The sequence below is a fragment of the Emys orbicularis genome, chromosome 5 (assembly GCF_028017835.1).
Source record: "Emys orbicularis isolate rEmyOrb1 chromosome 5, rEmyOrb1.hap1, whole genome shotgun sequence".
Classification (NCBI taxonomy): Eukaryota; Metazoa; Chordata; order Testudines; family Emydidae; genus Emys; species Emys orbicularis.
The window spans coordinates 94,899,403-95,004,477 of record NC_088687.1 but is presented as its reverse complement, the minus strand read 5'-3'; the positions used below and the strand labels follow the sequence as shown (position 1 = coordinate 95,004,477).

At 44.2% G+C, this 105,075-nt stretch overlaps 1 protein-coding gene across 1 annotated transcript; it reads left to right on the top strand.

Moving 5' to 3' along the window:
- The first annotated feature begins 29,206 nt into the window (after positions 1-29,206).
- Positions 29,207-86,362, top strand: CWH43 (cell wall biogenesis 43 C-terminal homolog). Its single transcript, XM_065405727.1, has 16 exons — positions 29,207-29,249; positions 31,527-31,718; positions 34,766-34,886; positions 35,049-35,203; positions 36,285-36,486; positions 37,569-37,657; positions 40,359-40,613; positions 44,948-45,073; positions 52,932-53,011; positions 56,323-56,428; positions 59,933-60,068; positions 61,898-62,047; positions 72,474-72,618; positions 73,270-73,331; positions 79,349-79,504; positions 86,266-86,362. The coding sequence occupies exons 1-16, from the start codon at positions 29,207-29,209 to the stop codon at positions 86,360-86,362; spliced, it is 2,115 nt and encodes a 704-aa protein (XP_065261799.1).
- Positions 86,363-105,075: the final 18,713 nt, after the last annotated feature.

Here is a 105,075-nt window from a genome sequence, read left to right as displayed (position 1 = left end):
TTCCCTGGGAAATATCCCACCCTCTGATTCCACCACAATTTAGTGTGTGTGTGTGTACGTATGTGTGTACACACACACATAAAATATATATATATATATATATATATATATATATATATATATATATATATATATATATATATATATATATATATATATATATATATATAATATAAAAAATTAAATCTTTTGTCTGGCCAAAAAAATTTCCCTGGAACCTAACCTCCCCCTAATTACATTAATTCTTATGGGGAAATGGGATTTACTTAACATTGTTTTGCTTAAAGTAGCATTTTTCAGGAACATAACTACAACATTAAGCAAGGAGTTACTGTATATATAGAAAATTGTGCAAGAACTTATGATTCTAAAACCAAATGTGCTCTATTTTTAATATTGTATGGGATACTATAAACTCTATTTAAATTACCTACAGTTATATAGCATCAATACATATTTTATTATCAACCTAGTTTTTTAGAAATTTCTAACTCGTGTAAAAATGTACTTTGGATTGAAATATGAAAAGTAAAATCTCAGCACAGCAGAAGGAGTAGAAGTCCTTAAACACACTTAATGACATGGACTAGATCTGTTATCAACATTAGGAGACATTTTAACAGAATGCAGGCTTTGTTTTTTCATATTTTATATATTTAATTCTGTAGAAAAATATCATAAAAATTAAGAGCTATTCAAGGAAGTACAAAGGTTAATTATAGCATCGCAGCTTTCACTATCTGTGGTCTACAGGATTGGACATTGTCATTTAATATTTTACACCATAAATGCTGTATATTCCAGGTATAGGAGGGAAGCATGGGCAGACCTGTAGCCATTTTAGGGTAGAGTTTAAGCCATAAGATTTTTTATTATTTTTGTCAGTTTGTATTAAACTAAACTTAAACGTAAGACTAAAGGCTGCCCTCAGTTACACCTATGCAACCCCACTGACTTTGTAAAATACTGTATTACTAGCTTCTGCATTTTCATTTGGTTGTGAATAAATGCCTCCCAGAATCTTGCTTGTATCACCAAGAAAATATCTCACAAAAAGGCCTTCTGAAATGAGGCCATCTTTCTTGGGGAAAATGTAAAAGCTTTATATATGACAAGTATCTCCTAAAGGGCTAAAACCTTGCCCTAAACAGCCAGATAAAGGGGAAGCAACTCCAATTTACCTGTTTGTTTTGTTGCTGTGAAGATGCCTGAACTTTACAATGGGCTGTTTCTGAAGACATGTCTGTCTGTCTTTCCCCCTCTCCTCCTAATAATCTTGGTAAGCAGCAAAGTCAGCAATGCTGTCTTTCACAGCTGGCTCCTCCTCTCACTGTTTGGTACAAAGGTAAAAAGAGTAAAAGTATTACATTGTTATAGGCAACTGTTTACCCAGAGAAAACACCCATTTTGAAAGAAGCATTGTTTTTATTGCAGATACTATTTGAATAACCTGATATTAAATGTAACTAAAAAAGATTCACTTAGAGTTCAGGTATTGTATTATATTAGGCCACACAATGCATTGTTCCCTTTCAGTTATCAGAAATATTGGGTTTGTACTGAGTCAAGCAGGCACATGTACAGGGAAGGATTACGTGCTGGGGCTTGTGGAGTGTAGCACAAAACTCTCAGTGTTGGAGAGGAGTGAGGACAAATGTGGCTTCAAGCCACCTTGCACCTTCCTGATTTCTGACCGCACTAGAAGCCAAAATGGCCCCTGGCCTGAATGAGGTGGCTCAGAGTGTTGGTCTAATTTACAGCAGCTTGTCCTGAGTGGTGGCCAGAATTCCCACAGTACAATGAGCTCCAGGGCTACCCCTTCCTAGCCATGCCCTGCCTTTAACCCCTGACACACTTCTTATTTTTCCACCACAGGACCTACCCATCAAGCCTAACATGAACTAAGTCTGTATTTCAGACCAAGATCCATCATAATCCCGGTTATTTTTCTGATTTTTTTTAATCCTATTTAAAGGTACCCACAAAGGGATTTAGTTACTTAAGCCCCAAATTTAGGTGCCACTGCAATCCACAAAACCCCCACTGCGCTGCTGCATAAACCTGTAGGCTTGTGAACTCTCTGCACCTAAATTTTTTTGTTGTAAAGTGTCAAAGTTTGTGCCTTTGGTCATGCACACAACACCTCACTCTAAGCCTCGGGATACATCTTTCATGCCTCAGTGGGATCTTAGATGTACCCCCACCCCTTTTGCCTGCAGGGCCTGGTTCAGTGTTGGGGTCCATTCAAAAGCGATGACAGGGTGGTGGTGCTTCCCTTATAACTTTCAGCCCATTAGTTAGAGCATCACCTGGGATATGGGAGACCCAGGTTCAATTTCCCCCCTGCCTGATGGGGACAGAGGATTTGAACAGGTGTTTCCCACCTCTCAGGAGACTGCCATACAAATGGGCTCTGGGATATTCCGGTGTGGGTGCCCTGCAGTCTTTCCTGTTGAAGCTGTTCTACTTTTTGGATAAATAATTAGTCGTTGGAGAAGGGGGACTGAACCTTGGGTCTCCCATCTCTCAGATTAGTGCTCTAACCCCCAGGCTCTAGAGCCATTCTCTCTCTCTTTTTCTCTAGCCCAATTTCTATTTATGTATTTATACAAAGCCGAACAGCTTCAAAAGTCTGTTCTCCTAAGTGGTTGCTGGTACTCAAAGTGTGAACTGTTCCAATTCTTCTCTGTACTTTGCTTTAGTTCTGAGACAGTTACAAAGTTATAACACTCATGAGAAGCTCTGTATTTTTATTTAGCATTGGGAATTCAGATAACCTTTTTTTGTTAGGTCAGTTCTTCAGCCCTGCCATTAAAAACCATTCTCCTTGCTAAAAAGACTCAGTTAAAGCATTGTGTTGATACAAATCTGTAGTAATGGTAATTCTTTTCCTATGCTCAGTTTTACCACATTCTACACCATTTTCAGAGCACTGTATATTGATACTGTTTCTCTGAAAAATGTACTTTTGAAGCTCTGTGGAAGGTGGGGAAAACTGTCAGCTCTTCACTGTTTGTCTCATTCTATCAGTCTCTTGTCACTTAGAAAAGATCAAGGGAAAGGGGAGGGAACTTTAGAAAAGTTTGTCAATCACAGGCACTAAATCTTGGAATTCATATTCTATTCAATAACCCTAGCTGTGTAGGAAGTTCTATTAAAAAAAAAAAATCATCTCAGGAGATTGCAGTAGAATCTGACCTGGATCCTTTACCACTGCAGCAGAATTTAAGCTCCGCATCACTTTTTCTACATTACTTTTCTGAATCTGGAAAACAAAGATGAGACAGGCTTTTTTAGGACTCTATAATGTGTTCTAGTAATTTGTAGCTTGTAATGCATCTTTTAATACACCCATAAAATCGTGGAAGTATTTCCTATGTTACTAAACTACACTTCAGTTTCAACATAATGAAGAATCCCAGAAATGGGTAGACTCTGAAGGAACTTCCTGGTACCCATCCCAGTAGAGATGGAGGTTGAGAGCCCTGCTGGAAAGAATGTCAAACAGAGTCTATGATGGTGAAATGTTAAAAATGGGATTAATGACACTTAGCACTTATATAGTGCCATCTGAGGAAGGCACTATATATAGGGTGCTTCATAATCATTGGATATTACTTTTGGGAAATTCAGGCACCCTCATTATCTCACACAAAACTATCCTTGCACTGATCTACTGGGAAAACATGATGTTTTCTCTTGCATATTTGCTGTGCTGCCTTGTTTTGAAGCTAAGTGGGTTTAAATGGATGGCATAAGCTATTTTTAGCTTGGGACAAATTCCCCTGTTTCCTTTATTCTTGTTATCTAACTAAAATGCTCACTCTGTACAGAACTTGTTAGATAAAAAAATCCATCTGGTCTGAAGGGAATCACCTGCTTGAGGCATTTTTATTTCTTTGGTTTTCCTTGCTTCATATTTCCAGTTCCTTTATTCAGGAATAGAAGAGGGTGGATGAAGGCTTCCTGCATAGAAAATATTTTGATGCTTCTAGCTGGGCAATGAAGGGGCAGCATATGAGGGAAATGGCTGGGGTTTCTTTTTGGGGAAGAGAGGGGGAAGTTTAATCTTTATGTAAGTATTTGTTTTTCTGTATTAAGAAGGCTCAGGGTGGATTAAAAATCAAAGGTTTTCCCCTCAAAAATCAGATTTAAATAAAAACAATCAGTTTAAAAAAAAATCAATCTAAAGATAGTTTTAATTAAGATACATTATAGCTCAAAGATATCTAATCTGGAATAGGGATTATAAATTCTAAATCTGTAGTATGAGACCATACATTCATGTAATGTTTAAGAAAAGTTTTGTAAATGAGTTCCAATAGTTCATGGATTAGGGACCCAATCTTATTGGGTTCCAGGGGCTTCTGTATAGATTATTTAGGTTAATCTTTCTATCTACCCAATGGGACTCAGTGCTCAGTCTAGAAGATACCATCAGAGATGCTTAGTTTTGCAGTTCTCAAACTGTGAATTTGTGTCTCCAGAGAGAACATGCTTGTTAACAGCAAAAATGTTTTTAAATAAATACATAAATAATATATAGAGGTGAGAAATAACAGACCTGAACCCTACTGTACCTCTGCAAATTTGTGTACACAGAGTCAATCCCTTACCTCTCTCTAAAAGTGCAAAGTTTCAAAAAGTTTAATGAATAGAAGATTGTTGGGGATGGAATAGATCTGGACAAGGAGAAGCCTGGAGATAAATGTGAGAAGGGAGGGACAGGCAGTAGAAACAAAAGTTAAACTGTCTGAGCAGCATATTCCAGAAGTCTTGAGGTGTTTCTGAGTGTAGCCTTCATTGACTGAACCATGTTAATGAAGTGTGGGTTCTCAGTCATATGGAAAGGAGAGTTAGTTGCATAAACAAAACAGCAATTTTTTCATCAATTACCTCTTTTTGTAATCTGCCGGTTCATATGACTTATCTATGGTTGTTTCTGGATGATGGAGATTTTTTTTTTCTTTTTGCTACAGGTGATATACTGTGGCTATGTGACTGAAACACTATTATGGGCAGTTAATTCTGAAACTACAGAAAATGATGGTGATCTTGAAGGTGGATAGTCTTCAGAATCCTATATGTTGAGGATGGATTCTCCTAAACAAAATAAGTCAATCCAGTTATTTAATTATTATTACCATACTGCTCATTTAGTATTACTCATTGCATTCACTGACAGTGCTAATTTAAAGGTGAAATTGTAAAAGGAAGATCTGCCGATTTCAGCTATTTATTTTTTATCACAACTGTATCTAAAATGATAGTACCATAGAGTAACAACTATGAAAGAAATTGAGCAGTGTGCAAAAGGTCTAGAGGGTAAAATTGTTAACCTGAGTCTGATGGGTGGAGCAATGTCCACAATGATCCTGTTGTATGTGCTTGTGTGACAACAGAAGAAGGGAATGTCTTCCTTACAGAAACAATTGATACATCAGGAAATGCACACACAGCAGAATACTTACAAGAAGTAGCAGTAAAAGCTATAACAAACTATGAAAAAAAAATTCAAATGTCTAGTACGCAGCTTGGTCACAGATAAGGGGGGACAGATAGCTCAGTGGTTTGAGCATTGGCCTGCTAAACCCAGGGTTGTGAGTTCAATCCTTAAGGGGGCCATTTAGGGATCTGGGGCAAAATCAATACTTGGTCCTGCTAGTGAAGGCAGGGGGCTGGACTCAATGACCTTTCAGGGTCCCTTCCAGTTCTAGGAGATAGGTATATCGCCATATATTTTTATCCAAGATGAGAAGAAATTATTTAGAAGAGAGTGAAGAGAGTCCCAAGTTAATAACATAAGGTTGCATTGCTCATTTGATGCACGTCCTAGCCAAATACTACAGTGTTCCGGAAATAAAGGCTAATGTTGTTGAAACTGCAAAATACTTCCGTAACAACCACTTTGCAGCAGCTGCTCTGAAAAAAGTGGGAGGAACCAAGGTAACTCTCCCAAAAGACATGCAATGGAACTCCGTAGTGGACTGTTTTGAGCACTATAGCAAGAACTGGCCTAATCTGATGACAGTTTGTGAACAAAATTGTGAAAAAATAGATGGTGCTGTCACAGCCAAAGTTCTCAACATTGAGCTTAAGAGAAATGTTGAACACATGCTGAGTACCCTGAATCCTATTTTTGTAGCCTTGAACAAAATGCAGGGAAATAGCTGTTTTATTGTTAACGCTGTTGAAATTTGGAAGGAACTGAGGAACTCAGTTTGGAAGGAAGGAACTCTTAAAAAGAGAAATATGCACTGACAGAGTTAAATTACAAGCATTAAAAAAAACAAATGGGACAAGCACTATCTCCAGCTCATTTTCTTGCAAATATTCTCAATACTCAGTACCAGGGTCAAACCTTAACTGCTGAAGAGGAGAAGTTGGCTATGACCTAGACATCCAGCAATCATCCCTCCATAATGCCAGCTATAATAAACTTCAGAGCTAAGGGTGAACCATTCAAGAAATATGTTTGCTGATGATGTTTCGAAGAAAGTCACACCAGTGAACTGGTGGAAGTTACTTAAGCACTTGGATTCAGAGACTGTTGAAGTGATAATCTCACTTTTAACAGAAGTAGCTTCTTCTGTCGGTGTAGAAAGAATATTTTCTTCCTTTGGACTAATTCATTCCAAATTGAGAAATCGTTTGGGACCTGAAAAAGCAGGAAAGCTTGTTTTTCTTTTCCAGATTATGAACAAACAGGAAAATAAAGGTGAAGACGACTGAGTTAGCTGCAGAAGCCAATATTTTCAGTTTCTCATGTTGACCTGGCTGACATAGTCGATTTAATTTTTGTGGTTTTTTTTTAAATATTTCATTTAACTATTTTAGTTAAAAACAATTTTAACAAAAACAAACCTGATTTTTAAGAACTTGAATGTTTAACTAAATTCAAAAATTCATATGCTTGTTTTGTTAAAATATTATGTTTGCTGTTGAAGAAAAAAATCCAGAATACATAACGTTGTTGTTTTAGTTAAATAAAACGATTTAAATGTCTGTCTGGTGATGTTCTCCTCCTAATACAGCATAGCAAAAAATCCTCCAAATATTAATGATTAACCTGTTGAATTGGAGATAGTTCACTTCCCAATGACTTCATAAATATCTGCTTCAAGTACCTTTTGGTAAATGAAATAACCAATCATTCATTTTCTAATATAGCTGTAAAACTGATCTGAAAAGTTTTCAAAATAAATCACTTAAAAAATGTATAGTGCGTACCTTCTAAAAATGAAACCAAACTGAGTTGTGAAGAATATGTATTAAGGCTATAACAACCAACAAGAATGCACTTTTATGTAGAAATCCATGATTAGTCAGGAAGACTCGATTTAGTGATTTAAATCAAATCCACCCTGAAAAGTTGTTGGTAGTGACCACACCACTCTGTGAGATTACTGGGAGAAATAGATGGGAAATTTTTTTCCCACTCTTTCAAAGATCTGTTTTAATTGTCAGAGACTTTGTCTTATTGTGTGGGTGCTTCTGGAATAAAGTACTAATTAATCATTGTGACATTTAGCCCAGCACTTATAGTAGCACTTCAGATGTTTGGCATCCAGTAGGGTGCAAGGGGAAATACTTGCCAGGAGATATAAGAGCCCTCTAAATTGGAACCTTTATTTTAATTATGGGACTCTTATTTTGGTATACGCTGACCAGATAGCAAGTGTCAACAATCGGGACAGAAAGTGGGGGGTAATAGGTGCCTATGTGAGAAAAAGACCCAAAAATCAGGACTGTCGCTATAAAATCAGGATATCTGGTCACCCTATTTTGGTGCAGGGTACATAGTTTAGTTTCAGGCAACGTTACTAGAAGCTTAGCAGGATTAAAATGAAGGAGTGACTGGACACTATTGTTAAAGGTATGCGCTCAGATGTTTGACATCCATTTCCAGTGTTTACAGAGGAATAATCTGGGAGGCACTATCACTTTTTCTTCATTGTTTTTGAAGGGATTATGAGTATATTTGGGGAAAAAAATTTGATCACTCTCTTTTTCTTAGGAAGGATGGCATGGGGTTTATAGGCACAGGCAATCTGGATTCTGTTCCTGGCCTTGCAGCAAACTTCCTGTATGATGTTGGGCGAGTCACTCAATCTTGTTAAATCTCAATTTCCTCCTAAGTAAAATATCCTCCTTGCAGCTGGGTTGTGAGGCTTAACTAATGCATGGGCAGTCACATGCTTTGAGATTGTTAGGTAGAAGAATCTATATAGAGCAAGATCTAAAACTTTATTACACCTCTACCCTGATATAACGCGACCCGATATAACACGAATTCAGATATAACGTGATAAAGCAGTGCTCCGGGAGAGCGAGGCTGCGCACTCCAGTGGATCAAAGCAAGTTCGATATAACGTGGTTTCACCGATAACACGGTAAGATTTTTTGGCTCCCGAGAACAGCGTTATATCGGGGTAGAGGTGTACTTGTTGTTGTTGTTTTCACTATACACTAGCATGACTGAGGGCAAAATTTGTCTCATTGGGGAAAATTTTTTTCTATTTTTCCCAACATGCCAAATTTTGCCCTCCATCTGAATAGCCCTAGCTCTTTTACTGGTCAGGTGGAAGATTTCTAACACCTCCCAGGAGCAGTGAAGGCGGGGGGAGGATGCCAGCCCATCAGCAGAGCAAAAATGATACCAACCCCATGAGCAATGCTCTGCCCCCTACAAGTTGGCACCCAGAGTGTCTGCCCTGATTGCATACCCCCAAAACTGACCCTACCCTCAGTTCTAGTGTAACCTCATTGAGACAGTGTATGTTTGATTGCAGAACTTGGCCCAGTGTCTTGTTACTTTCTGGTATGTAATTATCCCTCCATATTTAGTCCCATTTATTTTATGTGCATTTTATAGTATTTTTCTCAATATAAAATCTAGGTAGGGTTTTTAAACATGCTTTCCACAAAGAATATACAATCTCTCATTAAAATCAGCTGCTATAAAATCTGCACTTTGTGATATACGTGCAAGAACTTGGTCACTAGTAAACAGATCTAGGGGAAATGCTGTCCAAAATGTGGGCCTTACACGAGGTAGAACAAAAAATCCTTTTGTGTTGATGCATCGATGAGGAAATTCCCTCAGCACGGCGTGTACTCGCCGTTCTCTAATGTCCAAACCCACATCAGTGCAGAGGCCTCCTGGAGCATTCTTTGTGCAGTTCTTGTGTTTGAAAACCCAGGAGATGAGACTAAAGGAAATCAGCAGAGCGAAGAGCAATTTTGCAGAGACAAAGAGGAAAAAAACTTACGATCTTTCCGGACTCTAGTTTAGGGTTACCATATTTAACAAATAAAAAAAGAGGACCCTCCATGGGGCCCTGGCCCCGCCCATTTCCCACCCCCAGCCCCGCCCTAATTCCGCCCCCTCCTCCCTCCCACTCCCAGCCACGCGAAAAGGGCTGCCCGAGCACTACCGGCTTCACGGTTTGCCGGGCAGCCCCCAGACCCTGTGCCCCCGGCCGGCGCTTCCCCAGCGCATCTGGAGCCCGGGAGGGGAAGCGCCCAGCCGGGGGCGCAGGGTCTGGAGGCTGCCCAGCAAACCGTGAAGCCGGTAGCGCTCGGGCTTCGGGCAGCCCCCATGCCTCCGGACCCTGCGCCCCCGGCTGGGCACTTCCCCTCCCGGGCTCTGGCGGCGCAGGGTCCGGAGGCATGGGGGCTGCCCGAAGCCCGTAGCGCTCAGCTCTTAAACAGAGCCGAAGAGTCAGGGGAGGAGCAGAGCAGCCGCGGGAGGGGAAGTGCCCGGCCGGCATTTTCCCGGACATGTTCGGCTTTTTGGCAATTCCCCCCGGACGGGGGTTTGATTACCAAAAAGCCGGACATGTCCGGGAAAAACCGGACGTAGGGTAACCCTACTCTAGTTGGGAAGTTGCTGATTTTGTATTAGTTCTAAAACTGGGCCCAGTTCATACTTCCTACCGCGCAAACGCCTGGTGGCTGTACCTTGCTCTCCGGAGCAGAAATGCAGCACCAGCAGGCTGTATTCAATTCCTGTTTCGCTGACGGGGCCCGCCCGGCCAGGAAGAGGCAGGGATTAGCTGCAAGAAGCACCAATTCAGCTTCACTCCCGGAAGCTGCCTGTGTCTGTGGGACCCTTAGCGAGCTCCGGGCTGCCAGTGCCTTTTCCCCAATGTAATGTAACTCCCTGGAAAGGGCAAGGGGGCTGTACTGCTGCTGCCCTTTCCTGGGCTGAAACCTCTGAACACATCCCATACCAGAATTTAGTTTTTTGTCCCCTGGGGGATATTGTCTCTTCTCTCTGACAGTTTACACAGCTCTAATTTAGCTGAGTAACGCACACCGAGGCAGGTACTAAATACCCATCCCCATGTGCAAAGGAACGTGATTCTTTGGGGCTGTCGTGTACCAAAACGGTGTTTACCCTTTGTATTTGTTTTGTAATAAACCCCACCCTTTGCTGGAGCTGGGGGTGTGGCCGCAGCCCCTGGCTTGAAGTTGTTTCCATCATATACAGAGTTTACAGTTTGGTTCAGTAGCTCTCAGCACCCCTGCATACAAATTGTTCCACACCCCTTGCCACCCTTGTTTTAGGGTTGTCTGTTATAGGCTGCTAAAATCTACCTGTCTGCTATGGTAGATCTAGAGTTGGATTGCAATTTCCCCAAAGGTTGGGTTGGGAGAAGGATGAGGGGGTGTTTGGATTTTTATTTACACTAAAGCATTCCCCACTCAAAGCACCAGGGCACTGTATAATAATTTTCTAATAAATTATAGACAGTTAAAAAACCCACAGTGCCTTCTTAAAACTACAGGCAAACAAAAAGCAGACTCAGAGAGGACTGTGCACAGGAAAAAGGGAAGAGAAAAGGTTCTAAATATGGCAGTCAAATTAGTTATAATAAACAAATTTATGCCATTGACAGAGGATTTTAGCTACTTAAAAGTGGAGCTAGTGGTACTGAGATGGGTATCAAGGCAGAGAAGGAGAAAATGGGGTGAGATTATTGTAAGAATCCCCTCTAGCTTTCATAAAGTGAATTTATTTAAAGTTAGTTAAAACATTGCACCATGGCAATACAGCAAGAGCCGGATCCCTTGTCCACTGAACTCAATGCCAAAGCTCACATAGACTTCAGTGGTGCAAGATCAGGCCCCATGATAGGCAAATTCCAACCATTTCATTCAGAATCTACCTTGAACAGAAGCTAAATGTAGTGTCAAATAGCTCTTGCAATGTGTGCAATGACTAAGGAATGATTAACAGCTATGTCTGTGAGGCAATTAAACTGAACATCTGCCTTCTGTCAATATTGAGATGTAACGCTCACCTGTAACTTACATAAAATATATTCTTTACAAGTATAAGTTTGTAGACAGTATTGCAACTTTGGACAAAATTGATTGAGGTTTATTTTTCTTCTGAGAGAAGATTCAGGTCTGTCACTTCAGAAAAATGGGGGTGGGGGAGTGGGCAGGCAAAGTTGTCAGCATAAAGAACCTTGCATGTGATTATGATATCCTGCAAAGTCAGGGGGTGGGACAGAAAGTGGAAGACATAATGGAGCATATAGACCTATGAAAAGGGGGGCACAAACTAAGGTCAGGGCGGGGGGAATGTAACTGCCTCTCTTTCCCTATAGCAAATGATACCTCTGACAAGCTGTGGGTAGACTATCCAGGACCTGTATATTTTTGCTCCTTAAATGCACTAAGTCATGGCAACACTGTGACAGGCTCCTGTTTCAAAGGGGTCAGAGCCATAGTCAAGAACAGGTACAAGGGTTAAAGCCAGCCATAGAGTCAGGACCGGGCTGAGGGCCACATTGAAACCAAGGTAGGGGACCAGCCATGGATCAGAGCCAAGGTCAGAGTCAAGCCAAATCAGGATCCTAGTTGGAGTGGCTCAGTAACAGGGCTGGAGTATGGTCAGAGTAAGGCATGGGCAAGATTGAAGCTAGCTGCAACAAGGCTGGGGCAGGACCAGGAACTGGAACGAGGGCAGGCTGAAAGCCTAGGGAGTCTGTAACACTGTGAAGCAGCAGGAGGGTTCCTGGCCAAGTAGTGCTGTTGTACAGAGTAAGGACTTGTCTACACTTAAAATGCTGCAGTGAAGATGCTACCTGCACCAACGGGAGGGATTCTCCCGTCGACATGGGTATTTACCTCCCCAAGAGGTGGTAGAGAATTCTCCCATTGACCTAGCTGTGTCTACACCAGGGGTTAGGTCAGTTTAACAACATCACTGGGGTGTGTGGATTTTCCCCGTACCTGAGCAATATAGTTATAATAACGTAATTTCCTAGCATAGACCAGATCTAACTTACAGGTCTGGCAGACTCAGTAAAATACCTGTGCCTAGGGGTCATCTGACCCAGGTTCTGTCCAGGGATAAGCTGCTGCAGCATATCTGAGTGCTGAGTCACTGCAGGCTTTGCTTATGGGATGAATTGGTGCAGCATGCCTTAGTGATTAATAGGGATCCTGGAAATGTGTGTGTGTGTTTTAAATAGAGAATCTGGCAGGGCTTGGGTTCTGGGCTGTCACCCCTGGGTGGTGGGGCTCCAGGCTGTCAATTTCATTTTAATCACAGAAAAATGTGGATTTTTATGTTTGGGTTTTTTTTTTTTTAAATTGGGAAAACTTGTGTGGGGGGAGGCGGTTATCACAGAAAACTAGGATCCCTGGTGATAAGTCACTGCAGGCTCTGCTGAAGCGGTGAGTCATGGGAGCTGAACGGGCAGCCCTGGTCTGGCTTCAGGTTGTCTCACACACTGTGAAACTTCTGGCTGAAAAAGTAGGGTGGAGGGTGGAGGGAAACAGTTAGGGTGACCAGACAGCAAGTGTGAAAAATCGGGATGGGGGTGGGGGATAATAGGCTTCTATATAAGAAAAAGCCTCAAATATCGGGACTGTCCCTATAAAATCGGGACATCTGGTCACCCTAGAAACAGTTCCCTCCTACCTACTCTTTAATAAAAGGACAGACTCATTTATACTAGAGGTGGGTAGGTGAGCTTGAATTTACACTGTCCTCTGTTTTCTGGAGCATGTTGCTAAACTGAGCTAACTCCCAAACCCTTGAGGGCCCTAAGGCTGCTGTAGGAGAACAGCAAATAGCAAGCTTGCTAGTAAGACTCCTCCTCATAGGTTGCACTTTCTAAATAAAATTCAGAACATTTATTTTGATAATTACATTTGCCAGCAGGAAGTTAGTAATAACTTAGGGAAGGAATGTACAGTATGTTGGCTCTGGTATAGAGGATTAAAGGTGATTGCTTTAAAAAAACAAAGCAAACAAACTAGTCATAGAGTTTAAGGCCAGAAGGGAGCACCAGATCATCTAGTTCAGTGGTCCTCAAACTGTGTGGGGTGCCCGGTCCTAGGAGGCACGGAGGAATATTTAGGGGTGCATGCAGCAGGGGGTAGGGAAGGGAGCACCATGTTTCCAACCCAGCTCCGTCCCCAGTCTCAGCCCCCCCCTCAGCCCTGTTCAGCCCCCAGTCCTGCTCTGCCTCTAGATTCTTTTAACGGTGAAGGGGGGTGTGACTCAAAAAGTTTGCGCACCACTGATCTAGTCTGACCTGCTGTATATCACAGGCCATCAACACCATTCAGCACCTGCACACCAAACCAAACCCAGCAACCAAAATTAGACCAAAGTATTACAGCTTACCGTAGACTAAACTTTTATGTGCCATGGGCAGAGAATAGGAGGGACCAAGGTGTCCAACCCTGAGGGCCCTGCAAAGGCAGGGTAATAAGTGAGAGATACCCAGATGATCCATGCAAATGAACCGCACCCACCTGCTGCCGAGGAAGGCAAAAACCCCTCAAGGTCACTGCCAATTTGACCTGAGGGAAAATTCCTTCCCAACCCCACATGAGATGAACAGTTAGACCCTGAGGATGTGAGCAAGAACCAGCCAGCTAAGCATCTCAGAAAGAGAAAGCTGGGTGCCATCCCAGAGTATAAACCCTTCCTGTCCAAAGCCCATCTCCAGCTGTGGTCATATCTAATCCTTCAGAAGAAGGAGGAAAAAAAGAAACCCACTGTAACTCTGGCAGACCCAGTGCCAGCTCATGCCAAAGCCCTGGGCCTCACTGAACACTGACAGATGCATAGCTGGCAATCAGTCTGGCTTACCTGTGTGTTCATATCTATAGAGTTATAAGAATGTTTTTAGATTTTGTGGAATGCTTGTAGGATTCTGCATGTATTAATCCTACTTATAATATCTGTATCGCATGTTCTAAGGTAATGTTTGTTCTGTAAATATAAAAATGTCTTCTCAGGCCTTGTCTACATTATACAATTTTGTCAACGAAAGTCAGGCTTTGTTGACAAAACGGTGGAGGTGTATACACAACAATGCTCCTCCCACTGATTTAACTCTCCTGCTATGCCAGCATAATACAATCACCTCAATGAGCAGCATAGAGCTTTTTACAACAAAGTTTGAACAATGCAGTGTCAGTGTAGATGGTGTGCTTGCTTATGTCACCCCAAGTGGCCTTCAGGAGGTGTCCCACAATGCCCATCATGACCACTCTGGTAAGCAGTTTCTACTCCGCTGCCCTGCAGCCAGATACACGGGCATACGCCCCTCTTCCCCTTTAAAGCCCCAGGAATTTTTTTGAAATTGCACTTCCTGTTTGCTTGGCCTGGACAGCTCACATCACATCTTCCCAGCTGACCATGCTGTCTTTCCGCAGCAAACTCCCACCTGGAGTACACCGGAGTTGCTGGATCTTTTGGGTCTGTGGGGAGAGGCAGCTGTGCAGTTGCCATAGGAACTTCGACACCTACAAGCAGATTGCTTGTGGCATGGATGAGAAGGGGCACAAAAGGGACATGCAGCTGTGCCGTTCTAAGATCAAGGAGCTGAGGCAGGTGTACCAGAAGGCAAGCAAGGCTAACCATCACTCTGGTGTGGCACTGAAAATATGCTGCTTCTACAAGGAGCTCAACGCCAGTCTTTGCAGCAATCCCACCTCCACTGCTAAGAGCCCTGTGGATATTTGGGGGGGTATGAGGGTGGGACTGGAGGCAACGGCCAGCGGAGTCCACTCTGAGGACCAAGTGGTGGACGAGGAGATCAAGTTGGAGGAGGATGTGGGACAGGTGACAGGATTGTCTGGTTGCATGGCAAGCCAGGGACTCTTTTTTTGACTCCAGAGGGATCTAGCCAGTCCCAGCAGTCCAGCTCTGGTGAGGTAGAGGTGTCCTTTATTTTGTTGCATGGTGCACGTGGGAGAAGGAATCAAAATTAACAATACTAGGTACTGTTTGCATCTGCTTCTCATTCCTCTGTGTTGCTATGCAGTGGGGACCCTATGGAAAAGTCTGTTAATGAACACCGAAATCTCTTGGAAATCCTCCATAGAGATCTCTAGGAAACTTCCTGCAGATACTCTGCAATCCTCCACCAAAGGTTCCTGGTATTTATACCTCTTATGTATTTATAGAGAGCAATCATATCTCCCTTTATCTTTCATGTTGTTAGGATAAACAAGCCAAACTCCGAAAGTCTCTTCTTGTAAGGCAGGTTCTCCATTCCTCTGATCATCCTAGTAGCCCTTCTCTGCACCTGTTCCAGTTTGAATTCATCTTTCTTAAACATGGGAGACCAGAACTGCACACAGTATTCCAGATGAGGTCCCACTAGTTGCTTGTACAAAGGTAATAACACTTCCCTGTCTACTGGAAGTACCTCATCTAATGCATCCTAGGATTGCACTAGCCTTTTTCATGGCCATATAACATTGGTGGCTCATAGTCATCCTGTCGACTAATACGCCTGGGTCTTTCTACTCTTTTATCAGTTCTAGCTGGTAAATCCTCAAACTTATAACAAAATTTTTTGTTGTTAATCCCTAAGTGCATGACTTTGCACTATTAAATTTAATCCAATTTTTATTATGCCAGTTGTCAACATTGTCAAAATCTGCTTGTGTGATACTCTGGTCCTCCTCCATATTGGCAGTTCCTCCCAACTTTGTCTCATCTGCAAATTTTATTAGCGATTAGCGCACACCCGCTTTTTGTGCCTAGGTCATTAATGAAAATGTTTAATAAGATTGGTTCCAAGACTCGACTAGTAACCTCCCTTCAGCCTGACAGTTTACCCTTCAGAATGACCCCACTGTTATCTCCCCTTTAACCAGTTTCCTATCCACCTTTACATTCTTAATCCCCACCTTCTCCAATTTAACTAATTGCCCTTGTGGAACTGTATCAGAGGCTTCACTGAAATCTAGGTAGATAAGATCTACTGCATTTCCTTTGTCTAGAAAATTAGTTATCTTCTCAAAGAAAGAGATCAGTTTGGTCTGGCACAATCTATTGTTTTGTAAAACTGTTGTATTTTATCCCAATTTTCATACTTCTCTCTCTTTCAAAATTTGTTCTAAGATCTTGCATGCAATTGAGGTCAAACTAATGGACCTGTAGTTTCACAAATCACTTTTTTCCCTTTCTTAAATGTAGGTACTCCACACTTGCACTGTTATGCGGGAAGTTGGGAAATCACACCTATTCTAGACCAATTCTCCAATCAAGATAATTTTGAATTCTAATCCTTTCTTCCAAAGTACTTGCAACCCCACCCAGCTTGGTGTCATCTGCAGATGTTGTAAGTGTATGTGCTTGAAGCACTAAAATGAAATAACTAAAAACATGTGTGATTTTAAAAAGCAGGAAATTACACTTCAAACAGCAATTTGATCAACTTTTGCTGTTAATAGTACTGAGTTGCTTCTGCCATTGCCTGCAAGGGGTATCAAATGCCAGTTGCCTGATACTGCTAGTATTTCTGAGATCCCTCATCAACCACAAGATAAGTCTTTCTTTCTCTGTATGAACTTTGGAAAAGTTCTGCTCATCCTGGTTGGTGATTTTTTTTTCAATGGCTCCACTCTGAAGATAGTTAAAGCATACTTTGTTTCTACTGTTGTACAGTGTTATATGTGGGGTTAAATTGTAAAGCAAACAAAACTTGGTTAGCAACAGCTGGAGCTGGCTGCAGTAGCTTATGCACTTTAAACAGATTAGTATGTGAAGGGTCATTTAGTTCTATGGGGAAAAATAAGATCCCACTAGGACAACCAGGAAAATCTAAATCTGGCTGACTATTGTTATCCCTTTGGAGTTTCTCTGAAGACAAATATCAATGGAACTAAAAATGAATGAGGAAGTAATGCAAGCTAGAGTGGATTTTGACTTCATCAGCTGAAATGAATACGTTGTCTTACAGTTCTGTTTCTCTCTCTCTCTCCCCCTTTTGCTGTTTGCATGTCCTATATGGTGTTATGTACATCATAACTTGACTCTTCTAACTAGTTGAGGTAAAATAATCATTCGTAAAATAAACCAGCACCTGAATTGGCAAGCTTCCAGTCGGGGCTGGCTCTAGGCACCAGTGTCCCAGAAGTGGGGCAGCACTTCTCAAGGGGAAGCATTCCGGCCCTTTTTTTTTTTTTTTGGTTCAGTGGCAAAAAAACAAGAGTTGGCCCTGCTTCCGGTAAAGGTAGTGTTAATGTTGGAGTGGTTGTTAATTTAATTCTTATGCCTCCCTGTTTGGGAGGGCCTATTGAAAATCAACTTGGATTTCTTTTTTCTTTGAAGTTCCTTGGGAAAGTAGGTTACCAAACTTCACTTAATAGGCTCTTCAAAGACTGTTCTCAGTATTTACCTGAAAGTACTTCAGAGCCATGAAAATGGGCATATGCCAATGCACAGGAGCAAAATGCAGTGCTTCAAAATAATAAATCAAAGCCAGAATATAGAACACCCCTCACCCCGAAAAGGGAAAAAATCCAACCCCTTTCCCTCACACCCCACCAACGAGTAGGGCAGATTATTGAAAAGAAACTACCCCAAAGGAGGAGTTTACTACTGCCAGTGGGGGGAAGGAAGGATAAATTCTCTGGGACAGAAGATTTGAGCTGCTTATTTATTAATTAAAATTAAACTTTGTAAATATTTCACAATCGGAGAGTCTCTCAAACGCTCCCGGCAGCATTTTTTACATGGATGTGATAAAACTGCGCTTTGGGAAGTGGCGCGGGCCGAGGGATGTGCTGGCCGCCCTTCCTGCAGCCCCCATTGGCCTGGAGCGTCGAACCGCGGCCAGTGGGAGCCGCGATCGGCCGAACCTGCGGACGCGGCAGGTAAACAAACCAGCCCGGCCTGCCAGGGGCTTTCCCTGAACAAGCAGCGGACTGGCTTTGAGAACTACTGGTATACACAACACAGCACAGCATGATGATGTTACTTTCTTCAGTGAGTGAAAATGCTTGTTGTAGCATGTTATATGAAGTTGGTTCTACTGGTCAAACGTAGTAGGATGTCACTGTAGATGAAGTGTTTATTTCTTATTTTTAATCAGATAGAAGCAGTTGTTCTTAGGATAGAAAATCATAGTGAAAGACACACCCTGCATACGTACAAATAATCAAGCTGCTTGTCAGCTTTCTGTCAAATGTTTGATATTATTGTCTGTTTTGATTTGAAAAAGGATCCCAGCCAGAATTTTTTCTCCATGTGCTTGGATGCTTGTGTAGGTGAGTATGTAAACTCTACAGAAGGAATTAGAATTTAACATCATGAGTGTTCTGTTTGAAGTCATACTTAATAGTTAATAAGAATCCACAAGTGTAACTAGAATAGCATCAGTTGAGTTTATTCAGAATTAGATAATTTCCACTGAGTTTAGTTGAGACCGTACATGCATGCTGGAGAGAACTCATTCAGGTTCTGTCCAGTGTCATACAAACTCCAACCCAAACTATGAAGCAAGAGATTGTTACAAGCATTATCTAATCAGAACAAACTCTTATTGGCTGGTCATGTCCTGAGAGCATTTCACTGTTGCTTGTAGTCTATAGAAGTAGTCACTTTATAGAAATGGTGATGTGACACTGATTTACACCGGGTGAGGATTTGGCCCTATTTCTTTCATTTGTATCATGCCATAGGGTCATTGGTTTGAGATTATGCAAATGAAAACAGGGAACCTCAATTGGTTCTTCTGGGGTCTCTGCCCAAATCTAATCAGAATAATTTTCAGGATCAGGACAAAGAAAGTCTAGGGTCCCAGGAGATGATGGAGGTGGCAGCCATGATAGTGATGCTCACTCCTTCCCTTTCTTTCAGTCATCCAGCTCCATGCTTCCCTTTGCCTTCCCAAAGCTTCTTGGGCCTAATTTCTGACATGACAAGTTTAGTCCATCAACTTCTGGTTCCATTCTTTCCTTATTTACCAAGTATGATCTCAACACAGTCCTTGAGTTATATCAGTAAAGCCCCTTTGTTTAGACTCAGTCTTTGTCTCCTTTCTGCACATTTTCCCATCAATATTTATTATTAAAGTTTATTGTGACATTTTGTGAACTTTCACTAACTCTTCACAGTTGAACTCACAATTAGAGTAAATTTATAGGCCTAATCATTACAACAGTTTCTACCGGCAGCTTCATAAACCGTGCTCCCTCTCTCTGCCCCCGTCTCACATGTCCACTATGCAACTATTACCTATTCATGTCTTCCAGAACACAGAAGATGCTTGTCAGTGAAAAGTTATCATTTATCAACAGATACTGCAGAGTTTTTTCTGAGATACTGTGCTGTTTGCCTATAAAATAGAATAGAAAACAGTTGTAATATCTCAAATACCAGTAGTAACTGTCTGTAAATTTTAGACAGCAACCACTTTCTCTTTGTATAGAACCAGGTATTATAATTATAATATAATATAATATAATATCAAAATTTCCATTTTAAAATTTTAGGAATTTAAACTCTGTGATTCTCCCACTCAGAGATACGTCCTAACCCGCAGAGTTTGCAAAACACTGCTTTAAATAATTTGTTCTTTCCTTTTAACATTCTATTTCCATTATACCATGGACCAATTGATCTTGTCCACAAATTGATTATAGAATCATAGAACCATAGGGTTAGAAGGAACCACAAGGGTCATCTAGTATAACCCTGTGCCAAGATGCAGGATTTGTTGTGTCTAAACCATCCAAGACAGATGGCTATCCAGATGCCTTTTGAAAACCTCCAATGAAGGAGATTCCATTACTTCCCTAGGCAGTTTTATTCCATTGTCCTACTGTTCTTACAGTTAGGAGGTTTTTCCTGAGATTTAATCTAAATCTGCTATGCTGTTGTTTGAACCCATTACCTCTTGTCCTGCCCTCTGTGGCAAGAGAGAACAATTTTTCTCCATCTTTTTTTATGACAACCTTTCAAGTATTTGAAGACTGCTATCATGTCCCCCCCCATTAATCTCTTTTCCAACCAGTTCCTTCTGCCTTTGCTTAGATGGCTTGCATTCCATCCCTTTGATCATCCTTGTTGCTTGCCTCTGCATCCTTTTCAGTTTCTCTACATCCTTTCTATACAGCGGTAACCAAAATTGGACACAGTACTCCAGCTGAGACTGAGTAGAGTGGTACTATCACCTCCTGTGACTTGCATGCTATGCCTCTGTTAATGCAACCCAAAATTCCATTTGCTTTTTTTGCAACAGCATCACACTGTTGACTCACATTGCGATTGTGATCTACCACAATCCCCAGATTCTTCTCAGCAGTGCGGCTGCCAAGCCAGTTATTCCCCATTCTGTATTTGTGCATTTGTTTTTTCTTCCCTAAGTGTAGCACCTTACATTTGTCTTTGTTGAACTTCATTTTGTTGCCTAACCCAGTTCTCCAGTTTATCAAGATCCCTTTGAATTTTAGTTCTATTCTCCAAAGTGTTTGCAAACTCTTATCCCCCCAGCTTCGTGTCATCTGCAGATTTGATAAGTATGGTCTCTATTCCTACATCTAGGTCATTAAAAGATGTTAAATAACACTGGACCCAGAACAGATCCCTGTTATGGAGCACTTGATTGTGAGAGAGTATTTACCTGTATGGAACAAACTTGTCCATAGTATTGTGGCCACAAAACTGATTTAATATGCACTTACTGCTGATAATATCTCATTTTCAAGATGTTTCAGGTGTTTTTAATCTAGTTCTCTAAATATGAAGTTTTTAATCTAGTTCTCTAAATATGAAGCCTTAGAAATGTATATTGTAAAGCCAGTTAGAATGAGATTTTTTTACCCCAAATGAGAAGTTAAAAATGGCAGATTATATGGGGGATTATATAAAGATTAATACTACTTAAGTAAACTATATATTTCAATAGTAAAAAATTTTTTGGTGCAAATAGTTGCAACTCTTTTCTCTGTGCCATATTGTAATTAAAAACTCAGGGTTTTGAGTATAAATGCACACAAGGTTTTTCTTTTGTAACCTAGATTTTTTTCTATTACAACATAACTCAAAATTGGCTGGACCAGTTATTTTTAGCCTTCCCAAAATGCAAATTTGGAATGAATGTAAATATGAGAAATTTCAATCCACAAAGCAGGAGCAGGAAAGCAGAAGAGGATGGAAACAGGAACCGAGAAAGATTGCTCTCACATCCAAACTATGTTGCCATTACTGCATCTCCATAGTAGCAAAAATAGGAGAAAAGGTATTAGCAATAAGAATGTCAGAAAATTATAATAGTATTAGTGAAATATACCAGCCATACTTGCAACAATTATATGGCATGGATAATAATGAAAATTAATAACATATTAGGGCCTGATTTTCAGAAGTGTGGTGCACTCGCAACTCCTGTTGAAGTTAGTTGGAGCTTTGGGGGCTCAGTGCCTCTGACAGCCTATAAAGCTTCTTTATTGATTCCTCAGTCTTAAACCACAGGGATTAAAAATAATCTACCAGCACTCTTTGAATGTTAACTAATGTAAAAGATAAGGACAGAGGAAAAAAGGGAATAAGTCAAATAACATAGTAATAAAATAACTGAATATTTGAGTTGACGATATAGTCACAAAAGCCTTATCAAGATGAGATACCAGGTTTTTAAAATTATGAATCATCACAAAATAATAGTTTTACAACCAAGTGTTAATCATATCTCACTTCCTCCTCTGGGAAAGTGACCTTGTTGTTATAATGAAACTCTGAAACCTTTCATTTTGTGATTAATTAGTGCCCGTTACAACTGGTAATCTAGTTAAAGATTCACTCTGAAGTTAAACTCACTACCAACAGATCAAAATTCTGAGCCTGATCCTAAGAGATGCAACTCTTATTGACTTCAATGGTATTAGTGAGTGCTTGGAGCCTTTCAAGATCAGGCCCTATATTTCCAGGTTTTTGATTGCTGTTGACACCTTTCTGAATACATGTGCAGGATGATCTGTATATCTAGTTATACCAGGCTCTTCACTGTGCTATTTGAGTGCTGCTATGCCCAAGAGCTAGTAAGACCTCACACTTGGGAGAACTAGCAACTTTTCATACTTAGGCTATCTTGCAAGCCTATCCATATAATTTGACCTTCAAGCCCCTACCGATCAGCTTGAAGTCAACGTGACTCTATATGGGTACAGAAGCTCACAACCACAGAGATCATCTTGCAATATTGGGGCCTTTATGATTTAAAACTATTCTCCTGTGTTTTTAATGAAAGCTACTAATGTACAGTTGGCCTCACCACAGGTAACTTGTGAATAACCTTAATTTTCTAAGGTCTCCCCAGATCTCCCCCTTGCATAGAAAACAAGCTACAGGAGGTAGCTGAAGGGGGAGTAAAACTGCGAGTTGGGGGGAGTGTGTGAAGCCAAGTTACTAAAAATGGGTGAAATGTAGGTGTGACGGTTTCAGTCACCGAGAATCCCTTGGGACTGTCACCTGATGTGCTGAGATTACCTCTGGGCCCATTTTCCCTGCCAGCTTGGGACTTCCAGAACCCTGCCTTGTTGAGCCAGACATGCTAGTCTGCTGCAACACAGACCCAGGTCTGGTCCATGCCCCCAAAGCTGCAGACTTTAACCAAAAACTGCTGAGCATGTCACCTATCTCCAACACCCAGACACTCAGTTCCCAATGGGATCCAAACCCCAAATAAATCTGTTTTACTCTGTATAAAGCTTATACAGGGTAAACTCATAAATTGTCCGCCCTCTATAACACTGATAGAGAGATGTGCACAGCTGTTTGCTCCCTGAGGTATTAATCACTTACTCTGGGTTCATTAATAAACAAAAGTGATTTTATTAAGTATAAAAAGTATGATTTAAGTGGTTTCAAGTAAAAACAGACAGAACAAAATAAGTCACCAAGCAAAAACATGCAAGTCTAAGCCTAATACATTAAGAAACTGTTTACAGGTAAAATCTCACCTTCAGAGATGTTCCAATAAGCTTCTTTCACAGACTAGACTCCTTCCTAGTCTGGGCCCAATTCTTTCCCCTGGTACAGTCCTTCTTAGTTCCAGCAGACATCTTAGGTGGAAAGTAGGGGTATTCTCATAACTGGCAGCCACCGTTGTTCTGTTCCACCTGCTTTTATAGCTTTGGCACAAGGCGGGAATCTTTTGTCTCTCTGGGTCCCCACCCCTCCTTCTAAATGGAGAAGTACCAGATTTAAGATGGATTCCAGTATCAGGTGACATGATCAGATGTCCTGTGAGACCCCAGCCTCCATTCTTTCTGGGCTGCCCCACACGTACACAGGAAGGTTCGTAAGTAAACAGAGCAATTTACAATCAATTGTCCTAGTCAATGGGAGCCATCAAGATTCTAAACCACCATTAGTGGCCCACACTTTGCATAATTACAATAGGACCTCAGAGTTATACTTCATATTTCTAGCTTCAGATACAAGAATGATACATACATACAAATAGGAGGAATATATTCAGTAGGTTATAACCTTTGTTATGATACCTTACAAGAGACCTTTTGCATAAAGCATATTCCAGTTACATCATATTCACATTCATAAGCATATTTCCATAAAACATATGGAGTGCAAAATCACAGTAGGGACCCAGAGTGTAGAGACATACAAAAACAATAGGAGAAGGGGGTACCTCTGTTGTTGGGGTTCAAAAGATAAAGTGTTTTTTAAGAGATTAGAAATGTTCAGGGGAGCTAAATTGAGGAGCGAAAGGAGAAAATGAATGTGCAGAGAAGCCGGGGAAGGTGTTGGAGTGGAGAAAATATTGTTAAATATTAGTGTAATCCTAGGACCTGATCCTGAAAAGAGAATAGCATGGGCAAAGACTAGCACTTTCCCCGTTGATGTCAACTCAGGCCCCACCCACGTTGTTCTCTTGGTAGGAGCAAGCCTTTAAGTTAAAAGAAGGGAAGGGGCGGGGAGAGCACTGGAGTAGGGCTTGAGAAACCTGGGTTCTATTCATGGCTCTACCACTGGCTTATTGAGTGACTTTGGGCAAGTCACTTCACCTCTCTGTGCCCCAGTTTCCTCATCTATAAAATGGAGCTAATGATACTAGCCTCCTTTTCATTAGTAGATCTCCAAGAGCAATCTAGGAGCTAGATATTATTATTAATTCCTTACACAAGGTCGCAGCAGGTATAATAGGTGAGGGTGAACTGGATGAGCCCATAAGTAAATTAATGGTTTTGGCTGTGACTGTAACACCACCTCCTTGGCCCAAGTGATTGGACTTGTCAAACTGATTGTTGTAACAAATCTGTTGCCACCTATGATTTCATGGTTGTCACTTTGCTGCACACCATGACCAGTGAGAACTTTCCAGTGAAAGCAGAGATAGAACTCAGATCCTCCTGCTCCAAAAGCAGAGGTCCTGGCCAGTAGAGCTAAGGAAGAATCCCCATTTGCTTTTAGCACAGTATTGGACCTCTGACATACAGTAGTATGTGGGCAAAGGCACATACACACACTTCCCATGATATTGTAAAACAACCATAATTATTTCTCAATATTATATTGACGCTGTCAGTGATTTGAGTCTCAGGAGCTCACAAGCTGCCTCTCTATCATGCAGGAAGGAAAGACAGGAGAGGCCACTTGTAATCCATAATTCTTTTTCCTGACACCTTGGGGTCATCCCATAAATTGTAAAACAATTTCTGAAAACTCTTTAGGAATCTTGCATTCGTAACCTTTCTGCCAGGTGGAGTCGGCAGCAACCGGGACTGGGTTCAATATCTAGGGGTTCCTTTTCAACACCGAACTGGCTTGAGCTACTAACTTGGGAAAATTACACACCACCCCTTTGGCTCCTGTAAGAGGCAATACTTCCCCACTCGCAAGCACAGAGTCTGAGTGTAGAAAAGAAACCTTTAATGAAAGGAGGAAAGTCCCCTGGCATTAATTTGGGAAAACGCTGCAAACAGGATTCATAAACATAAAACACCCACCCTGTGTACGTTGGGCAATGTCTTTTGCCTCAGGTTCTTGTGTTCAACAACCTAAAATTCCTTTAATGGGTCCCTCTCCTTTCCCTCCACCACAGCCCTCTCTCAGGGGTTGGCCTTGTCAGTGAAGACCCAGAGGTCAGAGATGCATCTATCTGAGTTCACCACTCACCTGGGTGGTGGTGGTGGGGGGGAGGCACCTGGCTCACTCCACCATCTGAGTGCTTCTCTGGTGTTGCCACCCTACTGGCTGCTTGCCATTCTGCTCCATTAGCTGCCCTGCCAGCTGTCACCGATGCACACCATCACCTTCTGCTGCCATCTGCGTCTCTATTGTGACCTCTGTGGGTCAGTCTCTTGAGGTTCCATGCATAGGCACCAACTTCTGCTCGCGCTGGTGGGTGCTCAACCCCACTCTGCCCCCGGCCCTGCCCCGACTCCACCCCTGCCCCGCCCCCTTCTGCCTCTGCCCCATCCCCATTCCAACCCCTTCCCCAAACTCCCCACCCCAACTCCGCTGCCTCCCTGCCCCTATTCTGACTCCTTCCCCAAATCCCCGCCCTAGCCCCGCCTCCTCCCCATAGCATGCCATGTTCCCGCTCCTCCCACCTCCCTCTCTGAGCTTGCTACGCCGCCAAACAGCTGGGAGGTAGGCGGAGGAGCGGGGACGCGGTGCACTCAGGAGGAGGCGGAGCGAAGGTGAAGTGGGGCGGGGAGGGGAGCTTGGCTGCCAGTGGATGCAGAGCACCCACTAATTTTTCCCCTTTGGTGCTCCAGCCCCGGAGCACCCACGGAGTCGGCACCTATGGTTCCATGCAGCTCTCACTGATTTTCAGCAATTAGTGGGGGAACTTCATTGCTGAAGCAGGTTGTGCAGAAACACTGTCCCACAACAGGTGATTTCAACTGTAGTGATCACTTATAACAAAACAAAAGACTCCTAAGGAAGTCTTAATTAGTTCCATCTTGGAACAGTTGGGATGGGCAGGTTAAAACATCCCTAGGACTCTTGGGCAGAGCCTACACCTCTTGGCAGAGATTCCTGACCCCACCCCCTCTTTCTTTCACAGGAGTCTGGCATCCCTGCTTAGTGTGTTCAGTTCAATTGAGAATGAACCCCTCAATTAGGACAGGTTAAGTACAGTTCTGCTGCCCTTTACTCATACAATAAGGATAACATTTCATTACTCCTGCAGTCAAATTTAATTTTTTTGTATTAAACCAAATGTTAAAATGATCTAATACACAAGTTAAGGAAAGAGTGTCTATGCATCTAGGTATAATGCTTAAAATATCCCAAAGTACAAAGTTTGGTTTAAAAAGTCATAAAATACATATAGGACATAATCTGCAATATCCCAAATTAAAGTTAACAGATTCAACAATATAATTTAAATATTAGCATCAAAATATTCAGGTACATCACTCATAAAAAATTATACTAAAAGTATCAGAGGGGTAGCCATGTTAGTCTATATCCACAAAAACAATGAGGAGTCCGGTGGCACCTTAAAGACTAACAGATTTATTTGGGCATAAGCTTTTGTGGGTAAAAAACCCACTTCTTCAGATTCATGAAGAATATTCATGATATTCATGATATTTGCTCTAACAAATATCATGGAGGGAAAATTACAGAAACAGGCATAAATATATATTGGCACAAGAAGAGAAGGGAGTTACTTTACAAGTGGAGAACCAATGTTGAAGGCCAATTCAGTCAGGGTGGATGTGGTCCACTCCCAATAACTGATGAGGAGGTGTCAATACCAAGAGAAGGAAAATTGCTTTTGTAGTGAGCCAGGCACTCCCAGTCCCTATTAAAGCCCAAATTGATGGTGTTAAAATTATTTAGGAACAGTATCCCTGATGAGGCCAAGGCACACCTGGTGGCTGAGCTTTGTGACTTTGTCCTCACCCACAACCATTTCAGATTTGGGGACAATTTATACCTTCAAGTCAGCGGCACTGCTATGGGTACCTTCATGGCCCCACAGTATGCCAACATTTTTATGGCTGATTTAGAACAACGCTTTCTCGGCTCTCGTCCCCTAGCGCCCCTCCTCTACTTACACTACATTGATGACATCTTCATCATATGGACCCATGGGAAGGAGGCCACTGAAGAATTCCACCTGGATTTCAACAATTTCCACCCCACTATCAACCTCAGCCTGGACCAGTCCACACAAGAGATCCACTTACTGGACACTTCAGTGCAAATAAGTGATGGTCACATAAACACCACCCTATACTGGAAACCTACTGACTGCTAGACTTATCTACATGCCTCCAGCGTCCATCCAGGACACATCACACAATCCATTGTCTACAGCCAAGCACTAAAATACATCTGCATTTGCTCTAATCCATCAGACAGAGACAAACACCTACAAGATCTCTATCAAGCATTCTTAAAGCTACAATACCCACCTGAGGAAGTGAGGAAACAGATTGACAGAGCGAGACTGGTACCCAGAAATCACCTACTACGGGATAGGCCCAACAAGGAAAATAACAGAACACCAGTGGCCATCATGTACAGTCCCCAGCTAAAACCTCTCCAGTGCATCATCAAAGATCTACAACCTATCCTGGAAAATGATCCCCCACTTTCACAGGCCTTGGGAGGCAGGCCAATCCTCGCTTACAGACAGCCCCCCAACCTGAAGCAAATACTCACCAGCAACTACACACCATACCACAGAAACAGTAACCCAGGAACCAATCCCTGTAACAAACCCTGTTGCCTTCTCTGTCCCCATATCTACTCTAGCAGCACCATCATAGGACCCAGCCACATCATCAGGGGCTCATTCACCTGCACGGCTACTAATGTGATATATGCCATCATGTGCCAGCAATGCCTCTCAGCCATGTACATTGGCCATGCCGGACAGTTTCTACATAAAAGGATAAATGGACACAAATCAGACATCAGGAATGGTAACATACAAAATCCAGTAGGAGAACATTTCAATCTCCCTGGACATTCAATAACAGATTTAAAAGTAGACATTCTTCAACAAAAAAAACTTCAAAAACAGTCTTCAAAGAGAGCTACAATTCATTTGCAAAGTTAACACCATCAATTTGGGCTTGAATAGGGACTGGGAGTGGCTGGCTCACTACAAAAGCAATTTTCCCTCTCTTGGTATTGACACCTCCTCATCAGTTATTGGGAGTGGAGCACATCCACCCTTTGGCAACACAGTTGGCAACACAGTGGATCACTTTGGCAACACAGTTCTGTCTGTCGGATACCTAGGCAGAGTGAGTGTGTTCATGTAAATACAGTCTGGACATGAAGCCTTTTCGCCTCCCCAGCTAGCTGTCAGGGAAGAGCTCATTCAGACTTTGCTTACACATTAACTTTATTGCCTTCTGCTTAAAGATAAGAAGTTGCTGAGGGTGTGTGCTCTTTGTTTTACTTAACCCAAAGCAATAGTGACAGGAATGGAAAAACTCCACAACCTGCAAAACCAGCTGGAGAAAAAACATGGTGCAACAACTTGAAGGAGGTGGACAGGAGGAGGAGACTGCAAGAAGAATGAAAAATGGGTTGTCTCTGTATCAAATGAGCACTAGCAATAGTAGTTGTAGTAATGCAAGGGGGGCTGGTGTACCTTGGGGAAAGGCAGCAGGAAACATTGAATGATTTCTGCAGAATTCCAGGCTCCTACCTGTGGTCAATGTGACAACTTAATGGCTTGCACAAGCTGGGATGCTGCCACCGAAATAGCAGCAGTAGCGTTTATTCCCTATTACACCAGATGGTGCTGTTGCGCTCAGCCCTCCTCCTGTTGCCTCTCCCAGGGGAGCAGACTCGCAGCAGGTGGTACTGGCACTCACCGTGCAGCAGTCAGCTTGGAGGAGGATTAGCTGTTGAGCTGTCTTTTTTTCAGTCACTAGGGATATAACCTGTTTCCTAAAAGAAAGAAAAACATCTTTTTCTGGAGCGATGTTTCTCCTTTGGAAAGAAATTTTGATGGAAACCTTATTGGGTAGGTGTCTCTGACTCTGGGCAGGAGTTCAGATGTTTAATTCATTGCTAACAGTTTCTTATGCTCTTGTTTAATTCATTTTACTTTTGAAGCTTGTGATTAGCTCTCAGACATGGGTATCTTGTCAGAAGGACATTGCTGCAGCAAACTGCTCTGGAGATTGAGGGATTAATGCTTCCAGCTCACACCTGCCAGGTCTCACTCATTGAGGCTAGAGAGAGAGTTCCTCATTTTGAGACTAATGTTAAGGGCAGTGTTTAAAGTCTTTCCTCTTGAAAATGGAATAGTTTCTGTGGGTGTTTTGATAAGATATTTAAAATCATCTGCCTTATTCAAATTGTCCTGACTTCAGAGTGATTTCAGACAAAGAACTAGAAACAATACCCCCTACAATGAGGAAATAACTGGTGGCTTTTTAAATACTGCTCACGAAATATACTAGGAGAGGAAAAAAATCTTTTTACCGGATGGTGGTTTGAATGAGTTGCTTCTTCTGACGTTCCCTAATTTCATAGGGTCAGTACCAAGATGAATGTGAGTCACTTGACTAGGTTTCTTTATTGGCTGTCCTGGATTTTTTCTATTGTCTGAAAGCCAATTGAGGTTAAGTTTTATGTTTTGAAAAAACAACAACCCTATAGTGTACGGAATTAACAGAAATAAAATTGTGTAAGGCTTCTGATTGTGTCTCATGTTACTCTCTACTGTGGTGTTCACCTCAGAGGTGGCTATATTTCAGTGATCGTCTCTAAGGTTGACAGAGTACATTAACGGCTTTAGATGAAAGATACAATGCATCATTTGAAAGCTTTCAGAATAGGTCTAAGTAGGCCATCAGTCTATGACTATGTGTGCAGAATATTCATGGCAGCACTGTGTGGGGGAAAGTGCCCAAACTGGTGTGCAAATACGTGCCTTTCCTCTACCACCTCATCGCAGGGAGCAGCTAGTTTTCTGTTTTAGTAGTTAGCAACTTGCAGAGAACATATGAGAGAGAGCGTGCAAAAGAAAAATGTTGATCTAGTTGATGGGGGGAGAGGGAATATTGTGTTCCTGGTGTTATTATACAATGATTATGGTCTATTTCTTCCTTGGCTGCTCAAAAATAAAAATGGAATGAATGGGATTCTGTCAAGTTCAAATTTGGCTTCAAATTTAGAAAAAGCAAACAAAACCCTCAGCTTTTAAGAAACTTAAAATCCACAGATAATGTTTATTGAAGGTACTTTAAAATAAAATAATCCAATGGAAATAATAATAATAACAATAAAAAGACTCCTGCAGAGTTTGTGACCAGAATCATACTGGTGTGTGAGAACTTGGAAGTGACACTGACTATAAAAATAGTAAAACAAAGAACCTCCCCCTCAAAACAGCATTTCCAAAGTGTGAAAAATGTAAAAAGAAAACAGCATGCCTAAGGGAAAAGTAGATTTAATTTTAGTTTTAATGGGTAGGTAAACATGTTTTTACTAATAACTTTGGTTACGATATCGCTTTTTTAAAAAAGGGGTTATGCTGCTTCATCTTAAGCCTGGTGAAAATGAAGGGAATTGAACTTGCACCATAGAATAGAATTATTACACTGATAATTTTGGAATTTATACACCTAATATCATAATTCTTGGAAAATATTTTTAGATCATCCTATGGCGTTCGACTGTTTCCTATCAATCTGAATCTTTTTCATCTTTTAGGCACAGTCAGGGACTTTTCACATGCTTCCAGTAAAGGATGTGCATAAGTGTTTGTAAGACTGGGGCCTTACATTTTGTGGGCAGCTGCAATGTCAGTGCCACACTCTCACAGAATTTTTTTACCTGTTTAGTATGGTTGGGGTAAACCAAACCATTAGACTCATGCACTGGACCCTGATCCTGCTTTCTGATCTGCTGGTACAGATCCCTGCATCTGTGCAGAGCTTCTGAACAGATTCTGTTTGCAAGATCGAGGCCTCGGTCTATGGTATGATTCTTCTTCATCTGTCTGCATTGATTGTCTGGTAGAAAAATTGTCAGTTTGAAGGTAAAATAGGGTGGCCAACTGCCCATCAATGTGTCTTCTGATCTGATGAACTGTTAATTGTTTCTTCTCTAGCCTTCTAGCTTTTATGGCAAATATAGTTATTTAACATGAAATAAGAAAATATTTCTCTCCAGAAAAGCCCTTGTTATCTAGTTAAAGTTCAACTTTCTGAACTCTAAGCAGTACTTTTCAGGTAATCTCAAATTAACCATGATATGGGAAATATATAATGTAATTTTTTCTTTATTTTAGGCTACATTTCCTGGTCACTCTACCATGCTCTTCCACCCATGATATATTACTTTCCACTACAAATATTGGCACTTACTGGTTTGGAAGCTTTTGCTGTAGCTTTCTTTTCTCCAGTATTATTAATAATTAGTCCTTTATGGAAACTGGCGAACAACAAGTACATCCTAGCTCTGCTAAGGCTGACTATGGTTGGTAAGTATAATTTGTGGTTTGCTTAACCTTTCATCAATATAAAGTATTTCTAATACACCCATCACCATAGTATCTAGGTGCAAGATTAAACATTCCAAACTGTCTTAAATTTTAAGTGACCCTGAAAACACATTAACGTGGACCGTCCTCTCTGCCCACCCCCCTTCTTCTCTTAAGCTTTTCAGTAAAATATGAGAACTATCTCAGGCATTCATGGCATTGGTTTTTAGAACAGTACTGCATAGCTAAAGGCAAAGCCAATTATAATTGTTTGTAAATAGAGCCTCTTATTTTATCACAAACCCTACTTTGTAGGAAAAATGCTTTTTAAACTCTATTACAAAAAAGAATTGGCATGCCAGATGGGATCAGTGGTCTATCTACACCAGTACCATGTCTCTGACAGCAGACAGGGACCAGATGTTTTAAAGGAAGGTGAAAGAAATCCAATGACGGACAATTACGAAATAATCTGCTCAAGGGGAAAGCTTCTTCCTAACCATCAGTTAGCAGCTGCCTTATGCCCTGAAGCATGAGGGTTTATTTCCCCTCTTTATTATTATTATTTATTATTTTTATTTATTTAACTGTGGATGTTCTCATTCTTTATATAAATGTTTAATCCTTTTCTGACTGCTAAAGTCTTGGTTTCAGTGCTATTTTGTGGCAAACAATTTCTGCAGGTTTATTAGATAAAACTGGGTAAAAAGTATTTCACTGATCATTTTTAAATGTTGTTTTTCAGTGTAATTGATTGTCCCCTCCTTCTTGTTTTAGGAGAGAGGGTAAACAGGACATTGTGTTCACTTTCTCCATACCATTAATTGTTTTGCATATCTCCTCTGTGAAGGGGTATATAGACCCCACACTGATGAGGAAGGTGCCAGAGCAGCCCTGTGTGCGAGACTAGCCTTGCCCCAGTTGATCGTATATGGCAGATGTAGGGAAGAGGCTTTTAAAAAGGAAGAAACTGCAGTCAGCTGAGGGAAGAGATCACCCTGAGCAGGAAACTGCTGGAGCAACTCCTGAAGCCACAGGGGAAACTCACATCCAGGAGATCTCCACCCCAGCCCTATGGGGAGTGCAGTGAACTCCCAGGGTAAACCTGACAGAGTGCGCCCAATTCAGCAGCCTATCCAGAAGGACTGCTCAATGAACCATTGTGCGGACAGCCCCTGAAGTAAGACACTGTTGTCCTTGTTTTCCCCCTAGAGGAGCTCTGGGAAGAAGTTATTCTCGAGTGTGCCGGGACATTTAGTGTTCCTTTTGATCCCACACCAGAGAAGACTTAAGAAGGCCTGCAAAGGGCAGGGTCCCCTTTGCAAGAAGTAAGGAACTGGGGCCTGTGTATAAGCCTTAGGGTTGCCAGGCGTCCGGCTTTCGACCAGAACGCCCAGTTAAAAGGCCGGTCAGCGGTGCAGCGGGGCTAAGGCAGGCTCCCTGGCTCTGCACGGCTCCCAGAAGTGGCCAGCATGTCCCTGTGGCCCCTAGGCGTAGGGGCAGACAGGGAGGCTCTGTGCACTGCCCCCGCCCTGAGCACCGGTTTCGCCTCACTTCAGTCCCCAGCAAAATCATGGAGCAGGTCCTCAAGGAATCCATTTTGAAGCACTTGGAGGAGAGGAAGGTGATCAGGAACAGTCAACATGGATTCACCAAGGACAAGTCATGCCTGACCAACCTGATTGCCTTCTGTGATGAGATAACTGTCTCTGTGGATATGGGGAAAGCGGTGGATGTGATATATCTTGACTTTTGCAAAGCTTTTGATACGGTCTCCCACAGTATTCTTGCCAGCAAGTTAAAGAAGTATGGATTGGATGAATGGACTATATGGTGGATAGAAATCTGGGCTCAACGGGTATTGATCAACGGCTCAATGTCTAGTTGGCAGCCGGTATCAAGCGGAGTAACCCAGTGGTTGGTCCTGGGGCCGGTTTTGTTCAACATCTTTATTAATGATCTGGATGATGGGATGTATTGCACCCTCAGCAAGTTCGCAGATGACACTAAGATGTGGGGAGAGGTAGATATGCTGGAGGGTAGGGATAGGGTCCAGAGTGACCTAGACAAATTGGAGGATTGGGCCAAAAGAAATCTGATGAGGTTCAACAAGGACAAGTGCAGAGTCCTGCACTTAGGAAGGAAGAATCCCATGCACCGCTACAGGCTGGGGACCGACTGGCTAAGCAGCGGTTCTGCAGAAAAGGACCTGGGGATTACAGTGGACGAGAAGCTGTATATGAGTCAGCAGTGTGCCCTTGTTGCCAGGAAGGCCAACGGCATATTGGGCTGTATTAGTAGGAGCATTTCCAGCAGATCGAGGGAAGTGATTATTCCCCTCTATTTGGCACTGGTGAGGCCACACTTGGAGTATTGCGTCCAGTTTTGGTCCCCCCACTACAGAAGGAATGTGGACAAATTGGAGAGAGTCCAGTGGAGGGCAACGAAAATGATTAGGGGGCTGGGGCACATGACTTACGAGGAGAGGCTGAGGGAACTGGGGTTATTTAGTCCACAGAAGACAAGAGTGAGGGGGGATTTGATAGCAGCCTTCAACTACCTGAAGGGGGGTTCCAAAGAGGATGGAGCTAGGCTGTTCTCAGTGGTGGCAGATGACAGAATAAGAAGCAATGGTCTCAAGTTGCAGTGGGGGAGGTCTAGGTTAGATATTAGGAAAAACTTTTTCACTAGGAGGGTGGTGAAGCACTGGAATGAGTTACCTAGGGAAGTGGTGGAATCTCCATCCCTTAGAGGTTTTTAAGGCCCGGCTTGACAAAGCCCTGGCTGGGATGATTTAGTTGGTGTTGGTCCTGCGTTGAGCAGGGGATTAGACTAGATGACCTCCTGAGGTCTTTTCCAACCCTAATAGTCTATGATTCTATAAAACAAATATACCTATTTTCTATCAACGTGCATTTCTGCTGGTGATTTAAAAGTGTATTGTTCACATGTGTATGTGCAGTTGAATAAATGCATAGGAAATCATTATTATTTGATCTCTTTTGAAAATACAGCCCTTTAAAATCTGTGCGTGTGTTTGTTTGCAGGAAGTGTAGCTTCATACCAAGCTCCAAATGCTACGCTCCGAATACTGATCTTGGCTCCAGGTGTTTGTTCCTCTCTCGTGGTTCAAACAGTAACATGGTGGTCAGGAAACAGTTTACAAAGGTATTGTCCATATTTATAAAAATTACATGACTGTAAATGGCTTCTCTTTATTCACAAATTCATGAACTAAATATCAGTTGTGCAATAACTAAGGCCTGATAGTCACTATAACACTTGTTACAAAATGCACCAGGTACTCGAGAATGGATTCTGTATTTACAGGTACAACAGGATCTGGGGATTCATACTAGGGAAGATTCTTCTACTGGTGCTCCGAATCTGGTATACTTCACTAAACCCAATCTGGAGCTGTCAGACTGCCAACACCATCATACTGATGTTGGGTTTCATAGCAGCTGTTGAGCGAATTTATGCAGGTAAACCAAAAACCAAAAAAACTTCTGACAATATCCAAGGCTTAATGCCGCACATAGGCAAACATTAATGTCTTTTGTAAAATCAGCTACTGTGCCTTGATGCATCAATACATTTGTATACTTTATAGGGTTCTTTTACCTGTTTATCAGCTGGCAGAATTAATCCCTCAATAAAGAGCGTTGTTGTTTTTTTTCATTTAAATGGGCTGTAGTACATGGATGCTGCTAGCGATGCCCATTGCTAATATTAATAATGCAGCAATACACATATTGTGTGCCCCCTGAAGTGTGCCTGTTTGATTGGTTAGAGCTGTGCCTAAATGGAGCGGCAGTGGATTGTCTCAGACAGTGCTAAGCTTCAAACCAAAGATTGAACTACTGTTTGATAGGGTACTAGTCTGGGAGTGAGGAGACCTAGGTTCTCTTCCCAGCTTTACCATTGATTTGCTGTATGACTCAGGCATGTCACTTAGCTAGCCTCTGTTTTCCCATCTGTAAATTGGAGATAATGCTTATATTTGAAAGGTACTTTGATATCTGTGGAGGAAAAGTACTATATAAGCACTAAGTAGTATTGTACTCTATTAGATGTGGTCTTTCCAAATCAGTGCTGGGGCATGTTGGCAAGGCAGCGTGGGGAGGCTAGTGCTGTCACTGCTTATGCTGTGTCTGTTTAGTGGCTTATTCCCAGGGATGGCTGACAGCTATGGGAAGTGAGTCTGGCACGTTTCATAACAACTAAATCTACTTAAAAAAACTTTAAAAAGAAAAAAGTTGTTAATATGTGCCATGTTATCCACATAAACTACCTCCCTATAGTAGATAGCTTCACTTCCCAAAGCTTCCTATGCATGGCAGATTTGCCACACATTGTTGGCCTCTTCTCTGTGCTTCCTATTTGGTGTCCGGCCACTTGCCTTTTGACCAGCCACATATCATGTTGTGAACAGATTTTTGTGCCTAAGTTGGTAAACTTCCAGGACTGTTTTGTGATCCCAACTGTTTCTTCTTAATAAACCCTGCTAAAAAGATTTAACTTGTTTGCACACATGTAAAGTGTGTGTTCATGTCATTATTCTAGGCACAGATAGTGTGAAGCAAGAAGCAAACAAGACTGGTGATGCAGCAAAAGAAACCATTCCTAGATCGAACTGGCTTTTGTCAGGAGCGGCTTTTGGCAGTCTGATGTTCCTCACATTATGGATTTTTGGAGAGGTCTCACTCGTTTCTAGGTGGGCTGTGAGTGGACATCCACACCGTGGACCAGATCCTAATCCATATGGGTGAGAAGCGTTTGGTTTTTTTCATTCTTTGTAAAGTAGTAACTAAAGTGCCAATCCTGCAATGACATTCATGTGGGTGCAGGGTTATTCCCACACAGAGCTCATTTCAGGATTGCAGCCTATATGTATTAACTGGAGGCGGTAATCAGAGAAGGAACAAAGTCCTTCTTCATTATTCTTGTTCTCAGATATGAAGTGCTTAGATGTGACCCTTACTGGTCTGGTTTGAACCCCAAAGCATGTCACTAACACAATTAGGCTCTGATCCTTGACTGGGTCATCTGGGTTCTACTGAAATATAATTTGGGAGGAGATTTGGTATTTCAGCTATACATCTGATTTATGACACTAAAATATTTTAAAATTAAGATACATCATTCAATGACTTATTAATGCAAAAGATTTTGCTATAAGGTACAGTAAATTAACCCAGTTCTGCTCTTTTTGATTTAAATGGGAACAGGATCAGGCACAATATAAGTAAACTCAAGAAGCAAATTTATAAGCTAACATGAAATTGGATCACTTTAGAAATACAGATGCAATAAAGTTTGCTCATCAGAGTTCCAAAATCTAGAAGAAAACTGGATTAGTTATCTTGTTAGTTAATTAGTCAACTCAGTGTAGTAGTGGTTTTAGTGTCTCTGATAGTTTGTGGCTTAGTGTGCAAAAGGGCCACACTATATGGTCCATTTGTAGAAACTATGAAAATATTTCTGTTCAGCCTGGATTTCTCCCCTTCCCCCTCTCTTCTTTTCTTTTTTGTACCTGATCTTGCAGCGATGTGTTAATGATGCTGCTGAACCTCCTTCACATGTATTTCTGTGATTAAAAACCCCTGTGATACTCTAAACTGAACACGTTTGGTTTCACTGCAGGATGAAATGGAAAGCGAGCTGTGTACAGGTAAAGATATGTGTGCTCAAATAAAGGTTCTCTAATAGCAAAAGAGTCATAAAATATTATTGGTAACTTTTTTTTGCACAAATGTTGTCTGTTTAATCTGAAAGTCTCTCTTTCAGTGTCATGTATTACAAGATTATAGTGATGTGTACTTTTTTCTTTTTTTTTTTTTTTAACAGAGGTGCAGTTCTGTTGGGAATGGCCCATGGAGTGATGCTTTCCTTTTTGTCTTTGTCTTCATTCACCAGTTTTGGCTTGTGTCTTACAGGTATGAGCAAATCTGGTGTGGACATGCTGCATTACTTTATTTCCAATACTTCACCTAATCCCTCCCTTTTTGTTTGTGCCCTCATGCCTAAAAAAGCATTTTATTTTTCTTCATTTCATGAGTAGATGCTAAAGAAAATAGTTTTATTAACAAGTGGCATCGGTTATCTATGTGCTGCCTATCTGGTCCCGCCTTTCCTCTGTACCAAATGTATCACTTTTATTGTACCTGTACTTTGTAGGCCAGTGGATAAGAATCATGAGCCAGAGCTCCACCCTAGTGTAAATTACTCCTTCTGTAATTTACACCAGCTGGGGATCTGGACCCCTTGAGTGCAGTCTGTTTGTTCACCTTTCACAATATGTGTGCTCTATGGGGCTGAGCCAGCAAACACTTATACAGGGTGTAGTCTTACTGCAAAGTCAGTGGGGCTATAGCTGGGAGTGAATGTTGAAGGTGTCCCCTCACAGGTTACCAACCACTGGGCAGTACAGTAAATGCAAACACTTACTGTTTAATCAGAAATTCACTTTGGGGCAAATCCAGCTCCTGCCTCTGTGGCTGCAGAGATTGTGTCTCTGATTGTGCCAGCATACAATGAATCACTGGATGCTGGGAAGGCACCAATGGCAAATGGATGCTTGGGAGGGGCTGTTGGATCTAGACCAGGGGTGGGCAAACTATGGCCTGGGGACTGCATCCAGCCCTCCAGACATTTTAATCCGTCCCTTGAACTCCCGCCGGGGAGCGGGGTCCGGGGCTTGCCCCACTCCGGGCAGCTCCCGGAAGCAGCAGCGTGTCCCCCCTCTGGCTCCTATACGTAGGGGCAGCCAGGGGGCTCCGCACGCTTCCCCCGCCCCAAGCACTGCCCCCACAGCTCCCATTGGCTGGGAACCATGGCCAATGGGAACTGCAGGGGCGGCGTCTGTGGAGAGGGCAGCGTGCAGAGCCACTTGGCCGTGCAGGAGCTGGAGCGGGGACATGCTGCTGCTTCTGGGAGCTGCTTGAGGTAAGTGCCGCCTAGAGCCTGCACCCCTGACCCCCTCCTGTGCCCCAACCCCTTGCCCCAGCCCTGATCCCCCTCCCGCCCTCCGAACCCCTCGGTCCCAGCCCGGAGCACCCTCACGCACCCTGAACTCCTCATTTCTGGCCCCACCTCAGAGCCTGCACCCCAACCCCCAATTTCATGAGCATTCATGGCCCACCATACAATTTCCCCACCCAGATGTGGCCCTCGGGCCAAAAAGTTTGCCCATCCCTGATCTAGACTCATGCAATCCAGTGGCTAGCATCTCCTGCAGAGGGGCGACAAATGGCATTCCAGAACCTGTGGGAGACTCTGGAAAGGCTGCACTAGTCTTTGGCTGCCTGCTCACTCAGGACAGGCATATGAAGCCCATTCAGCCTTTCTGGAGGCCTTGAGAATTTCACCCATAATGAATGTAAAATGGTGTCGAAAAATGACCCCTACTTCACTGATCTCTGTATAACTCTCCCTAGATGTATTTGGAGAGAAGACAAGACCGTGTTGCCAACCCCGAATGTTCAAAACTAATGTCTCCCCCACCCTATAAGGAGATTTTAAGAAATAATAAAAAGAATCCAAGGTTTAATTTGCCTTCTGTTTTTTAAGCTGCATGGTGCTGTAGGATCACATTTTCAAGCTGTTTTGCACAAACACAGGGGCTAGAAACTTACTTTTATATTTAACGGAAACTGAGATTCTTCCTTAATCACTTATCTCCAGGAGCTGGGACTTTTAAGTAAAATACCAAATGTCATGAGTGTCACAATAAAATCTTGAGATGGCAATGCTGCAAACAGAAGTTGTCCTAATAAATTCTATTGTGTTGATGACATTGGTATGGTAAAACAAACGCATTCTGGCTCTATTGCTAATATCATTTTATTTGTGTTGTACCTCCATAACTTGTTCTAATCAAACATTGATTGGCTCTTGAATTATATCATGCATTTGCACTTCTAAAAATGTTAGTAATCCAGATTATCATAGAAAAAAGTTACAAACTTTTACTAATATTCATTATCACAAAACAATAGTTGTTTGGGTAGAAAAATATTCACCACCACAAAAATATTTTTAAAATGATATTTTACTTTTATAAACATATTCCATGTTATCAATTTTGTGTTTCAGGCCAAATCCCACTGCAATCAGTGGGAGTGTGGTAAGGTAAGTACACTGCAGTCTGTGAAAGGTAAACAGGTTCCTGGCTGTCGCATGGCAACTCAAGTGGTGTATAAAAGCAAGGGGAAGCCCAGTGGAGGGAGAGATAAGAGGAAGGGTGCATCCTCTCCCCACCTAATACATCCTGCACTGCCCTTATGTTATCACAAGGAGTTTTTCTGCAAGAGAAACTATATGGCTTTAGCTCTTGATATTTTCTAGATCCTCTTACCCAGCTAAGTGAACAGTCTTTAAGAAAATGAACTCAAGAGTGTCTTTCATTGACTGACTGTAAGGAAAAGCCATCCCTAATAATACTATATGGAGTGCCCATTCTCACTCCAACCACACTTATATTTTCCATTAAGTACTGTACAGTATATTTCTGGCTGCTACACATTTTTGTCTAAGCCTTTTAGAAAACTGAATTTTTCAAAGCAAGTGTGAACATGAGGAGGAAAATAAAGTGTAACTGATCATGACTCACTGACAGTCTTTTGTGTCCCTTCACAGGCATGGCATCTGCAGCTGGTCTCCTTTACTTAAAGACCTGGGGTGCAGCTATAGCAGGCAACATTCTTGCTGTCTTTACCATGTGTATGTGGCCTCGACTGACTGGACGTTTTGTTAGCTGTCTGCATCCTGGAAAAGCCATGAGTACAGCCATGTTTGTCTATGTCCTAGAGTTATTCTTCTGTGTGTGGTGCACAGCTTATAAATTTGTACCAGGAGGAATTTATGCTAGAGAGAGCTCCCACCTTCTTTTAGGTATGTCTGTGATCCTGAATTAAGACAACTAAGAAAATATACTTTTTTTTAGCCTCAAGCAGTCATTTAAAGCAATAAATGGTCCTCCTCCATGCACATCTCCCATTGACTTGAATGTGGTGGGAGTTATCCATGTGGGAAGACAGCCAGATAAGAAATATAATTAAAAATTACAAATCGACTAGCTTCTGTTTTGTTTAAAATTAGTTTAAAATATGGGCAGAAAATAAAATATTCAACTTGGGGAAAATGTAAAATGGAATAGAAATATTCATTGGGAAAGAGAGATCTAGAAATATTGTAAAAGAGACCTAGAGGTGATAGCTGCCAGTAAATATGACTTGAGTTTGCATGGCAGCAAAAAAGGCCAGTACAATGTAGGCCTGGGTTCATAGGAATGTGATCTCATAAAGCAGAGAGGTAAGTCTGTCTTAATGGCTCTTGTGAAGATTACGTCAGACCAACCTCATCTTTCCTGTAACTCCTCACCAACTCAGATCTCAGAGTAGCAGCCGTGTTAGTCTGTATCCGCAAAAAGAACAGGAGTACTTGTGGCACCTTAGAGACTAACACATTTATTTGAGCATAAGCTTTCGTGGGCTACAGCCCACTTCATCGGATGCATGTAGTGGAAAATACAGTAGGAAGATATATATATACGCAGAGAACATGAAACCATACACACTATAAGGAGAGTGATCAGTTAAGGTGAACTATTATCAGCAGGAGAGAAAAAGAGCTGTTTGTAGGGGTAATGAAAATGGCCCATTTCCAGCAATTGACAAGGAGATGTGAGGAACTGTGTGTGTGTGGGGGGGGAAATAAGCATGGGGAAATAGTTTTACTTTGCCATTTTCATTACCCCTACAAACAGTTCTTTTTCCCTCCTGCTGATAATAGCTCACCTTAACTGATCACTTTCCTTATAGTGTGTATGGTAACACCCATTGTTTCATGTTCTCTGTGTATATCTTCCTACTGTATTTTCCACTACATGCATCTGATGAAGTGGGCTGTAGCCCACGAAAGCTTATGCTCAAATAAATGTGTTAGTCTCTAAGGTGCCACAAGTACTCCTGTTCTTTCAACTCAGATCTGTGTCAGAAAGATACAGACCAATAGGCAATACATTGGAGAAGAAGAACAAATGGTATGAGCATATGGAGGGACTAGCTTAAGAGTGAAATTCTAAATGCTACATTTGTATCTCTTTACAAAGTGACTTATGTTAAGGTGAGGAGGGGGAAACAATCTGGTGAAGTGAATGGTATGAACGGGTAAAAATTTCTAAAGCATTATTTAGCACCTATGGTAGACAAACAAAGCCATGTTTAAAAATGATAGCTGGTTACCTACGGCTAACCATGCCCAGGTAAATGGTATTCAAATGTAATTGATTATATTATATTTTGAGTGGGGAATGTATTCTTTATATACTTTACTTGATTCATGATTGTCCAGACAGTTTTAGGATGCAGATATGCCTTTGCTATCACTCTCCATCTTTTTAAATTCTCAGGCTGAATGTATGCTGTTTCAAATACTATAGGAATAATTTTCAGCTTTTTATTTATATGGGTTTTTTTTTTAAACTTTCTTTGCTCTTGGAATATGCTGGAGATCAGGAGATCCAACCTTCACAATTCATTTAAACTTTATTTTAAAAAGGTGTGTGTGAAGAAAGTGCTTATCAGAGAAGTGTCAAATACTTTCAGAAATAATGCTTTTACAGAGCACAAATTGTTATATAATCAATCTCTATGACACTCCCTTGGAAATACACATTTGTGATTCAGAGGGCGTGGCCATTGGGTGATAATATAGAGGGGTCCCCAGTTTACAGTGCCTTCAGTTGGCAACATAAAAACTATGAGCTGGATCTGTGGCAATCAGTGGAGCTGACTACATCAATTTACATTAGCTGAGGATCTGGGGAAGTTATGGTTTCTGGGTATTTAGCACCACTCTGTTGCTTATAAAACTTTTTTCATCTTATATCAAGAGACTGTTTACTACTGTATTTCCTCCCTAACAGCATGGCTTTCGGCAAACATCTTGTTTCTTTTGGTTTCTTTCAGGTGTCAATACTATTTCCTGCTCTCTCTCCCTGTCCAATATCCTGCCTTTTTCTCACTGCAACTTGGGTAGGGAACTGCCATGTGGGAAATAATGAAAGTAAGATTATTATGTTCATTACTGTGGTTCTTCAAACTGATGAAACTGACCAAAGGCCCAATCCCAGGCCTACCAAAGTCACTCACTCTTTCCATTGACTTTAATGGACTTTGGATCAGTCCCCAATTGAGAGGGTGGTAGTGTGCCCTCTCATTCATTGAGCAGAGAACTAGCACTGTGGTTTGCAACATTTATAACATTAGTAATGTTCAAGAACAGCGAGGAAGTTGATGGACTGTTTTACTTAAATCAACAACTCTGCTATTTAACAGAAATGAAACGTCACTTCTTGAGCTAGTTAACTACAGCACAAACATCTGAAGGATGCATGTTCACTTTAGTGCACATTCTGGTATTCCAACAGAGCCCTATGCTGTATGCTTTATGCATCCAAATTTCCATTGCAGCCAGTGGGATTCTTTGATGTATAAGGAATGCAGGATAATGCCTATAATGTTAATCTAAATTACATATAGTGAGAAGAAAATATGCTCCTCAAATTGTATTGCAACGGTAAGCAGTTTGAAGCTTCATCCTGGCTTTTTAAATATGTCAATATGTAGTGGTCTGTTCTTAAAAAGAACAGCTCCCACTGTTGGCTGTCAAGAAGAACACAATACATTGTTTGCCACATTCAACTGACCTCTAAAGTTGGCTGTTACAGATCACTTACACAAGGTTAAGGACATAGCTGAAAAGCTGGCCCCTGTCAGTTCCTACATAAACAGTGTCTTGATGAGAGAGCAGTGGATTTGTAACTCGTTCTGGATTCTAAATATCCATTATTATTTTCCAGCAGGTTATTTTAAGGTACTGTAAATCAAATGTTAAGGTATAAGCTGTTGTCCAGATGAATTCTAGTAAATTTTAAAAGGATTGGTCTGATGTGGGGGTTGTATTGCTCAGCAGAACCATTCAGTGTCATTTATCAAGTGTGTATTAGAACATAAAATCTAAGGCCCTGATCTTGCATTTGGACATGGTACCCTGCAGTGCTCCATTGAAATGGTTGGGACTCTGCAGAAGGTGTTAGTGGAACTTGATGCAGACTCAGGGTGTAATTTTGTTTTATAAAAAAACTCCTTAAAAAGAGTATTGTGGTAATATTGCTGATCTCCCAATCAGCATATGTATGGAGTAAGATAAAATCAAACTTATACCAGTGTTTTGATAGCAAAATGAACCTGATAAAATGTTAAAGTGGGAACAAATAGCACCCAAGAAGGCTAAAGTTGTCTCAGCATTTCCATTTTAAATAATGAGCCAGATCCTCAGGACTGGTCTTTTAGCACCAGGATGCAGTTTAGACTTGGGGGCTGCAAAGCTAGCTGTAAATTAACTCCCTGGTCCCTGGGCTGCTGGGCACTTGTCTGGTCTTAAGGAACAAACTAGAGCTGCTCTCAGTTGTACAGGCTCCAACAGCTCCCAAGGGATGCAGAGGAACTGTCAGAACCCGAGGGATGTCTGCAGAGAGTAGTGTAGAGTTGTCTCTGGGATTTCTCTATGTAAAGCGATCTTTTGCGGGCTACTGCCAGAGCAGCACAAAGCAGGCTTAAAAGGGATGAGGCTCTGCCCCATTGTCTTTTCCCCAGGAGTTCTATAAATTGGTCTTTCCATTTGTTCTAGGCATGTTAAATCTTATCTTAACAGGAATGTATTAAAATTAAACTTAGAGAATATGATTCTGGCTCTCCATATTTTTTTGTTTAGAATAGGGTACAGTGAGGTTTTAAATAAGTTGTTGGGATACTCTTATTTTGAAATATTTACAATTTGTGGCAAATTTAATTTTGATAAGCAATGAAGGTGTATGCTCAGTCACTGATGGTTATTGTATACAATACGTGTCTACAAGTATTTAAATCAAATGCAAAATTATGACCAAAGTGTTACATACATCAGTGAGTATCATGACATTGATAAGCAGGGCCATCTCAGCCAATATAACTTGTGTGCATCTATTGTATTACTATAGTTTGCAAATATAGATAAATCTAATTCCATATGGGTAAGTTATTGTTGCAGTGGGAGCGAAAGCTTTGACTGTCCATAAACTTTGCATATGTAAATCCTCAGCTATAAGGTTGTATTATCACAGTCTCATTGCATTTAATAAGTAAAAGGTACATGAAAAACTAATAATGTTATGTTTGTTACAGGAGTTGTCATGTTGTTTGTTGGGTTAGATGAACTTATTGGCTCCAGGAAGAACCTTAATTGTATATTTCAAGTTAAAAGTAGTTATAAGCCACTATTCAAACAAAGTGAAAAATATATCAAACTATGTAAGTATAATTTTGCTTCCTTTCTTAAACTAAGTACCTCTAATTTAATCTTACTGTTGAATTGGGAATATGATTTCAGTAAGAGAAAAATAAAGCAGTGCAGGATTTTCCTCAGTCAGTTTTTAGAGATGTTTGTTCTGATACTTTAGATACAGGGCCAGATCTTCAACTGGTGTAGTTCCAGAGCAATGCTGATTCACATTAGCAGAGGATCTGGTCCACTATTTACAGTATTTTTCTTATCCATTTGCAGGAGACGTCACAGGTGCTGGAATTAGGGGTGTGTGTGTGTGTGTGCTGCTGCATCCCCTGGCTTGAAGTGGTTTCCATCTATAGGGTTTACAGTTTGGTTCAATGGCTCTCAGCACCCCCACTATACAAATTGTTCCAGCGCCCCTGGGAGAAGTAGTCTTAGCTCTCAGAGTGGTATCAACAAAGCATGTGTGTCCTTTTTCCCATGATAGTGACAGTTTTAAAACTGGTCTGAAAACTAAAACAAAATAAGAATGTAAAGCTGTTCCTGTTGATCTAACAATGTTTATTTTTTAATTAACTGAATATTGAAATCATAACTGCTGTTGGCACTTTAAATCTTGCTCAGGTTTCATGCAGCTATAAAATCTACTGTCTGAATTTAATACTGGTAAAAGGTGCTAATCTGATAGAATTTAAAAGCAAACAAAACAAAACAAAAAAACAGACCAACTCAAAGATGATCACCTCTACTGCCAGTGTATCTTTCGACTGAAGATTCCAAACTTGAAAAATGACCGACCAAAATAGCTTTTTTTGTATAAATAAAGTGAATTACTGGTTGGCACCTACATGTCCTAAGAGGCATAGAAAAACATGGAACACTACTATATTGCAAATAGCATTAATGACATACTATAAGGCTTTAACAATTTTATTAGTGAGTATGCTAATGAAAATGATGGAGTGTGATCTTCCACTGATACAGAGTGGAAGTTTTAGGCACAGAGCACAGATCAAGGAGAGAATATGGTCCTAAATTATTAAAGTTGCTTTCTTTGCTGCTTTTGTAAAGAAGCCAATAACTAAACATTTGATACCAAGTAGGAAAATATATAACTGCACAAGCCTAAAATGTATGGAAGACAAAAATAAAAATGCCAAGGACATTAACCCTGGGCCGGGAGAAACACTTTCAGAGTCACAGGGAATGTCTGTCAAGTTGCTTATGTCAGCTGCACCCCTCAGCCCCAGCACAAGGAGGAGAAGGGGGCATGTCAAGCTTGGGGGAAGAGGGGGGCAAGTGGTAGACCAGAGTTTCACTATGCCTGATTTGCTGGAGCTTACACAGTATTGCTAACCCCAAACGTTAAAAAAAAAAAAAAGTAAAGAGTCGGACCTCAGAAAAATAATCAACCTTTCATAAAAAAATAGTTGGATTGTTTTTATTTATTTTGGCCTTCTGGTTTCTAAACCTTTAGGATGCACTTGGGTCACATTTTGAAGCTTTTTTTCTGCAAGCATGAGAGATTAAAAACTTGCTTTCATATTTTTTTTAAATGAAGGCTGAGATTCTCACAAAATAACATGGTTCTATGAGCTGGGGTTTTAAGTAAAAATAATACCAAATATCATGAAACTTGGAATAAAATTGTGAGTTGACTGCCCTGTTCACCTCAGTGGCACAACTGGACGTAGGAGCCTCACTGCTGTCACTTCTGTTGGTTGAGAATCAATGAGCTGCAGCCAGGTCCCTGTGGCTGCCATTCTCCGCTACAACTGAGCACATCTGAGATGTAGTGGAGAACTGGGGTCACATACTCCAATAATAGCTTTTCAGTTACATAGAGAATTAGAGAGAGAAGTTGTCTAGAGGTTAGGGCATTAGGTCAGGATGTAGGAGGCCTGTGTTCAAGTCCCTGCTTTGCCATCACTACCTGCATGACCTTGGGCAAATCCCTTAGCCTCTCTGTGCCTCACTTCCCCATCTGTAAAACAGAGATGATGGTACTTCCCTACCCCTCATGGGTGTTGTGAATATTATTAAAGATTGTGAAATGCTCAGAAACTGTGATAGTGGGGCCATATAAGTACCTAGGGTGTAGTAAAATATATTTATAGTCAATGTGAGAAGTTTTAACACCCCCAAAACAAAGCCATTAGCCTTGTTATAACTTCAGAAGAGTGGAACAGTAAAATACTCTGTCTACTGGCTTCACTGCATAGCCTTGCCCTATCAAGCTGATATTATAACTTATTGCAACACTGACCTCTGGCTTTACTTCCCCAGCATTCCCAGACTTTACTGCTCTTTGGTCAGTTTCTCCCTCAAACACCTTTGTGCATTATAAGGCATGTAAATATGTGTCTTTTTTTTCCCTGCCATTATTCATGGTAAAGTTTGCCTAAATGTGCAGTAAAGTTGTTTTACAGGAGTTTGATATTAATGTAAAATTAATTATATGTCAGTTTATCACTGTTGTTTAAGGATTTGATGAATGAATTGACTAGAGTTAACTGAGTTTTTTGATAGGCATAATGTTCCTTTGTATATGTGAAGTGATCACAAAGTGATTTAATCACCGAGTTATGAAGTGCCAAACCCTTAGCTGTCCACTGCTGTGATTTGGCAGACTTCAGAAGCAACAGAGAAGCTATGTATTAGAGGGGTAGCCGTGTTAGTCTGGATCTGTATAAAGCAACAAAGAGTCCTGTGGCACCTTAGGGTATGTCTACACTATGGGATTAATCCGAATTTAGATCATTCGAATTTGGGAAACAGATTGTATAAATTCGATTGTATGCGGCCACACTAAGCACATTAATTCGGCGGTGTGCGTCCATGTACCGGGGCTAGCGTCGATTTCTGGAGCGTTGCACTGTGGGTAGCTATCCCATAGCTATCCCATAGTTCCCGCTGTCTCCCCTGCCCATTGGAATTCTGGGTTGAGATCCCAGTGCCTGATGGGACAAAAAACATTGTCGCAGGTGGTTCTGGGTACAGCCTCACCCCTCCCTCCCTCCCTCCCTGCATGAAAGCAACGGACGGCAGACAACCATTTCGCGCCTTTTTTCCTGGGTGAACACTGCAGACTCCATACCACGGCAAGCATGGAGCCCGCTCAGCTCCAGACAGCAGTCATGAACATTGTAAACACCTCGCGCGTTCTCGTGGAGTTTATGCTGAGCCAGGACCAGAAAAACGAGGCGAGGAGGCGGCGGCGGCAGGAGCGCAGTGACCAGCGTGATGAGGACATGGACATGGACATGGACACGGACACAGAATTCTCTCAAACCGCGGGCCCCGGTGCTTTGGAGATCATGTTGTTAATGGGGCAGGTTCTATCCATGGAACGCCGATTCTGGGCAAGGGAAACAAGCACAGACTGGTGGGACCGCATAGTGTTGCAGGTGTGGGATGATTCCCAGTGGCTGCGGAACTTTCGCATGCGTAAGGGCACTTTCATGGAACTTTGTGACTTGCTGTCCCCTGCCCTGAAATGCCAGAATACCAAGATGAGAGCAGCCCTCACAGTTGAGAAGCGAGTGGCGATAGCCCTGTGGAAGCTTGCAACGCCAGACAGCTACCGGTCAGTCGGGAATCAATTTGGAGTGGGCAAATCTACTGTGGGGGCTGCTGTGATGCAAGTAGCCAAAGCAATCATTGAGGTGCTGCTACGAAAGGTAGTGACTCTGGGAAATGTGCAGGTCATAGTGGATGGCTTTGCTGCAATGGGATTCCCTAACTGTGGTGGGGCGATAGATGGAACCCATATCCCTATCTTGGCACCGGAGCACCAGGGTAGCCAGTACATAAACCGCAAGGGGTACTTTTCAATGGTGCTGCAAGCACTTGTGGATCACAAGGGACGTTTCACCAACATCAACGCGGGCTGGCCGGGAAGGGTTCATGATGCTCGCGTCTTCAGGAACACTATTCTGTTTAAAGGGCTGCAGCAAGGGACTTACTTTCCGGACCAGAAAATAACCATTGGGGATGTTGAAATGCCAATAGTTATTCTTGGGGACCCAGCCTACCCCTTAATGCCATGGCTCATGAAGCCATACACAGGCAGCCTGGACAGGAGTCAGGAGCTGTTTAACTACAGGCTGAGCAAGTGCAGAATGGTGGTAGAATGTGCATTTAGCTGTTTAAAAGGTCGCTGGCGATCGCTACTGACTCGCTCTGACCTCAGCCAAAGAAATCTCCCCATTGTTATTTCTGCTTGCTGTGTGCTCCACAATCTCTGTGAAAGTAAGGGGGAGACCTTTATGGCAGGGTGGGAGGCTGAGGCAAATCGCCTGGCTGCTGATTATGCGCAGCCAGACACCAGGGCGATTAGAAGAGCACACCAGGAAGCAGTGTGCATCAGAGAAGCTTTGAAAACCAGTTTCATGACTGGCCAAGCTACAGTGTGAAATTTCTGTTTGTTTCTCCTTCATGAAAACCCGCCCCCTTTATTGACTCATTCTCTGTAAGGAACCCACCCTCCCCCTTCCCCCAGCTTGCTTTCAAACCAAATAAAGTCACTATCGTTTAAAAATCATTTATTCTTTATTCATAGATTATAAAAAGAGGGAGGGAACCCGGGTGGGGTTTGGGAGGAGGGAAGGAAAAGGCCATTAAAAAATGGTTAAAAAAATGACAGCCTTTTGCTTGGGCTGTCCACTGGGGTGGAATGGGAAGGTGTACGGAGCCTCCCCCCCGCGTTCTTACACGTCTGGGTGAGGAGGCTATGGAACATGGTGAGGGGGGAGGGGGGTTATACAGGGGCTGTAGCGGCACTCTGTTATCCTGCTGCCATTCCTGAAGCTCCACCAGACGCCGGAGCATGTCTGTTTGCTCACGCAGCAGCCCCAGCGTTGCATCCCGACTCCTCTGATCTTCCTGCCGCCACCTCTCATCTCGAGCGTCTCTCCTCTCCTCACGTTGGTCCCTCATGTCCTCACGTTGGTCCCTCCTGTCCTCACGTTCACTGGCTTCTTTCCTATACTTTGAAACCGTGTCCTTCCACTCATTCAGATGAGCTCTGTCACTGCGGGTGGATTCCATGATTTCTGCGAACATGTCGTCTTGCGTCTTCTTCTTTCGACGCCTTATCTGTGATAGCCTTCGGGATGGAGGAGGGAGGCTTGAAGAATTTGCAGCTGCTGGAGGGAGGGAAAAAAGGAGAGAATTTTTTTAAAAGATACATTTTGCAGAACAATCCTTATACTCTTTCACGGTGACCAACACTATTCACATTACATAGCACATGTGATTTCTGTGCAAGGTCGCATTTTGCCTCTTAATATTGAGTGCCTGTGGCTTTGCTGCTAGAGATCACAGACGCAGGTCCGGGCAACAGAATTCGGCTTGCATGCAGCCATGGTAAGCCATTGTCTTTCGGCTTCTGCGCCCTCCTTTCCCACATACCAAGCAAAGCCCATTGAGTGCTGCAGTTTTCCTGTTAACCTTCAGCAGCAGAAAACAAACTAACCCCCCCCATCCAATTCTCTGGATGATCGCTTTATCCCTCCCCCCATCGCGTGGCTGGTATCAGGGAAGATCCCTGCAGGAACCAAACTAACACCCCCCACCCCGCCATGAATTCTCTGGGATGATCGCTTTATCCCTCCCCCCACCGCGTGGCAGGAACCAAACTAACACCCCCCACCCCGCCATGAATTCTCTGGGGTGATCGCTTTATCCCTCCCCCCACCGCGTGGCTGGTATCAGGGAAGATCCCTGCTAGCCAAACGCGAAAAGCTCTGGGCCAATCCCCCCCCCGCCCCCCCCCCCCCCCCCCGCGCTCGCCTAACTGCAGGGAAGGATTTCTTTTCAGCCACAGGCAAACAGCCCAGTAGGAATGGCCACCTCTGTCCCCTTAATTAAATTCCCGTATTTCGACCAGGTTACCATGAGCGATATCACTCTCCTGAGGATTACACAGCAAGATAAAGAACGGATGTTGCTTGAATGCTAGCAAACACCGGGACCATACGCTGCCAGGCTTTGTCATGCAATGATACCAGATTACTTGCTGCAAGCATGGCGCGGTCAAGTGTCCTACCATGGAGGACGGAATAAGGCTGCACTGCCCAGAAACCTTGTGGCAAGACTTTTGGAGTACCTCCAGGAGAGCTTCATGGAGATGTCCCTGGAGGATTTCCGCTCCATCCCCAGACACGTTAACAGACTTTTCCAGTAGCTGTACTGGCTGCGAATGCATCCCAAGTCCTCAGGGCAAAATAATCATTAAAAAACCTTGCTTTTAAAACAAGTTTTATATTTTAAAAGGTAAACTCACCTGAGGTCCCTTCCATGGGGTCGTGGTCTTGGATACTGGCTTGGGAGGGTTTGGAGGGTACTTCAGTCAGGCTGAGAAAAAGATCCTGGCTGTTGGGGAGAATGGAGTGCTGGGTGCTCTCCGCAAGCTCGTCCTCCTCCTCCTCTTCCCCCTCCGCAGAATCCTCAGGTGTAGCTGATGAGATTATCCCCGCCTCGGAATCCACGGTCACAGGTGGGGTAGTCGTGGCGGCCCCCCCTAGAATTGCATGCAGCTCGGCGTAGAAGCGGCATGTCCGCGGCTCTGACCCGGAGCGACCGTTTGCCTCCTTTGTTTTTTGATAGGCTTGTCTGAGCTCCTTGACTTTCACGCGGCACTGATCTGAGTCCCTATTGTGGCCTCTCTCCATCATGCCCTTGGAGATTTTTTCAAAAGTTTTGGCATTTCGTCTCTTTGAACGAAGTTCTGCTAGCACTGAATCCTCTCCCCATATAGCAATCAGATCCAGTACCTCCCGTACGGTCCATGCTGGTGCTCTTTTTCGATTATCGGCCTGCATGGTTACCTGTGCTGATGAGCTATCTGTGGTCACCTGTGCTCTCCCCGCTGGGCAAACAGGAAATGAAATTCAAATGTTCGCGGGGCTTTTCCTGTCTACCTGGCCAGTGCATCCGAGGTCAGATTGCTGTCCAGAGCGGTCACAATGGTGCACTGTGGGATAGCTCCCGGAGGCCAATACCATCGAATTGCGGCCACACTACCCCTAATTCGAACTGACAAAATTGATTTTGGCGCTACTCCGCTCGTCGGGGTGGAGTACAGAAATCGATTTTAAGCGCCCTTTATTTCGAACTAAATGGCTCCGTTGTGTGGACGGGTGCAGGGTTAATTCGAATTAACGCTGCTAAATCCGAATTAAAGTCGTAGTGTAGACCAGGCCTTATAGACTAACAGACGTATTGGAGCATAAGCTTTCGTGGGTGAATACCCACTTCGTCAGACGCATGCTATGATTTGCGTTCTATAAGGTTTTAGTGCTTCTTCAAGAATCTGCCAATTTGTACATTTAGAAAAGTGCTTCTATGGAGGTTTGATAGGGACTGCATCTTTCTGAGGTCTGGGAGTTTTTAAAGTAAACTATAGCTATTTGCTTGGCAAGATTATATTAACAAATTAATATTTCCATACTCCAAAAGGATTTCTGGTACAGAGCCAGGAAAAACAGAGCATTTTCTTTTTGCCTTTATGAATTTCTGTAACAGGTTCTTCAGTAGAGATAATTTCAGCTATACAAAGGAAAGTGCTATATGAAGCCTGCTGTTTCTGCTTTGTTTTGGAGGACATGAATGCAAGGCAGATAGATTTTTCTTCTAAAAATATCCGCATGTATGCTGATGGGCAGATACTTTCTAAGTACTTACACTTCCTTGGGACTGTGTTATTGTTGAAATATGTGGAGATTTAACTATAACCGGACAGTATCTCCCATTCCTTGAATATTAATCCCAAGGAAGAGAATATATCCTTCCATGTTTAACTGAGACCATGAAATTAACTCTGCACTCTTTCTCTTTTTCTCTCTCACAACTAATTTCCTGTGTTTTTTCTGTTTCAAGTCTTATGGCTGTTTGTTGGTGTGGGTTTGCTAGGATTAGGACTGCGATATAAAGTTTATGAGAAGAAATTAGGTCAAGGGGTGAGTAATATGTTTATTTTTTTAACAAAGAAATATATTTTCAAACACAATGTAACATCTGCAAATGATCCCTTAGAAATCTTTCCAGCAATACACAGCAACTATAAGTCACTCAGTATATGAATATGTATTGAACAGAGGAAAATGGTCTTGTGGTTGAGTCACTGGACTGGGTCTTGGGAGATCTGGTCTCAGTTCCTGACTTTGCAGCAGACTTCTTTTATGACATTGGGTAAGTCAGTTAGGGCTTGTCTACACTACCGTGCTGGGTCGATCTAAGATATGCAACTTCAGCTACATGAATAGTGTAGTTGAAGTCGACGTACTTAGATCTACTTACCGCTGTGTCTTCACTGCAATAAGTTGACAGCTGACACTCTCCTGTCGGCTCTGCTTGTGCTCCTCGTTCTGATGGAGTACCGGAGTCGACGGAAGAGCGCTCAGCGGTCGATTTATTGCATCTATACTAGACGTGATAAATCGACCCCCACTGGATCGATCATTGCCCGCCGATCCGGTGGGTAGTGTGGACAAGCCCTCAATCTCTGTGCCTTACTTCCCCATCTGTTTTTTAAAAAATGGGGGATGATACTTCCTTTCTCACACCCTTTGTCTGCCTTGTCTGTTTGAATTGCAGTTGTTTTTGTGCAGCAACTGTCTCTCTTGCTATGAATACATATGGCAGCTATCACAATGGGGCCCTGATCTTACTTGGGACTGTTAAGTGCTTCTGTAATACAAATAAAAAATAATGGGTGGGAAAAATGAAGACTAAAATTAAGTTAGAATTGCCTCCAAAGCGCTTGTCAGAGAGTAATGAATAGTGATACTATTAGTATGGTATAAAACTGAGGAGGGAGGAAATACAAGTAGGAAAAAGGGAATGGTCCAAAGAAAATGTAGGGCTAAAGAAAGGAAAATTGGACACAGCAAGAGGAGGATGTGGGAAGAGAGAACAAGTGAGAACCCATTGGACTGCGAAGTGTGGATTTACAATATAATGTAAACCCAAGGGCTTTTATGGTGTAAAGATGTTTTGGGGCATCTCCAGGATTGGGAAAAGATGTTCAAATTGCCTCTTCTTGAGAGAGTGTCTTTCCACTCTCTTCCATGATGATGAATGTGAATGGTTGTTCTGACTTCCACTCTCTGATTGGAGGAATGATAGCAATCTTTCCAGTGCCTCAGTAAAACTTTTATTATATAAGGTAGTCTGTGAGTACACTTTTTTTTTTCCTTCAAGTTGGCTGATGCAGGGTTAAATTCTGCCCTGATGAAAGTAACTCAAGGGGTAATGAGGGAGTTCACGTGCTTCATTGATGTTGATGCAAATAGTTGCCCATGTATTCATGACCTAAGAACGTGTGATAGTGAAGCAAGCAAGTGGTTTTGTACCCAGCAGGTTGGAGATTCTAAACTCAGTGCCTGTAACTTGGCTGAGTCATAGTAGAATCTGTTCAAATTTTGTTGAGTTGGGCAGTGTTGAAGTGTGTATGATATTGCATCAGATTCATTTCCAAGCTTCATACATCCCCCTTCATGAACAGTACCAAGTTTTTATCTGCATTATCCTTTGTCCTGAATAACGGTTACTGTCTTCAGTTCAGAAATGCAGTGCTTTGATTAGACTATAGGATTTACCCACCTAACAAGCATTTTGTTTAAAACTGGATCAGGTAAGTTGGAATAATGTTCTTTATTAGCTGGAATTAAATCCTTGATTTGAAAAGCAGTCACATGCTTCTTGTTTGAAATGCTGTCTTAACCATGACATGTCACTAGGCTGATGTTGCAGTGCTCCATTGCTAGTATGCGTAGCAGTATAGGGTAACCACAGTGAAAATCTAAGCTGAAGCTGGTACAGTGACAGGCCTGTTGTGCTGCCATGGAGAACCAGCTTTTGAAAAGACCATGGGACTCTTACCTCACAAATTAATTTATACACGACAACAGGTCGGTCACTGTAGGGCTGCTGTGCTGTCTCCCAAGCCCAGGAAGGACTAATGCTGCACTTGAACTCTATTCAGACAGGGGCGGCTCCAAGCACCAGCGCAGCAAGCGCATGCCTGGGGCAGCAAGCCGTGGGGGGCGGCCTGCCGGTCCCTGTGAGGGCGGCAGTCAGGCTGCCTTTGGTGGCATACCTGCGGGAGGTCCGCCGGTCCCGCGGCTTCAGCGGCAATTCGGCGGCAGGTACGCCGAAGGCGCGGGACCGGCGGACCTCCCGCAGGCATGCCGCCGAATCTGCGTGACCAGAATCCCGCAGGCCTGCCGCCGAAAGCCGCCTGACTGCTGTGCTTGGGGCGGCAAAAACCATAGAGCCGCCCCTGTATTCAGAACACAGGAGCCACTCTACTTCCTGCAGCTCCCCTGAAGCTCTTATAGGAATCACCTGATCCCTTCAGCTGGGTCTGATAACTGAACAGGGCTTGCTGGCCCCAGACCTCCTGACCCTTAATGAGGCAAGCCACCTTGTTACTATGTCACTCTGAATGGAGCCTTTCTGACAAACTATTGCAAGTTAGAAGCATCCCTTCTCGATTCATTAAGAAGATTTGAATTTTTTTTTTTAAGGGGGTGGGTGGGATCCAAGCTTCCTATCTGGCCAAAGAGCTGGGTGTTGCTGTGACAGCTTCAGGTGAGAGAGATTGTTTTATGCTAACATATTTCAGCATGCAGTCTACTTACAAATGTTAGTTTTGCTTTGAGTATTCGATAGCTTCAGTTTGAAATTAGAGCTGTTTTGATTAGACACATGTTACATGACATGTTTTTGTTCCATGAGTGGATGAATGTTATAAAATCAACTTTCTGGTGTGAATAATTGCAATTATGAATTAGAAATTTTCTTTCTGTGACTATCCTGAAATATTCAGTCAAAACTTGCTTTTATGACAACTATTCCTACTAGTTTTCATTAGAATAGTCACAGATGGCAAATACAAAAAAGGTCTGAATAAAGGTGATGCAAATACACTAAAATGTGAGTGAATGTCTGGGTAACTTTTTTGTGGTATTTATCCAGGTTTATGACGCATCATGAATGGGGAGAGAGTAACCCCTCCCCCCCTTCTTATTCATTTGCCTACCTTATTTGTGTGGGTACATTTTAAATGTCATGACTTCCTGATTTTCTCTATTTGTGGAAATTATGTGCTATTAATAATACCTACAGACCTCTGTGATCTACTTAGCTGTGTTAGGAGCATGTACTCATTAAAATGTGTAATCTTAGATCTGTTTTATGGCACCTTAGATTAAAAGACATCATAGAATTTACCGGGTTTTTAATTCTTCATTCTCTTTTCTTACAGCCTTCAACAAGAGACTTCTCTGCTGCAATCTGGCCTTTCAGGTTTGGATATGACAATGAGGGGTGGCCAAACCTGGAAGGTTCAGCAATTCTGCTTAATCAAACAGGTACCTTTTTGTGTCAGTCTTATTTTAGGAGTGTATCCTACAAGGTATAATCATAGGAGCTAGAAAGAAGAGAACCTACTGGGTCATTGAATCCATCCTTCTGTTAGCACAGGACTGTTCCTCACAGCAGTAGGATGAAATAGTTTCATTTAAACTTTTGTGTTTATAGCTGTTCCATTATGATCATGTCAGTGATACACTTAAAAATCCACTTGCTTCAAACAAGTAAGAGGAAGTGATATCCCCTCTGGTTTTAAGTGGAATTCCCCGCTGGAGAGAACTTTTTAATAATCAACCTCAGATTTTTTCTTTCTTGTAATAGAGAGGAGTGATTGTCTAAATAAATTTCTGTAAGCAAAATATTGAAGGTGAAGTGGGCAGTTAACACCTCTGCTGTTGTAGGACAAAGGAGGGTTAGTGGGTGACAGGTTTGTTGTAATGAGCCATAAATCCAGTGTCTTTATTGAATCAATGATTTTTTTTAATGTCTAGCAAAGTTATGAATTTAAGCGCCCAGGCTCTGTGCAGGTTTCCTTTGAGGATGAGGACTAAGAGGCCACTTTTCACAAGTCAGTCACTCCATATCTGACCTCTTAGTCCTCATCCTCAAAGGAAACCTGCACAATGCTTCCAAAAGATGAGCCTGAGAGCTTAAATTCATCACTTTGTTAATCACTAAAAAAATTGTTGTAATGAGTTATAAATTGATTGTCTTTATTGAATCAATCTGTAACCCACTAACCCTTCGTTGTCCTATTACTGCAGAGGTGTTAACTGCCCACTTCACCTTGAATGGCCTCTTGCAACACGTGGTAACTCCTTATGCTTAACAATCTGTTCCACCTTGTATGTAGCTGTGACATTCTAAGTATTTTTCCCAGACCTGAAGTAGAGCTCTTTGTAAGCTCAAAAGCTTGTCTCTTTCCCTGACAGAGGTTGGTCCAATTAAAGATATTACCTCACCCACTTTGTCTCTCTGATATCCTGTGACCAACATGGCTACAACAAAACTGCAAATAGCAAAATATTTGGTACATTTACTTAAAGAAAGTTTAAGTTTAAAGACTCTTTCAGATAAACTTGGCTCCAAATTTAGTTTTTTTAACTTCTCCATTATTTTTAATTCCAATGGAAACAGTTTTAAAATATCAGGGGGTAGCCATGTTAGTCTGTATCCACAAAAACAACGAGGAGTCCGGTGGCACCTTAAAGACTAACAGATTTATTTGAGCATAAGCTTTCGTGGGTAAAAAACCCACTTCATTTTTTTACCCACGAAAGCTTATGCCCAAATAAATCTGTTAGTCTTTAAGGTGCCACCGAACTCCTAGTTTTAAAATAAACATTCCCTTACAATGTCTGCAAGCAAAATAGTGCAGCCTTGTGCATTTCTTGAGTGCCTGAAAATGAAAATGGCGGCTAGCCATGAATTATAAACTTGAGAAATGAACTTGTCTATTTGCATTGTCAAAGCTGAGAAATGTATAACGTAAACATTATAAATAGTAGTATGAGAGAGAGGAATTCTTATTAAAATGTACTTGATTTTATACTCTAAGATGTTGGTTTTAACATATATGAGCAAGAAAATTTGCTTTTCTAGCACTACGTATGTATCTGGATTGTCCCTACTGCTCTCATGAATGGAAAGGGCCAAGATCAGGTGGAACTGGAGTGTGTGGGGGAGGCTTTATAACATTATTCTCACACAAGCTCCTCTTCAGGTGCACAAAGGGCATTAGGAAGGAGTGATGCTGATGATGGGGTTAGCATTATGGTTTGTGTGTTCCCCTTTTACTAAGGGAACCAATTGTTCCCCTGAGCAGGTGTTGTCTCCATGTCAATGAGCAGTTTGCAGGCACTGACGCAGCATGTCATGCTGATGTATGACATGGGGGCTAGGAAGCAACAAGAAGCACTGGGCTATTGCACAGATGGCTCTGACCTCCTCAAGTGCCCTAATGGTTTTGTGTTTAGGGAGCAGACACCTCGGCCCATTCAGTAGGCAACCCCCACCCTCTAAAAAAAACAATTCAGAACTCCGGGAGTTGAAAGTTGGGCCACTCTCTGTCCTCTTAGTGACAAAGAGTCCTGTGGCACCTTATAGACTAACAGACGTATTGGAGCATAAGCTTTTGTGGGTGAATATTCCCACGAAAGCTTATGCTCCAATACGTCTGTTAGTCTATAAGGAGCCACAGGACTCTTTGTTGCTTTTTACAGATCCAGACTAACACGGCTACCCCTCTGATATTTTAAAACTGTTTCCATTGGAATTAAAAACCCTCTTAGTGGTTTTTTTCCCTTCAGATAGAACAGTGTAGCCCATGTTTTTAACCTGAAAGTATCTATATAAGAAATATATTGAAAGTATTTATTTCTCATGCACATTAAAACCCATCAACTGAAGCCTTCATGAACCAAAAGCATAAATGACTGGATCAGTAATTTACTTATTTTCCTTTGAAAGTTTCTTTGTGCTAGTGAAATGTTTATTTCCAAAAGAAGCAATTCAGATGTCAAAAACAGTAGTAAGAAATTTCAAGACAAACCTTAGATTAAGAAATCTACATCTCTGTCTACTGGTGACATAAGTTTAATATAAAATTTCAGAATTCTATGTTTTATATAAATATTACATAACTTTCTAGGAAATTCATAAATTCACTAATAATTGAGGTGTAGCAAATTTGAGATTCCACCCTTTCAGAAATGAGCAAGCATTGCTTTGTTTCTGATTAAAATTACCTGATTTTTATGAGAATTTTAGAATAAAAATATCATGTCTAAGGGCAGAGCAAACTTCTCCCACATTGTCAGCTACCAACATGCCTCAACCTTGACCTTGAGGGGACATTTCTAATGGTGAGTGAGCAGCTGAGTTGCTGTGCTTATTCATTTCTTGTCTCTGATGAGACAGCCAATAAAAGTGCCAAATGTGATGGTGAGTTTTTGTGAAGTGGACACCTGTCTGTTCTGAACTGGACCCAGACGAGCTTACTTTACATAGATCAACAGTCATCAAATAATATCCACTTTCAATCATTACCTGTGTGAGCTGCGTTTGAGCTGATCCCTAGAAAGGAAGAGTTCTGTGTCCCATTCAAATCCTCTGAGCCACCAAGTCCTTCACTCATATTTTTATTGTACTAAATAAAACGCTCTAAAAGTGTTCTTGAAGTAAGGCTGCAATTCCATCTTGTGGGGGTGCAGGAGAGACTTCAGGAACGCTATTAACAAACACTTTTGTGGAATGGGCTGAATTATTGGTGTAAGGGGTCCATACTGAGGGGTCTTAGGTAGCAAGGGCTGGGAGCACTTCAGAAACAGCGTATACAACAATGGATGAGAGAGAACACCTTGCATCACTCTTTAGTAACCTCTGGTCAATGTAGAATTGGCATTGACTGGTGCTAGAGGGAGCTGCATCCATCCTGTGTGAGCAGAAGAATAACTTTGAGGGTTTTTTATACAGTTATAGTTTTTCAACATTTTGTCTCCCAGGTGCAGATTTTATTACCATTCTGGAGAGTGATGCCTCTAAGCCATTCATTGGGAACATTGATCCAACCATGTGGTTAGGAGAAAAACTGGGTTTTTACACTGATTTTGGTCCAAGCGCAAGGGATCACACGTGGGGGTGAGTTATCTCTGGAAACAGACACAATAGGTGTGGAAAGACATGGATTTTTAAAAATATGAATTAAAATGTCACAAGCTTTAATGATAAAAGTTCTTAGCAACTTAATGTACAATACAACCCTTATTTTTCCAAAGGTGGACGAGAGACACTCAGAACCTTGGTAAAATCAGGGAAGCTGGACAGCAGACTTTGAGAGCAGTGTGTACCAAGTTCCTAGGTACAGAATGCAGAAAAGAAGATGCCAGTTTAGAAAAGGCCTGTCTTCAAAGTCTGCCCTCCAGATTCTTGTATCCTGCAGCAGAATGAAGGGAATTACTACTGGTTTATAGTCTGGCTAGACTGAGAAGAGCCATGCTCCAAACACTATAGCTAGCTAGTATTTCTCTTCAGTACATTTTGGCCTTGGGGAATTTGGGATTCAGGCTTAAGTACGGTATAAATTGTGAGGATGTAACTGTGCTGGGAATAACTTGGAATTTTGATTAACATGAGTTTGAATCTAGCTTGGACTTTATGCAGGAAAATATATAGAAAGATACATCTGTACATGTTTTTTGTAACCAAGTCTCTGGTATCCAGTTCTACATTACTATCTGACCAGCTTCCACTCAAGGTGTACTTGAAGGTCTTCGCTACCTTGAAATAGCGATTTTTATGATACTGGATTGTGTTAAGGGGAATTTTGAGGTTTCAATAGCATATGGAGCTTCCTAGTAACATTTATTACACTTTACTTTTAATTTCTACCCTGTGATTCAACACTTGGAGGAACCTGGTTACAGGAATCTTCCACCTCTTTATTTTAAAGAATCAGAAATGAAGTAGAGAAAGGAGTAGTTGGTCACATGGTCCTACAAAATTTCCCATTAAAATACTACGTCATAAAATATTTTGTGAAAGTAAAAACTACACTTAAAAAATCCAAACTGAAGGTGAACGAATGAAAAGTTTTCAATTTAAGGTTGGATTACTGCTCACTTGTAATCAAAAGTTATGGAAGGATGGTTGTTATGAAGTCCTATTTTGCCTGGAGGATATCAACTATTTATTTCAGTCTTCCTTCCTTGAATTACTTCGCAGTGGTGCTCTAAGTCAAAATGTCAGGCTTATTTTCACTTTTCAAAAGGCCTTGCCATCCTGTGCTGTGGCTGGCAGGATATTCAGTGAAATTGTGCTGCTTTTCAGGAGCCTCTTGTTGTAATGTATGTGCATTGTCTAGGACATCAAAGCAGCTGCTTCCTTCCTGCAATGGATAATTCTTCTGGAAGAGCTGTTCTCCTAAGAGTTGTGGATGGCACACTGATTTTACTTTCTCATTTTTCTGTGTGCTGCAGTGCCTGCTGGTAGACTCTCAGCTGTTCCTTTGTGTAGTGGAAGAATATCCTTGACAAAATATTTAAAAATGTTTATTTGTGTTTAAAAACAACTTTTAAAAAGTGTTTTTATGTATGTGTAAAAAAATATTGAATGCTTCAATATATGCAGATACTTTATTGTATTCTGCTTTGTTGTGTACAAAAAGTATGGCACTGAGCCTGTGGCCTTGTGCCTAGCATAGCTAAATTTGCTCAAGGATTGCTGAGGCAATGTGCTGAAGACTGAGTCTGATCCAAAGTCCATTGAAGATAAAGTCCTTTCACTGACTTCAGTGGCCATTGGATTGGGCCCTAAATGCTAAAATCAATCTACATTTTACCTTTCCTAATGCACTGTAAGCAGTATTTGTGTTTTGAAGTCTGATGTCTGTATTTGGTCTGCTTGTTTATGGACCATCCTCATCATGTTTTAGAACTGAAACAATTAAGTTTCCTTCTATTTCACTGTAGGATTATGGCTCTATCAAGATACCCAATTGTGAAATCCAGTCATCACCTTCTCCCATCCCCTGAGGGAGAGATTGCACCAGCCATCTCCATGACTGTCAACTTCACTGGGAAACTGGTGGATTTTGTTGTTGCTCACTTTGGAAATGAAGAGTGTGTGATTTTTTTTTTAATTCAGTTACATAGAAAATGGAAAGCAAAATGTAATTGACATTAAGCAGTGGTTTTTATAAAGTAAATGTCCTCTAAACATTTTCCACCGTAATAATTGCTTTTTAACCAGGCACATCGGAGGAGATACTATGATAAAGTTAATGGTTTGGGAAAGGATCTTGATTTTATTTTAAGGTAGAAATGTATCCGGCAAAACTCAGCCGTCCCTGAGATATGCAGGTTTACACTGCTATAGACCTTGCAAAGCTACTATGCTGATTTTACAGACTATTTAGTGTCTACAGAGTCAAGATTGGCTTTGAAACTGTATTGGATTCCTCCCCCTGACCTCAGCCTCCTCCCTCTCAGTAGATAGAATTCCATGATGTTCCATCAGGGAGGATAGACTCAGGTACAGGTAGATGGCATAAATTGTGGCTTGGTAAGAAGTTATAGGGCCTAAGTGTAGGGTGTTCTTTCCCCCCCCTCTGCACTGAAAGATAGCAATTCTGAGACTTCTAATAAGATACATTGTATAAACAGCAAGAAAAAAACAAGTTCAGTACCTTTACTGGACAGCTAAAACTGAAGGTGTAAAACCTGACCTCCAGCTTCTGAAATGAAGAATTGCGCTGATAAATCAAAAGCTTGAGGGGATTAACATATATATTGTCTTTCTCAATCTTTCCTTAAAGGAATGTCTTGATTGTGGCTGTGTAATGTATATTAATAATTGGGCAGGTTTTGTGAATCTTTAAGTAGTTTTAATTCATTTTGCTTTATTCTCCACAGTAGCTAATATTAAGATCCCAATTATTAGATTTAGGGATTTATCTCTTAATTACTGTAATTTATGTAGAGATAACTATACATTCAGATAAGGAATATAAAAGGCAAAAAAGCTTCTGAAAACAGCTGGAGTTTGTTAGTGGGGTCAGGGCCAGGAACGGAGCTAGGTGGTGCTCCCATCCCGCCTCCCATGGGGGCTGGTCCAGGTCCCAGCTGTGCCCCCCGCCCCCGAATGTTCCTCCAGTTTGGGGACCTCTGGCATAAAACCTAGAAGAGACAGCTAAGCAGCTTTCAATTTACTCTGTGGTTAGTTGTTATTTATAGTGCTGTAAGGTGTACTTGGCACTTTAAACTAATGAATGGGCCATGCTAAAAACAGGATTCTGCCTTGAGGAGATCACAGGCTAAAAGCATAGAAAATGTGAGTTGTACTGGAGCAGCAAGCAATTACTGGTGGCAATTCCATAAACTCCCTAATTATTATAATTATGTTAGAAAGCAAGTTGAAAGTGTCTGGCCATAACCACCAGGATCCAGGGGAATGTGGGAGGTAGTTTAAAATGATCAGTTTGCTTCCTTCTGCCCACCCATTAAGTTCCCCCTCACCACTTTCCCACCTCAGAAGCTTCACTCCCACTTAGCTGGATTTCTTGGAAACTGTCTTACTAATTAAACTGAATTGGTCTGAAATGGCTCCCAATTTGGCCTCTAAAAGAGAGCTTAAAGCAGGCAGACCAGTCACTTCCATTTTTCTGTCCAACTTTGTGTCCCCACCCCAAAGAATCTGGCTGTCAGGGTAGCAGAGAAGGGAGGAGAAGCACATCCCAACAAGAAGGGAGTGGGAGAAACTGGCCACGGAGAGGGGGAAGCACCTGTGTTTCTCTCAGGCCATGTCTACACTACAAAGTTAAGTCGACATCAAGCCTCCGATTTAAGCAAGTCAATCTTGCGTGTCCACACTATGCTCATTGTGTCAGCAGAATGCATCCTCACTAGCAGGGCTTGCATCAACTCACAGAGCACTGCACAGTGGGTAGGTTTCAGAGTAGCAGCCGTGTTAGTCTGTATCCGCAAAAATAACAGGAGTACTTGTGGCACCTTAGAGACTAACAAATTTATTAGAGCATAAGCTTTCGTGGGCTACAACCCACTTCTTCGGATGCATAAAGAGTGAACCATATATTGAGGAGATATATATACACACACATACAGAGAGCATGAACAGGTGGGAGTTGTCTTACCAACTCTGAGAGGCCAATTAAGTAAGAGAAAAAAAACTTTTGAAGTGATAATCAAGATGGTTCAGTACAGACAGTTTGATAAGAAGCAAGTGTGAAAATACTTACAAGGGGAGATAGATTCAATGTTTGTAATGGCTCAGCCATTCCCAATCCCTATTTAGCCCTGAGTTGATTGTGTCTAGTTTGCATATCAATTCCAGCTCAGCAGTCTCTCGTTGGAGTCTGTTTTTGAAGTTTTTCTGTTTTAAGATAGCCACCCGCAGGTCTGTCAAAGAATGGCCAGACAGGTTAAAGTGTTCTCCCACTGGTTTTTGAGTATTATGATTCCTGATGTCAGATTTGTGTCCATTAATTCTTTTGCGTAGAGACTGTCCGGTTTGGCCAATGTACATGGCAGAGGGGCATTGCTGGCACATGATGGCATATATCACATTGGTAGATGTGCAGGTGAACGAGCCACTGATGGTATAGCTGATGTGATTAGGCCCTATGATGGTGTCACTTGAATAGATATGTGGACAGAGTTGGCATCGGGCTTTGTTACAAGGATAGGTTCCTGGGTCAGTGTTTTTGTTCAGTGATGTGTGGTTGCTGGTGAGTATTTGCTTTAGGTTGGGGGTTTGTCTGTAAGCGAGGACAGGTCTGTCTCCCAAGATCTGTGAGAGTAAAGGATCATCTTTCAGGATAGGTTGTAGATCTCTGATGATGCGCTGGAGAGGTTTTAGTTGGGGGCTGAAGGTGACAGCTAGTGGTGTTCTGTTATTTTCTTTGTTGGCCCTGTCTTGTAGGAGGTGACTTCTGGGTACTCGTCTGGCTCTGTCAATCTGTTTTTTCACTTCAGCAGGTGGGTATTGTAGTTTTAAGAATGCTTGATAGAGATCTTGTAGGTGCTTGTCTCTATCTGAGGGATTGGAGCAAATGCGGTTATATCTTAGAGCTTGGCTGTAGACAATGGATCGTGTGGTGTGTCCTGGATGGAAGCTGGAGGCATGTAGGTAAGTGTAGCGGTCAGTAGGTTTCCGGTACAGGGTGGTATTTATGTGACCATCGCTTATTAGCACAGTAGTGTCCAGGAAATGGACCGCTTGTGTGGATTGATCTAGGCTGAGGTTGATGGTGGGATGGAAATTATTGAAATCATGGTGGAATTCCTCAAGGGCTTCTTTTCCATGGGTCCAGATGATGAAGATGTCATCAATGTAGCGCAAGTAGAGTAGGGGCGTTAGGGGACGAGAGCTAAGGAAGCGTTGTTCTAAGTCAGCCATAAAAATGTTGGCATACTGCGGGGCCATGCGGGTACCCATAGCAGTGCCGCTGACTTGAAGGTATATATTGTCCCCAAATGTGAAATAGTTGTGGGTGAGGACAAAGTCACAGAGTTCAGCCACTAGGTTAGCTGTGACATTATCGGGGATACTGTTCCTGATAGCTTGTAGTCCATCTGTGTGTGGAATATTGGTGTAGAGGGCTTCTACGTCCATAGTGGCCAGGATGGTGTTTTCTGGAAGATCACCGATGGATTCTAGTTTCCTCAGGAAGTCAGTAGTATCTCGAAGATAGCTAGGAGTGCTGGTAGCGTAGGGTCTGAGGAGAGAGTCCACATAACCAGACAAGCCTGATGTTAGGGTGCCAATGCCTGAGATGATGGGGCGTCCAGGATTTCCAGGTTTATGGATCTTGGGTAGCAAATAGAATGTCCCTGGTCGGGGTTCTAGGCATGTGTCTGTACAGATTTGTTCCTGTGCTTTGTCAGGGAGTTTTTTTAGCAGATGGTGTAGTTTCTTTAGGTAATCCTCAGTGGGATCAGAGGATAATGGCCTGTAGAATGTGGTGTTCGAGAGCTGTCTAGCAGCCTCTTGGTCATATTCCAATTTATTCATGATGACGACAGCACCTCCTTTGTCAGCCTTTTTGATAATGATGTCAGGGTTGTTTCTGAGGCTGTAGATGGCGTTGTGTTCAGCATGGCTGAGGTTATGGGGCAAGTGATGTTGCTTATCCACAATTTCAGCCTTTGCACGTTGACGGAAGCAATCTATGTAGAAATCCAGTCTGTTGTTTCGACCGTCCGGAGGAGTCCACGCAGAATCCTTTTGTTTGTAGTGCTGGTAGGGGGGATTCTGTGGGTTAGTATGCTGTTCAGAGGTATGTTGGAAATATTCTTTGAGTCGGAGACGTCGAAAGTAGGATTCTAGGTCACCGCAGAACTGTATCATGTTCGTGGGTCTGGAGGGACAAAAGGAGAGGCCCCGAGATAGGACAGACTCTTCTGCTGGGCTAAGAGTATAGCTGGAAAGGTTAACAATATTGCTGGGTGGGTTAAGGGAACTACTGTTGTGGCTCCTTGTGGCATGTAGCAGTTTAGATAGTTTAGTGTCCTTTTTCCTTTGTAGAGAGGCAAAGTTTGTCTTGTAAATGGCTTGTCTAGTTTTTGTAAAGTCTATCCATGAGGAAGTTTGTGTGGAAGGTTGGTTTCTTATGAGAGTATCCAGTTTTGAGAGCTCATTCTTAATCTTTCCCTGTTTGTTGTATAGGATGCTGATCAGGTGGTTTCGCAGTTTCTTTGAGAGTGTGTGACACAGTCTCTCAGCATAGTCTGTGTGATATGTAGATTGTAATGGATTTTTTACCTTTAGTCCTTTTGGTATGATGTCCATCTGCTTGCATTTGGAAAGGAAGATGATGTCTGTCTGTATCTGTACGAGTTTTTTCATGAAGTTGATGGATTTCCACTCCATACGGCTAAATGCAGTGCCTTGCATAATGACAGGTTTCAGAGTAGCAGCCGTGTTAGTCTGTATCCGCAAAAATAACAGGAGTACTTGTGGCACCTTAGAGACTAACAAATTTATTAGAGCATAAGCTTTCGTGGGCTACAACCCACTTCTTCGGATGCATAAAGAGTGAACCATATATTGAGGAGATATATATACACACACATACAGAGAGCATGAACAGGTGGGAGTTGTCTTACCAACTCTGAGAGGCCAATTAAGTAAGAGAAAAAAAACTTTTGAAGTGATAATCAAGATGGTTCAGTACAGACAGTTTGATAAGAAGCAAGTGTGAAAATACTTACAAGGGGAGATAGATTCAATGTTTGTAATGGCTCAGCCATTCCCAATCCCTATTTAGCCCTGAGTTGATTGTGTCTAGTTTGCATATCAATTCCAGCTCAGCAGTCTCTCGTTGGAGTCTGTTTTTGAAGTTTTTCTGTTTTAAGATAGCCACCCGCAGGTCTGTCAAAGAATGGCCAGACAGGTTAAAGTGTTCTCCCACTGGTTTTTGAGTATTATGATTCCTGATGTCAGATTTGTGTCCATTAATTCTTTTGCGTAGAGACTGTCCGGTTTGGCCAATGTACATGGCAGAGGGGCATTGCTGGCACATGATGGCATATATCACATTGGTAGATGTGCAGGTGAACGAGCCACTGATGGTATAGCTGATGTGATTAGGCCCTATGATGGTGTCACTTGAATAGATATGTGGACAGAGTTGGCATCGGGCTTTGTTACAAGGATAGGTTCCTGGGTCAGTGTTTTTGTTCAGTGATGTGTGGTTGCTGGTGAGTATTTGCTTTAGGTTGGGGGTTTGTCTGTAAGCGAGGACAGGTCTGTCTCCCAAGATCTGTGAGAGTAAAGGATCATCTTTCAGGATAGGTTGTAGATCTCTGATGATGCGCTGGAGAGGTTTTAGTTGGGGGCTGAAGGTGACAGCTAGTGGTGTTCTGTTATTTTCTTTGTTGGCCCTGTCTTGTAGGAGGTGACTTCTGGGTACTCGTCTGGCTCTGTCAATCTGTTTTTTCACTTCAGCAGGTGGGTATTGTAGTTTTAAGAATGCTTGATAGAGATCTTGTAGGTGCTTGTCTCTATCTGAGGGATTGGAGCAAATGCGGTTATATCTTAGAGCTTGGCTGTAGACAATGGATCGTGTGGTGTGTCCTGGATGGAAGCTGGAGGCATGTAGGTAAGTGTAGCGGTCAGTAGGTTTCCGGTACAGGGTGGTATTTATGTGACCATCGCTTATTAGCACAGTAGTGTCCAGGAAATGGACCGCTTGTGTGGATTGATCTAGGCTGAGGTTGATGGTGGGATGGAAATTATTGAAATCATGGTGGAATTCCTCAAGGGCTTCTTTTCCATGGGTCCAGATGATGAAGATGTCATCAATGTAGCGCAAGTAGAGTAGGGGCGTTAGGGGACGAGAGCTAAGGAAGCGTTGTTCTAAGTCAGCCATAAAAATGTTGGCATACTGCGGGGCCATGCGGGTACCCATAGCAGTGCCGCTGACTTGAAGGTATATATTGTCCCCAAATGTGAAATAGTTGTGGGTGAGGACAAAGTCACAGAGTTCAGCCACTAGGTTAGCTGTGACATTATCGGGGATACTGTTCCTGATAGCTTGTAGTCCATCTGTGTGTGGAATATTGGTGTAGAGGGCTTCTACGTCCATAGTGGCCAGGATGGTGTTTTCTGGAAGATCACCGATGGATTCTAGTTTCCTCAGGAAGTCAGTAGTATCTCGAAGATAGCTAGGAGTGCTGGTAGCGTAGGGTCTGAGGAGAGAGTCCACATAACCAGACAAGCCTGATGTTAGGGTGCCAATGCCTGAGATGATGGGGCGTCCAGGATTTCCAGGTTTATGGATCTTGGGTAGCAAATAGAATGTCCCTGGTCGGGGTTCTAGGCATGTGTCTGTACAGATTTGTTCCTGTGCTTTGTCAGGGAGTTTTTTTAGCAGATGGTGTAGTTTCTTTAGGTAATCCTCAGTGGGATCAGAGGATAATGGCCTGTAGAATGTGGTGTTCGAGAGCTGTCTAGCAGCCTCTTGGTCATATTCCAATTTATTCATGATGACGACAGCACCTCCTTTGTCAGCCTTTTTGATAATGATGTCAGGGTTGTTTCTGAGGCTGTAGATGGCGTTGTGTTCAGCATGGCTGAGGTTATGGGGCAAGTGATGTTGCTTATCCACAATTTCAGCCTTTGCACGTTGACGGAAGCAATCTATGTAGAAATCCAGTCTGTTGTTTCGACCGTCCGGAGGAGTCCACGCAGAATCCTTTTGTTTGTAGTGCTGGTAGGGGGGATTCTGTGGGTTAGTATGCTGTTCAGAGGTATGTTGGAAATATTCTTTGAGTCGGAGACGTCGAAAGTAGGATTCTAGGTCACCGCAGAACTGTATCATGTTCGTGGGTCTGGAGGGACAAAAGGAGAGGCCCCGAGATAGGACAGACTCTTCTGCTGGGCTAAGAGTATAGCTGGAAAGGTTAACAATATTGCTGGGTGGGTTAAGGGAACTACTGTTGTGGCTCCTTGTGGCATGTAGCAGTTTAGATAGTTTAGTGTCCTTTTTCCTTTGTAGAGAGGCAAAGTTTGTCTTGTAAATGGCTTGTCTAGTTTTTGTAAAGTCTATCCATGAGGAAGTTTGTGTGGAAGGTTGGTTTCTTATGAGAGTATCCAGTTTTGAGAGCTCATTCTTAATCTTTCCCTGTTTGTTGTATAGGATGCTGATCAGGTGGTTTCGCAGTTTCTTTGAGAGTGTGTGACACAGTCTCTCAGCATAGTCTGTGTGATATGTAGATTGTAATGGATTTTTTACCTTTAGTCCTTTTGGTATGATGTCCATCTGCTTGCATTTGGAAAGGAAGATGATGTCTGTCTGTATCTGTACGAGTTTTTTCATGAAGTTGATGGATTTCCACTCCATACGGCTAAATGCAGTGCCTTGCATAATGACAGGTTTCAGAGTAGCAGCCGTGTTAGTCTGTATCCGCAAAAATAACAGGAGTACTTGTGGCACCTTAGAGACTAACAAATTTATTAGAGCATAAGCTTTCGTGGGCTACAATTGATATGAGCTGGAATTGATATGCAAACTAGACACAATCAACTCAGGGCTAAATAGGGATTGGGAATGGCTGAGCCATTACAAACATTGAATCTATCTCCCCTTGTAAGTATTTTCACACTTGCTTCTTATCAAACTGTCTGTACTGAACCATCTTGATTATCACTTCAAAAGTTTTTTTTCTCTTACTTAATTGGCCTCTCAGAGTTGGTAAGACAACTCCCACCTGTTCATGCTCTCTGTATGTGTGTGTATATATATCTCCTCAATATATGGTTCACTCTTTATGCATCCGAAGAAGTGGGTTGTAGCCCACGAAAGCTTATGCTCTAATAAATTTGTTAGTCTCTAAGGTGCCACAAGTACTCCTGTTATTTTTGCACAGTGGGTAGCTATCCCACAGTGCATGTAGCTGAGTGGAATTTTGGGTTGGGCTTGCAATGCCTTATGGAACCAAAATATTGATGCAGGTGGTTATGGGAACATGGCATTAGCCTCCCATGATGCGCTTACCTCCCTCCCTTCCTCCCTCCCTGAAATCAATGGCAAACAAACCAAGCCTTTTTCGCAAGCCTGGGTTACCCTGGCGGACATCATAGCACAATAAGCATGGACCCCACTCAGCTGTGCCCTGTTGTGAGCATTACAAGCATCTCACACCTTATCCTGCAGTATTTACACAGCCAATACAGGAACCACTGTGCAGAACAATGTGATGCCATGCAAGCAGCCCTGCTGGAAGACATAGAGCGGAGCAATTTGCAATTGCTGGCAACAGTTACGCATCACCTCGACATGGTTGAGCGCTGTTTCTGGGCCTGGGAAACGCCTCCTGGAGGCCCATTCATTCAAATAGAAAAAGAATAGAAACAAGCAGCCCACCTGGTAGCTGTGCATGGGGAATGGAAGGAGCTCAGTGCTTAGTGCCAGCATTCCTACCTACTGACCAGCCTACAGTTCCCTCCAGCGGTATCCTTCCCTGGCCATTCCCCCCTCCCCTTCAGCAGTGTTCCTCTAGTCACCTAAAGCCTCCAGTCCAGCTTTCCATTTATTTAGGGGAGAATACCAGTGTTACCAATTCTTACAAATTTCTCAAGTCTTGTGATATTTGATGGATTTTTTCTTAAAAGCCCTAGCTCCAGAAGTCAACTGATTATTGGGATCTCAGCTTTCACTTAAGGAAAAAAAATTCTAACCCTCATAGATAAAAAGAAAAGTTTGAAAACATGACCTGAGTGCAACTGAAAGTCTTGGAAGCCAAAAGCCTCCTTTGAGGGAAGAACTTGCTTTTTCAGCCCACCCGAGCACCAGTTCCTTTGGAGAAGGGGCACAAGATCATCCCATATTAAGCATTGCTCTGTTTATCAGTTTATAAGGCTACTGTCAGCTTGCTAAGGAAGCAGGTGCAAAGTAAATTCTGTTTTGAGACTAATTCTGAGAATTCGTATTCATAATGGAGGCTTTATAATTGGTTAATTAAAAATATAATTTTATTGCTGCTTTTGAAAATGGGGAACAGTAATCAGAAACCGTAGCTTTTATATTAATAAAGGATTCTTTTTAAAAAAATGGGATTATATAAGTGCAGGCCTTCTCTCACAGAGACACATGGGAGGACCTGTGAGGAAGATAGCTATTTCAGCACAGAGCTTTGTATAGATCTGGATCAGTGCCTTGTTTAAACCATTCCTTTGTTTGGCTTGTGTTAAGTGTGTGTTATCTGTAGGAGGAAGCAGACCAACTCCACTACTTGGATCACTGATATTTTTATTGGAGTCATTTAGAAACCCAATAAATACAATAAGAGAACTGGGAATGTATATTTAGAAATTCAGTAAATACAATAAGAGCACTGGGAAGGTATATTCTGGCATAAAGCCTTTTGATCTGCATCTGTCCAGCAATACCAGCACAAGGTTCTACAATACAAACATACAGGAGAATAATGATTTTCTGGTGTTGTCTATGCACACAACCTGCATTGGTTAAATTAAAATCAGTCTTTAAATCGATTTAGTTAAATCAGTACATGTTCCAGCACCATTTTTGTTGGTAGTATTTGTGGGACACTGTTTTTGAATGGTGTTAGAGAAATTGTTACATTATCTAGGCTTTAGCATGATTCCGTAATGCAATGCTAAGATTTGGTTGTCCTGTCCAATTAAAAGGTCGTGTTAGAATGTGGACATCCCAAAACGTGCCACACAGTTATGTGCCGGCACAGTTAAACTTATAATTTAGACAGATCCAAAGTCTTAACTGCACAAGATACTCAGATGAGATATTCATGGTGATTAGAGCTCTGTATAAAAACTTAGAACAAGCTATTCATGGAGTGTGTTGAGGAGAAAGAAGCTCTTATTTGCAGCTAATTTGTGCCATAGGTCAAACATTTCAAAAGTTTAAAAAGCATCCTATTTTTGTAAACTTTCACACACTGTTTGCCACTGCATAACCCATGGTTTTCTGTGTTTGTATCAGTGAGACTCTTTTTTGATCCTTTAAAAAAAAAATTTTTAGTAACCGTTTCCCACTTCTTTCAGAGATGACTTGGACAGGAAGCTCCAGGCTATTGCTATTTCAAACCTGTTGAAGAATAGCTCTCGACAGCTTGTATTTCTAGGATATATCACTTCAGCTCCTGGATCCAGAGATTACATAGAACTAATTGAAAATGGCAATGTTAAGGTAATGTAGAACTACTACTAACTATAACAATTGACTAATTTACAAAAGATGAATTTAAGATTCCAAATCAGTAACCTATGCAGATTATAGGGTTAAAAATACACATACTTTTTAAAAAAACAACTTGTTTTAAAATCTGTTCCATTTTTCAATTACCTGTTAGGAACTATTATTTTAGAAATAAAATACCTTAAAAAAAATCAGTCTTCCTTTATTTACCTGCCTGGATCTAACATCAGGATTCTGTTTCCTTTGCAACTTTTGACTACATCTCAAGCAAATCATTTCCTTGTTCTGTGTCCACATACAGATTCTGTTACTGAGGCCTGGTCTACATTTAAAATTTAGATCAACCTAGCTACGTTGCTCAGGGGTGTGAAAAATTCATACCCTTGAGCATTGTAATTAAGTCTACCTAACCCCCAGTGTAGACGCAGATTAGGTTGATGGAAGAATTCTTCTGTCAACCTAACTAGTGCTGCTCAGGGTCGTGGATTACCTACATTGATGGAAAAAATGCCTTCTGTCAATGTAGGAAGCATCTGCACTGTGGCACTGCAGCAGCTATAGTGCCCCTATTGGAGACATGCCCTGACCTGAAGTCCATCTTTGAAGAAACCTTGTCATATTTGCTTTATTTTTTCCCCATAGGATATTGACAGTACGGATAATGACAGGTGGTGTGATTATATCATGTATCGTGGACTAATAAGGTATGTCAAAATGGATAATTTACTTGTTTTAGATATGTTACCATTATCATTTTTAGATCTCATGACAGAAACCTGTATAACTCATCTGAATGGAAGAGCTTACTTCTCATCTTTAATTTACATCAAACTTTCTGACAGGCTGAAGGCAAACTACTAAACTACATGCAGGCAGTCAGGTATAACATGAAGTAATATGGAACCTGATAAGTGGAAGTCAGACTTAGTGTGATTCTACTTTGTAAAGTTACTCTGTAAAAATGTCATCATGGGGGTTCCATCTTTGTGTTTCTAAGGGTATGTCTACACTACGAGGGTATTTCGATTTCACTTAAATCGAATATGTGGAATCGATATTGCAAAGTCGAACGTGTGTGTCCACACTAAGAACAGTAATTCGACTTTGTGAGTCCACACTAACGGGGAAAGCGTCGACATTGGAAGCGGTGCACTGTGGGCAGCTATCCCACAGTTCCCGCAGTCCCCGCTGCCCATTGGAATTCTGGGTCGAGCCGCCAATACCTTCTGGGTTAAAAAAAAATGTGTCGAGGGTGCTTTTGGGTAATTGTCGTCATCCGTCTGTCACTACCGCCCTCCCTCCCTCCCTGAAAGCGCCGGCGGGAAATCAGTTCGCGCACTTTTCCGGTCAGTGACAGCGCGGACGCCACAGCACTGCGAGCATGGATCCCGCTGCGACCATCGCTGCAGTTGTGGCCGTTGTCAACGCCTCGCAGGTTATCATCCACCTTTCCCAGAGGCAGATGCAGATAAACCAGGCGAGGAGGCTACGGCACCGCGGTGAGGGCCTGAAGTCTGAGAGTAGCACAGGCCTGTCAGAAAGCACGGGACCCAGCTCCGAGGACATCATGGTGACAATGGGTCATGTGGATGTTGTGGAACGGCGATTCTGGGCACGGGAAACAAGCATGGACTGGTGGGACCGCATAGTGCTGCAGGTCTGGGACGAATCCCAGTGGCTGCGAAACTTTCGCATGCGGAAGGTGACTTTCCTTGAACTTTGTGAGTTGCTGTCCCCTGCCCTGAAGCGCAATGACACCCGGATGCGAGCAGCCCTGACTGTCCAGAAGCGAGTGGCCATAGCCCTCTGGAAGCTTGCAACGCCGGACAGCTACCGGTCTGTCGTGAACCAGTTTGGCGTGGGCAAATCTACCGTGGGGGTTGTTGTGATGCAAGTAGCCAACGCAATCGTTAAGGTACTGCTCTCAAAGGTAGTGACCCTGGGAAACGTGGAGGTCATCATAGATGGCTTCGCCGCGATGGGATTCCCAAACTGCGGTGGGGCTATAGATGGAACTCACATCCCTATCCTGGGACCGGACCACCAGGCCAGCCAGTACATTAACAGAAAGGGCTACTTTTCAATGGTGCTGCAAGCACTGGTGGACCATCGGGGACGTTTTACAAACATCAACATCGGATGGCCGGGCAAGGTTCATGACGCTCGCGTCTTCAGGAACTCTGGTCTGTTTAGACGGCTGCAGGAAGGTATTTACTTCCCGGACCACAAAATAACTCTTGGGGATGTGGAGATGCCTACAGTGATCCTTGGGGACCCAGCCTACCCGCTAATGCCCTGGCTCATGAAGCCCTACACTGACGCCCTGGACACTGAAAAAGAACTGTTCAACTACCGGCTGAGCAAGTGCAGAATGGTGGTGGAGTGTGCTTTTGGCCGTCTCAAGGGGAGATTGAGAAGCTTACTGACTCGCTGTGATCTCAGCGAAACCAATATCCCCATTGTTATTGCAGCTTGCTGTGTGCTCCACAATCTCTGTGAGAGCAAGGGGGAGACCTTTATGGCGGGGTGGGAGGTTGAGGCAAATAGCCTGGCATCTGATTACGCCCAGCCAGACAGCCGGGCGATTAGAAGAGCCCAGCGGGACGCGCTGTGCATCCGGGAGGCTTTGAAAGCAAGGATCCACAGTGAGCAGGGTAACTAGTAGTGACTTTTAAGTTTCTGTACAGAGAAGCTGAACCTGCGACCGTTTCTTTACCCAGTTAATGTTGACTATCCTCTCCAGTTACAGACCCTCTCCACCCCCTTCCAAAAAAATAAAATCAGTTTTATTTTGTTAATGAACACCGTTGTCTTTAGTACTGTTTTCGCGGGAATGTTTGAAACCTGGGACGCAGACTGTGGTGGGGAGCGGGTGTAGTGTACTGATGCAAATGATCCTTCTAAACTCCAGGAATGACAGGATTCGCAGTGGCGGACTGGTTGTTTCAAGGGAGCCTGCCAGCCCTCCTGAGCGGGACTGCGTGTATGTGGGGGCTATGTGACTTTATGGCAGGGGGAGGAGGGTTACAGATCCCCTGCTGCGTGGCTCTGTGATCCAGGACAAGGACCGCTGCATAAGATTTGTAACTGCCCTCCCCCGCAACAAAGTCACAGTGCAACCCCCCCCTCCCCCCCCATGGACAGAACATGAAAACCACCTCCCAGACTGACCAGGGTAACTAGTCACTGCACTGTGTGTGCGCCCTGCTGCTGGACCTGCCCCCGCCTCTGTACCCTGCTAAAGGTGACTGTCCTGACCAATTACTAAGCCCCTTCCCCCCCTTCAGACAGACTCTCCCTCAAAAGAACATGACTGAAACAGTACTGAACAGAAACGTATTTTTTATTAACAACCACCCATGAAACTGGGGGGTGAAACTTGGACGGGGGCTTGGGTGAGGCGGGCAGGAAAGGACTTTTCAAATTTTGGGGAATGACAGCCTTCTGGTGCTTGAGCAGTCTGCAGGGGTGGAGTGAGAGTTTTCACGGACTCTGCCGCCCCTCCTTCTTTGGACTTTGGGCGAGGGGGGTATGGGACTTGGTGGCGGGGGAGTGCGGTTACTGATAGACTGCAGCGGGGCTCTGTCCTCCTGCCTCCGTTCCTGCAGAACATCAACAAGGCGCCAGAGCGTGTCCGTTTGCTCCCTCAGAAGTCCAAGCAGCGTTTGAGTCGCCTGCTGGTCTTCCTGCAGCCACCTCTCCTCACGTTCCATGTGTGTCCGGTGCATTTGGGACAAATTCTCCCTCCACTGGTTCTGCTGTGCTGCCTGGGCTCGGGAGCAGCCCATTAGTTCTGAGAACATGTCCTCTCGCGTCTTCTTCTTCCTCCGCCTAATGTGCGCTAGCCTCTGGGAGTGTGATGCCAGGCTGGGTTGGGAGACAGTCGCAGATGTAGCTGTGGGAATGAGAAAAAGGTAGTGAATTCCTCCGAAACACAAATGTAGTTGTGAACAGAGAACATAGTCTTTCTCTGTGAACAAGACCATGCACCGCACCTATCACATGCGCACTCAGGACAAGGTCGAATTTTCGGACCTCGCCTTCAGTGCCTGGGGTTTTGCACTGCCGATCTGGGAAGCGGGGCAGGACACAGGAATTTCTGTAGCAGGCAAACATGGTAAGCCGTAGACTTGTGGCTGCTTAAAACTTTAGTAGTACCACTGGCCTCCTTTCACATTGAAAGCAATGCCAGTCTCTGCTGCCAGCAATCGGCCAAGCATGAACTCTGGCCCTGTCCCACCCCCTCGCGGATGTCCCAGGGAAAGATCCCTGTATGCTGCCCCTCTCCCGCCTCCACCGCGTGGCTGTAAACCAGCGGTTACAGTTCTGTAAAGGAACTTGCAAGCAGTCCCAATACTAACAGTCCCCTACCTAATTCAAAGCAGGTCATTATGAGCGACATAACTATCATGAGGATCTCGGACAGCGAGAAGGAAAGGATGCTTCGAGAAAGCCAGCAAAGACCAGGGACCTATGCCGCCATGCTGTGCAAGGCAATGATCCCGGAGTACTTGCTTGTCTCCTGGCGCGGGAACGTCTCCTACTTCGGAGGACCCAATAAGGCCGCTCTCCCCAGGAACCTGATGAACAGGCTTTCCCATTACCTGCAGGAGAGCTTCGTGGAGATGTCCGTGGAGGATTATTGCTCTATCCCCGGACATATTGACCGGATTTTAATATAGCTGCAGTGGCAGGGACTAAAGAGTGGAGCAGCTTGGGCAGCAGAATCATGCACAACCGGACACTGTTAGATTTTTTTTAAATAGTTGGAACTGAATACTTAAGCGCCCAGGGTAAAGAAATCATGAATCACACATTGTTCTTATTCTTAATATTCCAGTTTTGTAAAAAATAAATGTTTAGATGTTTAAAGCACTTACCGCTTGATCCTTCCCCTGAATCTGTGTCCGGGTTACATGCTGGGGAGGGTTGGTAGGGGATCTCTGTAAGGGTGATGAAGAGCTCCTGGCTGTCGGGGAAATCAGCTTGGTAAGCGCTGTCGACTGCCTCGTCATCCTCATCTCCTTCCTCATCTTCCCCGTCCGCTAACATGTCCGAGGAAGCGGCCGTGGACAATATCCCATCCTCAGAGTCCACGGTCAGTGGTGGGGTAGTGGTGGCGGCCGCACCTAGGATGGAATGCAGTGCCTCGTAGAAACGGGATGTGTGGGGCTGGGATCCGGATCGTCCGTTTGCCTCTTTGGTCTTCTGGTAGCCTTGTCTCAGCTCCTTGATTTTCACGCAGCACTGCGTTGCATCCCGGCTGTATCCTCTCTCTGCCATGGCTTTAGAGATCTTCTCATAGATCTTTGTGTTCCGTCTTTTGGAGCGCAGCTCGGAAAGCACGGACTCATCGCCCCACACAGCGATGAGATCCAAGACTTCCCGATCAGTCCATGCTGGGGCCCTCTTTCTATTCTGGGATTGCACGGCCATCTCTGCTGGAGAGCTCTGCATCGTTGCCAGTGCTGCTGAGCTCGCCACGATGTCCAAACAGGAAATGAGATTCAAACTGCCCAGACAGGAAAAGGAATTCAAATTTTCCCGGGGCTTTTCCTGTGTGGCTGGTCAGAGCATCCGAGCTCGGACTGCTGTCCAGAGCGTCAACAGAGTGGTGCACTGTGGGATAGCTCCCGGAGCTATTACCGTCGAGTTCCATCCACACCAAGCCTAATTCGATATGGCCATGTCGAATTTAGCGCTACTCCCCTCGTTGGGGAGGAGTACAGAAGTCGAATTTAAGAGACCTCTATGTCGAACTAAATAGCCTCGTGGTGTGGACGGGTGCAGGGTTAATTCGATGTAACGGCGCTAAATTCGACATAAACGCCTAGTGTAGACCAGGCCTAAGACTTCCAGGTCAAATCTGCTCGGTTAATACATAAAGACTTTATTTTCCTAAATCCCAGGTCTGCAATCTCATCCTGGAATTCTTGCTCACTCATCACCACCAGTGATACAAATTCTGAAATGTTATCTTGAGGCTTGATCTTGTGAGGTGTTGGGCACTCTGGCCCCTGTCCAGCAAAGCTTTGCATTGATGTCAGTGAGAATACTCATGTGCTTAAAGTTGACCACATTCTAAGTGCTTTGCTGGACCAGGGCTGGATGCTTAGCAACTTGCAGGATTGAGCCCCTAGTAAATAATTCTGTTGGTGATTCATGAACCAGAATAGAATCGAGGTCACTCTGACATAGCTGTATAGAGTCTGCAGTGTTAACAGGAATAGAAAGTAGTAAACTATATTATCCATAAGGAGACTGAATACACAGAGAAAAGCTGTATTGAGTGAGATGCCATTTATAACACAACTTTTATTATTACGCATGTATTTTAAGTTCACTTCTCTTCCCTGAATATTTATTGGAAACTTTCAAAATGGTTTAATTGAAAAAAGTTGTTGAGACATACCAATATATTCTAATGATTGTAAACTACAACATAATGCTTTCTAAATAATATTCGTAGTCCTACATCTGACTTGCCGTGTAATCTCAGGCACTTACACTGTTTCTGAGTTTTTCCATATGCAAAATTGTGTTGTGAAGCTTATGTGTGTAGAGTGCTTTGAGATCTTTGGATGAAAGGTGCTATAGAAATGAAAAGAATTATATTGGTGGGTTAAAATAACTGTTAAAGACACTGATTTAAAAAGGCTTTAATGTGGTGATTTGACTTTGAGCTATTTCTTCAAAGTAATTCTGTGTTTGGATGTGATAGGTTGGGTTATGCCCGCGTTTCTCATGCTGGCCTGAGTGATTCAGAAGTTCAGATGGCCAAATTTAGGATCCCAGATGACTTGGATAATTATGTTGACAATGACAAAATCATCATTGACCCCAGCCAAGTTCCTGAGGACATCCATTTCAATCCAAGGTCAGCGTATTAGAAAAACATTTGAAGATGATAATTATTTATTTATTTGTATTACCAAAAAGGGAAAACTTGAGGAACTGTCACATTCGGGTGTAATCCAGACCAGTGAGGGGTTTTCACCACCTGTTCTGCAACCTTGGGTGCCTCACAATGCTTTACTGTGGTAGCTCCCAACCAGGGCTACTCACAAACAGCCTAACAGCATGTTACACCCTGAGTGTCTGATTGTAGGTGCAACCCTGGTTCAGCACCTCAGACCCCAGCAGCCTGTTGGCAATGTTCCAGTCACTCTCTGGCTTCCACCAGCCTTTCAGGATGACCCTAACACACTCCCCATCCCAAATTTTCCTAAAATGTGCATTCTGCATTGTCCCACTCTCTCCTGGACAATTAAGTTATTAAAGGTCTGTTCCCCCTGTAAAGGGTAGATATTCAACAGTTTGCTACTTTAACTGGAATTACCAAACAGGTCAGTTGAAACATAACATTGGATTAGATTAAAAATACAAGTTTATTTAACTACAAAGAGAGGTGTTAAGTGAATACAGTACAAGTATAAGGTATTAAAGTCAGAAATGGTTTAAAGATAAAACGCTTTCTAGCAGCTAAAACTTAAACATGCTAGACTTGGTTCAAGGTAAAATCCTTATCATATGTTTCCAGGCATGCGGCTGACCAAATTCTTCGGTCAGGGTCACCCCTCAAAGTCAAAGGGCTGGTTCCTTTGTCTTCTTAGGGGAGAGAGAGAGACAGATCCCTTGGGTTTTCTTTCCCCTTTCTTTTATAGTCCAGTTAACCCTTGAAGTGGATTCTTTTGAGAGTTACCCCTCAAAGAATGGTTTATTCAAAGAGTAAAGAAGGTGACCTGGAGTCTGGTGAAGGAGGCTCCATGTTCTTTCTTCTCACCAGTATTTGCTGAAATACAAATTTTCTCTGTCTCCTGCCATCTCCTCTCCCTACTGTCTCAAACACCCGGTTTACTATTTATATATAAATTGAGGTAAAAAACGGTTACTCATCTTTGTAACTGTTGTTCTTCGAGATGTGTTGCTCATATCCATTCCAATTAGGTGTGCGCGCGCCGTGTGCACGATCGTCGGAGAATTTTCTACCCTAGCAACACCCGGTGGGTCGGCTGGGGAGCCCCCTGGAGTGGCGCCTTCATGGCGCTGGATATATACCCCAGCCGGCCCAGCGCCCCCTCAGTTTCTTCTTGCCGGCTACTCCGACAGTGGGGAAGGGGGGCGGGTTTGGAATGGATATGAGCAACACATCTCGAAGAACAACAGTTACAAAGGTGAGTAACTGTTTGTTCTTCTTAGAGTGCTTGCTCATATCGATTCCAATTAGGTGACTACCAAGCCTTACCTAGGCGGTGGGGTCGGAGTGAGACATCGCTGAGTGCATAACCGCTGATCCAAATGCAGCATCGTCTCTAGACTGCTGTTCAAGCGCATAGTGAGCGGCAAAGGTGTGAACCGATGACCAAACTGCCGCTCTACAAATGTCGTGGATCGGGACGTGAGCCAGGAAGGCAGTCGAGAAGGCTTGGGCTCTCGTGGAATGGGCGGTGAGGCGCGGCGTCGGGGCACCGGCCAAGTTGTAGCAAGCACGGATACAGGACGTGATCCAAGAGGAGATACGTTGCGAGGAGACCGGTAGGCCTTTCATCCGGTCAGCCACTGCAACGAAGAGTTAAGTCGTCTTCCTAAACGGCTTTGTACACTCGATATAGAAAGCAAGGGCCCTGCGTACGTCCAAGGAGTGCCGTCCTCAAGCGCACCATCAAAAATTTTGTTTAGGCCCTGAAGGTGGTCTAGGAGGGCCTTGGTTCTGACCGGGTTGGGGGCCGGTTGACCTCCTTCTACCCCCTCGTCCACGCCTTCTGGGGAAGTCCTGTCTTGGACGAGGAGGAGGAGGGTAGAACCTCTGGGCCTGGGGCCTAAATGGCCTGCGCTGGGGTCCTGGGACATGCATCCCCAGGGAGCGCATGATGGTTCTGGAGTCTTTTAGGCTCTGCAACCGAGAGTCCGTCTTGTCCGAGAACAGCCTCTGACCATCAAATGGCAGATCCTGTAGGGTCTGTTGCAGTTCTGGCAGCAAACCAGACACCTGCAGCCAGGAAATGCGTCTCATGGCTATACCGGAAGCGAGTGTTCTAGCGGCAGAGTCTGCTATGTCTAGCGAGGCCTGTAAGGAGGTCCTAGCCACCTTTTTATCTTCCTCTACTAGGGCCCCAAACTCCTCTCTCGAGTCCTGGGGGACCAACTCCTTAAATTTACCCATGGAGTTCCATGAGTTGTAATCGTAACGGCTCAAGAGTGCCTGTTGGTTTGCAGCTCTGAGCTGCAGACCCCCCACTGAGTAAATCTTACGTCCGAACAAATCAAACCGCTTGGCGTCCTTTGATTTGGGCGCTGCCGCCTGTTGACCATGGCGCTCTCTTGCGTTCACTGAGGAGACCACTGGTGAACACGGCTGAGGGTGGGTATAAAGATACTCATGGTCTTTAGAGGGGACAAAGTATTTTCTCTCTGCCCCTCTGGCAGTGGGTGGGATGGAGGCAGGGGTTTGCCATATGGTGTTGGCGTTAGCTTGGATCGTACGGATGATGGGCAACGCCACCCGGGATGGGGCATCAGCTGAGAGGATGCTCACCACAGGGTCCTCCACTTCCACTATCTACTCTGCCTGTAGATCCATGTTCCGTGCCACCCTACGTAACAGGTCTTGGTGGGCACGGAGGTCTATCGGGGGTGGGCCCGAGGTTGTTGTGCCCGCCACCGCCTCATCTGGGGAAGACGAGGAGGATGCCTCAGGGGGTAAAGGATCCAGAGGTGGGTCTGTGTCCGAGGGTCCCTGATGTCCAGGATCCCCTGTACCGGGGTCTGGGGCCTGCGTGGACGTTGGCACAGGAGCCTCCATACCCCCTAGGGGAGGACGGGTAATGGTGGCCTCCGGTACCCTGGACTCCGAGTGTGCCGAGCGAGAGGCCGCTAGTGGAGCCCCTTGTGCCTGGTGATATGCCCATGGGGTCCAGAAAGACCAATGTGCAGGGTCCTGTCTAGGGTCCTCTGCCCCATCCTGCCAATGGACCAGGTCGTCCGCTGCCTGACCATGAGCAGGATAGGCTGAGCGGGAGGCACCTTCAGAAGAGCGAGATGCAGATCTTGAGGGCCAGGGCGGTGCCGAGCATGATTGCGCTGGCTCCTCGTGGAACGGTGCCGAGCGGTGCCGGTCCATGGGAGAGCGGTCTCTGCGTGGTGCCGGGGAGCAGAACCGGGAGCGAGAACAGTGCCGATGGCTATGCCGGTACCGGGACCCAGATCTGGATCGCGAAGATGACCGTCTGTAGAATCGGTGCTGGGAGCAGCCTCTCGAACGGGATCGGCGCTCATACCGGTGCCGGGAACTGTGTCGGGACTCTGAGCGGTACCAATGCTCAGGTCGGTGCCGAGAGGTGGACCGGTGCCAGGAGGAAGAGCTGGGCTGCGAGTACGACCGGCGCCGTGATGAAGACCGGTGCCGGGACTGCGAGTGGCATCGGGACCTGCTCCGAGACCGGGAGCGGTGCCGAGAGTCCACGCTCAGAGATGGAGGGCGTAGCAGGGCAGGCTTGCCCCTGGATTGCACCGTGCGGAGCGGATGCAGTGCCGCGGTCTGAGACGGTGCCGGTTCCGTAAGGACAATGAGGTCTCTCGCCGTCGCAAACGTCTCCGGCGTGGACGGGAGACATGGCTCAACCACGGAACGGGGCGGGGAGCCAGTCCGCACCGGACTCAACGGCCCTGCTACCGGTGCCGGAGTCAACGGTGTCGATGACGGCGCCTGTAACCTCGGACGTTCCGATGCCGGACGCGACTCCGCAGTCAGTGTGGGGGGCGCCGGCGCCTGCTGTTGCGTGGCAGTCTCCTGTGTTTTACGGGGTCTCTTGTGACCCGGAGACAGGGAACAGCGCCGAGGGGCTTGCGGCGGACGCGGTGCCGATGGAGGACGGTGCCGTGGGGTCTTATCCGCGTCTCCTCGCGGTGCAGTACCCGAGGCCGCCGCTGGAGCGCTGCGCACTGAGGCATTCGGTGCCGGAGCTTGGCGTGCCGAAGGAGTGTCTGGGCTAAGTGCCGCCTCCATAAGGAGCTGTTTGGGACGAAAGTCCCGCTCCTTTTTGGTCCTGGGCCGAAAAGCCTTGCAGATCCTGCACTTATCAGTCTGGTGAGACTCCCCTAGATACTTTAGACAGGAGTCGTGGGGGTCTCCCGTTGGCATAGGCTTAGCGCAGGTCGCGCACGGTTTAAAGCCAGGAGCCTTGGGCATGAGCCCGGCTGCATGCTGGGGGGAAAGGGGGAGATGAAAACCCCCTTACCCCCGCTAACTACTTATAACTACTCTATAACAGCTATTAAACTACTAAACTATACTAAATCTATAACTATACAACTAAGAACTATCTACAACAATAACTAACAAGGAAAGCTAGGGAGAATGGAGGACAGCTGTGCCGTGCTCCACAGTTCCAACGACCATCACGGGCGGTAAGAAGGAACTGAGGGGGCGCTGGGCCGGCTGGGGTATATATCCAGCGCCATGAAGGCGCCACTCCAGGGGGCTCCCCAGCCGACCCACCGGGTGTTGCTAGGGTAGAAAATTCTCCGACGATCGTGCACGCGGCGTGCGCACACCTAATTGGAATCGATATGAGCAAGCACTCGAAGAAGAAACACACATTTCATCCAGGATACTTCTGTCTGGGTAGGGCTGTGTGATTTTGAACATGTGCAAAGAACATCATGCAGGGGGATTTCAAAACTTTGCATTTAATGTTGCTACACACATTTTACCATATTATTGACCAATGAGTTATTAGTTTTTAAATGATACCTAACAAGGCATATTTTGTACAAAGATTATTACAGTAGTGTATAGGGGTGAATACAGGGGGCTTTTCGGTCACAGGAACAAAACTGGGTTTTATAAATATAACATGGTCTGCTGTACTGGAGCACAAGATCAGGAGGCCAGAGCCCCTTATTTCTAATTAATTTCTTCCACTGATTTGCCATATGCCTTGAGTTATTTAGCCTTTCTGTACCCCAGTGTACAGCTCTGTGAAGTGAAGATACCTACCTCACATTGGTGATGTGTGGATTAATTCATGACTCCTTTTAAAGTCAATGTGGGTTGCATGTTCCTCTGCACCTCTTTATAAAATACAATATAAATGCTAAACACGTGAAGATTTTTAATTGTTGCATCTGTCTAGAATAGTATGTAGTCATAACAGAACAAGTGTTACAGAAAAAGAGTTTTTGGAGGCAGATGGTGCCGTTTTCCTGCTAATACACAGGAAGTAAGAGAAATAAGGATAGAAAGGAAATTTGTTCTTCACTGAAATCAGTGGGAGAAGTACTTAAGTTTCATGAGGTAAATTTCAGTATTTGTTTTTTAGGGACTGATGTCAGTTGGGTTATGCATGTGATTGAAGATTTCCACAATCTGTTCCATGTGTTGAAACTTACCTAAAATCCATAATCAAGTCCTGATCTTTCTCCATTTATTTCAATGCAGAGCGAGTTTCTTCCTGTTCTAATTTCTTTTACTCCTGCTTGAAAGCAGGAAAATGACAGCTCCCAAGAACAAGCTTTACCTTTTTAACTATAATTTTTAAAAAGAAATTTTCTATTCTTTGTATATGTCTAGCTAATGCTGGAATTGTTAATAAACAATGCTGATCTTTTTGTAAAAGAAAACCTCAGTCATAGTCTAGCAGTTATTAAAATCTACATGTTTAAGTGTGATATGCAATATACTTCTCTCCATTCATCTAGGGCTTACAACTTTTTGGCATAATTTTAAGAATAGGGGAGTCTGGACAAACAGTGGGTCTGAGCCTTCAGGCACTCCACGGGTGAAATCCTGTCTTCATTAAAGTCAACAGCAAAACTCCCATTGATTTCAGTGGGGCCAGGATTTCACTGCATCTGTGCAACTCTCATTCAGATGAAGTTCCATTTATGGAATATCCAGAGTATTGGGCCATCATGTAATCATTTATACTCGGGGCGGCGCTATGGTTTTTGCCGCCCCAAGCACACGGCAGTCAGGCGGCTTTCGGCGGCACGCCTGCGGGCGGTCCGCTGGTCACGTGGATTCGGTGGCATGCCTGCGGGAGGTCCACCGGTCCCGCGCCTTCGGCGTACCCGCCGCCAAAGCCGTGGGACCGGCGGACCTCCCGCAGGCATGCCACCAAAGGCAGCCTGACTGCTGCCCTCACAGAGACCGGCAGGCTGCCCCCCGTGGCTTGCTGCCCCAGGCACGCGCTTGCTGCTCTGGTGCCTGGAGCCGCCCTGTTTACACTGCATATTTAAATGTGTTTATTATACTCACTCCTTCATAACTAGAGCATATAGGTAATTATGATTTACTTGTACCAGGATGTAGCTGCTGATTCTGATACAAATAGACTTTTGTGGCATATTGCTGTAATAGACTAAATGTTTTGTTTTCCTAAAAGGAACTTTCTATTTTTGCTTCAGACCTGTCATTCTGTGTGATTTGCCTTTCAGACATTCTTGCTTTTTTTCTCCCATCTTTGCTTTTGAAAAAAATGTATTCTCAACAAGTCTACTCTAAAATGAAGCCTAGTTTAAAAACAATTGTTCAGATTAAATGTTAATTACATTATAAAATTGTGTGATTTAATTGCATGGGTTAATTCATTGTAGCTACGTTGTAATGATTTTACTTTGTTAATTATTTTTTCTTAGGTTTGGATCCTACAAAGATGGACATAACTACGAACATATTCATCATTTTCATATGAGTACTCCCAAGTATTTTAAACAGACTAGAATGAGGAAATAACACATCAATGTGACCAGAAAGAGAGGTCTGTAGATTTAAATCAAACTGCCAACCAACCAAAACTACACCTTTTAGAGACTGAGCATCTTCCAGGCTACATAATATTGTCAATGTCTTGCAATATGTGATGACTAATAACTTATGAAATTGTTAAACCTTTTCTTTAAGGTTCACTCTTTTTGTTTTTTAAAGAAAGAAATTACCAATCAAAATAGTCATTAATGTGGGAGAGAGGGAAGGTTTTGTTAGATTTTATAATGACAAGTTTGTCCAGTAAGTGGACAACATGTAGGCCAGATTCTCTGCTTTACGCTCATCAAAGCAGAGCGTGGGGACTGTCAGGGAACTGGTTATAGGTTGTTCATTTCCCCTGATGCAGCTTTTTCTTGTACTAGCTGGTAATGGTTCTCAAGAGACTAATTGCCAGTTGAACATATCCCCCTGACCTGACATGTCCCCTGCATTGGGGGATTCAGGGAGGGTGGGTGTGCAATCTCTGTATCTCCTAATGACTTCCCTGTGCTGAGAGAATCATGAGCAAGAGGGATGCAGTTAGTTTCTACTTCTTTTGCACCAACTGAGCAATAAGAAGGAACAGAGCAGCATAGAGAATTTGAAAAGGAGGTTACTTGCCTGTAACTGGTGGCTATTTGAGATGTATGGTCCCTATTTGTATTCCAAACATGGGTGTGCATGCGTGCCATGCGCCAGAGCTGGAAGGTTTTCTTAGCAGTGTCCGTTGACCTGCATGTGCATCATGTGTCCCCTCATGCTTGCAACCGAGGGTATAATAGGCCATGCAGGTTGATGCCATCCCAGTATTCCTCATACCATTGAGTAGTCCAGTCTGCAGCAGCGGGGATGGAGGGTGGGTATTAAATACAAATAGGGACCACACATCTCAGAGAACCTCCAGTTACAGGTGAGTAATGTCCTCTTCTTCTTAGAGGGATGGTTCCTATATGTATTCCAAACATGGGTGAGTAGTGAGCAATGATCAGCATGGAGGTGGGTCCAAGGATGTGAGAGGAATGAAATCTGTAGCATGACATGGTCTGCTGCTGTCGCTTGGGCGATGGCATAGTGCAATGTGAACATGTGTATAGAGTGCCACATTGCTGCATGACAGATGTCTTGCCATGAGACGTCCGCTAGGCAGGTCGATGTGGCTGCTTGGGCTCGTGTAGAGTGTGCTGTGATCCTATCAGGCAGCAGTATGCTGGATAAGGTGTAGCATATGTGGATGCACCTGGAGACCTATTTGAAAATTCATTGAGAGGAGAGGGCTTGGCCAAGATGCTGGAACCTTTGTAAAAGTGTGTGGGGGGGGGGCAAGGCCAAAGTGGCAGAGGAATCCGCTCCCCTGCCCATTGCCCTGGGATCCCGCTGCCTCCCTCTCAATTGCCCTGAGCTCCCTTCTATGGCCTCACACCCCAAGTCCACCCCACTCCTTGCCTCTTGACCACAGTGCCCACCCGTAAGACTGGCCCTGTGTTCACCTTATTTCCAAATTCCACTGTCTTCATGGATTGCCATCAGGATACACATGCCAAAATTAAAACTCCCAGGCTCAGAGCGGAGTAAGATCTAAACAGCAAGCTATTAGCATCAAGATTTACATACTGCCTCTAGTGGCCAAGATTCATACTCTCAGTATATTAGGATGTACCCAACAGGGCCATAATTACAGGATTCACATTAGAGAGATAAGGTGGGTGAGGTAATATCTTTTATTGGACCAGCTTCTGTTGGTGAGAGAGACAAGGCTTCAAGCTTACAGACCTGAAGAAGAACTCTGCGTAAGCTCAGAAGCTTGTCTCTCTCACCAACAGAAGTAAGAAGAGCTCTGTGTGGCTTGAAAGTTTGTCTCTCTCACCAACAGAAGTTGGTCCAATAAAAGATATTACCTCGTCCACCTTATCTCTCTAATATCCTGGGAACAACAGGGCTACAACAACACTGCAAACAAAAATGGAGGATTCACATTAACAGCCCAGAGTGACCATCACAGCAGGGCACTATTTTCAAGATTCATATTCCTAGCATAATGTCACCATTACACCAGGGAACTAGCACTACCAGCACAATGAGATCAATATAGCTGTGTATGTGCACACCAAAAATTCACAGTACAAGCACCTAGGGATCCACACGTCAGGATAGCAGTGTCAGAATTTCTACTCCAGGGGGAATTCTGCACCAAAAAATAAAAAATTCTGTGCCAAATTTTTAAAAATTCTGTGCACAATATTTTTAAATTCTGCAAAATTCTGCATATTTTATTTGTCAAAATAACACAGTATAATCACACTAGTTTCAATTATTTTGGTAATTTATTTCAAAATACCTGTCAGCAAGTGTGTCTGTAACAAAACAGACAAAAGAAAAGATTCTGGTAATTTTTTTTTTGACAAATAGATTCCTTACTAGGCATGTTAATACAGAACTTTGAGTAATTCATTTAAACTACAATACAGAAACATATTTCCTGCACCCGTCAGAAGTAGTGCAAAGGCTTGGGGGAGTCAGGGGTAATGGAGGAGCTGAGGGAGAGGGAAGGAGCCTGGAGTGAACTTGGTGGATTGTTGGGTATGGGTTGGAGAAGTATAGAGCAGGTTTTTGGGGGGAGGAGGGGGCGGGGCGGAGGAATTGTTAGGGAGTTGGGTAGCCTCCCCCATGCTAACCGTGGCTGACCCCAAGCCTCTCCCATTCAGTCAGGCACATCTGCCCCTGTCCCCACACCTTCCATACCCATGTGGCCCTACACCCCCACTCCCATTCAGCCCCTGGCTCAATGCTGTCACCCCACTAGCTCCTGAGCCCACACCCTAATCTATTCCCCTTACTAGCCGTTCTGAATCCCAGTCTGTGATCCCCACAGCAGCCCTGTGTGTCCCACTCTGTCTGACCTAACCTGGCTTCACTGGCAGGGTGCTTTCATGAACTTCTACTCCTGGGGGAATTCTGCGCCACTGCGGATAGTGCTATCCATGTGTTTACACACCCTACCACTGTCCATTTCATGAAAGGTCTCCTCAGGACCTTCCCAACAGTAGTCAAGCCCACACCCCTGTCGGACAGAATACACTCTGCCCAAGAAGTGCTGCAGTTCCACCTTTTACCCACCAGAGGCTGCTGTGGTGCCAGAACAGCCATTCAGCTGGTTGCATTCCTCTGCCTGGAATGGGCCCTCTGTGGAGCCAGGCTGGGAGCTGCAGCCACACACAGAGCCTGCCCATGAGATGCCGATAGGAGGTGGGGTGGCCCTAGGTGAACAGGGGTAGGGCGACCAGACAGCAAATGTGAAAAATCGGGACAGGGGATGTAGGGTAATAGGAGCCTATATAAGAAAAAGACCCCAAAATCGGGACTGTCCCTATAAAATTGGGACATCTGGTCACCCTGGAACAGGGGCGGGTGCTGCTGCTGATGTGGTGCCTCTCCAAAGCAGAGTGAGCCTGGTGCTCCCCACCCTAAGGTGTTTTCGTTTGTAAAAAGTGGGAGGGACTAGTCCTCCCACTTTTAAAAGTGAGGGGGGCATGGCCTCCTTGAGCCCTCCATTCCAGTGCCCCTCGATTGGTTGGCAGTGGCTACAAAGAGTTTTGGCAATGTGCAAAAGGCGCAGGTCCTATGGAGGCAGAATGCCATTTCATGGCAGACGTCAAGGGAATGCAGGATCCTGTCTATGTGGGAGGCGTGTGGTTTTGGACAGGAGACATGTAAGTGGATGCATTGATTTAGGTGGAACTCTGACATTACCTTCGGGAGCAATTTAGGGTGTAGCTGTAAGGAAACCATCCACCAGTTCACTGACCTGTCTGGCTGAGGTAATGCCGCTAAGGACAGCACCTTTATGGAGAAATGGGAGAGGGAGCCCGTTGCCAGTGGCTTCATGAGGGTGGAGAGAATGAGATTAAGGTCTCACGGGGGTGTGGGCTTGAGTACTGGTGGGAAGGTATTGAGGAGACCTTTCATGAAATGGACGGTGGTATGGTGTGTAAACACATGGATGGTGCCATCCACAGTGGGGTGAAAGGCACTAAGTGCTGCCAAATGGACTTGTAAAGGCTGAGGAAAGGCTTGATGTTTAGAGCTCGAGAAGGTAGTAGATGACAGGTACAGATATCGTACTCGGTGGGTGGTGAGCCCAGAAGGTGAAACATTTCCATTTGGCTTGGTAGCAGGCCCTGGTGGATGCCCCCCTGTTTTGGGTAAGGATGAGTCACACTGGGGAGGAGCATGTGCTGTCTACCCCTGAGCACCATCCAAAAAGGCTGTGAGATGGGGATGCCAGATCTGGCCCCAATCTTTGTGAGGAGATCCAGGAGCATTCAAAGGTGGAGTGCCTTGTGGGTGGAGAGTCTGAGGAGGTCCATGAACCAAAACTGACAGGGCCAGAGCAGGCCTATAAGTATTATGGTAGTGCAATAACAGCAAATCTTGCTTTTCATTTGCAGGAGGAGGGGGATGGGAGGGAAGGGCATAGTGGACGTTGCATGTCTAGGGGAGGAGGATGGGGATGGGGATGGGGGGGTGTAAAGGTGTGGGTCTCCCCCTGCTGGTCGTCTCAGGGAATTAGCTCTTTTCCAGCCTGGGCGCCCTCTGCAGGCCGGTGTCCAGCTTGCCGCCGGCCCCGTGTCCCTCCTGGACCCTGGTGCCCCTTTCAGGCTGGGGTGCTTCCCCCTGGCAGTACCCCCACAGATATGGGTCTCCCCTCCCCAGGGAACCCCCAACCCTCTAATCCCCACCTTGCCTCAGTCTGGGCTACTGCCAGTCATCACCAAGCCCCCACTCCCTGGGGCAGACTGCAGTGTAAAAGCCACTCATCACCGGCAAGGGAGGTTTGGACCTGCTGCCTCCACTTACCCTTGGGCTGCCCCTGCAACCTCAGTACCTATTTGGCCTTATACTAGGCCTGCAGAGGTTTCCAGGCCAGAGCTCCCCTGCTCCTCTGGCTCTCCCCAGCCCTGCTTCACTTCCAGCACCCTTTCTGCAGGCAGCCAGGCCATGGTCTCTCCCAACCTGGAGAGAGACTTCTGGGCCGCTGGCTCACAGCCTTTTTATACAGGCCAGCTGTGGCCTGATTGGGGCGTGGCCCAGCTGCAGCTCCTTCCCCAATCAGCCCAGCTTAGCAGCTCTCAGCCACAACCCTCTCCCAGGGCTGACTTTAACCCTTTTTCCGCTGGAGTGGGGGAGCCGCCCCACTACAGGGGGGAAGGCGTAGTGGAGGTTGTATGTCCAGGGGAGGAGAAGAGCATTGCCCTGTGAGTCCTCCCTTGTGGCTCCCCTGGAACAATAAAGGAGCAGCTTGCAGTTCTCTTGAGTAGCAAAGAGATCCCAATGTGGGGTGCCACATTCATGGAAGAGGTATCAGAGTGTGGCAGTGTGCAGTTTTCACTTGTGGTTGAAATAGAATGTCCTTCTGAGTGCGTTGGCCAGGAAATTTTGAATGCCTGGGAGATACATGGCTTGGATCATCACATTGTGTTTGCTGCATCAAATTCCAAAGGTGAATGGACTTGGAACAGAGGGAGGGGAACTTTGCGCCACCCTGTCTGATGTATACTACTGCTGTGATGTTGTGGGAGACTAATTCAATGTGTTGGGACCGAATGAGAGGGAGAAATGCCTGGCACACACAATGGACTGCTCTCAATTCCAGGATGTTTATACGCATCCTGGCCTCTCAGGGTGTCCAGACCCCCTGGGCTGTGTGATGGTCTAGATGGGCTCCCCAACCCACAAGGGAGGCATCTGTTGTGATGGTCTGCGGGGTGGGACGTTGAAGGAGGTACCAACCATGGCTTTGGAAGGGTCAGTCCACCATGTGAGGGAGGCAGAGGAGGATTAAGGTTTTGTGGGGCCCTGGGCTAGAGCAAGTGGGGGGCCCCTCCCCACCCCACCCCTTCCACCTGCAGTCCTGCCCTGTTCCACCCACGGACTGTTTGCTTCTTTCTGCTCCCCCCCACTGTGTCCCCAAGACTGGAGAAGCTCTGTCTGTCCCCCCCCCCCCGCCTCAGCCCTGGGGCCGCAGCAGGGAGTGAGAGTTCCCCCAGCCCCGAGGCTGCAGCAGGGAGCTAGAGCTCATCCAGTCCCAGGGCCGCAGCCAGGGTCTGGGGCTGGGACTTCCCCCCATCCCAGGCGCTCCTGCCGAGGAGTGGGGTTGGGGCACAGCGGGGGCTTCCCCTGCCCGCCCAGTGCTCCTGCCAGGGAATGGGGTCGGGGCATGGAAGTGCCCATTCTTCCGGGGCCCCCAAATTGGCCAGGGCTGTTGGGCACGGGCCCCGTCGGCCCAGTGACTAATCTGCCACTGGAGAGAGGCCAGAATCGTCTGGGAAATTATGACTTTAGCCTCCAAATGGTCCATGTGGGGTCTGTAGATGGAGAGGAGCTACTGCTGGAGGCAATGCATGTTCGTGCAATGTCACTGAGGTACAGGCTGCTATATGTCCAAGGAGGGGGAGTGAGCGGCGGACGATGGTTCGTGGGTTGTGGCATAGGTCTGCAATTATGGTTATCAGTGTTACGAAGTGGTCCGCCGGAGGAAGACCTGTGCCACAATGGAGTCGAGCCGCGCTCCAATAAAGTCGATCATCTGCGTAGGTACAAGCACTGATTTCTCCTCGTTGATGCAAATACCTAGAGACATGAAGAAAGTGTGAAGGGTGAGGATGGCGGAGGTTAGGTCTTGTTGGGATAGTGTGACAAGGAGCCAGTTGTCCAGGTAGGAGTACACTGAATACTCCTGGGAGAATTCTGTACCAAAAAATTAAAAATTCTGCACACAATATTTTAAAATTCTGCAAAAGTCTGCATATTTTATTTGTCAAAATAACACTATAATCACAAATTTATTTGGGCATAAGCTTTTGTGGGCTAAAACCCACTTCATCAGGGTTTTAGCCCACGAAAGCTTCTGCCCAAATAAATTTGTTAGTCTCTAAGGTGCCACAAGTACTCCTTGTTCTTTATGCTGATACAGACTAACACGGTACCACTCTGAAACCTGTCATTATAATCACACCAGTTTTCAATTATTTTGGTCATTTATTTCAAAATACCTGTTAGCATCTATGTCTGTAACGATAGAGACAACAAAAAAGTTTCCCCCAGGAGTAGAGAATTAAAGAAACCCCTACAACAAGGCAGCTCCGTTTCTCTGTTATGCTTTCGTTGGGCACCTCAGTCTGGATATGTCATATGTGCCAGCTAGGCACATCTTTGGGGGAAAACCCTCTGCCTCTCTGGTCTCAGACACCCACACCCCTCCCCTGCCCCTGAGCCCACTCACACCCCATATTCCTTAGAGTCCAGCTGCGGGGTGCCCCCCAGCCCAGACACCAGCACCTTCTACTGCCTAGGGATCCAGAGAGAGAAGCAACCTGATGCTGGGTCCTGGGCTTGTAGGGAGTTTCCTGCATGCTGCCTCCTTTCTTCAGGATGTGCTGGGAACCGCAGCTGCCCACAACCCTCCAGCTACCTCTTCCCCTCCACAGTGTCCTATATTTGCCAGCTGGAGAGCCGGGCTCTGCTGGGTCCAGTGGCCCCTAGTGGTGGCCAGCAGCTCTACAGCACCAATTCTGTGGGGAAAAATGAAATTCTGCTCAGAATATTAATTCTACATTGCACAGTGGTGCAGAATTCCCCAAGGAGTACATACAGAAACGTATTTGCCGCACCTCTCAGAAGCAGTGCAAAGGTTTGGGGGAGTCAGGGGTAATGGAGGAGCTGAGGGAGAGGGAATTAATTGCTGGGAAGGAGCCTGGGGTGAGCTGTTGAGTGTGGGTGGAAGAAGTATGGAACAGTTTGGGGTTTTTTGGAGGGGGGAGGGATTGTTAGGGATTGTTAGGGAGTTGGGGAGCCTCCCCCATCCAGACCCTGGCTGACCCCTAGCTTCTCCCATTCAGTCAGACACATCTGCCCCGTTCCCATGTTTCCCTGCACCCCCACTCCCATTCAGGCCCAGGCTCAATGCTGTCCCCACTAGCTCTTGAGCTCACACCCCAGTCTGTTCCCCTCACTAGCCCTTCTGAATCACAGCAGTCCAGGTGCCCCACTCCACAGGCAGGGTGCTGTGATGAAGACAGTGGGCTGCTGGCTGTTCTGGTGCCACAGCAGCCTCTGGAGGGTGAAAGGCAGAACTGCAGCACTTCTCGGGCAGAATGTATTTTCTGTGGGAAAATTTTTTTTGCACCGGATGTGAATTCTGCATGTGTGCAATGGCGCAGAATTCCCCCAGGAGCATTGTGGAGGAACATTCGGAGGTGGGAGCAGTGATGCCAGGAGCTCTGCATGCAGAGCAGTTTCCCCCATGTGGTCTGGTCTGCATAAGGGAAGGGCAGGAGAGGAGCGCCTGATGACTCACTGCACAGCCCACATGGGATAAGTGACCCGCAGGCATAGAGCGTCTGGGGTTGCAGCTCGCCCCCCCTCCAGCACTCTGGGGGGTATGGAGGAACATTCAGGGGGAGGCAAGTGGTGATGCCCCAGGTGCTCTCTGCTAGTAGGTCAGTTTCCCCATATGGGCTGCGTAAAGGGAGGGCAGGAGAGCAGACCCTTGCAGAGCTCTAGCTTTGGGGCCATTTTCAAGGAGAGCCAGGTGGCTGAGCTGCTTCCCAAGCTTCTGTGCAGCAGTGTCAAGCCCAGAGTGAATTACTCCTGGGGGAATTCTGCACCTGGCTCAGCTGCTAGTCCTGGCTGGGCGGAGGGAGTGGGGACAGGACATCCTCTTCCCCTGCATGGAGTGGCCAGGGCTGGGGCTGGACCAGTAAGGAATCATAAGGAATCTATTTGTCAAAAAACATTTCCATAATCTTTTTTGTCTGTATTACAGTCACAAAATACAAGTATTTTGAAATAAATTACCAAAATAATTGAAAATGGTGTGATTATATTGTATTATTTTGACACACAAAATATGCAGAATTTTGGAGAATTTTAAATACTGTGTTCAGATTTTTTTAAGTAAATAGGGAAGGTTAAATGTGAGTGGAATGTGCTTAGGCAGACGGGCAAAGGGGACAGGCTTTAGCAATGGATTTGTTTGTGTCCATTGCATGTGCTGAAGAAAATCATAATTACTGGACAGGTTGTGTTTTGGGCTGAGAAAACAGTTTAGACTTTTTTTTTTTTTTTTTTTTAAATTAATGGAGATATTCTATCTCCTAGAACTGGAAGGGACCTTGAAAGGTCATTGAGTCCAGCCCCCTGCCTTCACTAGCAGGATCAAGTACTGATTTTGCCCCAGATCCCTAAGTGGCCCCCTCAAGGATTGAGCTCACAACCCTGGGTTTAGCAAACCAATGCTCAAACCACTGAGCTATCCCTCCCCCCTTGTTTTATTGAATAACAACAAAAGATAGTAGCCATCCCAGGAGAACAGGGTATATTCCTTTCTAAAAAGGTGACATAGGGAAAGAAAAACAATTGATGTACTGGTCTTTCTGAAAGACATATATTTTGACATATGTCATGTAAGGATTTCATTTCAGTTTAGTAAGGTTAATAAAATACAAAGTGGTTATTAAATGTTTGTTCTTGTGATTAACTTTGTGATCTTTAAAAGTTTTAACTTGAGTAAAGTGCTTGGTTCTGTTAATTAAAGAATTTGTTTTACGCTAATGTTGGTTTTTAAGTGGTAGTTGGTAAACATGGCAAATAATTAAGGGTGATTAAATAATGAATGTAAACTGTATTTGTGATTTCAAGTATACTGTAATTTAAGTACCACTAAAAATCAGTAAATCCAGAAGATAGACCTATGCCTATTATTAATAGTATTAAGCCTTTTGCTCCCTCCCCAAATATAGAAGTCATACTACACCTATCAACGCATGTGCGGGTCAGTGGACACTGCTAAGAAAACCTTCCGGCACATGACGCGCATGTGCAACCACGTTTAGAATACATATAGGGACCATCACTTGCAGAAAAACTATATATTAAACTTGCAGTCCTGCTGTTACAAAAAAATATATAAATATTGGCTGCAGTCTTTTCAAATGAGAAGTTGTAGTGCACTTTTTTCATGGGGGGGGGGGAGTAGGACAATAAAATAGGGTCTAAGCCCTACAGCATGCATTTTTGACACATCAGATTTGCATTTGCAGCTATTTTAAATTATAATTTAAGAAGTATTTTAATTAAGCAGTATTTTAATTGATAATGTTGACATGCACAGTATATTTAGAAAAGGATGTGATTTTTTTTAAGCGTAATTATGTTTCCACGTGTTTTGAACAAATTGCTAGATGCTGAAATGTAGTAATGAAAGGTAAATGAGGATGTTACCAAATTGCTGCTGTTATGATTATAAAGCACTTAGAGCCATATTTTATGCCTTACATTAGTACAAAATTCCTATTGACAATTCCTTCTGTGCATGGTCAAAAGATTATGGTTTTGTCTCAATGTCCTGTTTTTTAAAAAAATTCACATTCCTTTTCTAGCATTTCCTTTTTAGCATGTCATGGTATGAAATGTTTGTTTACATAAATTGTATACAGCGTGTGTGGTTTTTTTGGCATTGCAGCAAGTTCCCCACCATGTCACCATAAACATGTTTCTCAAAAGCACTTGGCAGAGTTTAAGTTCTGACCCTAGTGTGGCCAGCTCTTGCACTCTAGTAATTTTGGGGTGGTTTTTATCATGTTTTCATGAGACAAGTAAAAGGCACCAAGTCACAATTTTTTCCTTATTCCAAATGGCTCTATCACCTATGACTGTCACTGGGGCTGAAACCAGAAAGATGGCCACCATTTCCCTACAGTCTATCTGCACATGGAATGAGGCTGCCCACTTAATAAAGTTGGCTGCCACCTTCCCCTGTTTTCAGGTGAGATTGAAGCCATGCCCATAGGCAAAATGGCTGCCACTCTCTGGTTCAGGAGGCTAAACAGGGACTATGTGAGGAGCAGCAGAGACACTGTGAAAGGTGGATGGGGAGAATGAGGGGCAGCAGGCCCAGGGCCCCTGGGTAGGGTTGCCAACTTTCTAATTGCTAAAAACCGAACACCCTTGCCCCGCCCTCTGCCCCGCCTCTTCTCCTGAGACCCCACCCCTGTTCACTCCTCTCCCCCTCCCTCCATCGCTTGCTCTTCCTCCATCCACCCTCACTCTCTTCCGCCTCTCCCAGGACTCACCTGCTGCCTGCAGAGCCAGGCTGCGAGGAGCTGACGTGGAGCCTGCTTGCTTGCCCAGTTGGGCACAACGTTGGGCTCTGGCTGAGAAAAGGAGCATAGTTAGCACTCTCAGCCTTTTAACACTCCCCTTTCCCATTCTTTCCCTTTCAATGTACAACTGTATTGAGCTTTTCCTGATTTCACTTAATCTCCCCATTGACTTATAATTAAATTAGAGCCTGGTAACATAGTACACAGGAAAATGATGGTAAGATTTTATTTTTTGATTTGATCTGATCTGTGGAATAATATTTGCATAAACCTGAGATAGATGTTTAATTAAAAATTTTTCAGGGATAACAAAAAACATTAGAACAGAATCAATAAAGGTATATTGAAACCTAATCATTTATCAAGTCTAAAGTACCTAGATAAAACTTTTCAAACCTCACTGACTAAAATTAGGCATCTCAATTGGACACCTTAATAAAGCTAAGTAGGTTTATTAGACCCACAAAACCTCTGAAAATCAGGTTGCTTTTTTGTGTGCACTTTAATATACAGTTAGGTGCCAAGTTTTAAATTTTTGAACGTCACCAGATGCTGCATAATCATTTCTTCCAAACTTTGTAGCTTTATATTTCAGAAGAAGTTAAAAAAACAAAATAAAACAAAAACAGTGCAAGAAACTCCCTAGCACAGCCACAAAGAACTTTCATGAGAGTGGCAATTGAAACTACTTAAATTTATACATCTGATCTTTTCTTGCTGCCCCCACAAGCTCCTTAGCTGCTTCTGTCTTCAAAAATACAGCAAACTCAGCACGTCATTTTATAGTTGAAGTGCACGAATAGCTAGCTTTTACCATGTCCACTTGGAGCCGATTCCTTTCATCAGTCCATGTAGTGGGGTGGTCACCCGCTCCTGCCCTGAAGGGCTCGAAATCAGCCCTGGGACAGGGCTGAGGCTGCGTGAGGGCTGCGGCTAGGGAGAGCAGCAAGCCTCAGCTGATTGGGGAAGCAGAGTTTTTGCGGAAATAAACCACTTTTCCAGGTACTGTAGTGCGCGTGTGTAAGCCCGTTGGGCATCTCCAACAAATTTATTCTGTTCATCAGGCAGCAGAACTGTCACCTTGTACCCATAGAAGCCTTTCTCTTGTCGATTCTGAATCTCTCTTCTCAGCTTGTTGAATGTAGCATACAGTTCAGTTACCTAAATGTAATCACTTTCAAGAACCTTTATGGTGTTGTTAAATTGGCTCATAATATTGTGCATAAAGTAGATGTAGAGCTCGGCAAGTGTAATAGCTTCATCATCGGACACTGCATCCTCTTGCTCAGAAAGAAAGGCCCGTATTGCACAGCTCACTTTTTCCTCTCCTTTGTTCACAAAGTAAGATTTGCGTGCAGGCCAATTCTTCAGTAAGTTGTCTATGGTAGTGTAAAGGGTCAAAAAATGTGTAGGTACATGTTGTAAGATTTCTGAATATTCTGTCTCCAAGAAATCAAAGAACTCTTTAAGTTCACTAATATTCTTTGCACTGGACAAGAATTAGCTGAAAACCTTGATGACCAAGCAGGGCCGGCTCTAACTTTTTTGCCGCCCCAGGCGAAAAAGAAGAGCGCCGCCGCGCCGTACCCCCCCCCCCGCGAGCGCTGCCGAAATCCCCGCCCCCCCAGCACCACGCAACCCGAAGCCCCGCCCCCCAGCGCCGCGCCACCCGAAGCCCCGCCCCCTCCAAGTGCCGCGCCGCACGAAGCCCCCGCCCCCCCTCCGAGCGCCGCACCACGCCAGACCCTGCCCCCCCAATGACAGAAAATTATGATAACCAAACTTTTGCTGTCCGCTCAATACTTCTGACTGCACAGGTCCTTTTAAAACTGGACTTTTTATATTATATTTTATCCTCTATAATTTGTCATAAGCTATTTTCCTGTTTTTAGTGGCGCTAAAGTTAACATAGTTGTTTTGACCAGCTTGTGTAACATCCAATTCTGCAAGGACATCATTGTATGTTTGGATCAGTTCAGATAGCACCACCCTGGGAACAGCACTAACTGCTGCTAACTGCACATCAAACATAAAACTGCATGCTTACAATTTCACCATTTTTCGTGTTAGTACAGTTTTATTAAGCCATGACAAAATGATGTGAAAGCTATAAGATAACAATATAATTTATATTTGATACCAGCTACTCTCAAGAGTAACAAAACAAGGCACTAACATTGATATATTAAGTCAATTGACTTAAGATAATATATTCTGAATTTTGTGTAACTTTAGCGTCCTCGTGGCCAAGATACAGTCTGCTCTGCAGGCAGCTCTGGCCAAGAGACGGCGCGTGCAGGAATGCAGCAGGGAAAGTCCCTTCCACCCCAGGCACACCTGTTCCAACGCCTCACCTCTCTTCTCCCCCCACCCCCCGAGTAAACACACACACACACGAAAAGTACAATGAATATAGGAAAAGGAAATATTTATTTACAGAGGGATGAAAGGAGAAAAACAAAGGGGAAATGTAGGGGAGCTGTAAAACAGGGTTGCATTCAACACCAGGCCTCACAGGCCCCCTGGTACCACAGTCTGAAAGGGCAGACACGAGCATGCTCTCTGAACCCCAAAGGGTTTTAACCTTTAAGACAATAAAAATCCCACCCAGAAGAGAGCAGGGTTTAAAAAATATGAATCTGCCATATCGTTGTAAGATGAGGATTTTCAGTGGTTATCATCATGTCCTCTTTTGTATAACATTTAGCAATAACCACTATTCTGGTAGAGGTTCCAAATCCTATAAATTAGGGGTCACACGTTTCAAGGTCACTTTTGGCACCCATAAAAATAGCACCCAATTGCAACTGCCCATCACTAATATAGTCACCTCATCTCAAAATAGCAACATATTTGTGATGGGCAGTTGCAATTGGGTGCTATTTTTATGGGTGCCAAAAGTGACCTTGAGATGTGTGACCATACCAGAAATGGTGGTTTACTTGCACAATATGGAGTGAGGGCAACCCCTAATTTATAGGATTTGGAACCTCTACCAGAATAGTGGTTATTGCTAAATGTTGTACAAAAGAGGATACATTCTAAGTGGAGAAAATGCATGTAATATCAAAATAATTTTAAAAAGTCCAATTTTTGTACAAAAAAGCCATGTTTTAAAGGTCTTACATACATACAGATAAAGGAAAATAATAGTACCTGTAAATTTGGTTACAAATGGCCCTGGGTAGATTTCAGCAACATGAAACTGCGTTCTGCTAGCTAATTATCATTACTATTAAACATCTATCTTAGTGCAAAATACAGCTTAGGAGCTTTAGGACTCAGACTAATCAAGAAGCAAGATTAACCACTGATGCAGGTCATCTTTTCCTTAACTCAGTCGATACAAAGCTGCTACTCATTGCTTTTTCCCTCAGAGTAATTTATATTGGAAAAAATAAAAGGATACTATTCTCTGTTCTGAAATATTGGCGTAATTACATTTTTATTATGTGGAGATCAGTCACAAGTCTCACTGTATACCCATTCCAGTGCAAAAACACTAGCTATATAGAGGGAAGAGAATTAGATTAAATCCAATGATATATCTTCTAGGTCAGTGGTTCTCAAACTTTTATTTTTGCGGACCACGTAAAAATTTCTGAGGGTCTCGGCGGACCACTTAATGATCTTTCCAAATGTTGTTTGTACCATTAGCTAACTATTGTAAAGTGCTTTGGATAAAAGCGCTATGTAAAAAAACCCGTAATAATAATAAACTTTTTTTGTTCTACAAATAAAAGCACACAACTCATATTTTAATATCAGTAGTCTTACCTTTCTAATGCAATGGATGTGCCCTCTCTCCCCTGCTGTGGCAGTCCCTGAGCTGGGGCTGGGAAGGAGGGGGAAGGGTCTCTTCCTCTCTCCCCACCACAGCAGCCCCCGAGCTGGGGCTGGGAAGGAGGGGGGTCTCTCCCCTGCCACAGCAGTCACAGAGCTGAGCCTGGGAAGGAGGGCTGTCTCTCCCCAGCAGCTGCAGCCCTTGAGCTGGGGAAAGTCGCCACTTTCTCTGGCCGCTGCAGCCCTGCATGTCCCAGATTCCCCCACCAACTCTTCTCACCCCACTGCTCCCTCCCACGTTCCCCCTCCCACCTATCCCTTGTTCCCCCCAAGGCCACCACCTCACCTTACATGTTCTCCAGAGTCCAGGCACCTAATTAGTGGAGCCATGCCTGCGTGGCTCCACTAATTAGGTGGGTGGCCCTTCATTCTCTTATGTGCGGCCGCCCAGGCGCGCACCTTAGAGGGAACCATCCGCGGACCACCTAAATGGAGTTCGCGAACCACTGGTGCTCCGCGGACCACAGTTTGAGAACCTCTGTTCTAGGTTATACCTTTTATAAAAAGTGCTACATGGTTCCACCTTAAGTGCTCAACACATTTAAGTAACATTGTAAACATTATTTGTAGCATTTACACCAGACAATTGTGCTAAGCAATCTACACATATATAACATACAGTCCCTGCCCCAAAGATATTACAGTCTAAATATTAGACAAAAGGTGGATCTAACAAACAAGCAATGACAGTGCAAGCTTCTCCATGTTGCCATAACTAATATGCCTCAACTGTGCAATGGAGCCTCCCAGTCATGAGATATCTTGATGCTCTTGATTCACACTTGTAGCTCTTTGCTGGGAGTGCCAGTTATAACAAGAATGTGGGACTGAATCTAGGGCCTGATGCTGCAAACCCTTGTTCACCTGATTATTCTTATGGAACTGAATGAGACTACTTACTGGCCTACAACCTCAGCTGGATTCATACCCTTGACCTGGAGATGAAAGGGTCTGGATCCTGTTACCAGTTCTCTGAGCCATCTAGTCTCCCAGCCTTTCAGTGTTATGAGACTGTTCTCCACACTAATATAGCATAGAAATGAAGAATGAACTTGCAATATGTCAACCATTTCTAATTCCTTTGTGTTCTGCTTTTCTGATTTGAAAGACCATTACAATCTACTTCTGAAGTTGTTGTTGCATCCATACGAGAGACCCAGTGATTCACACACAAAAAAGCAACTGTACTATTTGTATAGGTTCTCCATTATTATGAAAAATATTGTCTCACAAGCTCACAAACTTTTTTTTCTATTCATTTTTTTGGTAAGTCATTAATAATTGATATTTATGAGCTGGTTCTCCTATCATTTCCACTGGTATAAAGCCAGAGTTGCTACACCAAAACCAATGGAGCAGATCTTCAACTGGTGTAAATCAGAAGAGCTCTGGTTTTTGGTGTTTTTGTTTTGAGGTATGCTACTTTACAGTAGCTGAGGATCTGGCCCAGTGGCATTATACCAATGTAATACCATTGTGCGAGGAGAATCAAGCCCTTGAATACAGTTAGCATTGACACTTAAAAACTCTTCCCCTTTTTTTTAAAGCTATCAAATACTATGAGGTTGCACATAGTTGCAAGGCCTGCTTAGCACAAATATACTTGGAGAATATCACAGGCGGTATATAAAAGGATCAAGACTTCATTAAGATTAGATGTCTAAAGATGAAGTTAGACATTTTGAAAATCCCACTAGGTGCCTCTCTCCATCTTTAGGTACCTAAATACCTTTACAAATCCAAGCCTTACTTCCTCCAAGATCAAGATGGGGAGAGTAGGCAAGGAATTGTGATGCAGACTCAGTTAGTGCTCCGGTTTGTTCTTGCACCAGTGCAGCTCTGCATCATCCTTCATTCTGGGCAGACAGTATCATTACCACATAGCCCCGAGCAAACTGACAACAGGGGCTCTTGGAGGTAACTCCAGCCCAGGAAAAAAAATTCTCAAAAAAGGAGAAGGGTTCAGCAGTAGGATTGCCAGGTGTCCGGTTTTGGACTGGAACGTCTGGTCGAAAAGGGATCCTGGCAGCCTACTAAACGTCTGGTTGGCCGCATTAGGCGGGGTCGGGCTGCACAGAGGGCAGCAGGGCTAAGGCAGGCTCCGTGCCCAGCTCTGCACAGCTCCTGGGAAGTGGCGGCAATGGCACGTCCGGCTCCTAGGCGGAGGGGTGGCTAGGGGGGCTCTCTGTGCGCTGCCCCCGCCCCAAGCACTGGCTCCACAGCTCCCAATAGGTGGGAACCGTGGCCAATGGGAGCTGTGCAGGTGGTGCCTGTGGGCGGGGGCAGTGTGTGGAGCCCCCTGGCCGCCCCTCTGCCTAGAAGCCAGAGGGACATGCTGCTGCTTCCTGGGAGCTTTGTGGACTTCCTCTGTCCATGGGAAATGCCGGGGCTGCCTGAGGTCAGCATCGCCCGGAGCCCGCACCCCAAACCCCCTCCCGTGTCCCAACCTCCTGCCCCAGCTCGGAACTCCCTCCCACACCCAAACTCCCTCCTGGAGCCCACACCCCCTCCCACTCCTCAACCCCCTGCTCCTGCCCTGAGCTCCCTCCTGCACCCCGAACCTCTCGCCCCAGCCTGGAGCCCCCTCCCACACACCAAAACCCTCGGCCTCACCCCCCATCCCGGAGCCCCCTCCTGCAGCCCAAACCCCTTATCCCCAGCCCCACCCCAGAGCCTGCATCCCCAGATGGAGCCCTCACCCCCTCCTGCACCCCAACCATCTTCCCCAACCCAGAGCCCCCTCCAACACTCTGAACCCCTCAGCCTCACTCCCCAGCCTGGAGCCCCCTCCTGCACCCCAAATCACTCATCTCTGACCCCACCCCAGAGCCCGCACCCCCTCCCACACTTTGAACCCCTTGTCCCCTCCCCCCATCCCAGATCATCCTCCTGCATCCCAAACCCCTCATCCCTAGCCCCACCCCAGAGCCTGCATCCACAGCCGGAGCCCTCACCCCCTCACGCACTCCAGACCCCTGCCCCAGCCTGGTGAAAATGAGCGAGGGTGGGGGAAAGCGAGAGATGGAGGGAGAGGGGAGTGAGTGAGCAGGGGCAGAGACTCAGAAAAGGGGTGGGGTAGGGACAGGGCCTCAGAAGGGGTGAGGCAAGGGTGTTCTGTTTTTTGCAATTAGAAAGTTGGCAACCCTAACCATGAGGGAGACTGAGGCAGGTGCAGAGGAGAATGGTGGGGATGAGAGATGGAGGGATAGACTGGCAGCTCCCCCAGCCTGGGATAGTGGTGGCTAAGAGGAGAGGCAGGCCAGGGAGAGGCAGAGTTGCCAGCTCATGTGAATTGTTCACAAGTCACAGGATTTTGGAGCCTGCAGGAAAAGCTGTTGCAATGACATGAGAGGCTCTTCTATTCCTACTATTTTCAGGGCTGGGTAGAGCTGTGTGTGAGAGTCTTAGACCTAAGGACACAGACCTGCCCTTCCTTCATGTATGGCCCTATAGCAGGGAGGGGGTTCTGGGGCAGCAAGCAGCGGGGCAGAGGGAGTTCGGGAAGTTGTGCTGCTGAATCCAGTTCAGGGGTGGCCAACCTGAGCCTGAGAAGGAGCCAGAATTTACCAATGTATGTTGCCAAAGAGCCACAGTAATACATCAGCAGCCCCCCATCAGTCCTCCCCACCCCCCAGCGCCTCCCACTCACTGGCAGCCCCGCCGATCAGTGCCTCCCCCTCCCTCCCCACACCTCCTGAT

Excerpts from the sequence above, each read along its gene's own strand:
- CWH43 (XM_065405727.1), top strand. The coding sequence starts at position 29,207 with ATGTTTCTCCTTTGGAAAGAAATTTTGATGGAAACCTTATTGG. Across the intron at positions 36,487-37,568 it reads CCAGATCCTAATCCATATGG|AGGTGCAGTTCTGTTGGGAA; the intron begins GTGAGAAGCGTT and ends TTTTTTTAACAG. Across the intron at positions 62,048-72,473 it reads GCTCACTTTGGAAATGAAGA|AGATGACTTGGACAGGAAGC; the intron begins GTGTGTGATTTT and ends CACTTCTTTCAG.